Source organism: Phoenix dactylifera, unplaced genomic scaffold, assembly GCF_009389715.1.
Source record: "Phoenix dactylifera cultivar Barhee BC4 unplaced genomic scaffold, palm_55x_up_171113_PBpolish2nd_filt_p 000309F, whole genome shotgun sequence".
NCBI lineage: Eukaryota > Viridiplantae > Streptophyta > Magnoliopsida > Arecales > Arecaceae > Phoenix > Phoenix dactylifera.
In genome coordinates this window covers 1-112663 of record NW_024067781.1, presented here as the reverse complement: position 1 = coordinate 112663, position 112663 = coordinate 1, and the positions used below count along the sequence as shown (strand labels likewise).

The 112663-nt window shown below is 38.6% G+C and overlaps 6 protein-coding genes and 1 long non-coding RNA gene across 10 annotated transcripts; 3 read left to right on the top strand and 4 right to left on the bottom strand.

Annotated features, from left to right (window-relative positions):
• Window positions 1-31957: 31957 nt before the first annotated feature.
• Window positions 31958-34312, bottom strand: LOC120105545. The gene is made up of 3 exons (XR_005507927.1): window positions 33946-34312; window positions 33734-33850; window positions 31958-32427 (listed from the first exon to the last, which is right to left on the bottom strand). It is a non-coding gene; the product is annotated as an uncharacterized LOC120105545 (long non-coding RNA).
• Window positions 34313-72635: 38323 nt separating this feature from the next.
• LOC103700150 lies at window positions 72636-73301 on the top strand. The gene has a single exon (XM_008782115.2). It carries the CDS (start codon window positions 72636-72638, stop codon window positions 73299-73301), a length of 666 nt encoding a protein of 221 aa, XP_008780337.2.
• Window positions 73302-74824: 1523 nt separating this feature from the next.
• LOC103724218 (O-fucosyltransferase 6-like) lies at window positions 74825-83696 on the top strand. 3 transcript variants are annotated; one of them, XM_039118108.1, is made up of 11 exons: window positions 74825-75331; window positions 75475-75534; window positions 75632-75710; window positions 75955-76031; window positions 77971-78059; window positions 78177-78363; window positions 80383-80564; window positions 81720-81822; window positions 81921-82252; window positions 82333-82927; window positions 83353-83696. In XM_039118108.1, the coding sequence occupies exons 1-10, from the start codon at window positions 75134-75136 to the stop codon at window positions 82775-82777; spliced, it is 1752 nt and encodes a 583-aa protein (XP_038974036.1). In that variant the 5' UTR covers window positions 74825-75133; the 3' UTR covers window positions 82778-82927; window positions 83353-83696. The 3 variants fall into 3 exon arrangements, with proteins under 3 accessions (XP_038974036.1, XP_038974035.1, XP_017702402.2); XM_039118107.1 differs by having other exon boundaries at window positions 74826-75331; window positions 75481-75534; window positions 75632-75722; XM_017846913.3 differs by having other exon boundaries at window positions 74826-75331; window positions 75632-75722.
• A 5074-nt stretch (window positions 83697-88770) lies between these two features.
• Window positions 88771-92296, bottom strand: LOC103724219 (pentatricopeptide repeat-containing protein At4g18840). Its single transcript, XM_008815411.4, has 2 exons — window positions 90331-92296; window positions 88771-90244 (listed from the first exon to the last, which is right to left on the bottom strand). Exon 1 carries the CDS (start codon window positions 92060-92062, stop codon window positions 90485-90487), a length of 1578 nt encoding a protein of 525 aa, XP_008813633.3. The 5' UTR covers window positions 92063-92296; the 3' UTR covers window positions 88771-90244; window positions 90331-90484.
• A 6283-nt stretch (window positions 92297-98579) lies between these two features.
• Window positions 98580-100433, top strand: LOC120105544 (NAC domain-containing protein 22-like). 2 transcript variants are annotated; one of them, XM_039118105.1, is made up of 3 exons: window positions 98580-98824; window positions 98934-99217; window positions 99781-100433. In XM_039118105.1, exons 1-3 carry the CDS (start codon window positions 98659-98661, stop codon window positions 100150-100152), a joined length of 822 nt encoding a protein of 273 aa, XP_038974033.1. In that variant the 5' UTR covers window positions 98580-98658; the 3' UTR covers window positions 100153-100433. The 2 variants fall into 2 exon arrangements, with proteins under 2 accessions (XP_038974033.1, XP_038974034.1); XM_039118106.1 differs by having other exon boundaries at window positions 99635-99872.
• Window positions 100434-104930: 4497 nt separating this feature from the next.
• Window positions 104931-105410, bottom strand: LOC120105552. Its single transcript, XM_039118120.1, has one exon. It carries the CDS (start codon window positions 105408-105410, stop codon window positions 104931-104933), a length of 480 nt encoding a protein of 159 aa, XP_038974048.1.
• LOC120105543 (josephin-like protein) lies at window positions 104999-110627 on the bottom strand. Its single transcript, XM_039118104.1, has 3 exons — window positions 110516-110627; window positions 106651-106736; window positions 104999-106066 (listed from the first exon to the last, which is right to left on the bottom strand). The coding sequence occupies exons 2-3, from the start codon at window positions 106726-106728 to the stop codon at window positions 105593-105595; spliced, it is 552 nt and encodes a 183-aa protein (XP_038974032.1). The 5' UTR covers window positions 106729-106736; window positions 110516-110627; the 3' UTR covers window positions 104999-105592.
• Between the last annotated feature and the right edge of the window lie 2036 nt (window positions 110628-112663).

Genomic DNA, 112663 nt, shown 5'->3' with positions numbered 1-112663 from the left:
TCGAAGATGAGGTCGAGATCCGGACTATACTCGAGAGTCTTTACCCGCTCCGTCCCCGGCAGGTAAGGCCGGAGAGGATGAAGCCTCAAGGGTCCTGTGAGCTTTTACTTTTTATTTTATTTTATTTTTCTTTCTTTCTTTTCTTCCTTCTCTGGCTTTTCTTTCATGGTGGTGCCATCACCTCTTCGCCGGGGAGGAGTCGGTGGCTCGGTTGGGGCTGGCAGCCCTGTGGCCGCGCCGGATAGCCTAGGGCAACCATGGCCAAGGCTGCGGTGCCCTAGATGCCCACAGGCTGAGTCTTGTTGGGCTCGGCCCGGGTGGCACTGGGCTTGGGCCGAGCTCGGTTGGGCTCGGCCCAGCTCGGTTACTGGGCCTAAACCAGGCCGAAACCATACTCAGGCCGGCCCATGGCCTGCCTGTGAGCGTGGGTCTGGCCCGGGGTGGTATCCATCGGCCATTCATCCTTCTTCCAACTTCTGAGTCCTCTTCCTTCTGTGCCATTGTCCCCTCCTCCGTGCCGGAGTCTTCTCCTCTCTGTTTCACTGTTGAAACAGAGAGAAAAACACTCCACAAAGGTTCCGGGGACTCCCCCCTTTCATAGTTTAAAACCACTTTTTAAGTAAACTGGGTCTTACCTGGTTTCGGGTTGGCTGTGCCGAGCAGAACCTTCCCAAAATCCCTCCTCTCTCTCTCCTGGGGCTTCTGAGTTCCTCCACCTTCCGCTCCAAGAGGTCCGGCTTCTCTGGTATAGTGTTTCAGAGGGTCTTAGAGGGTGAGAGGGTACATAAATTTTGAGTTCAGTAAGCTGAAGGTTTGAATGGCCGTGCTTAGAAAATGAGACCCCTGTGGATACGTCCCATCCACTCCTCCCCCTTGCTCCGGGAGCCTCCAGCTGTCCCTTTGTCTCAGGCGAGCCAGGCTTGGCCTGCCAGCAAGGCTGAGAGTTGGCGGGCTCCTATTTTGCATGATCAAGGGCCCCTAAGAGCTAGCCTTCCCTCTGCCGGCCATGGGTCCAATACGGCCCACTAAAAAAAATCTGGCCCAACACCCCTAACTAGGCCTCAAAAGTATTGGGCCCAGTTGGTTTTGGGCCCGGACATTACACATATGATTCTGAAATAACACTTTAATATATACAAACTAACAAAAACTAGATCTACTTTAACTACGATGATGGTATTGCCTTTAAGTGTTCTCCCCTAAAAAGTGATATATACCAACCTAATCTTTGGTCCATAGATTTGAAAAAACATGAACGAAGATAATGAGCTTCACAACTCACTAAGTAATAAATCCACTTTATAGAATTGAATCAAGCCATATTAAATAATTTAGCTCAAATAAATTATATAAAACATAACACATCTGTATAAATAAAGTTTATAATATTTATTTTCAAAAGTACCTATATACTGAAAAATACATTTCATTTTTTCATCAATTTGCACATTATGAATTGATACATTTTATGAGAGTAAAGTAAAACATCCAGTCTCATAATCAACTATACTCATATTTAAAGCTAGGTATCCAATTTCTAAATCCATTTAGTTATACAGTTAACGATTACGGTCGTACTCAAACCCTATAGCATAGGCATGAGACCATATTTAACCCTTGGGACATCGATCCATAGTAATCAAATACCGAAAATAGTAATCACGAGGCCGCACTTAATCGTTGCGGCCTAGGTCATGCACCCCATATTTAACAAATGTTCGTCCGATTCCTGTTTACCTAAAAATATGCTAAACAGATCGTTGTTAGAACCGACTAACAAAGTTTAAATAAATTTTACTCTTACCTTTTCTACTCGAAGAATAGTGGTTGTAAGAGGTCGATCCACAGGGAGGCAATTGGAGTTGCATAAAAATTAGAACGTTCACTCGGATTTGAAATTGATTTTTGAATGATAAAAGGAAAACATTATTTTGAGGATGTTGATGGATGATCTAGTCTACCGGAGAATTTTTTTTAATTGAAATTAACTAAAAGACAGATACTTGGAATCGAGGAGCATTTATAAATTTAATAAAATATTTAACTATTCAAAGAAAAACTTTGGCGTGGATGAAAACAGTACTTAGGAAGATTGAGGCCTGGAACATAGACTGAATGAAAGAGAATTTAATGCATTGCATAAAAAGTAGAAATTAAACTGAACCTAGAACATGGATTGCATGAAAGAAAATTAATTGATTTCGTAAAAAGAAATGATTACAAAAAGTAAAAAGATTGAAGATGAAGCCTAATGCTTCTTTCTTCTAAAAATAAAATAAAATAAAATAAAAATAAGAAATCTTATTTCCTCTCCCTTTCTCTCCCACGGTGGACTTTCAACATAAAACACTTTTTTTTTCTCTCTCTCTCTTCTTCCCTTTTCTCAGAAAACAGGGCCTCCTCTGTTCTTTGGCTCAACACCCAGCCCGCAGCCGAGCTCCTCCCCAAACCGATGACCTCTCCCCTGTTCTTCCTTGGACCAGCCGGCCACAACCCCCCTCCGAGCTCTCCTCCCTCTATTTCTTCCCCCCCCCCCCCCCCCCTTTTATAGATCAATCGTTGACGCATTGAGAGGGGGAGGATGCGTGATTGCTGGGGATCTGATTGCTTGGGGCTGGGATTTGGAAACGGAAGGAGGGCGGCGCGGGCTGAGGCGTGGGGATTTGGTCGCAGATGGATGGGAACGGGTCGCGGACGGCTGGAGACGAGCTGGGGACGCGGCCGTCCTGGCTTCGATCGCGTTGATGGCGTGGAGGAAGAGAAGGTGCTGGCTGAGACAGCGACTTGATGCTTGTTGACGGGTGCTGCTGGGGTGGAAGAAGCGGCGGAGGAGGTGGAGATGGGAGGGATCACCGAGGAGGCGATGATGGCGTGATCCGTGGACGGCTGGGAGGAGAAACAGGCATTGCTTTGATTCGGATGAAGGGCTGGCCGCAGGATGATGGCGTTGAAGACGTGGACGCAAGTGGCTTGATTGCAGCTTGGATCACGGCTGTGAATTGGCTGCTGGGAGGAATCGCGGAGGAGACGGATCCGTGGATCTGGTGGATGGGAGACGCGAGGAATGGGCGCACGGATGGACGTGGGAGGCTAGATCACGCTGGATGAGCTGGGATTTGGGGGAGGTGGATCCGTGGATGATCACCGCTTGAAGAATGGGATTTTCTTTGCCCTCCTGAGATGGGAGCTGGAGACACCAAGTTCCGTCCAATCAGTCATATAGATAAAATTTAAAAAAATAGTGTGATATGAAATTTGGCTTGTAGACCGACGGACTCAGTTCGTCACGGGTCATCTGTTCTGACTGGAGGTCAAGTGCAAGTCTTTCAAGACATGGGTCACCCAACACCTCATAGTTATGATATGGCTAAATTAGATTTGCCTAAAATTCTTTCCCAAAAGCACAAACAAAATGGACCCGATTCGGACCTGAACCCGACTCGGACCCGACCCGATCTTCAATCGGGTTGGATCTGCGAAGGGATCCTTCTGGAGTCAAATTTGTATTCAATATGCATTTTATCTCTAATTTATGATAATCTGTATCAAACCCAAATATAATATTAATCCAGTGAATTTGTCATTATCCGTTAGCAATAACACTAATTTTAGTGACATGTAGGTCGCACTTTTGTGCTCTCATCACACCCCCCAACTAGCTTATTGCTAGTCTCTAGCAATTAACAAGCAAATGATAAAATTAGGGCACAAAAAGATGCAGTCTAACTTATGAGACTCTATTTTTTTTTAAACTAAATACACAAAACTAAGATATGTACCCATTTTCGTAGGGAATCACGATTGCACTTAACACGTGCAACAAGCCTTTAAACCTCTAGGTTGCCCTAGTGGACGAGTGTTGTCTCGTGAGGGTTTGCAGTGAAGTTACCCACAAACTTCATCAGTCAGGGATTTCTAATATTTAACTCAAAATTTGAACAAGTATTATTGTATAAACTTAGAATTGCAAGGACAATAAAGACTTATTGCTATCATATTTAAGCAGACTCTAACTCAAGTTTCATTACTCCCTATCTATCTGCTAACAAGTTAAGAATGTAGTGAGGTGCAAGATAGTATCATATAAATGAGTGGCTTTCACTTACTTCCAACATGATCACTTCAATTTTCAAGACTTTCTAGAGTTAAATGGTAATGAACACCCCGAATTTATTTATTTATTTATATATATTTTTTTTATCAGACTGAATACTGAGAAGAATGACTTGTGCAATATCTAGCCTTATTAAGCTTTCTAGCTGACCCTTGTAGCGAGTGTTAGGCCAATGACTCACGATCCAAACGGCTCAGGGCACTAGGTGTAGAGACACCCTAACAGGCTTAATAACTCAAGTTAACTAGGCTTCAAGGCCAAATTAGTTACTCAGAGTTTAATCTTAATCATCCTCACCTTTTTACGCGAACACTCGCTGCTTGCCAGGCAAGAGGCCCGGTTACTCAGTGAGAAGACTTAAATTAAACTCATTATTTTATTTTATTTTATCTCTTTTTTTTTCTTTTGATTAGGGTGTTCATCACACATATAACTTTAAATTATCCCGAAGATTAAAATTATTCATATTAGTTGCAAGTATACATACCCCACTATTCATGTGCTTATGTGTAGGTGCTAAATCATCTTGTATTATGTTAGCAGAAGATAGGTGGGACGAAAACTCAAGCTAGAACTGCTATCATATTCCTTAACTTAAAGCTATTGTCAAAGCAATTCCTAGTTTGTACAGCCAAAAAGATTCGAGTTTGAGTTAAAAATTTGAACTCCCTTTTTTTTAAATTTTAATTTTAATTTTAATTTTAAATTTTTTTTTTGCATAAAAAATTAAAAATATTCTCACCCCATACCTAAATCTAACATTGTCCTCAATGTTAAAGAAAATTTAAAGCAGTAATAGGACAGAGGAGAAGTTACCTGATATGGATGGGTAAAGTGACAATTGGAGCCAAAAACCCCCAAACCTGCATGTTAGTAAATATATATATATATATATATATATATATTTATTATTATTTTTTAATATTTATATGTTGGGTTGCCTCCCAAGAGCGCTAAGTTTTATGTCTTCAGCCAAACAAAATGTGGATTCATTTTTTTTTCAACCATTATCTAAGAATGGTTTTGGAAGAGTTCGAGGAAGAACAGTTGGCTAATAACGATCTATGTTCATGAGGGGAACAGAATTAGGGAGCGCATGCTTGACCCCTTCATCGGAATGGGCAAGGTAAGCCTCTAAAGGGTCCTTACTATAAGTTTGTAAGAAAGTCTCCTGAACCAGACTTTCAATCATGTCAACTTCATTGATTTCTTCATCGCTTGGTGGTTGTTTACTTATGTTGAAGACATTAAGCTCGACTTTCATGTTGCCAAAAGATAACTTCAACATCCCATTTCGACAGTTGATTACAGCATTTGCTGTGGCTAAGAAAGGTCTACCTAAAATTATAGGTGTGTGATTGTCTAGATGTATTGCAGGTTCAGTCTCAAGGATAACGAAGTCCACAAGATAGTAAAACTCGTTTACTTTCACTATTACATCCTCTACAATCCCCTTGGGGTACTTTACTGTCCTATCTGCTAAGAAAAGGATAATATTTGTAGGCTTTAATTCCCCCAAACCTAATTTTTGGTACACATAGTAGGAAAGTAGGTTTACACTGGCTCCTAAATCTAATGGAGCTCTCTGGATGATCGTCTCTCCTATTTTTATTTCAATGGTTGGGCAACCAGGGTCTTTGAATTTCGGGGCAATCTGTTGTTGAATGAGAGATGAGGCTTGTGCAGCCATAACAGCTTGCCTAGGAATACTGGTTTTTCTTTTGACCGTGGTGAGGTCTTTCAAGAATTTTGTATAGGAGGAAATTTGTCGTATGGCATCGAGAAAAGGTATATTTATTTGAACAGTTTTAAAGACTTCCTGTAATAACCCCAAAATTTTTTTTATATAAAAAGGGATAGAATAGTCCTTTAAAATTGATATAAGGGGTAAAATGGGAAGGAATCAAAAGTTAATGGCATAACTGTAGATCCGTTGAAGTGGCAGGGGCAAATTGGGAATTTAATAATATTAAAAAAGGATGAATAGTGTTTTGATGTGATTTAATTGGAGGGTTTGAGCTACGGAATGAAGCAGAGAAAGAAAGAGGGAGGGGGTTCACAGACGGCAACAGAGAGGAAGAAAAAGAAGGAGAGGAAATGAAAGGAAGAAAGGAAGAGGAAGAAGAAGAAGAAAAAGAAAAGGAAGGAGATCCCGGTTGCGCTGCCAGCTGAAGGGAAAAACATAGATCTCCTTCCCCTCTACGCAAGGACCTCGATTTCCAAAAAGAAAAAGGTAAATATCCATCCCTATCTAGTCTTTTGATGACATTAGGCTATACAAAGGGTGGATATAGTCTAGAGGGGTCGGATAAGGGTTGTAGAGGTGGTTAAAAGAGGAAGAATCGGATTTTAACAAATTTTTCCGGCACTACGGAAAAACTGTGTCGAAGTCCCAACTTCGGCGAATTATTTAGGGGGTCAAACGGCCTCCGATGATGATGCATGTTACCTCTTTGGAATCCCCTATGAGTGTAGAATGTTAGGTAAAAATTTCATCAAATTTGGAGTTTGGAAAGTGGATCAAAACCAGGATAAAGTAACTCACTGTCAGTCCGGATTACTGTTCATCCGAGTGGAAAATAAGGGATTTCATGCTATAATAGAGTATTAAGCCTAGATCAAGCTAAAAGGGACCTTGTACTCATGCAAAGGAGTCCCTAATACACATAAATGGTGAGTTAATTAATGAAAAAGAAAAAGAGAAAGAAAAGAAAAGATTTAGGGAACGGGGGAGTTGAATCAATTAAAGTTCCCTATATTATAATTGGCACGTAGATTATGACCTTGATACAAGACTAAATGTATGGTAAATGCATGTCACAGTTGGGCAAGAAGCTAGGGAACAAGAGGAAGAAGTTCCCCACTGCCTGCTGTAGATTTTTGGAGACGTATCAGGGCTGTGCCAGATTGACAGGTGAGTGGGAGTCATGTACTTTGCACCATGAGCATCCTTAATTCATTTTCATGAATACCGCCAAATGTGAATTGATTCCACTTGTGCATATTGATTGATATTGTAGTAGATTCCTCTATAATTTTGTTTCTCCATACTTGATTATCTTGTGCACGCATTTGAGGAAACATTGAGAGGAATTACGAGGGATTGATGAGTAACCAAATTGATTCCACTTGTGCATATTGATTGATATTATAGTAGATTCCTCTATAATCTTGATTCTCCATGCTTGATTATTCTGTACATGCATTTGAGGGAACATTGAGAGGAATTACGAGGGGTTGATGAGTAATCAAATTGATTCCGAATTGTGAAATGATTTCTTTTGTAAATTGATTTCATTTCCTCTATTTTAAAGACTTGTGAGTCGTAGCTTGATTATACTCTTTTATAAGTAATTAAATTGGTTCCAAATTGTGAAATAACTTCTTTTGTAAATTGATTTCATTTCCTCCATTTCAAAGATTTGTAGAGCCTTCTTAGTGGTATATTGAGTTGTATTGCACTTCCTTGACCCTCACTCCTAACCCTGATGTTAGTTTATGATTGGGTCATGATCGAGTGAGTGGTAGTCTTGATCATACTCCTTTTTAGTAGAGTATTGGGAGGGTGCATTATGGCATTTATGCATGGCTTGGCAGTATCTGTAGGACATCTATAGTCGATGGGGTTGAACATCGGCCTTTGTGCACATAGTAGCCTTCTGGGTGGGCGGAGCCCAGTCCCTTCCTAGGGGGGGACACGGCCCTAGGCGTAGGATCGGCCGGTCCTACGACTTATATTCTGCTTGCCGCCGGGCATAGTAAGACCCCGCGAGGTGCAGTATGGCTTTCCGCGGATGTAGAATTCCCGCGAGGTGCCGTTTAGTATGTAGATGTGAGATGGATTTCTGTTCTGGATACTGGCCAGCATTTATATGATCAGTGTGGTGTCTTATCCTGCATATGCATGTGACAGTAGGGAGTTGTTGCTGGTTCGCCTGGGGCGTAAAACCCACCTCCCGATAGCTGTCTAGCATTTATGTTATCGGTATGGTGTCTTATCCTGCATATGCATGTGACAGTAGGGAGTTGTTGCTGGTTCGCCTAGGGCGTAAAACCCACCTTCCGACAGCTGTCTAGTGATGATTTACATATTGGTGTGGTGTCATATTCGATGTATGCATATGGCAGTAGGGAGTTGTTGCTGGTTCGCCTGGGGCGTAAAACCCACCTCCCGATAGCTGTCTTGTTGATGATTCAGCCTATTGACACCTGATTTATATGATTCAGTACTATGACCTGTTGAACATATTCATGAGTAGTATATATGTTGACTTGATTATTCCATATATGCTTCAGATGAGTTGATATTGATTGTGGTGATATTGATGATTTACTCCATATTCTTTATGTTGAGTTCATGTTCATCTTGTTATTAATCTTGAGATTTCATCTCGAGCCATGATTATATTTTGTCTCATGTGCATAGTACTCTCTACTCCACTCACTGAGTATTTATATACTCACTCCCCAGTTTGATGTTTTTGATTGCAGGAAAGGTATTGTATAGAGAGGAGCAGGATTAGTGGTTGCCTGCTAGCTGTGCCGCTCCATAGTATAGTATAGTATAATGTAAATAGAGGTTTATACCTTTTGGTGTATTATAAACCTTCTATTGTATATAATGCATAGTTACAGTCATAGATCCTGTTGTGGATATGGGTTTGACCATGGATGGAATGGGAACCAGATTTTTATACAGATGAGTTATATGCCTGAGATAATGTATTGATATATATTGTCCAGGTTCATTATGTGACGGATTATGTGATTGCTGCTCTGACAGGTAGTGTGTTGTATGTATTGAGATAATCCTGACAGGTCACTATAGGAAAAGTGATCATTTTGTGCATGCATCATGCCAAATTTTTTTCAAGATTTATTGATGATTGATAGGTAGTAGGGTTCTACGCGGTGGCTGGTGGCCTTATGCCTACCCGCACCCTAGGACCGTCGCGGCGGCCCGCCGGGAATGGGGCGGGGGTCGTGACAAAGCTTGGTATCAGAGCAAAGGTTAAGAAGAGTCCTGTCAGAGCAATAGAGTGAGTCAGGATTAAGTATAGGATTATACTATGGAGCATAAGGTTTTTCTGTATGTTAATTTATGAGTCATTTACAATTCAGTAAAATATATTATGACTCAGTGTGTAACGACTGCCCTCTCTTTTTAACTCTTTTAGAGACATATAAAGAATACCTCCAATGAGAGGATCTGCTCGTCCTGGAAGGAGGATGGAGCCAGATATAGCATTGGATGCGGGTTCCACACATATCGAGCCCCAAAGAGAAAAATCTCCTCCTGCAGACAGGCGGAGAGTTGATGATCAAGGGGAGGTAGGAAATAGAGATGCATTGATGGAACAGTTACTGGCGGAGAATCAGGCTCTGAGGGAGCAGATTGCTCGGGGGAAATCTCCTGCCCCGTCAGTAGTATCCATCCCACCTCCTATAGTTGTGCCAAGAAGTTTGGCCAGGCGGGCTCTAGATGATGAGGGGATTACTGTACAGAAATTTCTTAGGCTCAGAACCCCGGAGTTTAAGGGGGAAGAAGGTGAAGATCCTCAGAGATTTCTGGAGGAGACTGAAAAGATGATACGGAGACTGCCCTGTTCTGATGCAAGAGCTATAGAACTTGTAGGGCTTACAATGAAGGAAGATGCCTGGGGCCGGTACCAGAGGCACGTGGAGGACAGATTGTACAGTAGGAATCCTCCAACCTGGGAAGAGTTCAGGCAAGCAGTGATGGCTGAGTTCTTGTCTCCAGCTGAGAGGCAGAATCGGGCTCTTCAGTTTGAGATGCTGAAGCAGATGCCCGGAATGAGCGTATCTGAGTACGCTCGTGAGTTCACTAGATTGGGGAAGTATGCTCCTTACATCATCCCCACTGAAGCTGCCAGGATAGAAAGATTCAGGCGGGGTCTGATTTCCCCGCTTTATAATGCAGTACTGGCAGTAGAGGTCCCCACCTTATCTAGGCTGATTGATAAAGCAAAACAGTGGGAGACCAGAAACAAAGAGGAAAGAGCTGAAAGAGAACAGAGGAAAATGAGTATGGGGAAAGGGCAAAGCAGTAGAGATAGATCTGAGGGAGTAGATCTCTCGGAGGGCCCGATGGAGCAGTCTGTACGCTCAGCTCCACCTGCCCCACGTAAGAGGAAATGGAGGGAAAGAGGTCAATCACAAGATACTTTTCTACCATCAATACCTCGTCCTCCAGTCACTATGGCCAGAACTGAATCTAGGTTCCAATCATGGCCAGTATGTAGCATATGTGGGAAGCAGCACCCTGGCAGATGCAGAATGGGTCGGGGAGTGTGCTACAGATGTGGACAGCCGGGTCATTTTGTCAGAGAATGCCCGCAGGGTGCCACCCAGCAGTTTGTGCCTTTAACATCTTATCCTTCTGTGCAGATGGACAGGCCTAGTAGTAGGGAGCCTGTAGGCAGAGGTAGAGGTCAAGCACAAACATCACAGCAGAGTGCTGGACCATCTCAACTGTCAGCTCCAGTAGGCAGAGGGCAAGGAAGGGTGTTCACGGTAAATCCACAGGAGGCACAGGCATCAAATGCAGCTGTGACAGGTATGCTCCTCATTGATAAGATTAAAGCTAGAGTGTTATTTGATTCTGGAGCTACCCATTCATTTGTGTCCCCTTATTTTGCTAAAAAGTTAGCTAAGGATAAGATATTGATGCATATTCCCTTAGCTATTAATACACCTGTAGGGGATAGTATAGAAGCGAAGTATGTATATCCTACCTATGTGGTAGAGATAGAAGGTAAAACACTCCTAATTTATTTGATTCCCAATACCACACCGAGCAGAATATGAAGACCAGATACACTCACCCCTTTGAGTAATCAGGTAATTTACTCTTTTAAATTCGAGGACGAATTTTATATAAGGAGGGGAGGATGTAATAACCCCAAAATTTTTTTTTATATAAAAAGGGATAGAATAGTCCTTTAAAATTGATATAAGGGGTAAAATGGGAAGGAATCAAAAGTTAATGGCATAACTGTAGATCCGTTGAAGTGGCAGGGGCAAATTGGGAATTTAATAATATTAAAAAAGGGTGAATAGTGTTTTGATGTGATTTAATTGGAGGGTTTGAGCTACGGAATGAAGCAGAGAAAGAAAGAGGGAGGGGGTTCACAGACGGCAACAGAGAGGAAGAAAAAGAAGGAGAGGAAATGAAAGGAAGAAAGGAAGAGGAAGAAGAAGAAGAAAAAGAAAAGGAAGGAGATCCCGGTTGCGCTGCCAGCTGAAGGGAAAAACATAGATCTCCTTCCCCTCTACGCAAGGACCTCGATTTCCAAAAAGAAAAAGGTAAATATCCATCCCTATCTAGTCTTTTGATGACATTAGGCTATACAAAGGGTGGATATAGTCTAGAGGGGTCGGATAAGGGTTGTAGAGGTGGTTAAAAGAGGAAGAATCGGATTTTAACAAATTTTTCCGGCACTACGGAAAAACTGTGTCGAAGTCCCAACTTCGGCGAATTATTTAGGGGGCCAAACGGCCTCCGATGATGATACATGTTACCTCTTTGGAATTCCCTATGAGTGTAGAATGTTAGGTAAAAATTTCATCAAATTTGGAGTTTGGAAAGTGGATCAAAACTAGGATAAAGTAACTCACTGTCAGTCCGGGTTACTGTTCATCCGAGTGGAAAATAAGGGATTTCATGCTATAATAGAGTATTAAGCCTAGATCAAGCTAAAAGGGACCTTGTACTCATGCAAAGGAGTCCCTAATACACATAAATGGTGAGTTAATTAATGAAAAAGAAAAAGAGAAAGAAAAGAAAAGATTTAGGGAACGGGGGAGTTGAATCAATTAAAGTTCCCTATATTATAATTGGCACGTAGATTATGACCTTGATACAAGACTAAATGTATGGTAAATGCATGTCACAGTTGGGCAAGAAGCTAGGGAACAAGAGGAAGAAGTTCCCCACTGCCTGCTGTAGATTTTTGGAGACGTATCAGGGCTGTGCCAGATTGACAGGTGAGTGGGAGTCATGTACTTTGCACCATGAGCATTCTTAATTCATTTTCATGAATACCGCCAAATGTGAATTGATTCCACTTGTGCATATTGATTGATATTGTAGTAGATTCCTCTATAATTTTGTTTCTCCATACTTGATTATCTTGTGCACGCATTTGAGGAAACATTGAGAGGAATTACGAGGGATTGATGAGTAACCAAATTGATTCCACTTGTGCATATTGATTGATATTATAGTAGATTCCTCTATAATCTTGATTCTCCATGCTTGATTATTCTGTACATGCATTTGAGGGAACATTGAGAGGAATTACGAGGGGTTGATGAGTAATCAAATTGATTCCGAATTGTGAAATGATTTCTTTTGTAAATTGATTTCATTTCCTCTATTTTAAAGACTTGTGAGTCGTAGCTTGATTATACTCTTTTATAAGTAATTAAATTGGTTCCAAATTGTGAAATAACTTCTTTTGTAAATTGATTTCATTTCCTCCATTTCAAAGATTTGTAGAGCCTTCTTAGTGGTATATTGAGTTGTATTGCACTTCCTTGACCCTCACTCCTAACCCTGATGTTAGTTTATGATTGGGTTATGATCGAGTGAGTGGTAGTCTTGATCATACTCCTTTTTAGTAGAGTATTGGGAGGGTGCATTATGGCATTTATGCATGGCTTGGCAGTATCTGCAGGACATCTATAGTCGATGGGGTTGAACATCGGCCTTTGTGCACATAGTAGCCTTCTGGGTGGGCGGAGCCCAGTCCCTTCCTAGGGGGGACACGGCCCTAGGCGTAGGATCGGCCGGTCCTACGACTTATATTCTGCTTGCCGCCGGGCATAGTAAGACCCCGCGAGGTGCAGTATGGCTTTCCGCGGATGTAGAATTCCCGCGAGGTGCCGTTTAGTATGTAGATGTGAGATGGATTTCTGTTCTGGATACTGGCCAGCATTTATATGATCAGTGTGGTGTCTTATCCTGCATATGCATGTGACAGTAGGGAGTTGTTGCTGGTTCGCCTGGGGCGTAAAACCCACCTCCCGATAGCTGTCTAGCATTTATGTTATCGGTATGGTGTCTTATCCTGCATATGCATGTGACAGTAGGGAGTTGTTGCTGGTTCGCCTAGGGCATAAAACCCACCTTCCGACAGCTGTCTAGTGATGATTTACATATTGGTGTGGTGTCATATTCGATGTATGCATATGGCAGTAGGGAGTTGTTGCTGGTTCGCCTGGGGCGTAAAACCCACCTCCCGATAGCTGTCTTGTTGATGATTCAGCCTATTGACACCTGATTTATATGATTCAGTACTATGACCTGTTGAACATATTCATGAGTAGTATATATGTTGACTTGATTATTCCATATATGCTTCAGATGAGTTGATATTGATTGTGGTGATATTGATGATTTACTCCATATTCTTTATGTTGAGTTCATGTTCATCTTGTTATTGATCTTGAGATTTCATCTCGAGCCATGATTATATTTTGTCTCATGTGCATAGTACTCTCTACTCCACTCACTGAGTATTTATATACTCACTCCCCAGTTTGATGTTTTTGATTGCAGGAAAGGTATTGTATAGAGAGGAGCAGGATTAGTGGTTGCCTGCTAGCTGTGCCGCTCCATAGTATAGTATAGTATAATGTAAATAGAGGTTTATACCTTTTGGTGTATTATAAACCTTCTATTGTATATAGTGCATAGTTACAGTCATAGATCCTGTTGTGGATATGGGTTTGACCATGGATGGAATGGGAACCAGATTTTTATACAGATGAGTTATATGCCTGAGATAATGTATTGATATATATTGTCCAGGTTCATTATGTGACGGATTATGTGATTGCTGCTCTGACAGGTAGTGTGTTGTATGTATTGAGATAATCCTGACAGGTCACTATAGGAAAAGTGATCATTTTGTGCATGCATCATGCCAAATTTTTTTCAAGATTTATTGATGATTGATAGGTAGTAGGGTTCTACGCGGTGGCTGGTGGCCTTATGCCTACCCGCACCCTAGGACCGTCGCGGCGGCCCGCCGGGAATGGGGCGGGGGTCGTGACACTTCCATTATTTCATCAAAGTTAGATTGTTTCTTGGAGTTCTGAAGTCTACTGGGAAAGGGAACCTTAGGTTTGTATGTTTCTATGGGTTCTTCCTTTTTTTCTGATTTATCCTGTTCTTGACCCCTCTTCTGAATAGGATTCTTATCGGATTCATTTTTATTTTCTTTTTCATGTTCAGGAAGTAGGACTTTATTGTCCACTTGCTTGCCAGACCTTAAAGTGGTAATTGCCTGGACTTCATGGTCGGATTTTCATTAGAATCGATTTGATACTGACCTCTCTGACCTTGATTTTGTTGTCTACTAGGGTTAGGCACTGGTTGACTAGGTAGTTCACCTTTCTTTCTATCCCCTAGAGAGTTTGCTATTTGGCTTAGACTAACCTCAAGTTTTGCAATCACTTGTGCATGGAATTGGTTAGTCTGGGCTTGGGCTGTATTGGTCTGTTGTTGTTGCTTGATAAAATCTTGTTGTTGTTTCATCATATTAGCCATCATGGTTTCTAATTGTGAAGATTGCTATGGGATAGGGGCATTATAAGGAGGTACAGATGGAACCAAAGGTTGGTTCATTTGTGATGGACCTATCCTGGGGTAGTTGTTCTGAAAACCTGATGGACCATCTTGATGCTGAATAGGTTCGTTCTGCTTGTATGAGAAATTTGGGTGGAACCTATTATCAGGGTGGTAAACTGGGCTGAACGAGTTGGGAGTGGGCTTCTTAAAGGCACTATATGAATTTAGAGCATTTGCTTGCTCGGCCTTTATGGTGGGCAGATTAGGGCAGCACTCCACTAGATGTTCCAGACTGTTACACAAGACACATAAACTATGTAACTCGTGATCCACTTTCATGATGAGATTTAACTCTTTATATGAACTCGAGCTAGTGGAAACAGTGAAAGCATCAAACTTCTTACTTAAGTTATTCATTCCAGTCACCAGATTGGACATGACATTTTTGAGTTCTGGATCTGTTTTCATTTCATAATTACCTAGTTTTCTAGATCCGAACTCATCTCTATTTACTTCCTCACCATAGCTACTCCAATTTTGGGCATTTTCAGCTAGATCAACAAGAAATTCATAGGCTTGATCTGGGGTTTGGTTCATGAACCTACCCTTGTGCATGGACTCAATCATGTTTCTATGTGCCGGAGTTAGTCCTTTATAAAAGAAGTGGACCAGATCAGCCTTATCAAGCCCATGGTACGGGCGCTAGACCAAAAGATCATGAAATCTTTTCCAAAGTTGGAAAAATTCCTCCTCAGATTTTTCTCTAAAAGTTCTTATGGCATCCTTAATTTTTTCAGCCTTTACCATGGGATAGAACTTAGCCATGAACTTCCTAGATAGTTGTTCCCATGATGTGATGGAATTTGAAGCAAGGGAATACAGCCATGCAGCAGCACAATCCTCTAAAGTCATAGGAAATAACCTTAATTTAATACCCTCTTCATCTAAGTTTTGATTTCTAAACGTTTGACAGATTGTCAAAAATTTGTTTAGATGAATGTACGGTTGTTCACTCTCGAACCCATGAAACTTGGGTAACATGTTTATTGTTGCAGCCCGAATCTCGAATTGGGCTGCATTATTAATTGGTAATACTATGCAAGTAGGGGGACTAGCGGATGCGGGTGCGAATAATTCATTCAGGGTTCTAATATATTCACTCATTGTAGAGATCGACGGTTGGTTTACAGTTCGTAGGTTGTGATGAAAAGTTCTATCAATCTCAGGATCAAATGGGGTTAACTTATACCTTAATGACCTTCTACCATGCATACATTTCCACAACTTAATTAGACTCAATTTTTAAACGAAATCCTAAAAGATAAGAAGGGCTAGACCAAGATGACCACAATCAACACCACACAATAGATTGGCTCTTTAATCTTGAGGTTAAAGAAGGTTTAGTAGCTTTTAATCTAGTTGCACAGAGATTTATCAGGTTAAAAAATTCCTGAAATTCTCTCCTAGATTAGACAGCTCCTAATCTCCCTTTCAGATTAAGCTTGAGCTTACCAGTTAAGCAATCCAGTAACCAGTGACCAGAAAAGTCCCGGGGTGTGTGGTGGTGCCAGAAGGGATACACCGATACCATAATACCAGTAATAGTTCTCACTGTTGTAAAACTTTCCTAGACATCACCAATTACTAAATCCTCACTGGATTGGCTTTCAGCCGCTTCTTTCCAAGAGCCTAATTGAGCTCGAAAACCTTAAGGCCAACGTCTAATTTGATTTTAATTTAATTTGACTTAGGATAAGTATGCAAGGTGGTGATTTTTGGGCTAAGGACAGGTAATGACTTCCTGACCTTATCTTTTTAATGGGTTTTGCCCTTAAATTCTTTTATGCAAATGCTTAATACTAAATGCAGCAAATAATCAATGTTTTTTTAAAGTTTATGCAATGTCATTAGGTTGTACTGATTAAATAAGCAAGCAATTTTTTTATTTTTTTATTTTTCTTAATTTTTTTTAATTTTATGTTGTTTTTTTTTTAATTTTTTATATAGGAATAACTTGAATGTAAACTAAAACTAATCCTTATGCGTCAGTCAATCTCCGAATGCCCGTTGAATAAGCTCTGGAGATTACTCCGTGAGGAGCCCCAATAGAGGTATGATCACCTCGGGGGATTGCACCCTATCAATTACTAGCAAAAATAATATTTTTTAAAAAAAATTTAATTAATTTTTTAACCTTTTTTTAATTTAAATTTCAAATTTCGAATCACAGAATTCAAATTTTGAATTTAAATTTTTGAATTTTTTGAATTTTGGAAATTTTTTCAATTTTTTTTAATTATCTTTTTTTTGAATTTTAATTTTTTTTACTTTTTTTGAAAAAAACTTTAAATTTCGAATTTCAAATTTCAGAATTTAATAACTACGAAATTATTAACTAGAAATTATCAAATAAGAAAAATTAATAAAAATAAAAATAAAAACTTACTACCGGAGTGCGTTCACTCCAGGCATCCAAAATTTGATTTGATCTTCGTGATCGTTCTTGCTTCTCGATTTGCCTCCCCGGCAACGGCGCCAAAATTCTGTTCGTCCGATTCTTGTTTACCTAAAAATATGCTAAACAGATCGTTGTTAGAACCGACAAACAAAATTTAAATAAATTTTACTCTTACCTTTTCTACTCGAAGAATAGTGGTTGTAAGAGGTCGATCCACAGGAAGGCGATTGGAGTTGCATAAAAATTAGAACGTTCACTCGGATTTGAAATTGATTTTTGAATGATAAAAGAAAAATATTATTTTGAGAATGTTGATGGATGATCTAGTCTACCGGATAATATTTTTTAATTAAAATTAACTAAAAGACAGATACTTAGAATCGAGGAGCATTTATAAATTTAATAAAATATTTAAGTATTCAAAGAAAAACTTTGGCGTGGATGAAAACAGTGCTTAGGAAGATTGAGGCCTGGAACATAGACTGAATGAAAGAGAATTTAATGCATTGCATAAAAAGTAGAAATTAAACTGAACCTAGAACATGGATTGTATGAAAGAAAATTAATTGATTTCGTAAAAAGAAATGATTACAAAAAGTAAAAAGATTGAAGATGAAGCCTAATGCTTCTTTCTTCTTAAAAAAAATAAAATAAAATAAAAACAAGAAATCTTATTTCCTCTCCCTTTCTCTCCCACGGTGGACTTTCAACATAAAACACTTTTTTTTTCTCTCTCTTCTTCCCTTTTCTCAGAAAACAGGGCCTCCTCTGTTCTTTGGCTCAACACCCAGCCCGCAGCCGAGCTCCTCTCCAAACCGATGGCCTCTCCCCTGTTCTTCCTTGGACCAGCCGGCCACAACCCCCCTCCGAGCTCTCCTCCCTCTATTTCCCCCCCCCCCTTTATAGATCAATTGTTGACGTATTGAGAGGGAGAGGATGCGTGATTGCTGGGGATCCGATTGCTTGGGGGCTGGGATTTGGAAACGGAAGGAGGGCGGCGCGGGCTGAGGCGCGGGGTTTTGGTCGCAGACGGATGGGAACGGGTCGGGGACGACTGGAGACGCGCTGGGGACGCGGTCGTCCTGGCTTCGATCGCGTTGATGGCGTGGAGGAAGAGAAGGTGTTGGCTGAGACGGCGACTTGATGCTTGTTGACGGGTGCTGCTGGGGCGGAAGAAGCGGCGGAGGAGGTGGAGATGGGAGGGATCACCGAGGAGGCGATGATGGCGTGATCCGTGGACGGCTGGGAGGAGAAACGGGCATTGCTTTGATTCGGATGAAGGGCTGGCTGCGGGATGATGGCGTTGAAGACGTGGACGCGAGTGGCTTGATTGCAGCTTGGATCACAGCTGTGAATTAGCTGCTGGGAGGAATCACGGAGGAGACGGATCCGTGGATCTGGTGGATGGGAGACGCGGGGAATGGGCGCACGGATGGACGTGGGAGGCTGGATCACGCTGGATGAGCTGGGATTTGGGGGAGGTGGATCCGTGGATGATCACCGCTTGAAGAATGGGATTTTCTTTGCCCTCCTGAGATAGGAGCTGGAGACACCAAGTTCCGTCCAATCAGTCATATAGATAAAATTTAAAAAAAATAGTGTGATATGAAATTTGGCTTGTAGACCGACGGACTCAGTTCGTCACGGGTCATCTGTTCTGACTGGAGGTCAAGTGCAAGTCTTTCAAGACATGGGTCACCCAGCACCTCATAGTTATGATATGGCTAAATTAGATTTGCCTAAAATTCTTTTCCAAAAGCACAAACAAAATGGACCCGATTCGGACCTGAACCCGACTCGAACCCGACCCGATCTTCAATCGGGTTGGGTCTGCGAAGGGATCCTTTTGGAGTCAAATTTGTACTCAATGTGCATTTTATCTCTAATTTATGATAATCTGTATCAAACCCAAATATAATATTAATCCAGTGAATTTATCATTATCCGTTAGCAATAACACTAATTTTAGTGATATGTAGGTCGCACTTTTGTGCTCTCATCAACAACTATAACGTAGGTCACATGCATGGCCACATTTAACCCCTATGGCATAAGTCATATAATCGTGTCTTAGATCTACAACGTAGTCAAATTGAGAGTCAGGTGATACACATACATATGTACATACATACATACATATATAATCTTCTTTTCTTTTACAATATCACTTTAAAATGTCCTATTAAACATGCAACAATTATAATCTTATATGCTTGATCCAACTATACTAAGTGAAACCATGCAATTAATTAACAAAAATACAATCATAAGTCAATTTCTGTTATTTATAGAGATTTCATATACAATTAAATTTAAAATCATTGTAATAATATACACTATATTGAATGTGATATATTTTACAATTAATTGTAAATAAATACAATAAAGTGTAAGATATTACTTACCTTGTAGATGTCATTATCCAGGTAATTTAATCAGTTCACAAGGGGGGAAAACCAGGGGAGAGAGAGAAAGAGATAAGAGGAGACAATGGAGGAGGAGGAGAATAAACAGAGGAAGAGTGGCAGGAAGGAGGGGCGGTGAGTGGGAGAGGCTGTGGGATGAGGAGATGGCAGAACGAGCAGAGTGTGTGTGTGTGACAAGGAGGAAGAGAAGGAGACACGCAAGGAGTTAAGAGGATAGAATGGAAGCCCAATCATGTGACAAGGAGGAAGAGAAGATTTCAAAAATCGGGAAAAGATGTAGCAAATTTGGATAAAGTTCAAAAAATGGCAATTTAAAATTAAAAAAATAAAATAATAAATCTCCAAAATATTATTTATATGTAATAAAATATTTACAGAAATTTTTCACTAACAACATATTTTCATAATTAAACCATTTTCTTAAGTTCCATTTTATATCATCTTTAAGTCCAAGGATGTTAATTTATTAAAATCAAAAACTTTTAAATTTAGATATAGATAAGGTTCAGAATTTTTATATTCAACAAAATGGAAAATATTTTTCTCAAGAAACAAAATAAAAAAATATATATGTTTGCCCTTTTTTGTCCTATCCCAATATTAGTTGACGGAAAGGATGATAAGTCAAAATGTAAAGGGTAGATAGGTGGGCGGATGTATCACCGGTGTTAAATCATCCACAAAGAAAATGTGGAAGAAAAAATATAAGAGTAGCATAGATCCAGATATTTTAACCTTCAAAATTTTTTACAATTGTTACACTATTGTTTGAAGAAGATGAAACTAGATAAGGATAGAGGTATAGCCTGGACTACGGTAGTTGAAAATTCAGTTAACACTACTCCTTAGGTAGAAATCTATTGGTAGAGTAAGCTACGATAAAATAAGATGTATTGATAAGTTGGATGTCGAAAACATCCTTTACATAGAACAATTCTACTTTTTATATTAAAATATAATAATTTTTCACTTTGATGATTACCACTATATCTGGCCTCCACTCCTAACAATTTTAATAATTGATGCCAATCATCCTATCACTATATATTCATTAGTATAGTTGCTCTGCACCAGCTGTTAAACTAATAATCATATCATATCGGCTATAGCTTATCCCTATATAGCTTGCATTGGCTATCTCCTTTTAATTACTTCGGGCTATAATATAGTCTTCTGGACTAGAGAATATCTTTGAGATTGATTTGGTTGCCTCACTCTACTCCTACTGGCAATCCAACTTCATACACCTTGTATTTTGATTGATCATGGCCAAGTATTGATCTGTCCGCATGGCCAAATTTACCTCTTCGACATGTACCTCTGCATGTAGGATTTATCCCTCATTGAACCCCATCTAGCCTAGCAAGTGATTTCTATCTCTGTCTTTATTTCGTCTAACATCATTTCTGTAGTGCTTATTCATAGCCTTCAACTAAGTTATTGAGATGAGGGGTAAACAATATCTTGAGTAATTTTGCATTAAAGCATTCAAGATAACTTGATGATGTTAAAGGAATTTATTTTTGTTCAAAATAGAAGAAAGGAGTTGAGTTACTTTGTTGAGGAAGGACTGAGACAACCACTTGACCCTTGATTTACTTTTTTTTAGAGAATTAAGAAGTGGAACACTTTGTAAATTTTGGCTCTTTAAAATTTTCCTAAATCCCATCCCATCTCTTTAGTTTCCATGGTCTTTCTTTCTCCACCTCCATTTCCTAGGCCATGATCCTTGATCCCCTTTCTTTCATTTTCTCCCAGACCACCCCTAGTCGCTAGCCGAGAGCAATAAAAAGCATGATGGCTAGGTTATACGCGAGCATGCCACCAACATCAGATTAGGTAAAAAGGAGATAATAAAAGAATGATGATGAGAGTAGTGTAGGTCCAAATGCCTTGACCTTCAAGAACTTTTGCTACCATCACACTGCTTATTTAGAAGAGAAAAGATAGGATGTAGCCGAGGCTATTTTATTGTTACTTCTATAGGTAAATTAGAGTCCTACCAAGAAACTAAAAGTAAGAAATTTCGAGGTAAAAGAAAGAATAACTTAGAGATAAATATAAATTAGTTTCATTGATTGGCAAAAGGATGCATTTTACAAATTACTAAGTTCCTATAACCATCCATGTCGGCTCATCATGATCCACGGCAATTTTGGAAGTTTGTCCTATGATTCCATGTAGTTCATGTACTATATAACTGCAAGCTCAAATCTCATTCTGAAATAAAGATAATATCCTTCCACCTGTATCTCTAAACTTATTGTGGTCATGTTGTCTGTCATGGTTGAGTCCTGTTCTTTCGACCTACATTTCTACACTTATCATGGTCACTTAGTTTGTCATGGTGGAGTCCAATGGCATCGACTTTCATCTATCCTAATCTTTAGCTGTGTCCACATGGCACCTAATCATGGTTGTTATCTAGGTTGCCGAGATGAGGTGTAAATGATAATGCTATGGAATTACACTACACAATAATACGTCATGTAGTATAAAATCATGTTATAATATCAAAACATAAAATATCATAAATATTATAGACGATGTAATATGCTTGACTTTAAGATGATTTCATATGTCAACTTACAATCTTGTGACACATAATTTTCACTTTTAATCACTTTAGTTATATGTTTTAAAAATGGGACTTACTGTTGCAATTAATATGAATTGGACTTTTCAAAGAATTTTAATTTAAAATGCAGCAGAATAAAGCTTAATGAGTGTGATATGCAATTAATAATGAATAATAAGAAAACATGCAGGAGTTCAAAGCACATAGATCAAATACCACAAATACAGTAAATTTATTGTGGTTCGGTGCCAACCCTGCACCTACGTCCACTCTTCAAAACATCTTTTTTAGGAATTTTTACTATATTCCCTTCAAGATTACAGTCTAATTGTTGTGACCGGGCTTACAATCAACCTAGTTGATTTTTACTGAAAATCAACCAAAATTACCATCGATCTATCTTCAGGTTCAATACAATCTAATTCAAGATTTGGATGGACCTTTTACTAAAGTTTTATTCCTTGAAACTTGTCACAATAGAATATGAGAAAAATACAAAGTAATAGAATTACAACTCCTCAAAGTTAAGTACACAAAAATAAATGGAGTCCTGAATTAGTTGGTTGGCCTTAATTGAACTTGAATTCCCTGTTAAATGTATGCCCTAAAAGCCAATCTGGCGGACACATTATTAATTCTGAGACATAAATTTGTACTTGACTTTATTATTATTGAATAATAAATGGGCATCTTTTCATTCATATTGTTTATGTGTCTATGAATTGTCCAAAAATTAATAAGATGATGATACATATTCTCAAGAGTTGAAAATTGAGTCATGTATCATTGGTGATTAATTTCTAAATGCTCCTGATCAATGGATCATCACGAGGATGGTGATCAATCTGATCAGTACACAGATCGCTTTCCTTATGGATGGACGAAACTCGAGTCCACAGTGTAGGGATACTGAAGTGATAGTGCAGGTGCTTGTTAGAGAACAAGGGTATTGAGCGTGACCAAGACAAGAAGTCACTTGGATGTCTATCCACTCGTCAGTGACTTGCTTGATGTTGCAGTAGTGTGACTGGTCCTTTGACCTGCGGTGCTTCGGCTATTCACAGTGAGGTTATTGTAGTTTGACTGCACATATACATGGTCTCTAGTCATTTGGGTCCTTGTTGTGTAGATTGGCTGCAGTAGGTTCACTGTAGGAATAGGGTATGCACTTACATGGAATCTATCGGCCTTGATAGATGAGGAGAGATCCTATGTGATTTATAAGACTGAGTTCTAAGACCTTGGCCAGGGCAGAATATATAGTGAAAAAGAGTTTTCTACTCTCGAATTCAAGTCGAATAAATCTAGACATATGACAGACGACGTGGTTTGACGAGTTATCCATGACCTCCGGTCTGTAGGGATCCACGATAGAAGGACTGTATCATACGATAACTGCACCTAGAGGTTCATCATTCTATTCTGCTGGGTAGCCACTACATACTGCTAGGTATCACTGGTGGATGGTGAGACTCACAGGGATCATCTTGATGGTCGATAATCCCTGGTGAGTTAAGTTGAAATTATTTCAACCCATTGAAAGAAGTTTTCAATGATATTGTGATAGAGATCGCAATATATCTCACTACCAGTCAGAATAGAACCTATGGGGTCACACACATTAGAAGTATTGATCGATCCGATGGTTGAATTATCATTTAGAATCACATATGATCAATTAGATTGATAAATGGATAATCCGCTAAGAGTTAGTGGTTAGAAGAAGGAATAATTGCAATCAGATTGCAATTTAATTTAATTAATCGGATTTAATTAATTGGACTTGATCATGAGTCCTACTTGGCGTAGGATTCTTGGAGTCCTAATTAGATTAGGATTTCAAATTAAATTAGAGTCCTACTTGGAGTAGCATTTCTAAAGTCCTAATCGTCTTAAGGCTGAAATTTAAACAAATCCTGATTAGATTAGGATTTTCTTAAGTCCTAATTAATTAATCTAATTAATCAAATGACTCCTAATTGGATTAGGATTGAAGAGTTCAATTGAGTCATGGTTCAATTAAATTCTAATTGGATTTGGATTTGGAGGAATTAAAATGGGTGTACATAATCCTATTTTGAATAGGATTGGACCCATCCTTTGGACCCAACCCTCCCTACTTGATTTGATCAACTAGGGGCTGACCATATGGGAGAAGATGCAGGGGCCCACGCCTCTCCCTTGGCTGGTGGCGTGAAGAAAAAAGGAGGGGCCATGCCCCTCCTATTTTGAATTCACAAAGGGATAAAGATGAGCTCCTAAAATTTAGGAGCTCATCTCTATCCACACACCATAAAAGAGGGGTTCAAAGGGGCTACGAATTTTTCATGATTTTTCTTGGGATTTTTGGCAGCAAGGAACCTCCTTCCATTCCTCCTTTCAGCCACAAGAAAGCAAGGAAAAAGAAGCTGTTGGCGTGGCATTCAAGAGTTGATTGCTAGGGAGGATATCAGCCATCAATAGCCTTCTCTGCAAGGGAGCTAGCACCCCGGAGAGATCCAAAGGCTTCGATCGACTCATTACATCATGTGGATATCCGTAGAGGCCGGACACGTGTGCGGCTTCCACTGAGCCTTGATCAAATACCACGTAAATCAGATTTGCGGAGACCATCTACCCGCACAAGGTGAAGATCTGATCTTCTTAATTATTTTAAAATAGTTTAAAATAATTTAATTCTAATCTATCTACAAACGAAAGGTTTTAAAACACGTTCATACGATGAACGCATCCCGCATATGTTTTTTTGCTGTAATCTAAAAATTATTTCGAAATTTTCATGGCATATGAGGGATGCTAACAGTGGTATTAGAGCCATGGTTATGTAGATTAAGATTAGGATTAAATTTTTAAAGGCATTTTAGATCTGAAATTTATGGGATTATGCTTGCTGAAATTTATGTATGCAGAATTTTCAGCTTGCTGATTTTTCTACATACTAATTTTTAGATGCTTAGATTAATGATTCTAATGCTTTGATGATGTGATTACAAATATTTAGAGTCAAATCTAGCATGATCAGCAAGTCATGAGATGGAATAATCAATTAAATTATAGATCTAAAAAATAATTTTTTATGCATGTGATGCGTATGGTGATGATCATGGATGGACCCTTTGAATGTGCTGAAATGTTCTGCGATGTTCTGTGATGCATGTAATTTTAATTTTTCAGATGCCTGCGTGCATCTTAAATTCATGTATTAGAGACCTGCGTGTCTCATGAAAAAGGGTTGTAATTTTATTTTTATTTTTATTTAATTTTTAAAGCAATCTGGGATGTAATCTGTGATGTGTGTTGCACGTCGATGGTTGATCAACATGTACATCAACAAGCTCAACATGCGCGGATCGAGATCAAGGGTTGATTGAAGATGGATCAAGGAGTTGATCACAATTGGACCTAGAGGATCAAGATCGAGTCAAGAGTTGAAGATGATCAAACCAATTGACGTGCATGTGCTTGTAAAATGACCCCATCCTGGATCCATGATCATCACCATTTAATTTTATTTTGATAAATGCCTGGATGTTTAATCTTATGTCTATGCAGGTAGACTTATATTTGCATGAGATGTGAACATGCGATCGAGTGAGACCTAATTATAAACCTCCCTAATCAGTCGAGAGTGAACCAACATGAGTTAGTCATATTAGATTAATTGATCTAATTGGTGTCTAGGCAAGCCTAAAAGGTGGTTACTTAATTAGGACCTTACTCTCCGAGTAAGGGGAGCCTCCCACCTGCTTACCTGGTCAATTGTTCGATTACCTCTTATGAAGAACTCAAGTTGCAAACACTAAGACATGATTATGCAATATTAAGTCTATAGGCCTTCCACCGTAGTAGAGCTGCTAAGGTCTTTCCGGTGTTGATTTGTCTCGGCTGGACACAGTGGGCAAGTTGCATCGGGGGACTGAACCTCTCTATTAGACATGAGATGTTGTGGGGTAAAGGTGGGGTTGGGCACCAATAACTGTTAAGTGAGGACCCAATGACGACTTTATTTCTGCGGTTATACGGTGGGTCTACTTAACTAAGTAATGGGGCCAATAACTGTTAGGTGAGGTCTTCATGATTTAGAGACCAAGTACCACTGTAATATGCTTGAGAAGCATTGTACAAGAGTTGTACACTCATCTATTTATATGTCACCAATAACTGTTAGGTGAGGCGGCATGTAAATCGGTGAGACCGCAGTACCCACTAGAAATCCTAGTCACGTAGGATTTTCGTTTCTCCATCAGGGGAGTATGAGGGATTCGAGAAAATAGTGGGAGCATATTTGTTTTAAAAGACCCTAAAATAAATAGAGTTCAAGTACAAAGTCTAACTAGAATCTTTACTCTCTATAGATCACAATGTCAGCTTCGAACCCTTTGACCCGTATCCTTGAGACCAACCGACTGACCAGAACCAATTACAAAGAATGGCTTAGAAATCTGAAAATTGTTCTGAATTGTGAGAAATTAGGGTATGTGCTCGAGAATGACATCCTCAGGTTACCAGCACGTCCTACTGATGATCAGCGTGAGACGCATCAAAAGTGGACAGATGATGACATTAGGGTCAAGTACTACATCATGGCATCCATGACTAATGAACTTCAATGCCAGCATGAGAACATGAAGACTGCTAGGGAAATACTGGCTCACCTGCAAGAGTTGTATGGTGAGCAGAGTCACACAGCTCGCTTCGAAGTGTCCAAGAGGCTCTTCAAGGCAAAAATGCGCGAGGGGCAGTCTGTCCACGATCACTGTTTGACTATGATCAAGGACGTAGAGGAGCTTGAGAAGCTCGGTATGACCATGCATAAGGAACTGCAGATAGATCTAATCCTGCAATCCCTTCCTGATTCATTTGGGCAGTTTATAGTAAACTACCATATGAATAAAATTGAATGCACTAAGACCGAACTATTGAATATGTTGGTAACAGCTGAGGGAGCCTTGAAAGGTTCAAGGAGCTCTGTTCTGGCTGCTGAGCTGACTTCTGGTTCCAAGAAAAAGTCTACTTGGAAGAAAAAGAAGCCTGTAAAGAAGCAGAAGAAAGACAAGAAGCCTAAGAAGGAAGATCATAAGAAAAAGGCTAGTGACAATGTCGATGGCCACTGGAAAAAGAATTGCCCTTCATACCTCGAGAGCCTGAAGAACAAAAAGGCAGACACACCTTCTGAAGGTATGTTAGACTTGCTCGTAATTGAAACTAATCTTACGGTTTCTTCTACTTCTAGTTGGGTTATAGATTCTGGTTCTAGTGCTCATTTGTGCACTACTATACAGGGTCTAAAGAAAAGTAGGAGGCTGGCGGAAGGTGCAGTGACCCTTCGGGTAGGCAACGGGGCAAGAGTTGCTGCTGTAGCTGTGGGCACCTATTCTCTGCGATTACCGTCTAGATTTAGTTTATTGCTTAGAGACTGTTATTATGTCCCTGCTGCTAGCAGGAATTTGATTTCTTTTTCATGTTTAGCACAGGATGGTCATGTTTTGACATTTGACAAAAAAATACTATTCTATTTATTTCAGAAATAAATTAGTTGCACGTGATTTCATGATCGACAGTCTCTATCACTTGCATATTGATGTGTCTGTGAATGTGTCTGAGCAAGTAGTGAATGCCATAGGATCTAAAAGATCCAGAGATGAGATAAACCAGAAGTATTTGTGGCACCTCATACTTGGCCATATTGGAGAGGATAGAATGAACAAAATGGAGAAAGATGGGCTTCTCGGCCCATTGACTTCCGAGTCATATCCAGTTTGTGAGTCCTGTCTTCAAGAAAAAATGGCTAGATTACCTTTTGTAGGACATGGGGAGAGGACCACTGAAATACTTATCTTGGTACACACTGATATGTGTGGCCCATTTGATGTGTCAGCCAGAGGTCGTTATTCGTACTTCATTACCTTTACCGATGACTATTCACGATATGGGTATGTGTATCTTATGAGATACAAATTTGAGTCTTTTGAAAAGTTCAAAGAGTTCAGAAATGAAATAGAAAAACAGACCGGAAAAATCCTTAAGGTTCTTCGATCAGATCAAGGAGGAGAATACCTTAGTGGAGAATTCCGGAACTATCTCAAGAAGAATGGCATAGTCTCACAATGGACGCCTCCGGGTACACCTCAACTCAACAGGGTGTCAGAAAGGAGGAATCGGACTCTATTGGATATGGTCCGATCCATGATGAGCTTCACTGATTTACCTATGTATCTTTGGGGAGATACCTTACTATCCGCGATTTATTTACTGAATAGAGTTCCCTCTAAATCTGTTCCTACCATACCGTATGAGATATGGCATGGTAAGAAACCGAGTCTTGGTCATCTCAAGATTTGGAGATGTTCGGCCCACGTCAAGCGACAACAGGCGGACAAGTTAGAGCCTAGGACCATAAGTGTTCGTTTCATAGGATATCCTAAAGAGTCATTAGGATACAATTTTTACGTCTCAGAGGATCGCAATATGTTTGTAAGCCGACATGCCATCTTCTTGGAAAAATAGTTTATCCTTGATAGAGGCAATGGGAGAAAAATTAAGCTTGAAGAGAGAGTCTCTGAAAAGCAACGAGTCATGGATCCTATAGAACCTATTCACATAGAGCCAATACACATAGTACCTCCTCCACCTCGTAGATCTAGTAGGGTCTCCCATCCTCCCAATAGATACTTAGGTATACTAGTAGAGGACACCGAGGAAATATTCCTCATGAGAGATAGGGAACATGTACAGGATCCCAATACCTACAACGAGGCGATATCTGATATCGATTCCGAGAAATGGCTGAAAGCCATGAAGTCAGAGATAGACTCCATGTATTCCAACCAAGTCTGAACCTTAGTGGATCCACCAGAAGGTATAGTATCTATTGGATGTAAATGGATCTATAAAAGAAAAATAGGTTCGGATGGGAAGGTAGAGACCTATAAGGCAAGCCTAGTGGCGAAAGGGTGACTATCAGGAGATCTTTTCACCTGTAGCCATGTTGAAATCCATTCGAATATTGCTTGCTATTGCAGCATTTCATAATTATGAAATATGGCAGATGGATGTGAAAACTGCTTTCCTGAATAGATATCTTGATGAAGATATTTATATGGAGCAGCCTTTGGTTTTCACTTCCAGTGATGGTGATCACAAGGTCTGCAAGCTGCAAAGGTCCATCTATGGACTAAAGCAAGCATCTCGAAGTTGGAACACTCGTTTTAATGATGCGATCAAATCGTTTGATTTCATCAAGAACGAAGAGGAACCGTGTGTTTGCAAGAAGGTTAGTGGGAGTGCTGTCGTATTCCTCGTACTATACGTGGACGACATCCTCCTAATTGGGAATGATGTTTCCATGCTAACCTCGGTCAAGGTCTGGTTGTTAAAAGAGTTCTCCATGAAAGACCTTGGGGAAGCATCCTACATTTTGGGAATTAAGGTCTATAGAGATAGATCTAAGAGGTTGCTTGGCCTATCACAGAATATGTACATAGAAGAGGTACTGAAGAGATTCAGTATAGAAAACTCCAAGAGGGGTCTATTACACCTAAGACATGGGATTCATCTCTCCAAGAAGATGTGCCCCAACACATCTGAAGAGATACAACGCATAAGCAAAATTCCTTATGCTTCAGCAATAGGGAGCCTCATGTATGCCATGCTGTGTACACGACCTGATATAGCCCTTGCTGTGAGTGTCACTAGCAGATTTCAGTCGAATCCAGACGAAGAGCACTGGACGGCTGTGAAGAACATTCTTAAGTACTTGAGAAGAACTAAAAATTTGTTCTTGATTTTTGGAGGATCATCAGAGTTAAAGGTAGAAGGATACACAGATTCAGATTTCATGACTGATATTGATGATAGAAAGTCTACATCTGGATATGTGTTCTTGTGCAATGGTGGTACGGTAAATTGGAAGAGTTCCAAACAACCGATCATTGCTGATTCTACCATGAAAGCTGAGTATATCGCTGCCTCTGAAGCTGCAAAGGAAGCCTTCTGGTTCAAGAAATTCATTGCAGAGATAGATGTAATGCCATTAGATGCCATCACACTCTACTGCGATAATAATGGCGCCATAGCTCTTGCTAAGGAGCCTAGGTCTTATCAGAAGTCCAAGCACATAGAGCGGCGCTTTCACTTCATACGCAACTACCTCGAAAAGAAATATGTCGAGGTGCAGAGAGTAAACTCCGCGGACAACGTGGTGGATCCGCTCACTAAGCAGTTAAATCAGCAGAAGACTGAAGCCCACCTTGAGAAGATGGGACTTAGATATATGACTGATTGACTTTAGTGCAAGTGGGAGATTATTAAATGTATGCCCTACAAGCCAAGCTGGCGGACACATTATTAATTCTGAAACATAAATTTGTACTTGACTTTATTATTATTGAATAATAAATGGGCATCTTTTCATTCATATTGTTTATGTGTCTATGAATCGTCCAAGAAATTAATAAGATGATGATACATATTCTCAAGAGTTGAAAATTTGAGTCATGTATCATTGGTGATTAATTTCTAAATGCTCCTGATCAATGGATCATCACGAGGATGGTGATCGATCCGATCAGTGCACAAATCGCTTTCCTTATGATGGACGAGACTCGAGTCCACAGTGTAGGGACACTGAAGTGATAGTGCAGGTGCTTGTTAGAGAACAAGGGTACTGAGCGTGACCAAGACAAGAAGTCACTTGGATGTCTATCCACTTGTCAGTGACTTGCTTGATGTTGCAGTAGTGTGACTGGTCCTTTGACCTGCGGTGCTTCGACTATTCATAGTGAGGTTATTGTAGTTTGACTGCACATATACATGGTCTCTAGTCATATGGGTCCTTGTTGTGTAGATTGGCTGCAGTAGGTTCACTATAGGAGCAGGGTATGCACTTACATGGAATCTATCGACCTTGATAGATGAGGAGAGATCCTATGTGATTTATAAGACTGAGTTCTAAGATCTTGGCCAGGGCAGAATATATAGTGGAAAAGAGTTTTCTACTCTCGAACTCAAGTCGAATAAATCTAGACATATGATACGACGTGGTTTGACGAGTTATCCATGACCTCCGGTCTGTAGGAATCCACGATAGAAGGACTGTATCATACGATAACTACACCTAGAGGTTCATCATTCTATTCTGCTGGGTAGCCACTATATACTGTTAGGTAGGGGTGGCAATCGGGTCGGGTCGGATATAAACATGTCGGGTCAGATACAGGTCGGGTCAGAAAATCATAAACCTGAACACGACCTGTTTATTAAACAGGTCAGAAAATCATAACCTGAATCTGACCCGTTTAATAAACAGGTAACCTGACCCGACCCATTTAACCTGTTTAATAAACAGGTAACCTGTTTACCCGACCCGACCTATTTAACCCATTTAACATATTTAATCCATTTAACCTGTTTTCTAAATCGAATGGTCATCCATTAATGCTGCCATTTCATATAGACATAATGAATAAAAATCAGGTAAGCTGCCCATTCAATTACTGCTATATGACTATTTTAAAACAATTTTTGCAATAGTTTTTGGGTTTATACATACTTCATAAAGACATCTAAACACCTAGACAAAAGGAATTTATTAAGTATCAAAGACAAAATGCAAAAGAGGCGCAACAAGGATCTGCCGTAAGGAAGGTTCTAGCCAGATTATGCCAGCAGAAAAGAACCAGTAGTAGAATAATTCCATAGCTAACAACATCAATCGTCCACGGCGAAAGCAATATCCTGACAAGCGAATGCATGCATATGTTGGAATCACTAGATTATAAAAGCAAACACTGCAGGGGAAATTAATATGATAGACAGTAGAAAACTGAACAACTATCATTACAACCCAAGTCAGTAGGAGCTTCTATTCTAAAGTATACAGATTTCTTTTAAATACGCCATGCATCAATCATAAGAAACACATTAAGGTCACTGCACACTGTAAACGGTAGCAGAATCAAAAGCTTGCATTGGTCCTTTAAAATATTGCTCCATATCCTCTGGAAGAGCCTATATTCTTCAACAACCAACTTGCCACAACCAGAGGTTCAAATCCCAAACCACAACAGATTCAAACAAAATGAACAACCAATCCAAACATGCCCACTCCCTTCCCTAACAAATCCATCAATTCAGTCCATGAATGGGCTTAGAAGAGCTTGTAGGGTGATGAAGCATCCAAGGGGTGGATGAGTTAGGTGAGGACTAAGGCCACCAGCATCAGCACGTAGGCAATTCCTTGGTCAATCGATGTCTCTGCATAGGAGCAAAGAAACAAATCATTCAATGTCATCAGTTCAAACTAAACACGATGGATATCGGTGACTCTACAACAACTAAAGATAACAAAGTGGATAGTCCAAGTCCATGATCATGATTCATTTCAAGCTTCTTGATCATGGTTGAATTTATAATGATTATAGGAAAACAAGGTACACAAGCATATTCAGAAATGTTATACAGTATAATACACCAAATAACGATGCCACGTAAATAAATTAAAAATTACACCAAAAAATTGTAATATTTTCACAAAATTAGAGCTTCAATCATTTGAAATAGCACTATAATACACAAAGAAACTAGACATATATATAATCAAGAGACAGTAACATCTTAGTGTTTTTCTTAAACAAAGGTACGACTATAAATCCTAAAATATCTATGTAAATTAAAAAAGTACAGCGGCACGAAAGTTGATGTAACCCTAATATGATTTCTGCTAACTGATTTTAGCTGCTGCAGTTAATCTGAAATCAAGTAACCGTGAATCTACTCCATCCAAGAACAGTGACAATAGAACCAGATAAGACAAAGAACATCAGAGACACCACCAGAAAAAATATTGGATGCATTCATGCAATCAACACTGACTTCATGAAATAAAATCTCAGAAACAAAAATCAATCCGCTCCAGAGAACAGCAGTGCATCTCGTCAAACATAAAGTACTATATTTATTAAAAGCTATTAATATTCAGAATTAATACAAGATTCTGTGTTCAAAAAAGAAAACAAAAGAGAGAACAAATAGAAGAAAAACAATCACAGAAAATTTCAAAGAAATAACTGGAAAACATAAACCACACCCTGTTTCACCAGGGAGAATACCATGGTACAGATTCAAGAAAAACGGTGGATATTTTCAAGAAGAAAGCTTTTTGTTAGAAAGCTTTTGCTGATACTTAAACTTGATATCTTCGTTTCCCAATATCAAAGAGATGATTTTTGATGGGCTGTGAAGAAGAAGAAGAAGAAGAAGAACAGATCTCCTTTCCTATCCATTATTTTTTTGGGGGGGTGAACCAACCCTTCTTTTAATCTATAATGGATCACAGACACAAATCTGTTCATCTTCTATACTACAAAAGAAAATATAAATCAACTCCAATGAGAAATGAAAACACAAGGTACATCATTAGATCCTAGATGACCGGTACATCATTAGATCCTAGATGATCGGTACATCATTAGATCCTTCCATATCTCCAGACAAAAAATGGGAAAAAAATTACAAAAACGAAGAAGAAGAAGAAAAGAGCAGAAGCAACAAAAGCACTTACAACTGCAGATCCCCTCACGGTAGATGAGATCTATTCTCCCCAATAAACTAAATGGGAATCCACCACCACCTTCCTGACAATCCCCTGGATCACCAAGTAAATGAGCGAAACTTCATGCTGGAGCAGAAGCATCCCAAATAAATGAGCTTAAGATGACAAAAAGCCAAATCTTAATCTACCATCCGAACCCTAAATAGATGGATCCTTCTTACCTCGATAGAGCAGAGGATCCGACCTCGCATCGATGAGATCGAATCCGAACCTTAAATAGCTCGCACACACGGAAGACTTCGAACAGAAGAGGGAGAGGGAAGGCGACGGGAGCCAAAGAAATCCCAGGGAGAGGGAATAGATGAGATCTTCATCCTCTTCCTCTTCTTCTTTTCTTTTATTTTGTTATCATAGGGTAAAAGGAAACAGGGGTTAGGGGGGCATGATGTAGCCACGGTCGCCGTTGACGGGGAGGAGGAAGTAGTCGGAAGTGGGAGGACCGGAGGAGAGGGTGGAGGCGGAGGAGAGGAGAGGGGAGAAGCCGAGAGGGACACTGAGGGGAGACAGGAAGAGAGCTCGGTGGCGCTTTGGACAAACCCTAAGTCCCTAACCCTAAGCATACCTCGCGGTGAAAATTTGAAATCGGGCCGAGGGGGAGTTGGGCTTCACTTCTCAGTACGATGCGGGCCATGCGGGCATGCGGCGGAGAGTTGGGCCGGCCTAGGCCTTGTGGGTATGGCCCTTATCTTCTATCAGCCCAATAGTTAAAGGGTTATACAGGTTAAACGGGTCAGACATATAAAACCCATATCCGATCCAATTAATAAACAGGTTAAACGGGTCAACCTGTTTACGACCCAAACCTGTTTAGGCCAAACCCAAACCTGTTTATGGCGGGTCGAACACGGGTCGGGTTGGCGGGTCGGGTCATATTTTGCCACCCCTACTGCTAGGTGTCACTGGTGGATGGTGAGACTCACAGGGATCATCTTGATGGTCGATAATTCCTGGTGAGTTGAGTTGAAATTGTTTCAACCCATTGAAAGAAGTTTTCAATGATATTGTGATAGAGATCGCAATATATCTCACTACCAGTCAGAATAGAACCTATGGGGTCACACACATTAGAAGTATTGATCGATCCGATGGTTGAATTATCATTTAGAATCACATATGATCAATTAGATTGATAAATGGATAATCCGCTAATAGTTAGTGGTTAGAAGAAGGAATAATTGCAATCAGATTGCAATTTAATTTAATTAATTGGATTTAATTAATTGGACTTGATCATGAGTCCTACTTGGATTAGGATTCTTGGAGTCCTAATTGGATTAGAATTTCAAATTAAATTAGAGTCCTACTTGGAGTAGGATTCTTGGAGTCCTAATTGTCTTAGGGCTGAAATTTAAACAAATCCTAATTAGATTAGGATTTTCTTAAGTCCTAATTAATTAATCTAATTAATCAAATGACTCCTAATTGGATTAGGATTGAAGAGTTCAATTGAGTCATGGTTCAATTAAATTCTAATTGGATTTGTATTTGGAGGAATTAAAATAGGACTTATAATTCCTATTAACTCGGCAAGCTAAACCGAGTCAATTCAAGAGAAGCTAAAGCGTGGGTGACGGAACGGAATTCACTTTCTTTCGCCCAGTTGCAAGCTACTCAACCTATGGAATAACCTATCTTGCAGATCCTGTTACGTCGAGTCTCTCTCTCTATTGCATATCCTTCGGCTAAATAAGCTCTTTTATGCACCTCCAGTTAGTCAAGTAGCTCTCTTTCAGATCCTGACGGAACTAGATGAGACTAAGCAAGCACGGTGGACTTCTCTTCTTTTCCTAACAGGAAACCCTTCCTCTAACTCCCCAACTGGAAAGACTTGGTTTGCGTGAATCCCTGTCATCGCAGCCGCAGCTCGACAGTAAATCGAATCAAGGTTAGGGACCTGATGGTTCAAAGACCAAGGAAACGAATCACAATCGGCGTCGTCAGCCCGGGTAGACGACACGAGGAAAGAATAAATAACAAAACAGTGGGGTAAAGTATCGAGACGTCCAATCAAGGTTCTCATGCTTAAATGGCCAAAGGCGGAGGCTTTGATGAAACTGTCTGGCATGGTTCTTGATCTATCAGCAGTTCCGCTGGACCATCATGTGCCCCCAATACCTTATAAAAGCTTAGGGAGAGAAAAAGTATTTGAAAAGAGAGAGAGGTGGAGGCCGGCCGATGGAGGGTTGGCAAGCCGCGCGGAGGAGGCTCCGTGGCCGGGTCTCTTGTTTCGTTCAAAATAGGGGACTCGACTCAACACACTTCCCCAAGAGCATAGGCCGATCCATTCGTTCGTAGAGCTATTTACTCGATCGCAGACATTTCTGCAACACCTCTAACAGAGGAACAAATAGTCAATTTTGAAAGAACTTATTGTCAGCCTCTTTCAGATAATGAAAGTCGGTCCGAAAGCAACAAAGGCCCAAGCACTGAAGCGGATGTGGAAGCCGGAAGCGGAAGTCGAGGAAAGCACCAGCCATTATTGCGCAAACTCCAACCGTAACCGACATTAGTTCCAACAACCCCTACGGACTTAACCGAATACTACCTGAACCAACTAGATCTCCGCCTTCTTGTACGTAGAACTCAGAGCGAAGAAGAGGACCCATCCTTTGGACCCAACCCTCCCTACTTGATTTGATCAACTAGGGGCTGACCATATGGGAGAAGAGGGAGGGGCCCACGCCTCTCCCTTGGCTGGTGGCGTGAAGGAAAAAAGAGGGGCCATGCCCTCCTATTTTGAATTCACAAAGGGATAAAGATGAGCTCCTAAAATTTAGAAGCTCATCTCTATCCACACACCATAAAAGAGGGGTTCAAAGGGGCTACGAATTTTTCATGATTTTTCTTGGAATTTTTGGCAGCAAGGAACCTCCTTCCATTCCTCCTTTCAGCCACAAGGAAGCAAGGAAAAAGAAGCTCTTGGCGTGGCATTCAAGAGTTGATTGATAGGAAGGATATCAGCCATCAATAGCCTTCTCTGCAAGGGAGCTAGCACCCCGGGGAGATCCAAAGGCTTCGATCGACTCATTACTTCGTGTGGATACCCGTAGAGGCCGGACGCATGTGCGGCTTCCACTGAGCCTTGATCAAATACCACGTAAATCAGATTTGCGGAGACCATCTACCCGCACAAGGTGAAGATCTGATCTTCTTAATGATTTTAAAATGGTTTAAAATAATTTAATTCTAATCTATCTACAAACGAAAGGTTTTAAAACACGTTCATGCGATGAACGGATCCCGCATATGTTTTTCCGCTGTAATCTGAAAATTATTTCGAAATTTTCATGGCATATGAGGGATGCTAACATGCCCATCACCAACTTTCTCAAAAATGGGGGATATGATCTTTCAACTCTCAATGAAAGCACTTAAATGTTTTCCTTTCTAAAACCTTCTTTTCTTTCTATTTGATCTTCAATTTATTTTTTTTATCCTCAAGAATACTTCTCTTGTCTTCCTTTCGGTATTTCTATGCGTTTATACTACCAAGAAATGGTTGGAAGACACTTCTATCTATTAGACAGGCCAAAAGAGCCATTGTGGAATAAAAATGACTGTTCTAACTAAGAAAACTAGCCTTTACTGTTGCCAGATGCAAACGGGTTGACTCATCTTCTTTAGAGGTCGACTTGTGATCTTTAAAAATCGACTCAAAAAAACTGTTGTTTTTGTGCGCTCTATCTTTCTCCTATGACTAATGTGGGTCGACTCTTTTAGTTTAGGGGTCAACTCATTATCTTCATTGGTCAACTCACCAATATGCTAAATTTTACAGCTCCATTCAGGGGTCGACTCTTGTGACTATAGTCAGCTTGTGATCTTCATAGATTGATTCGCCAATATGCTGAATTTTATGGCTCACTATCTTTTGTGTGTGGCTATTCAGGGGTTGATTCGTTTGCTTCTAAGATAGACTCTTATCTAACTGGAGTTGGCTCTTGATCTTTATGGGTCGATTCGCTAGTATGCTGAATTTTACAACTCCCTATCTTTTCTCTGAGACATTTTTTGAGTCGATTCATGAAGGTATATCAGTTTGTCTCAGTGTGCCAGGGTCGACTTGTTATATTTCAGGGGTTGACTCTTGAGATAGCCTAACTTGAAATTTGTTGTCATTGTATGTGAGCATTCAAAGGTCATTTCAAGTTATTTTTGTAGTTGAATCTTTTGGGCAAAGCTTTAGATAATTAAATTTCATTTCTTCATATTGAGATTTAATGAGAGATTACTTTTTGGCTTCCTACAAAGATTCTAGTACACTCTAAGAAATTGATTAGTGAATTTTTTACTCAATTATTTTGTATCATTAAAATTAAACCTTTTGGGTTAACACTTACTAATTGAGTTTTAAAACAACTAAATAGTGTGTTACAAATTTTACAACTTGAATTAAGTTTCATATTATGTAAGACAAACATACATGTTTAAAAGGATATGGAAGGACATGAATACCAACATGTTGCAATGCAAACATAATACACATAGAGGACCTATAATCAATCTCATAATTTTTCAAAAGAAAAATAGCTAACAAGAGATATACTGGATATGTTATCATAAGCAATAAAAGTTACACAGTCGACCATTTTTATTGTCTTTAGCCTGCACACTTCAATGTATACCATACATAGATCAATAAAACATGATAATTTATTAAGTAAAACAATGCATTAGTCTATTGCTACTCTGTAATATTTCCCAGCAAGCTAAATTAATAGTAATTAGACTCATAAGCTAAGGCCATTGATATGCAAGAATTTGCATTCGCCAAATAAACACACAAATTATTATTTTTTTTCGTTTCTTGAGAATTAGGATGAACAAACTTTTAGCATCATGTCAAAACATCAAATTATTAATATTAATGAGAATATTAAAATCTGATAAATTCTATTATATTCAAACATTGTTAAAACCAAAACTCCTATTAAAAGGCATTGATTTAATAAAGAGTTCATATTCCGATATGAAATTACACAGAGAGGTTTTTATATACAGATTTATTTGGATACAAGATGGGGTATTATATATTAGTCTGGCTTTTTGATCCCCCGAGGTTTGGATATGCTATCCTTTTGAGCCATTTCTCTTAATAAAATAATCAAACAAACTACAAGATACATCCAATAGTTCTATTGTCTTAATATTATTAGCCAAAGCTGCTAACTAGCAATGATCTATTGATTGTCAATTAACTAGGGTTGGAATTAGGCTGGACCAAGTCAGGTTTCCTTGCAACTCAGTCTGAAAGATCCTACATTGGCTAGACTCTTTTCACAGTTTGGGCATATGAGGCGGGTGTCTCCAAATCTTATAGACGTATTTTGGGTGGAAAACAAAATTGGAAAGGGGTCTGAGCGGCATATGTGCGCGTGTGCGGGCTCCGAAATCGGATAATATTTGGCAGAGAAGCCACGTATTCCCTTCTCATGTGGCCCCCACGTGGGTACTAGGTGCCTCACGTACCTTGCGCAAGCGGGGACATGACATGTGGTATCAGAGCCGAGGACGGTTTTAGTCCAAGGGTAGGTGAATGAAATATCCCACATCGGCTAGACTTGTTTCAGAGTTTGGGCATATGATGCGGATGTCTCCAAATCCTGTAGATGCATTTTAGGTGAAAAACAAAACCGGAAAGAGGTCTGAGCGGCACGTGTGCGCACGTGTGGGCCCGAAGCTGGACAATATTTGGCAGGGAAGCCCTGTGTTCCCTTCTCATATGGTCCCTATGTGGGCACTGGGTGCCTCACATGCCCTATGCAGGCGGGGACATGACACAACCCATCTTAAAAAAAAAAATGGCTTCAGGCCGAACCAAGGCCCGAATTTTTTTCAAATTTCGGCCCAAGCCTGAATTCGAGCTTGGCCAGAAGCCTGATTGGGCTGACCCAGAGAGCGGAGAGGGGAGAAAAAGGATTGGTAGGAGAGAGATTAGGAGGGAGAGGAGAGAGAGTGAAAGTGCGAAGAGATCGAGTGGAGACAAAAGAGAGGGCAGAGAGAGGAGAAGGGAGAGATGGGAGGGAGAGAAAGCAAAGGTGAGAGAGCAGAGAGCAGAGAGAGGAGAGAGATCGGGAGGGAGAGAGTGGCGTCGGGAGAAAGAGCCCAAAGGGGAGCAAGATATTGGGTGAGGTTACTTAGTCCTGGCCCATCAGGCCTGAGGCCAACTGGGCCCACTTCTTGCCATATGCATTTTAAATGTCCAATTACTTCTGCAAGATGATTCAAATAAAAAAAAAAGATTTTCTGATCTTTATTTGGGCTTTGCTTCGATTTCTAGGTTGTGAAATATCTTATTTTTCTTTGGTTTTCAAGTTTCCTCATTAGATTTTTCTTTGGTTCTTAATATCAGACATTACTTGGATCTTGAATATTTCTACTATAATGATCTAAAGGTGTGAGGCCCAGCCTTACTGGCCCGGCCTATTGGCCCAGCCCGATGCCAAAACAATGGCCCGAAGGCCTGTTTTAGTTAGAAACAGGGTGGTGCCCCTAGAAGATCGTGGCGGAGGTGGAGGAAGAGTCCTCTACCACGAACTCCGTCGCAAGCTAGGATAAGCCTAGCCTCCATTGCTATTTAAGATCCTCCCAACTTTCCTTCAAGCATCACCGACGATCGCCGACCACCGTTGCCTCTTTTCCCCTTTATCTTTTTCTTATGCGTCACTGATTCCTAGTCATTGTGCTTGCCGAAAATCAGGGCTGACGCGCCGACCAAGCCAAGGTAATGCTCCGACCCTCTTCCTCATTCCTTCTTCTTCTCCCCATGACCTAGTGTAATCGCCGCCAGCCACAAAATTAGCCAAAAGTCATCCAGATAAGGATCCCCTGTTTTGCCTCTTTTTCTTTTTTCCAGCAATGTTCATCGGCAACATTCATCACCAAAGCCATCATCCACTTTTCCACGTTGGTCCATGGTCAAAGCCTGACCCCCAGCCGTCAGCGAGCGAGCTGGGATCCGAGTACACTGAGGAATAAAATCATCTCTGTTCGGCCTTTCTTTTTTGTTCGATTTTGGCCGGCCAACCGTAGTCGCCGGACACTCTCCACTGCATGTCTCCACCACTGCTGCCACCTCACTGGACTACCATGGTCAGCTACCAATCAAAGCCTCCTTCATCCTCTGTTCTGTCAAGAAAGAAGAGAAGAAGAGGAGAGAGAGCCATCCCTCTGTTGTTTCTCACTCTTTCTTCTCTCTCATCTTTCTTTCTCTCTCATATTTTTCTCTCTTCTTTCTCTCTCTCTAATAAACTTTTTCTCTCTACTATATCTCTCTAGAGATGTTGGATCCAGATATGGTATATCTCTCTATCATTTTGGATCAACCCTATGAAGGGCCCTGATCTTTGGCCGACGCCGGTGCGCCAGCCCCCACTTTGGCCCTTTCTGGATATTATTAGAATTGGTCATTGATGAGAGCACAAAAGTGCAATCGTCGTACCATTTTAATTAGTATTATAGTTAATCTATAATGATAAAATTAATTCATTAACGTTGTATTTGTGTTTGAGTGCAAGGAAATCAAGAGACCCAATAACATTGGGTTTGAGCCCAATGCCCGGCAGCCCGAGCTCAACAAATTCCCCAGCTGCCATGCATGCATGAAATCCCGGCCGTCCACGCCATCAATGCAATCAAACCAAGCATCCCACTTCCCAAACCTGTTTCATCAGGTTCATCTCCATCCGTTGAGAACACACCCCAGCCAATCAACAGCCCGTACGGCCAGCTCGTTCCCCCCTGCATCGCGTTTCCCACTTGGGCCAAAGAAGGAAGTCCACAGCCCCCTCCACGAGCCCCAGCTTCTTCCTCCCGTCGATCACGACCTCGCCTCAGCACATCCCGAGAGCAAGCCGCAAAGCGATCTCCCAACGCCTCATCCGCGATTGCAAGCGTGATCGCCTCCTCATCCAGCAACGGTTCCGTGGCCAGCCCCTCTCCCGTGATCCAAGCATCGCGCCCAATCATCCCGCCGTCCATGACTCCTCCCTTCCCGTCCGCCCTCTCCTTCCGCCCGCGTCCGCGTCTTCAATGCCATCATCCTGCGGCCAGCCCTTCATCCAAATCAAAGCCCGTGATCCCATGGATTGACGCCCTCTGCCTCTTCCAAACCTCCCAGCTCATCCCGCAACGTTCCAGCCATGATCCAAGCCATGATCGGCTCCTTCTCGGTGCTTCCAGCGCCCCAGCAATCACGCCGTCCTCCTTCCGGATCGGCGCCCGTCTACCCTCCCCCTCCACCGCATCCGCCCTCTCCTTGGATCTATATAAGGGAGCCAAAGAACAGGGTGAGGGGGGAGCTCTCAGCGAGTTTGGTGGGTGGTGGCCGGCGGGTCCAAGGCTGGTGGCCGGCGGGTCCAAGGAAGAAGAAGAAGGAAGGAGAGAGCTCGGTGGGGAAGAGAAGAACAGAGCAATCCTCTGTTTTTGGGGAAGAAAAGAGTAAAAAAAAAATATTTTATGTTCTAACGGGAGGAAGAGATTTTTTGTTTTATTTTTTTTATGTTATTTGCAAAAGAGAAGAAACATTAGGTTTCCAATCTCCATTTTTATTTGTAATAAATTTTCTTTTTAGTAAATCTATCATTTCTCTTTCATGCAATCCTTGTTGTAGGCTTAGTTAAATTTCTGTTTTCTTTATGCAACCGTTTATTTTTTTTTCTTTTTATGCAACACATTTAATTTTCCTTTATGCAATTTATGTTCTAGGCTTTTGATCTTCTTAGCACTGTTTTTCATCCAGTTTAATTTATGCCAAAGCTTTTCTTTGATTAGTTAAAAATATAAATGCTCTTTAAATCTAAGTACCTGTCTTTTAGGTAGTTTCAATTAAAAACATTCTCCGGTAGACTAGAGAATTCATCAACATCCTCAAAATAATGTTTTTCTTTTATCATTCAAAAATCAATTTCAAATCCGAGTGAACGTTCTAATTTTTATGCAACTCCAATCGCCTCCCTGTGGATCGACCTCTTACAACCACTATTCTTCGGGTAGGAAAGGTAAGAGTAGAATTTAAATTCAACTTTTGTTCGTCGGTTCTAACAACGATCTGTCTAGCGTATTTTTAGGTAGGCAGGAATCGGACGAACAGAATTTTGGTGCCGTTGCCGGGGAGGCAAATCGAGAAGCAAAAACGATCACGAAGATCAAATCAAATTTTGGATGCCCGGAGTGAACGCACTCCGGTAGTAAGTTTTTATTTTTATTTTTATTAATTTTCCTTATTTTGATAATTTCTAGTTAATAATTTCGTAATTATTAAATTCTGAAATTTGAAATTCAAAATTTAAAGTTTTTTTTAAAAAAAAGTAAAAAAAATTAAAATTCAAAAAAAAAGATAATTAAAAAAAATTGAAAAAATTTCCAAAATTCAAAAAATTTAAAAATTTAAATTCAAAATTTGAATTCTGTGATTCGAAATTTGAAATTTAAATTAAAAAAAGGTTAAAAAATAATTAAATTTTTTTAAAAAAAATATATTATTTTTGCTAGTAATTGATAGGGTGCAATCCCCCGAGGTGATCGTACCTCTATTGGGGCTCCTCACGGAGTAATCTCTAGAGCTTATTCAACGGGCATTCGGAGATTGACTGACGCATAAGGATTAGTTTTAGTTTACATTCAAGTTATTCCTATATTAAAAATTAAAAAAAAATAACATAAAATTAAAAAAAAATTAAGAAAAATAAAAAATAAAAAAATTGCCTGCTCATTTAATCAGTACAACCTAATGACATTGCATAAACTTTAAAAAAACCATTGATTATTTGCTACAATTAGTATTAAGCATTTGCATAAAAGAATTTAAGGGCAAAACCCATTAAAAAGATAAGGTCAGGAAGTCATTACCTGTCCTTAGCCCAAAAATACCACCTTGCATACATATCCTAAGCCAAAAAATTAAAATCAAATTAGACGTTGGCCTTAGGGTTTTCGAGCTCAATTAGGCTCTTGGAAAGAAGCGGCTGAAAGCCACTCCAGTGAGAATTTAGTAATTGGTGATGTCTAGAAAAGTTTTACAATAGTGAGAACTGTTACGGGTATTGTGGTATCGGTGTATCCCTTCTGGCACCACCGCACACCCCGGAACTTTTCTGGTCACTGGTTTCTGGATCACTTAACTGGTAAGCTCAAGCTTAATCTGAAAGGGAGATTAGGAGCTGTCTAATCTAGAGAGAATTTCAGGAACTTTTTTAACCTGATAAGTCTCTGTGCAACTAGATTTAAGAAGCTACTAAACCTCACTTAGCTCTAAGACTAATAGGGTCAAATTGTTGTGTGGTGTTGATTGTGGTCATCTTGGTCTAGCCCTTCTTCTTATCTTTTAGGATTTCGTTTAAAAAATTGAGTCTAATTAAGTTGTGGAAAATGTATGCATGGTAGAAGGTCATTAAGGGATAAGTTAACCCCATTTGATCCTGAGATTGACAGAACTTTTCATCATAACCTGCGAACTGTAAACCAACCGTCGATCTCTACAATGGGTGAACATATTAGAACCCTGAATGAATTATTCGCTCCTGCATCCGCTAGTCCACCGACATGTATAGTATTGCCAATAAATAATGCAGCCCAATTTGAGATTGGGGCTGCAACAATAAATATGTTACCCAAGTTTCATGGGTTCGAGAGTGAACAACCCTACATACATCTAAACAAATTTTTGACAATCTGTCAAACGTTTAGAAATCAAAACTTAGATGAAGAGGGTATTAAATTAAGGTTGTTTCGCATGACTTTAGAGGATCGTGCCGCTGCATGGCTGTATTCTCTTGCTTCTAATTCCATCACATCATAGGAACAACTATCTAGGAAGTTCATGGCTAAGTTCTATCCTATGGTAAAAACTGAAAAAATTAAGGATGCCATAAGAACTTTTAGAGGAAAATCTGAGGAGGAATTTTCCCAACTTTGGGAAAGATTCCATGATCTTTTGGTCAAGTGCCCGCACCATGGGCTTGACAAGGCTGATCTAGTACATTTATTTTACAAAGGACTACCTCCGGCACATAGAAACATGATCGAGTCCATGCACAAAGGTAGGTTCATGAACCAAACCCCAGATCAAGCCTATGAATTTCTTGTTGACTTAGCTGAAAATGCCTAAAATTGGAGTAGCTATGGTGAGGAAGTAAATAGAGATGAGTTCGGATCTAGGAAACCAGGTAATTATGAAATGAAAGTAGACCCAGATCTCAAAAATGTTATATCCAATCTGGTGACTGGAGTAAACAATTTAGGCAAAAAGTTTGATGCTTTCACTGTGTCCACTAGTTCAGGGTCATATAAAGAGTCAAATCCCATCATGAAAGTGGATCACGAGTCATATAGTTTGTGTGTCTTGTGTAACAGTCGAGAGCATCTAGTGGAGTGCTGCCCTAATCTGCCCACCATAAAGGTCGAGCAAGCAAATGCTCTAAATTCATATAGTGCCTTTAAGAAGCCCACTCCCAATTCGTTCAGCCCAGTTTACCACCCTGATAATAGGTTCCACCCAAATTTCTCATATAAGCAGAACGAACCTATTCAGCATCAAGGTGGTCCACCAGGTTTTCAGAACAACTTTTCCAGGATAGGGCCACCACAAATGAACCAATCTTTGGTTCCATCTGTACCTCCCTATAATGCTCCTATCCCACAGCAATCTTCACCATTAGAAACCATGATGGCTAATATGATGAAACAACAACAAGATTTTATCAAGCAACAACAACAGACCAATACAGCCCAAGCCCAGACTAACCAATTCCATGCGCAAGCAATTGCAAAACTTGAGGTTAGTCTAAGCCAAATAGCAAACTCTCTAGGGGATAGAAAGAAAGGTGAACTACCTAGTCAACCAGTGCCTAACCCTAGTAGACAACAAAATCAAGATCAAAGAGGTCAGTATCAAATCAATGGAAATCCGACCTATGAAGTCCAGGCAATTACCACTCTAAGGTCTGGCAAGCAAGTGGACAATAAAGTCCAACTTCCTGAACATGAAAAAGAAAATAAAAATAAATCCGATAAGAATCCAATTCAGAAGAGAGGTCAAGAACAGGACAAACCAGAAAAAGGGAAGAACCTATAGAAACATACAAACCCAAGGTTCCCTTCCCCAGTAGATTTCAGGACTCCAAGAAACAATCTAACTTTGATGAAATCATGGAAGTCTTTAAAACTGTTCGGATAAATATACCTTTTCTTAATGCCATAAGACAAATTCCCTCCTATACAAAATTCTTGAAAGACCTCACCACGGTCAAAAGAAAAACCAGCATTCCTAGGCAAGCTGTTATGGCTGCACAAGCCTCATCTCTCATTCAACAACAGATTGCCCCGAAATACAAAGATCCTGGTTGCCCCACCATTGAAATAAAAATAGGAGAGACGATCATCCAGAGAGCCCTATTAGATTTAGGAGCCAGTGTGAACCTACTTCCCTACAACATATACCAAAAGTTAGGTTTGGGGGAATTAAAGTCCACAAATATTATCCTTTCCTTAGCAGATAGGACGGTGAAGTATCCCAAGGGGATTGTAGAGGATGTAATAGTGAAGGTAAACGAGTTTTACTATCCTGTGGACTTCATTATCCTTGAGACCGAACCTATAATACATCCAGACAATCACACACCTATAATTTTAGGTAGACCCTTCTTAGCCACAGCAAATGCTGTGATCAATTGTCGAAATGGGATGCTGAAGTTATCTTTTGGCAACATGAAAGTCAAGCTTAATGTCTTTAACATAAGTAAACAACCACCAGACGACAAAGAAATCAATGAAGTTGACATGATTGAAAGTTTGGTTCAGGAGACTTTCTTTCAAACTTATAGTAAGGACCCTTTCGAAGCTTACCTTGCCTATTCCGATGAAGGGGTCAAGCATGCGCCCCTTAGTTCTGTTCCCCTTATGAGCATAGATCGTCATCAGCCGACTGTTCTTCATCGGACTCTTCCAAAACCATTCTTAGATAATGGTTGAAAAAAGGAGGATTTACATTTTGTCTGGCTGAAGACATTAAACTTAGCGCTCTTGGGAGGCAACCCAACATGTAAATATTATTAAATAATAATAATAATAATTAAAATAAAAAAAATTTCAATAAATTACTAACATGCAGGTTTGGGGGTTTTTGCCCCAATTGTCACTTTACCTACCCATATCAGGTAACTTCTCCTCTGTCCTATTACTGCTTTAAATTTTTTTTAACGTTGAGGACAATGTTAGATTTAGGTATGGGGGTGAGAATATTTTTGATTTTTTATGCAATTTAAAAAAATTTAAAAAAAAAGGATTTCAAATTTTTAACTCAAATTCTAATCTTTTTGGCTGTACAAACTAAGATTTGCTTTGACAATAGCTTTGAGTTAAGAAATATGATAGCAGTTCTAGCTTGAGTTTTCGTCCCACCTATCTTCTGCTAACATGATACAAGATGATTTAGCACCTACACGTAAGCACATGAATAGTGGGGTATGTAAACTTACAACTAATATGAATACTTATAATCTTTGGGATAATTTAAAGTTATATGCGTGATGAACACCCTAATCAAAAAAAAAAAAAAAAAATTAAAATAATGAGTTTATTTTAAGTCTTCTCACTGAGTAACCGGACCTCTTGCCTGGTAAGCAGCGAGTGTTCGCGTAAAAAGGTGAGGATGATTGAGATTAAACTCTGAGTGGCTAATTTGGCCTTGAAGCCTAGTTAACTTGAGTTATTAAGCCTGTTAGGGTGTCTTTACACCTAGTGCCCTGAGCCATCTAGATCGGAAGTCATTGGCCTAACACTCGCTACATGGGTTAGCTAGAAAGCTTAATAAGGCTAGATATTGCACAAGTCATTCTTCTTAGCATTCAGTAAAAATATATATATATATATATATATATATATAAAAGAATCAGGGGTGTTCATTACCATTTAACTCTAGAAAGTCTTGAAAATTGGAGTGATCATGTTGGAAGTAAGTGAAAGCCACTCATTTATATGATACTATCTTGCACCTCACTACATTCTTGACTTGTTAGCAGATAGATGGGGTGTAATGAAACTTGAGTTAGAGTCTGCTTAAATATGATAGCAATAAGTCTTTATTGTCCTTGCAATTCTAAATTCATACAGTAATACTTGTTCAAATTTCGAGTTAAAAATTGAAAATCCCTGACTGATGAAGTTTGTGGGTAACTTCACTGCAAACCCTCACGAGACAACACTCGTCCACTAGGGTAACCTAGGGGTTTAATGGCTTGTTGCACGTGCTAAGTGCAATCGTAATGCTCTACGAAAGTGAGTATTTATCTTAGTATATTTATATAATAAATAATATTTTTGCACTCTTATTTTATTTTATCATTTTCGCACGAAATTGCTAGAGACTAGCAATAAGCTAGTTGGGGGGTGTGATGAGAGCACAAAAGTGCAATCGTCGTACCATTTTAATTAGTATTATAGTTAATCTATAATGATAAAATTAATTAATTAACGTTGTATTTGTGTTTGAGTGCAAGGAAATCAAGAGACCCAATAACATTGGGTTTGAGCCCAATGCCCGGCAGCCTGAGCTCAACAAATTCCCCAGCTGCCATGCATGCATGAAATCCCGGCCGTCCACACCATCAACGCAATCAAACCAAGCATCCCACTTCCCAAACCTGTTTCATCAGGTTCATCTCCATCCGTTGAGAACACACCCCAGCCAATCAACAGCCCGTACGGCCAGCTCGTTCCCCCCTGCATCGCGTCTCCCACTTGGGCCAAAGAAGGAAGTCCACAGCCCCCTCCACGAGCCCCAGCTTCTTACTCCCGTCGATCACGACCCCGCCTCAGCACATCCCGAGAGCAAGCCGCAAAGCGATCTCCCAACGCCTCATCCGCGACTGCAAGCGTGATCGCCTCCTCATCCAGCAACGGTTCCGTGGCCAGCCCCTCTCCCGTGATCCAAGCATCGCGCCCAATCATCCCGCCATCCACGACTCCTCCCTTCCCGTCCGCCCTCTCCTTCCGCCCGCGTCCGCGTCTTCAACGCCATCATCCTGCGGCCAGCCCTTCATCCAAATCAAAGCCCGTGATCCCATGGATTGACGCCCTCTGCCTCTTCCAAACCTCCCAGCTCATCCCGCAACGTTCCAGCCATGATCCAAGCCATGATCAGCTCCTTCTCGGTGCTTCCAGCGCCCCAGCAATCACGCCGTCCTCCTTCCGGATCGGCGTTCGTCTGCCCTCCCCCTCCACCGCATCCGCCCTCTCCTTGGATCTATATAAGGGAGCCAAAGAACAGGGTGAGGGGGGGAGCTCTCGGCGAGTTTGGTAGGTGGTGGTCGGCGGGTCCAAGGCTGGTGGCCGGCGGGTCCAAGGAAGAAGAAGAAGGAAGGAGAGAGCTCGGTGGGGAAGAGAAGAACAGAGCAACCCTCTGTTTTTGGGGAAGAAAAGAGTAAAAAAAAAATATTTTATGTTCTAACGGGAGGAAGAGATTTTTTGTTTTATTTTTTTTATGTTATTTGCAAAAGAGAAGAAACATTAGGTTTCCAATCTCCACTTTTATTTATAATGAATTTTTTTTTAGTAAATCTATTGAGGATGATAGTGGTATTTTGATGATTAATACAATGATTAAGAGTATGTTACAAGTTAATTCGATACATCATTAATAAGTCCGTCACTCTCGATACATTAGTATAATGAGATTAAGATGTATTTCAATGATTATTAATGAGATAAAATTTGCGATAGGAAAGGGATAGTGAACTCTAAATTCTAATTCGGCAAAGTTTCAAGTGAAACATACTCTTAAGTGGACAATAGTAATTTTCATTGTTTGGAGTATGTAGCACTACCATGATATATATTCAAAATTGTTTAAAGTTTATTTCATTGATTATATGGATGAATCTAACCTTAAGTTGCAGCAAAGTGTGGATTGAGTCGACCCCAAGATTGATTGAGTCGACCCCAAGATTGATTGAGTCGACCCCGGCACATCAAGAAACCATCTGGCACACTTCTGCAAAAATGGCACGGATGAACAGTACTTGGGTCGACCCAAGCAAAGGATGAGTCGACCCAATCCTCAAGCCTCAAGAAAACAGTTCTCTGGAAACCCTGAGAGGGTCGACCCAAATGAAACTTGAGTCGACCCAAACTTGAGTCGACCCCAAGTTAACATGAGTCGACCCAAAGGCAATGACATTCAAAAATAGGTTCTCTGAAAACCCTGAGAGGGTCGACCCAAGTGGAAGTTGAGTCGACCCAACTGAAAGTTGAGTCGACCCAAAAAGTGTTGAGTCGACCCAAGTGAAGGAAGGCTGAAATACAAGGTTCTGTGGTTTCTGAGAGGGTCGACCCCAATGATGCTTGAGTCGACCCAAGTGAAAGTTGGGTCGACCCCAGTAAAAGTTGAGTCGACCCAAGCACGGGCAGAAGCATAACGGCTAGTTCTGCAGAAGTACTTTCAGACCTTCCAACAGTGAGTAACGGCTAGTTTTTGAATTCTAACCATTGGGGCTTGTCCAATGGATGAAGGAAACTATTTAAAGTGACACTATTCATCAGAGGATACATCCTTTTGCAAAATATCAAAGCTTACCCAAGAAAGACAAGTGCCCTAATCTTCTTCATCCAGGTGCTTCATTCAAGAGTCAAAAGGAAGTGGTTGAGCAGACTCCAAGAGATATCAAAAGCTCCATCCACCCTTGAAGAGTGAAGCATACTTGACAAAGAAGAGAGAAGTCTCATCAAGCGATAACTATTCTCTAAACTCTTCTTTGTAGCTTATAAATGTTATATTTGCTCATCTAGGAGTTTCAACATTCTTCTTTCTTTTTAATCACCTTGTAAAGGTTTGTTGGTGAGCCCGTAAAACCAACGGTGTAGGTTTATTGGTGAACCCGTAAAACCAATTGTGAAGATTCGTTGGTGAGCCCGTAAAACCAACATAGGTTCTTGGTGATCCCGGAAAACCAAAGTGTAAAGGTTTTTGGATTATGAGCCCGGAAAACAATCCAACTATAATCTGCGGGATTATAGTGAATTCCCAAGGGATCGCTTGGGGAGTGGACGTAGGTGCTTAGGAGAGCACCGAACTACTATACCTCTTGTGTGTTTGTATTGTGCATTATTCTAATTTCACTCACTCATCAATTGACTAAAGTAAGATAGTAAAAATTAAGAGAAACCAATTCATCCCCCCCCCCCTCTTGGCTTGTCACCTTGGACAACAAGTGGTATCAGAGCGAGGTGCTCATATAGTATTTGTTGATCTCACAATCAAGAGACAAAGATCATGACAACCCAAGTGGGATGTTCTATGAGTGAGGGGCAATCCACAAATAGACCTCCTCTATTTAATGGCACTAATTACACATACTGGAAAGCTAGGATGAGGATATTCATTCAAGTTCTAGACTATGAATTGTGGTAAATTATATTTAGAGGACCTCACACACCCACAATTAGTATAGAGGGCACTATCATTCCCAAACCAGAAATGGATTGGAATGAGAATGATAGAAGACTAGCACAATTAAATGCTAAAGCAATAAATGTACTTTACTGTTCACTAGATGTAAGTGAATTCAATAGAATATCTACATGCATATCCGCAAAAGAAATTTGGGATAAATTTGAGGTCACACATGAAGGAACTAATCAAGTTAAGGAGTCAAAAATAAACATATTAGTACATAAGTATGAGTTGTTTAAAATGGAATCCACTGAGTCCATAACTGAAATGTTTACTCGTTTTACAGAAATCATAAATGGGCTAAAGAGTCTAGGAAAGTTTTATACTAACTCTGAATTGGTGCGAAAAATTCTCACATCTCTACCAAGAGTCTGGGAGGCCAAGGTAACCGCAATTCAGGAAGCAAAGGACCTCAATACACTGCAATTGGAGGAACTTCTATGATCACTCATGACCCATGAGTTGACCATGAGGCAAAATTCAGAAGATGAGGTCAAGAGAAGAAAGACCATTGCCCTAAAGTCTACCACTCCAAAACAAGAAACTGAATCGGAAGAATCTGATGATGATGATGAATTTGATGAAGAAGGAATGGCTATGCTTGGAAGAAAATTCAGAAAATTTATGAGAGGTAAGAAGAGATTTCATAAAAAGAAACCCTTCTTCAAAGGTAGCTCAAGCAAAGAAAAGGGTAAGGACAAAGAGAAAGAAAAGGAAACACCAATTTGTTATGAGTGTAACAAGCCCGGGCATTTTAAGATAGATTGCCCGGAATTAAAGTGGATGACAAGAAAACTTAAGAAGAAGAACTTTATGGCTGAATGGAGTGAAAATGAGGAGTCAAGTTCGGAAGAGGAAGATCATCAAGAGACGGCCCAAATCTGCCATATGGCCAATGACGATGAGGTAGATTCTGAACTTAAATGTGATTTTACTGTTGATGAATTACATGATGCATTTTTAGAACTCATGGAAGAACACAAAAAACTGATCAATAAAAATAAAGTTCTAAAAGAAGAAAATCAATCTCTTATCAAAGATAAGCTGAAACTATCTAATAACTATGAAACATTAAGTAGGAGACTCACAAATGAAATCAAGAATCTAATTGCTGAAAATGTCAAGTTAAAAGAAGATGCTGAAAAATATAAATCCTTAGTAGACAAGTTTACACTTAGCTCAACCAAATTAAATATGATTCTTGATAGTCAAAAAGCTGTATATGATAAAGCTGGATTAGGATATAAAACAAATAGGAAACAAAAATACTTAAAGAACATATTTGTAAAAGCTAAAAATGAAAATATAACTTGTCATTGTTGCAATAAATTAGGACATAAAGCATATGAATGTAACTATAGAAAGTCTAGCTACAACAAATTGAGTAACAATTATAAGCTTAAATCCAAGAAAGTTTGGGTTCCAAAAGGAACATCAAGTACTAACCCTAAAGGATCCAACATAGTTTGGATACCTAAAGCTCATGCTTGATCTTAATTGCAGGGGTGTCTTGCAGCTAATAAGGTGGATAAACGATGGTATCTAGATAGCGGCTGTTCAAGACACATGACCGGTGACGTAGACCAATTTGTCACCTTAGAGTCTAAGAAGGGTGGAGTAGTAACCTATGGAGACAATGGAAAAGGGTATATCATTGGAAAGGGTAAAATTTTCATTACTCCATCTACCTTCATAGAAAATGTCTTATTAGTTAATGGTTTGAAACATAACCTACTTAGCATAAGTCAATTTTGTGATAAAGGATTTAAAGTCACATTTGAAGCATCAGTATGCATAATCACAAATCCTAAAGATAATAGCATTGTACTTATAGGACAAAGGCAAAGAAATATTTACATGGTAGATCTTCATGAATTAGGCAAGAAAATGGATTATGTTTAATTACTAATGAAGAAAAGAAAAATGAAACAAGTTGGCTTTGGCATCGTAGACTAGGACATGCTAGTATGGATTTAATATCAAAACTAGTCAAGAAGGAATTAATAAAAGATGTGCCAAAATTGATCTTTGAAAAGGACAAAATTTGTGGACCATGCTCATTAGGAAAACAAACAAAATCATCCTTCAAATCAAAGAATATAGTATCAACAACTAGGCCTTTTGAACTCATACATATGGATCTATTTGGACCCACTAGAACTGCGAGTCTAGGAGGGAAGAAGTATGGACTAGTTATAGTAGATGATTTTTCAAGATATACATGGGTTTCATTTTTGGCACATAAGAATGAAGCATTTTCAGCATTCTTGAAATATTATAATAATATCATAAATGAAAAGAAGCTCACCTTAATAGCAATTCGAAGTGATCATGGAACTGAATTTGAAAATCAATACTTTGAAGAATTTTGTAATGAAAATGGTATCTCACATCAATTTTCAGCACCTAGAACGCTTCAACAAAATGGGGTTGTTGAAAGGAAAAATAGGACCTTGGCAGAAATGGCACGCACGATGTTGTGCGAGTCAAATCTTCTAAAGTACTTTTGGGCTGAAGCTATAAGCACTGCTTGCCATATTCTAAATCGGGTTTTAATACGACCTATAACCAAGAAAACTCCTTATGAACTTTGGAAGAATAAGAAACCAACCGCTAAATATCTTAGAGTATTTGGATGTAGATATTTCATTTTAAACAATGGCAAAGAGGATCTAAGTAAATTTGATGCCAAGTCAGATGAAGATATCTTCTTAGGATACTTCACATCTAGCAGGGCATACAGAGTGTTTAATAAAAGAACTCTTGTAGTCGAAGAGTCAGTTAATATCATATTTGATGAGTCTGATAGTGAGTCTGCTAGGAAAGAAAATATCCTTGATGATGATGCATGAATTATTAACTTTGAAAAATTGAATCTTGATGACGTGCCAAATCAAGATAAGGAAAATGATCGCGTGCCACCACAATCTCAAGATTTGCCAAAGGAATGGAGGTATGCATATGGACACCCTAAAGACTTAATCATTGGTGATCCATCTCAAGGGGTAAGAACTCGATCCTCTCTTAGAAATTTAAATGATTATCTTGCTTTTGTTTCACAGTTAGAACCTAAGACTTATGAAGAAGCTGAAAAAGATACCAATTGGATAAATGCTATGCAAGAAGAATTAAATCAATTCAAAAGAAGTAATGTATGGACATTAACTGAGAGACCAAAGCATAACTCTGTAATTGGAACAAAATGGATCTTTAGAAATAAATTAGATGAAAATGGGGTAGTTATAAGAAATAAAGCTAGACTTGTAGCTAAGGGATACAATCAAGAAGAAGGGATAGATTTTGAGGAAACATTTGCTCCCGTAGCTAGATTAGAGGCTATTAGATTACTTCTAGCTTTTGCATGTTTCATGGATTTCAAATTGTATCAAATGGATGTAAAAAGTACCTTCTTAAACGGTTTTATAGAGGAAGAAGTTTATGTAGAGCAACCTCCTAGTTTTGAGAATCATGAATTGCCAAATCATGTGTTTAGACTACATAAGGCATTATATGGATTGAAGCAAGCACCTAGGGCTTGGTATGATTGACTAAGCAAATTTCTACTAAATAATGACTTCAGTAGAGAAAATGTAGATAAAACACTTTTTCTCAAAAGAAAAGACAAAAATCTGCTAGTGGTACAAATATATGTAGATGACATAATCTTTGGTGCCACAAATGATAATTTTTGCAAAGAGTTTGCTAATTTAATGCACGGAGAATTCGAGATGAGTTTGATGGGAGAACTAAGTTTCTTTCTCGGATTACAAATCAAGCAAACCAAAGAAGGTATTTTCATTCATCAAACTAAGTATACAAAGGAAATATTAAAGAAGTTTGGGAATGAAAATCACAAGGGAATAGGCACCCCAATGAATCCCACTAGTAAGCTAGACAAAGATGAGAAACTAGTAAGCTAGACAAAGATGAGAAAGGAAAAAGTATAGATATGAAGCTTTATAGAGGCTTAATTGGATCTTTGCTCTACCTTACTGCTAGTAGACCAGACATAGTGTTTAGTGTGGGAATATGTGCTAGGTACCAATCAGATCCTAAGGAGTCACATTTAAATGCTATTAAAAGAATCCTTAGATATTTAAGAGGAACTACAAACATAGGATTATGGTACTCAAGAGACTCCTGTCTAGATTTGCTTGCCTACTCAGATGCAGATTTTGCTGGATGCAAATTAGATAGGAAGAGCACTAGTGGAACATGTCAATTTTTAGGAAATAACTTAGTATCATGGTTTAGCAAAAAGCAGAATTCAGTAGCACTGTCAACGGCTGAAGCTGAATATATAGCTGCCGGCAGTTGTTGTGCTCAAGTACTATGGCTTAAGCAACAACTAGAGGACTATGGAGTTAAACTAGATAACATTCCTATAAAGTGTGATAATACTAGTGCCATCAACCTTACTAAAAATCCGGTTCAGCACTCTAAAGCCAAACACATTGAAGTAAGATATCATTTTATTAGAGATCATGTGCAAAATGGAAACATATGTATTGAGCATGTATGCACTGAGAAACAATTAGCTGACATATTCACAAAACCTTTGAGTGAAGATAGATTTTGCACGCCTAGGAGGGAATTAGGCATATGTGATCCGTTTGATTGAGGAGATATAAAAAGGAGCAAGCTGTCTCATGATACTCTCCTCCCATTTCTAAAAACCCATGAAACATTAGTCAAACTAGTCATCTATAGATTCCTTACTCATGTATCATTGTCCCAGTAAAAATTTGTAAGGATTGGAAGAAAGGAAAATTTTTAAAAGGAAAAAGGAAGAGAAAGAAAAATTTCTGAACCAGGGTCGACCCAACCCAGAATGGGGTCGACCCAACGTTGAGTCGACCCAAGAAAAATCTAGGGTCGACCCAACGACGGGACTCCACTGTTAAAAGGGGGATCCGTGAGCAATCTAGGGCACTGTTTTCACTTTGTCCTCTTCCAAAAACCCTATTTCCCACTCTCAAATCTCTTCCAATCATCTCCAAATAGTAGAAGGAAGCTTCCCCAAGCCGTTAGATCAAGATCTTGAAGAAATGGGATCCAAGAAAGCCGTAGCCAAGCAATTCGGAAGGGTTTCACGGACCACCCGTGTTGAAAGAGATGCTACAGAGCCTTCTACAGTGTTTCCACAAGGTGAGACACGTGTAGAGCCTCCTCCTCCTCCCTCCCCTTCAGTCCAACTTGCGAAATTTGCGGGGAGACCGGTTACCACGGGGAGAAGGATCCACTCCGAGTTTTTGGATCAAGAAGGGTTCCGTTTGGGGGAATAGATTCGAAGGCAAGGATGGGAGTATTTTTGCTCCCTAGATGTGGTGATCTACCCAGGATTGGTTTGTGAGTTCTATGCCTTCCTGAAAACTGGAATGGGAGGGCTTATATCTGAAGTCCGAGGAGTAAGGGTTAGGGTTTCAGAAGAGAGTTGAGTAAGTTGCTTCATCTCCCCTGCGAAGGAGCAACTCCAGAAAAGCCCGAAAATAAGTTGAGAGCCTTGCAGTTGATTCTTGAGAATGAAGACTTTGATTATTCAGAAAATGTAATAGCAAGCTCTCTTTCAGCTGAAATGAGGTTGTTGCACAACTTCATAGGTCGAATTTTGTTTCCGAAAAGCGGAAGATTTGATCTCATTTCTGAGCGAGACCTGGTCGTCATGAAGCACATTATTCAGGGCATTCCCCTGAACCTCCCAACTATGATACTTAGGCAGATGAGAAATGTCATATGCAATTCGAGAGTCTCCCTGCCTTATGGTATGATGCTCACCCTGATCTTTCGACAGCATGACATATCAGTAGAGGGAGAGATCTCCAGGCATCTGCTATTCACTGACACATATACTGCACGATCCCTTATTCGCATGGGTTATGAGAAGGTAACGGGCAGTGGGTACGTGCAGGAGCTGGGATTCAGGGTGATGCACCAGAGGGTGATGCACCAGAGATTGGAGACTCCATCCCTGAGGATGAGGAGCCTACGGATCATCCTACAGCACCTTCAGAGGCTGGACCTTCGTCATCTGTTCCTGCGGGATACACAGATGAGTTTTGGAGTAGGATGACTGAGCTTATGTCAGCTCAGGCGAGGACTATCACTAATGGACTGACGAGCAGATTGGATATTATGACTGCTGAGATTAGCGATCTTAGAGAGCAGGTAGGAGCTCTACGGAGAGAGAGAGAGGTTCATGGACCATCTGTGCCCCAGGCAGCTGAGTCAGAGATTTCGGCACAGAGTCATCCAGCTCACCGAGCTCCACGCCAGACTCAGTCCCATCAGGCTCGACCTCCCCTCGCCACTTATGCTAGGAGGATGAGGACTAGATCACAGCCATTAGATACCCCCTAGGCTGATATTAGCATTATGATTAGAGCCTAGGATATGTATCTAGTTCTCATATGTATTTTGTGTTGATCATGTACTTTGTACTTTGATTGAGGAACATTGTATTTGTTTTGTTTTGGCATTATTGTACTACAATGTTCCATTTTGATCAATGAAACTGAAATGTTTGTTAATTATTGTATCTACTTATCTATTCCCATGCACCTATTTGATGATAACAAAAAGGGGGAGAAGCAAGGAAAGAGAAATAAGTTGACAAACAAGTTGAAAATTATAATAGGAAAGGGTATACATTTAAGGGGGAGCAATTTGTAACAATGAAAATGTTAAAGTCTAACATTTAAATAGAATTTCAGAATTTGACACATAGAATTTCAGAATTTGGCACATACTTCTCATACCTCGATACATAATCTGAAATTCTTTCGGTATCTCATATTTTTGAAGTTTCATCTTCAATGAAATATAAAAGAAAGGGGGAGTAATTCAAAAGGTCAAATTGGAAACATTTGGATGAAATAGGGGGAGACTTCACTCTCAAATTTGAAAAGCTGAAATTCAGCAACTTGAGCCCTTCTAAAACTAATTTTAAGATAAGTATCAATAGGCTCATACTCAATATTTTGTAATCATCAAAAAGGGGGAGATTGAGGATGATAGTGGTATTTTGATGATTAATACAATGATTAAGAGTATGTTACAAGTTAATTCGATACATCATTAATAAGTCCGTCACTCTCGATATATTAGTATAATGAGATTAAGATGTATTTCAATGATTATTAATGAGATAAAATTTGCGATAGGAAAGGGATAGTGAACTCTAAATTCTAATTCGGCAAAGTTTCAAGTGAAACATACTCTTAAGTGGACAATAGTAATTTTCATTGTTTGGAGTATGTAGCACTACCATGACATATATTCAAAATTGTTTAAAGTTTATTTCATTGATTATATGGATGAATCTAACCTTAAGTTGCAGCAAAGTGTGGATTGAGTCGACCCCAAGATTGATTGAGTCGACCCCAAGATTGATTGAGTCGACCCCAGCACATCAAGAAACCATCTGGCACACTTCTGCAAAAATGGCACGGATGAACAGTACTTGGGTCGACCCAAGCAAAGGATGAGTCGACCCAATCCTCAAGCCTCAAGAAAACAGTTCTCTGGAAACCCTGAGAGGGTCGATCCAAATGAAACTTGAGTCGACCCATACTTGAGTCAACCCCAAGTTAACAAGAGTCGACCCAAAGGCAATGACATTCAAAAATAGGTTCTCTGGAAATCCTGAGACGGTCGACCCAAGTGGAAGTTAAGTCGACCCAACTGAAAGTTGGGTCGACCCAAAAAGTGTTGAGTCGACCCAAGTGAAGGAAGGCTAAAATACAAGGTTCTGTGGTTTCTGAGAGGGTCGACCCCAATGATGCTTGAGTCGACCCAAGTGAAAGTTGGGTCGACCCCAGTAAAAGTTGAGTCGACCCCAGTAAAAGTTTAGTTTTTGAATTCTAACCATTGGGGCTTGTCCAATGGATGAAGGAAACTATTTAAAGTGACACTATTCATCAGAGGATACATCCTTTTGCAAAATATCAAAGCTTACCCAAGAAAGACAAGTGCCCTAATCTTCTTCATCCAGGTGCTTCATTCAAGAGTCAAAAGGAAGTGGTTGAGCATACTCCAAGAGATATCAAAAGCTCCATCCACCCTTGAAGAGTGAAGCATACTTGACAAAGAAGAGAGAAGTCTCATCAAGCGATAACTATTCTCTAAACTCTTCTTTGTAGCTTATAAATGTTATATTTGCTCATCTAGGAGTTTCAACATTCTTCTTTCTTTTTAATCACCTTGTAAAGGTTTGTTGGTGAGCCCGTAAAACCAACGGTGTAGGTTTATTGGTGAACCCGTAAAACCAATTGTGAAGGTTCGTTGGTGAGCCCGTAAAACTAACATAGGTTCTTGGTGATCCCGGAAAACCAAAGTGTAAAGGTTTTTGGATTGTGAGCCCGAAAAACAATCCAACTGTAATCCGCGGGATTATAGTGAATTCCCAAGGGGTCGCTTGGGGAGTGGACGTAGGTGCTTAGGAGAGCACCGAACCACTATACCTCTTGTGTGTTTGTATTGTGCATTGTTCTAATTTCACTCACTCATCAATTGACTAAAGTAAGATAGTAAAAATTAAGAGAAACCAATTCAACCCTCCCCCCCCTTGGCTTGTCACCTTGGGCAACATCTATCATTTCTCTTTCATGCAATCCTTGTTGTAGGCTTAGTTAAATTTCTGTTTTCTTTATGCAACCGTTTATTTTTTTTTCTTTTTATGCAACACATTTAATTTTCCTTTATGCAATTTATGTTCTAGGCTTTTGATCTTCTTAGCACTGTTTTTCATCCAGTTTAATTTATGCCAAAGCTTTTCTTTGATTAGTTAAAAATATAAATGCTCTTTAAATCTAAGTACCTGTCTTTTAGGTAGTTCCAATTAAAAACATTCTCCGGTAGACTAGAGAATCCATCAACATCCTCAAAATAATGTTTTCCTTTTATCATTCAAAAATCAATTTCAAATTCGAGTGAACGTTCTAATTTTTATGCAACTCCAATCGCCTCCCTGTGGATCGACCTCTTACAACCACTATTCTTCGGGTAGGAAAGGTAAGAGTAGAATTTAAATTTAACTTTTGTTCGTCGGTTCTAACAACGATCTGTCTAGCGTATTTTTAGGTAGGCAGGAATCGGACGAACAGTCATCCTTATGTCTATCTAACCCTGATCTCTATCTAAACCTCTGTATCCTACTGCGACCGTGATCAAATGAATTTTGCTTTGATCGAATCAACTAGGGTGCCAGGCACTTACCGCTCGATCGGCCCTATAATTCTTCGTTCTTATCGAGCATGAAGCCATGTCTGTCTTTATTCGGGTCCTAGTTGACTCCATTGTGGAGACCCTAAACCGTCCCAGTACCTAAGTTGTAGATCGGCCCATTACTTCAGCCCCAGCTAGATATTTTGAAATTTGGCCACTACTGATCTTCACCTGATCAGTTAAATTCTCCTTGCTCGGACTGACTTAGGCAGTCAGACATTGTCACCTAACTGACCTGATTTGGGGGTATAAGATCATTTTCCAATAGTATTTTAATTTCTAACTTCGCTTGGCTTCTAGGATGATAATAAAATTAATGATATTGTAATGATATTAAAACAGGTGCACTTCACTTATCTAACTAAAGTAAAATTTTTGAAGCGAGAAGAGGTAAGTAAACTAATACTTTAAAATGTATTTTCTGAATTTTTGATAAAATAATAATTAGTTGATTAAATTTGATTATGATATATGTTTTACGCTTAGTTAAATATGTGAGGCATGATAATATTATGATAGAAAATATTTTTAAAATATGTTATGTGCTATGATATGAAAACTAAAAAATGTGACAGAAAAAATTATGAAAAATTTGTTTTATATATATGTATTCTCAGTACTGTTATGATCTGGCTCTGCCAATGGAGATTAGTTGTTGGTCCTATCAACTCGTAATCTAAGAAACTGGTTTCGACACCACACCACCGGTGATTAGAATAGTGATATTTGGACACCGTACTATCGGTGGTTAATAATAGTAGTGTTTGGCACTTTATGCATTCTGACCTATGCCACTGGGTTATATGACCATAACTTATTGTTGGATTTCTGATATTTTTTTATAAAAACAATACTATACTTCAAAATGCATTATTCGAGAAATGATTTATCTCCCAGTCAATATTTTGTGTTTAACTAATTATTTGGCATGCTTGACCCTACTTTAAGGTGTTATATTGCTGGCTGGGTTAGTGTGGTTTATTATTATATTTTTTCTGTTTTTCAGATCTGGATGTATGATTACTCAGGTCTTGGGGAGTGTACTAGTTCTTTTGAAGATACTTTCAGTTATTGGAGTTTTAGTCATACTAGTTAAAATATTTTATTTGATTTATATTAATAGTTAGGAAATGTTGACTTATGTCACTTTTGAACCATTTGAATAAGTTCTTGACTAAATAATTTTCAAAAATTATTATTGCATTGATATGATATGTAGCCTTGCATGCTTGTATGATCTGCTATACAGGTATGCGGCGTCAACTATGCTTTTGGTTCGGGGCTTGACTGAAGGAGCTGCTTCGTATAGACTTCTTTAGGTTCTTCTTTTAATTTTAAGCTTTGTTATTGTCCCATCCAACGTTCATCTTGGAATGTCTACCCGAACTCCAAGAACTACTTCTCATAGCTCTTTTCAGGCCCTTATCCTTTCTTTGAGTTTTGATGGTGTCATGTTCTAGTTTGATTCTTCAAAGTCTCTCCATCAGTTTTTCGTTGATTTGTAGGGTTTCCTGACTTGATCATCAAGTTCATCTTCATTTTATTCTCGGTTTATCAGAGTGCTGTTTATCGTTGTCTTAAGAGTAAATTTTCATATGTTCTAACTTTTATCATTTTCCTTGTTCTTCCTGTCAACTTATACCTGATTATATTGTACAAAAAGGCCTTAAATTGCTCGCACATTGAAGTATTAGCTCTAGATTTAGTGGTGATAGTCAAGTTGTTCTGTTCTCTACTGTGCTTGTGGGTCTTGTTTTAATTCATGTAGTGTTGTATTGTTTATTGATAATGATATGCCTAATTTTGGATCTTCGAGCTCGAAACCTTTTGGATTTGTGGATTTTTATAGCTATGGAGTTCATGCAATAACACCAATTGATTCAGAGTTCGTTCAAGAAGGATAATGCTTGAATTGGATTTCCATTGAAATGATGCCACTGGATTGGAAGTTGATCATATAGTGAATGAAAGAAATTTTGAATTCTTACCATTTTATCATGCAATTGCTGCCCTCCATTTAATTAGAATCATGCTGTTTCCTATGGAATTTGCATATCTTTCAGTGCTTCCAAATGGCATTGATCTTTGGATTTGGAAATTTTCAGGCAGTTAGCGTAGTTAGGATCTTTATTCCTAATTCAATTTTGAGGCATCATTAATGAAAGGTGCCACCATATCTGTCAATGGATGCTTAAGGAGTCCTGATGGATCTCTTCTTGGTCCAGCACTGAGAAAATTACCTCTCTACTGGATGATGTTTTTGTTGTATATATGCTTTTCGTGCCTCCAAATAAATTCTGAGTTCTACATTATTATTTCTTGTAGATGTTGCATTTTTATAGTCTGTTGTGGTTGTGGTTTCTAATTGTTCTTCTGTCACATTTGACAGTGCTTCAATTCTTATGTTGGTTGATTGGTGGACTCAGGATTATACCCTATTGCTACTTTTTGTTAAATTGGTTCAGAATTCTTTCAATGGCTGTAAGTTAATATGACTGACTTCCATTTTCTATGCTTCAGCTACTAAGACCATCCAGTAAGGACTGGAACAGTGGACGAGCAGCCAGCTTTAACAACATTCCTAGCAGCACCAGTGCTGCCCAAATTATTTCCACTAGGATTGATTCTATCACTGATCAGTAAGAAGTTGCTTATAACTGCATGCAATATATATTAGCTCCTAGAGGATATTCTATTTTTGGCTCTCTCTCATTCAGAGATGACGAAAAACCGGGGAACTGGAGATGTTAGCTTAATGCATCGCAATGTTCGGATAAGATAAACAATAGCCTGATCTTATCATGAAGAAACCTGTATGCTTTCCACTTCACTCGCATGGCTTTAGCTTTCAAGGTTTTGAAATTTATGCGACATTTGCATTATAAATTCATGTGAAATTTATAATGAATTTGCAAGGATTTTTTGTAGTAGAGATTCATGTTCTCATTTCAACTAGAGGCAGAATTTGGCATCAAAAAATGAATTTTTGCTGTTAAAGGTCTATGCTCATCTATAGTTGATGGAGAAGAGAAGATGACAAAAGGCTTATGCATGCATTGGCTGCAATAAGGTCTTCTCATCGGTGCTTCGGTGCAGGACTGAACAACCTTATGATCACTTGAGTCATGTGAATTCCAAAAGACTGTCATAGAGATTGATTATTGATTTCTGGTCTGCTAGAATGGGCTTAAGTGAAGGATGTGGGTATCAACCTTAGAATTTTGCCAACCTCTGTTTGATGGCCTGAAGGTCTAAGAGACTAGAACGATAAATCTTATGACTAAAGGATTTAACAGACAGCAGGACTAAAGCATAGTGTAAATGGCTGAGGGCACATCCACTACTTGAGACCTTGATGAGTTCTAATATTGGCTCCTGTTTTCTATTTCTCAAACAGGTTAAGGCTTTCAAACCTCAGTTAATTGATGTAAGAAATGAGTCATTGGCTGGTGAGCTAAAAGAAGCTTTGGCTGATGCTCAAAACAAAACTGACATTATTAGATCTATGATGATTGCATAATTATGTGATGCTTCTTTATCTTGTTAGATCTTTCCTAACAAGCTTATGAATTATGATTGGTGCAGATCATATGTATGGGACCTCTAGAATGTTGTTCTTTATTTGCACCCTCTCACTTTTTTTGCTTCTTTTCTTATATGATGTGCTGACAACATCCTGTGATAATTGCATTAAGGCTTGGTCATGTATTTAGCTATTCACATGTTTTTGATCAGGGTTTCGCAGATAGATTCAAATGTGTTCTTCTAATTCATGTCTTCTCTATTTTTATGGCTTATGCAATGTTGATGATGCATATGGATTTCTCGAAAAAAAAGCTGATGCATATGGATGATTAATCAGAAGTTTCTTCCAATGACATATTGAGTAACTCACTGAGTTTGGAAAGTCAATTCTAAATGATGATGGTTTTTTTTTGAAATACTTTATAAACATCTTCAATCTGGTAACAAGTAGGATCAACATGTTTTGCTTTATTTTTAACCCCTATAAAGTTTTTAGATATTAGTGTCAACTTCCTCATGGACCAAGTAACCAAGAGTTCTTGAGTATCTTGTGCATCATTTTTAATGTTCATTACATTTGGATTGCTGTTTTCACATAATCCTTTTAATAATAAATTAGCTTGTAAACCTGACATATTTTGGGAATATAATTATGTTGTGAGTTTCTTACTGGTCTTTTTATTCAGAATGGACACGTTGAAGCTGTTGGAATAATTGGACCCTAGGCTCTAGCAAATCAACAGTGCTCAAGCTTATGTTAGGGCTTTTAGCGCAAGACAAGGTCAATCAATTTGATGCTAAATTTGTTTGCCCCTGATTTTATTTTTCTTCTTAAGCCAGTAGGCTTCTGCTACGTATTTTTATTTTTTATTTTTTTTCTTTTTTCTTTCGACATCTCACGGTCTTTACACCGTGTTTTATTCCATAATGAGCAAGGTAGGGTTTTTATCTATGGAAGAAAAAGACATGGTTTGATCTCTCCAAATTGGCTTGGTACTCTCTTTTTTTCAAGTAATTGACTTGAAATGGAATAAAAATGGACCAAGCTATTTATGGATATAACCACAATTAACATAACTACAATCGAGCTATCGAACATGGAGTCAGAAGTGAATTACTGAGTCGGACCAATGGTATTGTTATCTTCAAGGTCTCAGAACCTAAGTGGGATCATGATGTCAATTTATCATCAGTATGGTTGGTCATTTTCTAGCAAGAAATTCCATTTATTTTTCGCCAAAGACTTCTAGTTTTGAGACCTTCCCCTATAGAAGATACCCAAGTATCTATATATCTTCGCTATGGTTGTAACAGGGACTCTTCAGATTTCATCCAAGTAACTTGTAAGTGATGTTTCAAAACTGCTTTGTTATGGCCAAATACTTCTGATAATTTAATGTAAAAGCAATAATCTAGTTAAAGAACAATCTATTAAAGACAATCTAATTATATCTTGTATTGTATATCTAATTATGCTAAATAAAGTAACTTGACTCTGAAAATAAGATCTGAATCAAGTACCAGATCCTGTCACTTGAGTACACTCTGTTCTGATCCTTTAAATTGCTTATTGTTTCTCCTTTCTACAGACCTCATAAACAGCATAAGACATCAACTTTGTTGTTAACAAACAATAGATATAAGGTTGTAACTCTACCCATCAGCTCTTCAAAATTTATTTAAAATTAGCACGGTTTTGGCTCGGTTTGAATTTTTAGCATAGTCTAGCATAATTTAATGTGGTTTCCACAGTTTGCTGCAAGTTGGTGCAATTTTTGGGGATCAGATTGGGGTTCAAGTGAAGCCAACCACCATCTGACGTGTTTTGGCTGGTGGAGTCACTTGGCCAATGCACGGCCCACTATGTACTACTAAAAAGCCTTTAATTTTGTCACTTAGTCTATGTACGGCCTATTAGGGCTTTGCCTAACCCTAACCACGAGACATGGTTAAGATATGCTAGACTGCTAAAAGTGCAGTCATGAGTATCATATGCAACATACTTTAAGTGTCATTCATAATTTATCTAAGGTTGCAAATGGGTTGCATATTACGTGCGATATACTTTAAGAGTCATTCATAATTTATCTAAAGTTGCAAATGGGTCGGGTTGATCCATGACCCATTTAAATTTTGGGCAATTTTGAGTTTCCAACCCTACCACCCGAACTGAACCCGATAAACTATTTGGAACTGAAAAAGCTCGAACCCGTGTTGTTCTCTAAGTTATGACTTATGACTGATGTGCATGTCTTGTATGTGAGCAGTATTTTGCATTTTGAGTTTCTAGCTTCAATTCAAAATATAGAATGATTCATGCCATTTCATTGTTTGGTTTTGAAGGCTTATTAAAGAATAATGAGTACTTATAGCAATAAAGTAACAACTTGGCCTAGAAAAGGCCTGAGTATGAAGACATGGTATGTTCTAGATAATATGGTATGATGAGCACTGCATATTTGCATTCAGTCAACCTTATCTAGTTTGTGATTTTTTGTGCTTCAATATCCAAATAGAAAATCATTGAGACTATTTTCTTCTTCACAAACACAGTCATGCTCTTTCAAATTCATTTGGATCCAAACTGATTTTTTTGGATTGAAACTAGGTTATACATGGACCCGACCTGACCCGAATGACCTATTAGGTCAAAAATTTTAGCAATTGATCAAACTCGACTCAACCCGATCTTCTATTGAATGGGGTTTGGGTCCAACATTAGAACCCAAACGAGAAACTAGGTTGGGTCGGAATCACTCATGACCCAGTCCGACCCTATCTATTTGCACTCTCAAATTTATTATTTATGTTCAATACACCAAAAATATCCATGTTAAAATTGAATATCAAAAATTCCAACATGTATTTCAGTAGAAGCCATAGCAGGTATTTGTCGTTACTATGGTTGAATTCCTCAGTAGTACATGGTTGAACAAAAGAGCTCTGACCTCTCAATTCTTGTAACAACTTAGGACTTCATCTAAAAAGACTAATCGGAATATATTATTTGGATTATTTGACCATGTCTAAGTACATAAGATTTATCCAATGCATAGCCAATATAGGACTAAACACATACTTGTATGGTCCTCACATAATCCCTCTGTTTAAGCTGCAACATCCTCGCCAGGCTGAAGGTCTAAACGCATTCAAATCTAATTAAAAAAATACTCTGATCGGTCTATGGTCAGTACCAATGAAAAGTATTATATAGGTTTTTTTGTCCTGCATAAGCATCCAAGATCTACCCAATGCATAATTGATACAATACTAAACACATACATGTATGGTCCTCATAACTGTAGTTCAAGGTCGAACAAGAGAGGTTCATCTCTCGATCATTGTTGTCTATGTATCACACCACAACCATGATATAGTGCAACGCAATATCCAAATAGTCATATTATGTTCGAGATTATAAACCTCTGGCCAACTTAGCCCTATGCTTCTCATCCTGCAATCAAACCATACCGACTCTACTTCAAAAAGCTCTAATGCCAAACGAAGCAAAGAAGATTTCTCCTTCCTTCATGCGAATGCCATCGTTGGATCGCACAACATTCGCTCAATGCAGATAGATGAATAAAAAAATTAAGAGTGCTTTGAAATATGTGCGGGGTGCGATCCAACGGTTGATATACTCTTTGGGGTGCCAAAATGCAGAAGAGATTGGGTGATAAAAACCAGTTGCAAAGAGAGAGCCGTTCCAACCACTGCCCAGCAGGCGAATCCCCTCTTCTCGTACGTGTGCACGGCTCCTCCCCCATGGGCCGCACCTCTGCAGTCACTCACCAACCCTAAGCTATCAGAACTCAGAACTCTCCTCTATTTCACCAGACTCCACACCGACTCCCACGCCTTCTTTTTCTCTCTCTCTCTCTCTCTCCTTTCCAGCTCTCCACTGATGCCGTCGACTTCATCATTCCTTCCCCAGAAGTCAGAACCACCTCTGCATAAAAACCAGAGAACGTTCCCTTTTTTTTTTTTTTTTTGGTAAAATAGAACGTTCCCTTTTGCAAGGGCCAACCGGCTCTCTCCACCAACCTTATGCCCACTCCCAACTTTCCATCCAGCTTAACATGGTTGGAAACGGGTGAGATGCTTTTACTCAACGCAAGGACATATTAACGTGACGGGAAACCAAATCCTTGCCTTCTACTTTTTAAGAAAAAAGTTTCCTATGTTTCTTTGGAGTGAACAAAGTTGCACGAAGACAAACACATGCGCCAAGGCTAAGGATAATGGGGATGGACAAACCAGCAGACCATTTTATAATTCTCCACACCAAGGACACCCACCAACTCCTCCTCCCGCTGGCTCTTGGGAGAAACATTTCAATTTTCGAAATTTTTTTGGAACTTGTAGTTATTGTCTTAGTTGTTTATTAGTTATTACTTAGTTAAAGTATAATGCAATGTCATGGGTCGGGTTGACCTGTGACCTGACCTGACCCGCTAAAATCCGACCTGGCCCATTTTGAGTCGGATCCTAAAATTGGACCAGTTTCATTTTCCGAATCAAGTCTAAGCTTCCTGAATTCATACTCGATCTAATTTATTTGAAATTTGGATAAACTTAGATTTTCAATTCTACGACCTGCCTCAACCCAATCCAACCTGATCCGAATCTGTGAAATTATTTGGGCCCGCGGAGGTGCAAACAAGTAAGTTAGTTTAGACCTAAAGAGAATATATTTCACATCAAATTTGATTTAACAAATATTAAAATTCTTTCTTTGATTATTTTATTATATTTATGTTTTTTTTTATTGGAACTGTAGATTATTTATTGATCATAGAGCTTATCCATTCAGTTCATGAGCCAGCAATTTAGAGAATCTTAAATAGATAAAATTGTGGGCAGACTTCTGATAGTTTTACTGAAAATGAAGGCAGAGTTCACCTTATATGAGCTCTAATTCATCATATATTACTATTTTGCTTGACCTTTCTATCAAACTTCAAAGACTTTAGATGTCATAGCCCATATTTATAACAGATACCGACTCCTCGCTATGATGCACAGGAACTAAGGATGCAAAGAAATCATAGTTTCTGACCCGGACTCGATTTATTTGGGTTGGATCCGGATTATACATGGACCCAACCTAACCATTCATGATCCGGTCTGACTTGACCCATTTACACCTCTAGCAGTGCATAAAATACTGTGAAGCATTTGATAGCCGCCATAAAAAAATGGATGACTATCAACAATGATGTACCATATATGAAATGCAGGATTGTTTTGTCTGGCACAGCCGTTCATTTTTTTTATGGAAACTATCGAATATTACACAGTATTCTACGGTGCAAACTATAAATAATAGAAAATTGATACTTCTATCGATGAGAGGTACGGGGTCCACTAAAGTTGTCCATTTCGATCCGGTGGCAGCGATTGCTTTCGGTCCACTGAGAGAGGTCAATGAAGTAGTTGTGAATTGCACTATGTCATTGGAGTTAGATAAACGAACCTTTGTGTTTGTGTTGACTCTAATTCTATAATGCGTTAGAAAGGTTCAACAAATCCCTAGCAAACATATTATTTATCAAGTAGCAATCAAATTAAATTATAGAAGGCAACAAAGGTGATCCAAAATGCACCTAGTCTTTTGGCGCGATTATCGGGAATTGCGACGACGTTCGTGATTAAATATGTGAACGAGCATCGCTGAGGTTTCGAATTAGCGTTTGGGTTTCAAAGCTTTCGAAATGCCACCGTTGGACGCAAAGGCTGGGGCAGATTGTCAAACTTGTAGGGGTATTCTCGGCCATGAACCATTCCGTAGGAAAATATAATATGAAGATTACTGGGATTTGGAGCTCTCGTGTTTGCCTTTGCTGTCAATCAACAAAAAGCTACCAAGACAACCAAGGAAACGCGGTTTTTCGTTTGGGAGCCTCCATCTCCATGTTTTCTCAAGACCAACTTCGGCAGATCTATTTTAAAAGAAGATATAAAAAATTTTCGAAACAAAGTTAAGAGCTGCCTAGGCAGATCTTCGATATTAAAGATGATAAAATATGATCCAATCCGCCAACCCGATCCGTGTTCGACCCGCCATAAACAGGTTTGGGTTTGGCCTAAATAGGTTCAGATCGTAAACAGGTCGATCCTTTTAATCTGTTTATTAATTGGGTCGAATACGGATTTTAGATGTCAGATCCGTTTAACCCGTTTAACTGTTAGGCAGGTCTAAACATGTTAAACGGGTTAAACATGTCTAAACAGGTTAAACGAGTATAAACATGTCTAAACTGGTCGGGTTGGGCAGGTTAAATAGGTTGGGTTGGACAGGTTAAACAAGTATAAACGGGTCGGGTTGGGCAAACAGGTTACCTGTTTATTAAACAGATTAAAAGGGTCAGGTTGGGCAAACAGGTTACCTGTTTATTAAACAGATTAAAAGGGTCGGGTCGGGTTACCTGTTTATTAAACATGACAGATTTAGGTTGTAATTTCTGACATGTTTATTAAACAAGTTAAAAGGGTCGGATCGGGTTACCTGTTTATTAAACATGACGGACTCAGGTTGTAATTTCTGACTTGTTTAATAAACAGGTCGGGTTCAGGTTTATGATTTTCTGACCCGACCTGCATGTGATCCGACCCGTTTATAACCTGACCCGACCCGATTGCCACCCCTATTCATCATAAGCGGCGAGTGCTACAGGCCAGCTCGGTTATTCTTGAGGGTGACTCGGCCATAGTGGTCAATTGATCCAGGGAGGTCCGAGGAATGTGAGCTCGAACCACTTTTTGCTTCGAGATATCTGGATGATGATGAAGGATGGTGGGGCTTTTTAGGTCAAGTGTCTTTAGAGAGGCCAACGAGACTGCAGATTGAGCGGCCGCTTATGTGGCTAACCATTCTAGGAGCACCTTGTAGGCAGAAGAGGAGGAGTTGCCTCGGGCACTCCGTGATCTTTTGTTTTCTGATTTTATTGTGTGTATTTGTGCATGTATTGTATAAAGATTTCGCCAAAGAAAAAAAAGCGCGGTTTTAACTTTGGGCTCCGCCCCATATCATTGCACATAATATAATTTTGTTTTTTTAATTATCTTTAAAATATAACATAATAACATAATAAATTAGAATAAATAATTAAATTTTATTGTATACCAACTAATAAATTTTAATGATGGCCAAATACGAATTCAAATTGTTGCTGAAAGTAGTATCAAATAGCAAGGGAAGAAATCTACCAAAGCTAAATCATCATGAAATTTTTTTATCATAAATACCAACATAATGAATAAACATATAATTATTTATTTTTTATCAATTATTTTAAAAATATAATATATTAATATATTAATATATAATAAATAGAAAATTTTAATAGATTTTTTTTGGATATTAAGCAACAAATTTTAATGATGGTCGAACTTCTGCATTAATAACAATTTTCACATGAATAATAGTTTAGCATGGGGCGCAGCGAACAATTTTTTTTTCTTTTTCTAGTTATTTCTAAAATAAAATATAATAATATAATAAAATATAATAAATATAAAATTTAAATAGCTAAATTTTATTATATATTAAATAATAAATTTTAATAATAGTCAAGTAAAAATTTCTATCATATATTTACATAGTGAACGAAAAACTCTATACAAAAGCCTATGACCGGAAACTCATCATTTATATCAAAATAAATAATATCGACCTTGCACGATGGACGGAGTATTTTTTCCCTCCTTTTTGCTAATTATTTTTTTAATAATAGTCGAACGCATTAATATTTATTACATATTAAATAATAAATTTAATTATAGTTAAATATATTAATATTATTAATACTAGCATGGTACATGAAGAATTTTTATAAATTGAGTCTCCATTTTAAATATATAGAATAGAATAAATTATATTTCTAAAATATCCTCCAATCCCTTTTCGTTCCTGGTTGATTTGGTAATTCTCACCTCGCTCGGTTTCGGGCTAATTGGGTCCCATTCATGTACTACAACCAAATATTGATCGTTATGTCAGTGGGAAGAAAACGTGCATCATGACAAAACTGTTAGGCGAGATAAGACGGTGTGAGTGAATAAGACCATACCTTCGCCGATGATCTGGTTTTCTTTCCCTCCGAGAGTCATATGATACGTCTAAGAAAATATTATATTCAAAATGAGAAATGGTTAAGGGGTGCAACAATTTTTTTTTTTTTTAATACAATGGTGACACACCAGACACGTATAAGTACATCCAAAAAGCTCAGAGAGAAGAAGTTGATAAAGAGAAGAAGAAATAGACTCGAGACTTTTCTAAAAAAACTTTCTTGAATAATGCATAGCATAGAAGGCAACCCAACCAGCAGCAATGTTTGCCTTTTGATAGACATAAGTAGCCTGGAAGGAAACAAATCCTTTCATGAGTCTGTAGATATCCCGAAGCAGTGGATACCGGTCAACATAGTTGTATTGGTCCTAAATTCAGTCGATCATCGTGGCTGAGTCATCTTCAAGATAGATAATGTTCGCACCTAGAATTAACTTGGCATGGTTGATGCCCTTCCATGCAGCTTTCAGCTCTATACTGATAGCAGATTTGTGAAAAATATGCTGACCTCCGGCTACAATCATATGAGCGCATGCAATCACACGCGCTGAAGGTCTCTTGTGCTGGTTAGACGGGGAGCGAGGATGACCCAGTATTGTGAGGTATGCCCGGATATCGAGGAATCCATATGCCATGTCTTACTTCACTATCCCAGGGCTGTACAAATTTGGAGTAGTTCATCTGCGCCTTTACCCTCAAGGTGGGAGTCAGTGAAGGACTTATTACTGTTTTTGAGGGATTCCTCTCGGAGGCCTAGCACAACCGAGCTGGGAGTAGTGGTGGCCTATCTAGCTTATCATATATGGCTGGATAGGGATAATTGCCTATTCGAGAGGAGAGGGTCGCTCCCTAGGCTTGTGATGGACAGAGCTGTGCCCCAGGCTATGGAGGTCTCTTTGTTGGCACCATCGACTTCATTTGGGTTGGCCAGAGATATCTGGGGTACTTATGCTGCTGTTGTAGCGCCCAAGTATGCTTCTCTTTCTTGGGTACTCCCACCCCCTGGTTATCTTAAGGTGAATTTTGATGGTGGTATGGCGATGGATAGCGCATCCGGTAGAGTGGGCTTTGTTATTAGGGATCATGATGGTAGACTGATTGCAGCTGGTGGACGGAGCACACCAGGTTTGACTGCTGTAGGGGCGGAGCTACGAGCAGCCTGGGAGGGTATCTTGTATGTGAGACATGGGCTGGGTGTCGACAAGTTGTGTATTGAAAGAGACTCTGCCACGGTGACTGATTGGATATAGGAAGTGGATAGGTATGGCGATGGTCACTCGCTGATCCGGGATACTTGCAGACTGGTACAGGAGTTGTCTACTATCCAGATTGTTCATGTGTATCGAGAGGCGAACAGAACAGCGGACTGGGTCGCCTTATATGTGGCATGTCATTTTGGAGACGTCATCTGGACGAGTTTAGCAGGTGTTCCCCACTTGTTGTATTGTTTACTTTCTTTCGATTTGGCAGGATGTACTCAAACTTGAGTTATTGGAAATGAAACGATGTTTTGACAAAAAAAAAAAAAAAAATCTCTTGTGCTGCGTTAGAAACAACTATTAAGATAATAACAATAATAATAATATTAATACTAGAAAAACAAAACATGCCACTTTTTTCCTCCGGTGGTTGCTATCACTCTCTCTTTTCTTTTACGTTTATCATCATAAGTCCCCCCATCATACCATTGGTCAAGAGAGCACATGCAGTTTACTGTTGGGTCGTTTTCTTAGCTACAATATCTTTTCCTTCTCTATCCGAAGACCGGTCCATTAACCATTTTGCGATCATAACTCCTCTTTCACAAACTCAACCATAACCTTCGAGTAATCCCTTATTTCTGCAAACATTTTTCGGACCACCCACACATCCACCCACCATTCTCTTGCTATCTTTTACAAAGCCAGACACTCGTAACTAAGAAGCTGAAATCCATATATTATTCGAGGGCGGCAATGTTATAATTTGGCAAATCTAGGTCCCATTTGCAAAATTTGGTCTCCAACCATTTGTCGAATAAAGTTTAGTTTCAGCAATTGCATATCCTCAATGCGGAAATGTTGTGCTACATATAGTCGCAAAGAACTATAAAAGGATTCGAGAATGGTCGAGAATCAGGAAAACATCATTGTGACTTCATCCACAAAGTTGAAAAAGACACTCAAGAATATATATATACATTCCTTTTGAGTAGATTAAGAGCAAGCTTGTTTCTTTTCCTTTGTTTTTGACAACAATATGGTCTACTCTCGTAGTCGAAGAACAAGTCCAAAGATTACCATCTCACTGGCTTTTATCTCCCACAACCGTTCTTCCAAAATTTTAAGCTTAGACCCAATCCCTTAAAACTTCAAGATTCGCACACCACTCCCACATTTGCCTCAAGATTCGTGCGTCCAAATTCAGGCATTCCTTCGCTCATCTCAGTAACCGATATCCCAACGCCCCAATCCAAAAAGAGGAAGATAAAAAAAAAAAAAAAAAACAGATTCCCAGCCACGGAACCATATTATTAGGCAACAAAAATAACAATACTGCCTTAAAATTCGTGCACCGCCTCCCCCCTCGTCTTCCAAATTTGGATATTCCCTCCATTTAGTTCAACAGCCGGTGTTCCCAGAACGCCCCTATTCAAGAGAGGATAGAAACGTAATCGAAGATAGTAGAAAGAAAAGAAACGGACTACCGACTCCCTCCGGGGCACGTGGTGACGGCCAATACAATACGATACAAAGTAGGAGGGTGCGAAAAAGAAACACCCGGCCAACCCACTCCAGGCCGCTTCCGGTTCTGGCGTTTTCTCCCTCCCTCCCTCCCTCCCTCCCTTCTTTCCTCCCCCAGACCCAACCACTTCGATACCGAATCCCAAAACAACCAACTAAACTCTCCTCTCTCTCTCTCTCTCTCTCTCTCTCTCTCTTAGATATTCTCACTCCCGGAGGCACGAGGTATTATGGAGTCGTTGTGGGCGGAGAAGAAGAAGAGTCCGTCGTCGTCCTCGTTGTCGCGCTTATATTTGAAAAGATAGCAAGAAGAGAACCAGAGAGCTTTCGGAAGAAACGAACGTAGGGAAGGAAGAGAGATGGGGTTCCAGCGGCGGCGCCACCACCACCACCACGACCGCCGGTGGGTGATCCCGGCAGTGCCGGCGACCTACGCCCTCTCCGTCGCCGCGCTGCTTCTCCTCGTCGTCATCGCCTTCCAATCCCTCCTCTCCCCGCCCCTCCCAGACCACCCGTCCTTCCCCCACCCCCGCCGCCCCAATCACCACTCCCTCCTGGTATCCACCCCCCTCTCTCTCTCTCTTTCTCTCTCTCTCTCTCTCTCTCTCTCTCTATCTATCTATCTATCTATCCACCTCTGTTTTTGTTTTTTTTCTTTTTGATCGATTTCTCGTTCTCATTTTTGGTTCTTTTTTTTTAGCTTAAGAATCCGGTGGAGCTCCAGAGGAATGTAGTTGGCGCCGATACATTTCGTGTTCCGGTTTGTTTTTTTTCCTATTAACTCCATTGATTCAATGGGTACGTTTGATTGATTTCAATGTGGCCGATGCTGATATATAAATATATGTATTAAATAGAGTGGAGGAGGGAGTCCGGTGAGTGATCTGTGGGACTCGAAGCAGGCTAAATACTTCTATGGATGCAGCAATGCGAGCAGTGAGTTTCCAAGTATGTGTTGGGTTCTGGTCTGATTTGCTGTTCATCTGCTAAAAACTGCAATCGAATGCAGTGTTTACTTGCAAGTTAATGATTTTGAGGTTTCTGAATCTGTTGGTTGAGTTTTTGGTTTTAAATCGTATTATTAATTCGTTTTTATTCTGTTTAAATATAGTTCGTTTCGAGTAAATGGGTATTTGTCTCTCGATATTGTCGTTAGTTAATTTTTTCCCTCCTTTTACAGAAGCGGAAACCATCATTCAACCTAATCGGTACTTGATGATTGCGACCAGTGGAGGATTAAACCAGCAGCGGACGGGGGTGAGATATTTGTCCAGTGTTAATAAATTTCTTTACTTTGTTCTCTGTTTTATGGTAATTTTTTGAATAGACGTTACAACATTTATTGGCTGGTTTATACGCGTGGGATGATTTTGCTTCAGTTGAAATTCCGTGTGGACTTTTCATTGAAACTAGTTTTGGTCAGTTTCTAGCTTTCGGTGATTGTTGACCCAACCAGCCCGGCGTTTCAACTTTCTATGGGAAAAGAACTTGACTTAGTGGAATAATCTACAATACGTTTCCAGGAATTTGGCCTTTGAATCATGGATTATTTTTGCAGTTTGAGAAGATAAAATAATTCCCCACATCACCAGACCATCCTACTTTCTTTTACAGGAAATATTTCCTTGGTGCTTAGATTGGACTAAGAAGGCATTGAATGATAAAGTGAAGACACTGACCATCATCACTGTTTTGATATCCGTGTACTATAATTGTGGGAAATGTCTCTCTTGTAGATCCTACTGGTTTTCTTGCTTGTTGAAATTCCTCGCATTGTTTTGATGTTACTCTGCCAGCCATCCTCCCAAGATCCACCAATCTAGAAATGGCCTCAGTATCTGCCTTGCCCGTTAAGTTAAATTCCTGCAATTGTTCATCCATAGGTTTAATTTGAATTGAGCTTACTTCCTGTCATCCATAGTAACATTCTAGAAATCCTTGAACTCAGGAAGATTATACCTCTTATCACCTCAATTTGAGCAGTTGTGGGTGCCAGTGGAAAGGGAAGCAATTATAATTGATTTTCGTATAATAGAATTTCAGTCTGTTTGCCATCAGTGAAGCCTTTTAGAACCCATCTAAATGCATTACCAATTTGAGCTGGCTATTGTTGTCAAGTGAAAAATCATTATGGGAGTCTGTCATCTATACCATCACTGTTTGAACTTTGAAGAATTCTCGATTGGAGCAACATAGAGCCTTTATAGGGTGCCATAAATAGCTCAAGTATATGATAAATTTGACCACAAAATTCAGTTTCATCTAGAACTACCAAACTAATCCTTGTTTTGGATCAATTTGAACTCAAAATGAAACATTCCTTTTCTAATTTTGGGTATTTAGGTTTAATTTTTACAGATTTTTATTCTGTTTTTCATTGATAGTCATGTATTTAAAGTTTCCATTAAACTTAAACTTTGAAATTTGAGTCCCATGGGTAATATTTATGATCATTTTCAATATAAACTCTTATTTGTCTCGCTTTATGTAGAGTTTACCTTTTAGGGTACTCTTTGATGACTAGCTTTCCTTCAGAAAAATGATGCGTAAATGGTCATTGTTATTATTTGGAATGTCACAATAAGGTTTTTGTCTTATTCATGCAAATTACATACCTGGTGTAAATATAGTTTATATAAAAGTTAGTTTGTTTGAATGGTAAACAATAGAGTGATCCATAATTTATTGAAGGTGAATTCAAAAATGCGATTTTTTGGCCAAATTATGGAAAAGAACCATAAAATTTAGTCACTAGAGTTACTAGCAAGCAGTGCTTTGCTTTAAACCATCTTTTCTTCACATATTGGACACCATTAACCTCATGCTTCTTGTTTGATTGTGGTGCTCTCTGATAATTCTATTCACCCTAGGCGATACTCTTGGATCCTCTATTCATCTAGTGCCTTTTGTTTCTGCGATGCTCTTGGATCATCTATTCACCTTGGTGATAATCTCCAATGTTGATTGTATGGGTAATCTGGCTTACCTTCTATTCCTTATGTCAAGTTGGGCTACTGCTTTTTTTTCTTTAGAAATGGTTGAATAGTTAGAGTCCTGAATGGTTTCATCTTTCATATTCGCCGTCACCAAATGTTTTGGTTTAGTTATTGATTCTGCTCTTCCATTTGATCAATATTGAAAACATAAGCATAACATTACTGATGGAAAAATTGGCTGCTACCTATGGTTGTTTCAGATAACAGATGCTGTTGTTGCAGCTCGCATTTTGAATGTGACACTTGTTGTTCCTAAGCTGGATGAAAAGTCTTTCTGGAAGGATGCTAGGTTTGCTCCAAATACTATTCTTTCTAACTTCTGCAACAATGAAGCACTTATAAATCAAGTCATCAAAAATGTACACTGAATACATTTTGTGCTTCTGTTTGTGATTATATTTTGCAGTGATTTTGCTGAAATCTTTGATGTTGACTGGTTCATATCTTCTCTCTCAAAGGATGTTAAAATTATAAAACAGCTCCCAAAAAAGGGTGGAAAACGTATTGGAACTCCTTACACCATGCGTGTTCCAAGGAAGTGCACACCCAAATGCTATGAAACTCGAGTCTTACCTGTTCTTTTGAAAAAGCATGTAAGTTCTTTAGATCTATAGTATCTAAGTTCTGATTCTTACTTTAGTTAATGTTAGTTTGTCATATTCATTTCATTCATTTCCTTGCCTTTGTTTGTAATATTTTGTCTTTATTATGAGGAACAGATGAGATATATATATATATATATATATATATATATATATATATATATATATATATATATAAAATACTATGTCTTCTTTATTTGGTGTCTGTATCTTCCTGGTGTACTGGATTAATGAAGTCTAGGGCCCAACAAATCTTTACTATCAGCTGCGTTGTCATAATTTTGGTATTTTTCACTTAAATTGAATGAGATATATCCATAATAATCCTAACCCTTCATACCTATCTTCTGTATCCCTATTATAAACTCTTTTTTCTAATTTTTATTTGTAGAACCTGGATAGAAGAAATACGAACTGGAGAAGCTAGCATTCTAAAGGGGATGGAGCTATTTAAGGATGATGCTAAATAGTTATAATTGTATTTCAAAATTTTGTGATCTGCTTCTCCAATTATATACGAATTTAATACCAACACTTTTCTCCATGGAAAGCTTCTTCCAGTTCAGCTAACATGATGTCATAATTGGGTTAATCTCTCAGAGAACATTCTATCATGAACATAAATGAAACTAAGTTATTATCATGCATCTCTTATATGTTATATCTAGGCTCTCTATCAACATGATAATATTCTATTCAAGTAGCAGATAAGGTGGACCTTTTCTTTTACTAGTATATGACCATGTGCAAATACGTGGTTAGATAGAACAGCTTGAGATTAATCAACAATCAAAATGAGTTCGAGGAAATAGAGTTTGGGAGAGAAAAGATCAATAGAGATCAATAGAACAGCTTGACCAACTGGGCATAATTTTTATTAATTACCCTGTGATTCCATTAAAATATTTTCTTGTTTAAAATTTTCCTAGAGGCAATTTGGTAGAAGACTTGATACACCTATGGACGCAACTCATACTTTGTCATATTTGTATAATTTAGTTTCAATCTTATTTTTGCATAGGCTGAACCAACATAGTATATCATAAATGATGTATAATTTGACATACATAATGCATTATTAATTCTTGTTTGAAGTATTGTTGCATGAGATTGAACCACATATTCTGGTTATTATTTCTATTTCTGTTAGATGCATACTCTTATCCCATTGTGGATGGGTTTATGGCCAGTCTTATATATCATTTACAAGAGGGCATGATTATGCTTTTCATGGATAATCTGAGTTTGACAGCTTAGTGGCTGATCACTACAGATGTATTGGGCATCTGACTAAATGAGGAAATTTTGAGCAGCATGTGGAAGAAACTGTAAACTAGAATATATTAAACTTGCTTAATTAAACTTGTTTTGTAGTAAGTTGATACAAAATTGCCATACTATATTAGCTTAGGAATTATAATTCTGAGATTTAAAAGCTTTTTCAATTTATTGGTGGTCAAATTGATTTTGAATACATGTTTAGATATGTAGTATGATTCAAGTGATAGTTCATGAAATTGTAATTTTTAATTGTAGTTAAAATTTGCACTTATTGAGGGTTGTTGTCAGGTTGAGAACTACTCCTCATCCATTCTTCAAATTTTAGTAAACCTTCCATAAAGCCAATTCCTATAACATGGAACAGGGCTAGTTGGTTAAGGCTGAGCAAGGTGTTATGCTGAACTTCTAAAAGTACATCTTTTTTTTACTCCAAAGCATTACTGCAAAATATAAGGTCTTCTCATGTACATAAATAGACATCAAGAATGCATATTTATGCGATTACTGTGTATGTGCTTTATTTCCCCACTCCCCAAAGCTATTGTAATGGAGAAGATTTTTTTTTGATGATGTTCAAAAGGCTTTGACTTTGGTTTAATGATTTAATCACTGCTTTATGGTTTCCTATTTCTTCTGGCTTACACGTGTCCCATAGAGAAGAAGTACCTGCTTGTTCTTTGAACTTTTGAATGCATGTGAAACCAACATCTTTCTCTCATGATGATGCAGATTGTTCAGCTAACGAAGTTCGACTATAGGCTTTCAAACAAGTTGGAGATTGATCTTCAGAAACTGAGATGTAGAGTTAATTATCATGCCCTTAGATTTACAGATCCTATACAAGAAATGGGTGAGGGACTGATTCATAGAATGAAGGCAAAAAGCAAGCACTTTATTGCCCTTCACCTGAGGTAAGCTTTTAATGTGGTTGCAGGTTGACCTAAGTAGTTCAATGTAGATCTGTGGCATAGCTCTTCAAGCGATTTAGTGCTCTGTGCTTAAAAATATGGATTGCTACATCAATAATAAAGGAATCATTTCACAGGTTCTGATCCTGTTACCATTCGCTGTGCCAAATATAAATTGTGAACAACACAATCCATCGTTGTCTCATTGTCCTTTCATTTTCTATTTTGCTTTGGTTCCTTCTCCAATCTTCTTTGGTTTTAGCATGATAAGATCTTCTAGAATTTGAAGATACATATTGCTGAGTTCCACTTGCAAATGCTGGTATTTAAGACGTACTTACATCTTTCCCTTGCTATTGGACTGGTTGTCCCTTCCGTTGAAAAACTGATGGTTAAATAAGGCAAGTTGCATTATGTAGGTCAACTATGTCTTATATTTACCAGTGTAAGTCATAAGGTTTCTTTCGTACTCTCTTTACTGCCAACTTTTCCTTCCTTGTACCCTTGGTAGTAAACAGTGAACCTTCTGATTCTAAAATTTCTGAAACCTGCAACAACTTTCTTTACTAATCTTTGCTCCACCATTATGTCACTTGTTTTTCTTCAATTTATTCCTTTGCTCCTCTATTATGTTTCTCCTTTTTGATCATTCTCTCGATTTGAGATACCTTACTATTACTGATCAAAAGAATCATCTCTGGTCAAGAAATTACAGGTTTGAAGCAAATTGTGAGCCATAACCTACCTGACAGTAGCAAGGAAAGGGTGATTTAGTCATTTACACACATGATATCACAAACTCATTCTTTAAAGTTAGGCGTTGATGTTGAAAATAATTTTTTCTACGAAATACCTTGTGAAATTTCTCTACAAAATCTATGGCAAACAGGTGATTATATGATAAAAGAGCTACCCTATTTAAACTAAAGGATTAAATGTACATGTATTAAATTACTCTATTTTGTTGGAGAAATGAGAAAATGTGTTCTATGTATTGTCATTCCTCTCATCCACAAAATAGAGGTGGTACTTGTGGCAGAACCCTTTCTTTTTAATTGGTCCATAATCCATTACTATTGACATGCAATTAGGATCCTTCATTAGCCAAGGATTCACTATAGAATGTTCTATGATATGTGTAAATGTTCATTGTGGCAGATTTGAACCTGATATGCTTGCCTTCTCTGGGTGCTATTATGGAGGAGGAGAAAAGGAAAGGACAGAACTGGGTGCCATTCGCAAGAGGTGGAAAACCTTACATGTAATGCAGAACTATATCCTTTCTAATGAGGGTCTTACTTAATAATTATTACCTGGCTGCTCTTGTACGCTGTAGTTACTTTATAATTTTATGTGCAGACTAGCAACCCAGACAAGGAACGCAAACATGGTAAATGTCCACTAACACCTGAAGAAGTGGGCCTTGTGCTGAGAGCATTGGGCTTTGGCAAGGATGTTCACATCTATGTGGCATCTGGTGAGGTATATGGCGGAGAGGAGACATTGGCACCTCTGAAGGCACTCTTTCCTAATTTTCATTCAAAAGAAACTTTGGCAAGAAAGGAGGAGTTGGCACCATTTGCAGGATTTTCATCACGCATGGCTGCTCTTGATTTCATTGTATGTGATGGAAGCGATGTATTCGTAACAAACAATAATGGGAACATGGCTAGGATGTTGGCTGGTCGGAGGTATGTTTCCATTTTTCATTGCAGTTATGGAAAATGATCCCATAAGTTCTGATTGTATATGGTCTATAATTTTATTGTAGGAGATATTTTGGACATAAGAGGACCATACGGCCAAATGCTAAGAAACTGTACTCTCTGTTTCTGAACCGAACCAGCATGACCTGGGATGCGTTTGCATCGAAGGTCCGCACTTATCAAAAGGGATTCATGGGGGAGCCCAAAGAGGTCAGACCTGGTAGAGGTGAATTTCATGAAAACCCTTCAACATGTATATGTGAAAATTCCAAGGAAGCATCAGGAATTACCTCACGTATTGAACCAAAAGTTGAAATTAGAAATGGAAAGGGTTATTCAAGTAGCAGGGAAACGACGGAGAATCTTCCTAGTGATGAGGAGTCTGACTGGAGGGACCTGGATTATGGAGAAAATACTCCTCTGGGGAGTTTACCCAGTGGCACAGACCAGGAACATGACCTCCTCATCAGATCTGAAGTTCCAGATTTGGAAGAAATGCTTTCAGATTAGAAAAGTCATTTGGCTGTTGAACAGAGCATTGCATTTGACCCATGCTTTTGTCATATTTCTTTGGTGTTTTGAAGGCTTTGCTTCATCAAGCAAGTTCTGCTACTCAACTGCTCCATTGTTCAACATATTGCAGTGTCATCAGAGAAGAAGGTAAATAGAAGATAAAGCAGATGAGAATATGATAGAGAGCATTAAGCTTAAAATTTCCATTTTTTCCTTTCATTGTTTGGTTTTCATGTGTCGATGGTTATATTCTTTATATTTCCAGTAAATAGGACCAATAATGGAAACTTTCTATAAATCAAGAGGCCATCCTGCTATTAAATGTGAGTTTTCTTGGAAGGTCTTCCTGGAGAACCATGAGATGCTCATGGTTCTATTTCATTGATAGGCCTTTTGATACTATCGGAAAGGTCTCTGTGCCTGTTCCCAGTACACTTGAAAACCAAATAATAGAAGCAGATTCTAATATCAAGGCTTGTCTTATTCACATAATTTTTTTGTTTTTAATGTTATTTCGTTTATCTATAATTTTACTAACTTGATATTCTTCGTCTTCTGCTTTATGCTGAAAGGCACCACAATATCGCTGTATATAAAGCATTGGTGAGAGACCTGTACAGTACCTCATCCACCTGATCTCAGAATCAAAACAACATGTTACATCGGCCTGGATACTGCAGCGCTTTGATGTACATTGCTGAAACATTCTTTTTTAAAATTTTGTTATAAGCAAAAATCAGAGTTGCTTGTGAATTTCTTGTTTCTTGTTTTGTATTTTTCTTTCAGATGTATGTGTTTGTAAATTTGGAGTGTTGTAGTGAGGTTGGGTTACTGGCAGTTTTTTTAGAAAGGCTCCAAGAACATCAATCAAGTATTTATAAATTTTGGCAATTATCAAAGGAATTTTGTTTTTTAATAAATTTTATCAATTTTACCAATTTTTGTTCTTCTGTTGTGCTGCTAAACTTGTGTTTTTTTCAGTTGGCATCATGTTATGCCTCGTTGCCCCTAGGGACACTGCTGCAGAGATCTCTTTAAATTTGATGCTTGATGAGAACATCAAGATTCATGATGTTGTTTGACTTGGTAGTTTGGCTTCTTTAGAACCGTTACTTGTCAAATAGTCGGCAAATTGGCTGAAGTATTCCTCATTGCCCTGCTTAAGTGTAAGCATGTAATGCCATGCTTAAGTGTAGCGCTTTTTCTTTTCCCTTTTCTTTTACTTTTGGTGGTTGTGGTTTTTTTATTTTGTTTGTTTGTTTGCTTGTTTGGGGCGTGGAAGTTTAACATATAGCCGACCTATGTACAACCAGAAACATTGAAGTGATGAATGTCGTATGTAACCAATGCTTACAGCATTTACTGATATTATATAATCAATCCAAATCTTATGCATTAATAGAAGTAGAGCATTTGAACTTACCCAAAAAAAAAAAAGAGGAGCTCTCATACTTTTTTCACTAGCTGGCAAGTGAAGATGTGTGACGCATGTTCAAGCAAAAAAAAAAATAAATAAATATGTAAGTGAATAGTGGGATTTTTTTCCTTATATTGTCATCCTTAGAAAAAGATATTAGAATTAATTAGGATTCAGTTAAGAGAGGGAGAAAGGGCACTGGAAACTTGCTTCCCTGAAAGAATAGTGATTAGAATCCAATTGTATCTCATTTTCTTTTTTAATAGCCAACAATTTTCCTTCCTAAAGTAGTGAAGACGAGAGAGGAGAATGGAGAGTTAGCATGAACAAAGAGGAGCAGCGCATGTAAGTTTGTTTTTTAATAATTAGTTTTTGGGATTGGAATTATTTTCACATTTTTGATAGCTGAGTTTTCTTTTTTTTTTTCCTCCATAAATCAGTGGATGTTAGAGAGAAGAGGTGGTGGAGAATTAGCACTGATCAAGAGGAAGATGGAACATATTAATTTTTTCCCCCTTTTCTAGAACTATTTAAATCAATATTATAATATTCAATAAGAATTAGTTATGTGTTACATGAAAAGTGGAAAGGAATTTCTAATAAAAAATGATAGATGAAATCAAGTTGGAGTATTTTTCAGTTCAAAATTATTATAGCAATTTTTTTATTAAATAATTCCTTTAATTATTGATCTTGCAAGAAAAGATAAACAGTTAGGGAGCCCTGGATGATCTCGTTTTTGGACCTAAAAAGATACAATAGTAACATTCATTCAGTTATTGAAACTTTCTTGAATTATTCTTGATTTTCCTTTGGGCCAAATGATTCTTTAGATTATTCTCTGTAAATTAATCGAACTAGAACTTTTTAATTATTATCAAATTATACACAGATTTTTCAGTTTAATCACAAGTTATCCTTATTTAAAAAATCTTTGTATTATGAATTAGAGATATAATATATTGTTGATAATTGTGATGTCTAATGGCTACCATTTTTTATTCTTGCCTCTTCTATATGTATTTTTGTTTTAGAAAACATACAATTTTTTCAGTTTTGTTATTTTATTTCTAATTTTTAGTTATACATACTCTTTCAGAATTTTCAATGGACATGTTTTGAATGTATGATGCTTATTTGTCTAGTACCAATTTTGTCCATCATATATATATAATAAAACTAATATACAATATCAGTTCTCATTTAATCATGCAAAGATTTATTGGGTATATCCGTAAACGTATTGTATGAATCACCTGTTGTAGAAAAAAAAAAAAAGGAAGTAGGAGAAGATGCATACCTAATGCTGTCGATCCATCATTAGTAGCTTTTGTGATATTTTATGTGCTCTTGACCGATAGCTGACACATACTACCATGTGTGGTCTACTAGAGATCATGGGAATGTTCGCTCTTCTCTTTAACGGACTAAGTTTTTGAACAACACAGAGGAAAGCCCCCTCATAAACTAACAAAATTGGGCAAAAAAATATTTGCATATGTATCAACTCCTACAGATCTAGAGTCCTTTCATCTTCACCTTTTGTTTTTCTTGACAAACTTGCTCTCTTATTATATCTACTCGGGCACGAGGTTTTAGTTGTTTTAGCTCAAGTTCTGCACACAATGAGATCGAAACTACAAGAAGTTCACTGAATTAATCGACCCTAAAGACCTTTCAGCCCCAATTGATTACAGCTCCCCTTGGAATCTTTAAATCTAGTGATATTTGTTTTTCTTTTAGTTGCTTCAGTTTTTGTCATTTATACAATAACCCATTAAATAGAACGCCACACTTTCAAGTTTCATTTGACATGGACTTTTGTGATACAACCAGGAAAATACTTTTAGTTGTACAGAACATGCAATTCCAGCTCAACTTACAAAAAAGTTATAGAGAACCAAGAAGAGTACCAAAAGGAGTAGAGTGCCCAAGCCATTACCCTCTCCATCATAGTTGCTTGAACCATTCCATTGCTTGCTTCCATGAGACCATGGGCTGGAGGGGAAGAACACACTTAGGAGATGGATTGCTAGTAAAAGAATGAGTGGAAATATTAATAGCATAGTGTTTGAAATTTCGACTGCTTCGAGTAGCTGGGTGATGCTGTCCAATATAGCAGGGCCTCCAATGATTAATCCCAAGATTAAGATCATTAAGGAAGGGATTAGTGGTGATGGACTGCTCCCCATTTTGTTCAAGCAGCAGATTGAATTGGAATCCCCTCTCTTAGCTTCTTGCACAAACTCTAGGGAAGGTGGATGAAGTGTAGCAATTACAAGAACCACATGCTCACCATTATTTATTCTGTTGATTGTATCATAATTAATTGAAAGTTGCAAACTTGATTAAGATGGATTGATAAATTTTACTGAATAATGTCAACAAAACTTCTCCACATCTTGCGTCATGGACGGTCAGGACGGTCATACAAAATTCATGTTATGCACAAACTAACATTGGAAACAGATGGTGTCTGATTTTTTTTAAGAAAATGTATTTGTTTCTACATGGTGCGTTCCAAGTCATGCAGATACAGCTGAAATGTAGGGTAGAAAAGGGCCCAGACTAATTAATGTTGTTTCTCTTCATGAACACCAGGTTTAATAATGTGAAAGAAATAAATAAAGAAGTGAATTTTGCATAAAATATTCAATCAATTATTGATTTTGCATACGTTATAGTTTGCAAACAAAACACTTTTAGAAGATTTTCGACTTTCACAATTACTGAATTCTCGATATATATATATATATATTCCCCGATGATTATCATTTTGTAAAAAAATCAACCTTAATTTCTTTGTAAAAATAGATAATTAAGCAAATTTTGTTATACAACATCTACCAGAGAAAAAGGAAGGAAGAAACAAAACAAACAAACAAATTATCCAACTTGTGAATCCATAACAATGGTCCTTCCCCTATTCCTCTTTCATCTCACCATCAGGCCACCCAGTTCCAATCACAACCACCAACAGCTCCCAGTATGTCAACAACCAACAGCTGTGATCACTGAGTGTATAGGGGTTAGATATAGGGTTTCACCATATGCCAAGGGGGAGGAGATGAGGAACTTGCTACACTCGATGGGGGTGGGGGAGAGGGAGATGGAAGGCGTTCTTCGAAGAGAGGAAGAGTAAGATATGGCAGGTGATGATCGGAACCAGGCGATGAGAGAAGATGAGGAAAGCATGAAAGTATATTCACAAGTGGGATATGTTTTGTTTTTTCAAATACTGTGAGCCCTTTTATGTTTGCACAAAAAATATTTCTCCGACCTCTATTACTGGCTCGGCAATAAAACTGATCAGGGACAGACCTCGGGCCTAAACTATATTTATTTTTAGTCAAGCTTTGAGCTGAGCCTATTTAAAATATGATATCTTCTGTCACCATGCAACCAAGCCCCACCAATCACCAACTTTACCAGGCAAGTAAACAACTTAGTATCCCTATATATTATGGGTGCTATTGGGCAAGTTGGATCCATGCTTTAGTAAATCTATATCCAGCATATTTTGATTTCAAGATTAAATTTCATTTCATATCCGGCACACCACGAATTGAGTCCATGTTGGGACTGTAAAATATTATAAGACTCAGCAGGTTGGGTTTGAGTCGGTTTGCATGCATAGAGACCCATGTCCTACACATGTGCATCGGGTTTAGGTCGGTGTAGACAAGGTTCAGGTTCCTATCAAATAAATCTTGAACAATTAATCATCTTAAAATCATCCATACTTCAAATAGGTTATCAATAAAAAGTCCAATTATATGCATGAAAAATTAAATCACGAACACAAGCACATGATAGTTAATCATAAAATGATGATTGATTAAAATTGAAAAGATATGCTTATCTTTGAGTCAAGTATAGACAACCAAACATATTCTACCATGTGGCCAGTTTTATTCTTTCTATCCCCTTAAGTTATAGAACAAAGTTTCGTATATCCAAGAATTTAAAAATTGAAGAATATATAAATAGAACTATATATAAGAGTAGCACAGGATGTGCAAAATGCACATATTTGAGGGAAGCATTTCAAAGGTCAAGAACATAACATTTTTTATATTAAATACTAAGCTCAAAAGTCAGAAATTTCTAGTGAGATGTTACACATATCTTTTAGCCAAAAGACCGAGAAAGGAATTTCTAGTTGGAGATGGGATTTTTGTACTCTTTGTAGCAATGATCTTTGTATAATGAGGCTGTTTGAAGATGGTATATTAATTTGGCACATTATATATATATAAATTCTACCCAATATTTAATTTTCATTTGCAAATGAGGAAATGATTAATTTGTATATAAAAGCTTTCCACAAAAGTACCTGCAATGTATATACATATGCCCCCTTGAATAATTTCTAGACAAATGCCTCAACCATGTTCTACATTTAGTACATTATGAGATACAAAAGGCATCATACTTTTTTTGTACACCAAATAAAATGATGATCAGTATGAGGACCACAAAATTTTTGATGGGAACCAATTGTTTAAGTAGCAAAATAAGGTCCTTAATAAAATAAACGAGACATGGAATAAGGATAATTTTGCACAATTACCACTAAAGGGGAACAAGAATGGCATAAGAGCTTCTTTATACAATTTATTATATAAAAAACCTATGAGCACAAGAATAGGGAACATATCTAGATGATTGATAATTTCAAGATACATCTCAGACAACTTCATGACTAACCAATCTTTCCTTTCATAGATACTAAATCATTAGTGTTGCAGCTTGAAAGGAGGCAAAATATATAGCTCCCATGCAAAATATAAATTCCCAGATTAACATGAAAACCATCTTTCTAATTTAGCAAGAAAACCTAACTACATGCAGGGTATGACCATCTCATAAAAAGCATACACAATAAAAACAGAAAATATAAAATTCATCCATGTTATCCAAGTAATAGATTTCTTATCCTTTCCAATAAGCCTCAAAAGAGGTATTGCAAACTAATAAAAAGACACTCTGTAACTGTAACTACCATGATTAATAAAAACATAAGATAATCAATGTCATTGCCAAAGTAAACAAATCATTTCTTCTTTGTTTTTATCCTTTTAAAAGCTTTTTCCATATCTCTAGTGCTCTCTTCATTTTTTTTCCAAAGATGCACTATCATCGTATACGTTGTTTGCTTTCTAAGTATGATGTCCTAAGATTTGTTCAAAAAGGTATTCGCACTTCCTATACATCTCTTCAAGCAATTATTGAACTCAGTATTTTTATCTTCCTACAAAATAATGAATTATTATCAAAAATTGTAATTTCAATTTAAAAATTTGAACAAATAAAAATGTTGCTATACCTCTTTCATGTTTATCAAATTATTTAGTGGTAATGGCTGATTACCAAGATTGGATTAGCAATCAACTGAATTTTTGATGCAGTGTGTTTAGTACTTTTCTGTAACAAGATCTTTAACTAATTAGACATATGCTAATTGCAATTTTGTTCAAAGGTTATTTATTCTTTTGTCAGCATAAACATGTACCAAGTAATGGGACAAGTTGTCTGACACATTCACAAACTATACAGAGAGAAATTTATTTTATTGTGAGAATATCCATAATATGACCATGCTTACATTGCATATGTAAAGAAAGGCATAAAAATGTCTGGAGATGTGCTTTTCGGAAAAGATGCTTGTGGCCTCCCTATCACTCATAAGAATCAATAGATGCCCCTCTATAATGCATTAACTAACGAAATCAAAGATCACACAATGTTCAGAATACAATTCTCAACTAGCTAGAATATATAAAAAAGATAATGGCAGAGGTATCAAATGACCTCCACTGCTGTTATTTGATATTATTGCCAACTAACTTACTGAATTCATCTAGAATTTATTACAGAAAGGATAAAATAACCTTGTATGCTATCAAAACAGAATATATATACACTAACCATTGTGTGATTACCTCACATATACAATTGCAAACACTGCATGCATGGTTGATCTTCTACACCATCCTGGGCTGGTAGAGAGAAGGTTGAGCTAATTATGGACTCGATGTGCAGCTCTGCAGAGCGAAAAAAATTTGCAAGGTCTTTTTAATGTAAAATTAGTTGTATATACAGTGAAACCTCTTTAGTTTGATCAACTGACATGTTAAATTTGTGCACCCATAAATGGTATGTCTTGGAAAAGGCTTGGATCCCCCACTAAAATAGTTAGTTTTGATAAATAGCCCGGAATACCTCAAATCCATTGCACAGCCAGGTTATGTATCGCTATAGATAAGCTTGGTATTAGGATATGGTCAATCGCCCACAAAGAACTCATGAATGGCTCCGTCGACTTCAATTGTGCTACAACCTGGTTCCTTTTTAACTCCCTGCACCTTCATCATCTCCCTCAGCATCCTTGCATCCTCCCATCTGCCCAACAATGCATAAACATTCGACAATTGAATGTAACAAGAGCTATCAAAAGGACTCAACTCCAAGAGCTGCTTTGCTGCTATCTCTGCCAACTCAAGATCCCCATGTTCCCTGCAAGCACTCAAAAGTGACCTCCAAAGCACTGGTGCATCCTTGACTGGTGCTCTCCTTAAGAGCTCCTCAGCCGCCACCAAAAGCCCAGCTCGGCCAAGCAAATCAACCATACACCCATAATGCTCTATTTCTGGCTCAATTCCATATACCCGAGCCATGTCATTGAAAATCCGGCAGCCTTCATTCAACAATCCCTCATGGCTACAAGCAGAGAGCACATTCACAAAAGTCACACCATTGGGCACCAAACCATTTCTTGGCATCTCCTCAAAGAGCCTCAATGCATGCTCCCCTAACCCATGGCTACTTAAACCATCTATCATTGCATTCCATGTACTAACATCCTTCTTAGAAGTGTTGTTAAACACCTGCAAAGCCTTCTCTATGCTTCCACACTTTGAATACATGTCGACAAGCGCGGTCGCTAAAAACCCCTTGATCTCGATCCCATTTTTATCAACATAAGCTCGAATCCACTCGCCCTGTCCCAGAGATCCAACTCGAGCACATGCTGACAACACATTCACGAAAGTGCATTCGTCCGGCCACACATTGCCATACTGCATCTCTTGAAAGAGTGAAATCACTTCATCGAAACGACCTGTGCGGGCACACCCCGTGATCATGGCATTCCATGAGACAATATCTCTGACAGGCATCAAATTGAAAAGTTCCCTAGATTGGTCTACCAGTCCAAGATTCGAATAGCCCGAGATCATGAAGTTCCAAGTCTCCACATTCCTCTCAGACATTTTATCGAACAACTTGCGTGCTCGACCAACCAAGCCATGGGTTACAAAGGCATTAATCATAGCATTCCAGGAGATTACATCTTTCTGAGGCATTCTAGCAAACAGCTTGAGTGCCTCTGCCGTAAGTCCATTGATAGCGTAGGTGTGGAGTAGTGTGTTAAGGACGAAGATGTCGGACCCGAACCCGGTTTTGAGGATCCGGGCGTGGATCTGGAAGGCTTCGGGAAGGGCCGCGCAGGCCTTGAGGACAAAGGGAAATGTGTATTTATCGGGTCGGGTGGGGGAGTGGAGCATCCGATAGAAGAGCTGGAGGGCGGGCGCCGGGTCCGGCGCGCGGGCATGGGCCCGGATCATAGAGTTCCAGGCGAAGGAGGTTGGGGCGGGGAGGCGGGAGAAGAGGGAGTCGGCGTAGGCGAGAGCTGGGAGCTCGTCGGTGGCAACGGCGGAGGAGAGGAGTCGGGCAGCGGCCGCCGGAGAGTGGATGAGGCCGGTCTTGATCATGTGGGCGTGGGACTGGTGGACCTCGGAGAGGTTGGTCGCCATGTCCGTGAAGGAGAGGATGGAGGGAGGCGGCAGAGGAGTGGCGGACATGGCGGTCGGCGACGGCGGAGGACGGGATTCACGTGGATAGTCTGGTGGAGTGTGAAGACGTCGTTCTATAACAGAGCCCTCATGGGCATTTTCGCAAATATCATAAGATATCTTCTACCTAAATGATATGATGATAATAATAAAGAATGTAATATATATTTATATCATGTTCTTAAGAAGTAACTTATCTTTAAGTTTTTGCAATTGAGAGAAACAAATTTGAGAATTGAGAAAAGTATGGTATTGGAGATTGAATGTGCCTAAACCACTTGGTAGTCCCATCTTTTTTTTTCTTCTTTTTCTTCTTCAATATTTCTCAAGAAAATTTGTTAAAAGGGAACTCTGCGCGCGCGTGAGAGAGAGAGAGAGAGAGAGAGAATGAGACTTGAGAAAAGTAACTAACATCATAATAGTTGCTATTTTTTTCTTATTTTATATTATAATATAGTTTATAATATTATTATTTTATAACTAAATGGTAATAAAGATGAACTTCTCTTTAAGTTTTGCAATTGAGAGAAACAAATTTCAGAATTGAGAAAAATAAAGTATTGGAGATTGATTATGCCTTAACCACTTGGTAGTTTCATCTTTTTCCTTCTTTTCTTCTTCATTTTTTCTCAAAAAAATTTGTTGAAGAGGAGCCGTGAGAGAGAGAGAGAGGACACTTGAGAGAAATAAATAACATTATAATGGTTGTTATTTTTTTTCTTATTTTATATATTACATATATTATATATATACATATATATATATAGTTTATAATAATATTATTTTATAACTAAATAGTAATGATGATGAACAAGTGGTTAAGTCATTGAGAGACATAAAATTAAGAATTGAGAAAAATAAGATGTTGGAGATTCATTGTGCCTTAACCACTTGGTAGTCTATTTTCTTATTCAATATTTCTCAAGAAAATTTGTTGAAGGTAACTCCGTGTGTGTCAGAGAGAGGATAAGACTTGAGAGAAATAAATAACATTATAATGGTTGTTATTTTTTTCTTATTTTATATATACATACATATATATATATAGTTTATAATATTATTATTTTATAACTAAATAGTAGTGATGATGAACTTACCTTTAAGTCTTTGTAATTGGGAGACATAAATTTAAGAATTGAGAAAAATAAGATGTTGGAGATTGATGGTGCCTTAACTACTTGGTTGTCCCATCTTTTTTCTTCTTTTCTTCTTCAATTTTTCTTAAGAAAATTTGTTGAAAAGGAGTTGTGAGAGGGAAAGGATGAGACTTGAGAGAAATAAATAACATTATAATGATTGTTATTTTTTATTTTATATATACATATATATATAGTTTATAATATTATTATTTTACAACTAAATAGTAGTGATGATGAACTTACCTTTAAGTCTTTGCAATTGAGAGACGTAAATTTAAGAATTGAGAAAAATAGGATGTTGGAGATTGATGGTGCCTTAACTAGTTGGTTGTCCCATCTTTTTTCTTCTTTTCTTCTTCAAGTTTTCTCAAGAAAATTTGTTGAAGAGGAGTTGTGAGAGGGAAAGGATGAGACTTGAGAGAAATAAATAGCATTATAATGATTGTTATTTTTTTTATTTTATATATACACATATATATATAGTTTATAATATTAATTATTATTTTATAACTAAAATCGTACTTGACCCTTTTATATCTTGTTGCATGAGAATTCTCTTGTCCATTTAACAAAATACTACTTTCGATCCAAAATCGATGAGAGGATGATTGATCACCAAACAACATGTCCTTTTTTTTTTATAATCTCAAGTAATTAAGCAGGAAATTTTGAATGGTTTGTTTTTTAAAAAATAAAAGAGAATTTACAGGATCAGCTTGCCGAATCCAAAGTCCATTGTAGCGACAGCCAATGACTTGGTCAAACAGCTGTCTCCAATTTACCATTAATCCTGCAACCAATCTGTCAGGGTCTGAAAGGCATTCGTGGTTCAAAAAGCTTGGATGATACCAACAAAAGTTGGCTGCGAAATGTTGCTCGTGGGGTCCATCATAGAACGACTTCCACCGCTAAGAGTGGCTGCAGTTGACTCGAAAGTCCATCTCCCACTACCTCCATCCATAGAAACTTAAACGAAAGAGACCAATAACTAGCTACAGAAAAGAGAAGAAGAGAGAAAAAAATATACTCTATACAGTATGCACCATGTAGGTGTATATACTACAAATTATAGCCGCTCGTTTCTGTAAGTCTTATTCATCAAGCGCTCATTTCAGTATAAGACTATATGAATGAGCAATCATGATTATCGGTGTGCATGGCCACGTGGTGCATGTAGTATAGAATAAGAGAGAGAGAGAGAGATTACCCTTGACTTAAAGACTTCTGTTTGGAGAGTATAATTAATGAGGGCGGCACTAGAAGGTCAAGAAATACAAAGAGCTCTAAGCCTCTAACCATTGTTTCTAGATTTCAGAAAATATCTAGAAATGGTATCTTGACTCACTGCCGTCCTCTAATGATAGCCAATGGTTAGAGCTCGAAACAATGGACCACAGCGTGGCCTACACCATCAATAACAAATTAACAAAATCTAGTGGATGTATGGTGAATGGAAGACTCAGTCTTCAAAGATCATTAGTGGAGTCTATTAGTATGATGATTTAAATCGCTGTCATCCCATCCATTCATCCGCTGATTGTGGCATCGAGGAAGCTAAGTGAGGTCAGTCAATTAGATGGATTACAGCAATGAGGAGGGACACCATTGGAGACTTGGAAATGGGATACAAATCATTATGGAGGGTTGGCTTGCATTTGTGATGTGATGCGGGATTTGCACCCCGTCACCAGCAGAGCCCACACACCAGCCGAGCAGGGGAAGAGAGAGTGTCCCTCAGAAGGTATTGTCCGCTTTGGGTCCGATTTGGGGGTCGAGCGTACCCGGAGCCCTCCTCACGGCGCCTCACGGTTTTGCCCCACAAAAGGCGCCTCCTAAGGGAAGGGTGATTGAGCCCCCCATTATATGGCACAGACCTTCCCGCTGATTAGCCGATGTGGGACTAAATTCGGGGAACCACCCGTAACACAGCCCCCCCAGCGGGGAGGTCCTGTGCCCGGGTCGGCTCCTTGCTGGATAGGCGGAGGGCCGAGGCCCTCCTTCTAGCGCCATCTGATGCGGGATTTGCACCCCGTCACCAGCAGAGCCCACACACCAGCCGAGCAGGGGAAGAGAGAGTGTCCCTCAGAAGGTATTGTCCGCTTTGGGTCCGATTTGGGGGTCGAGCGTACCCGGAGCCCTCCTCACGGCGCCTCACGGTTTTGCCCCACAAAAGGCGCCTCCTAAGGGAAGGGTGATTGAGCCCCCCATTATATGGCACAGACCTTCCCGCTGATTAGCCGATGTGGGACTAAATTCGGGGAACCCCCCGTAACATGATGCTTGCTGCCGTTAGTAAGAAAGTAGAATGTGAGGTCATGGGGCATTTTACTATGTGCTGAGGTGGCTTGGAAGTTAAAAAGAAGACAAGGAATTGAACAACGTTTTAGGATGCAGACAACGCCGGCAGCTTCCAGAGGTTACAAGGGCTTGCAGGTCATGATATAGTCGTTGCCTGAAGAGAAAAATAAAATGTTGAAGGGTTTCCATGAATGAATGTTGGACTGCTGGCTTCTGGTCGTTGGTAGAAACTCTACTCTCCAATTCTAAAAGAAAGCCAGGTTTTTACCAGTCTGGGTCAAGGCCGGGGGGTGGGGGGGCGGGTCCAAGCTTCTCATAGACCGGACACAATCACTAACTCCATTCTAATGGTTGAACTTGGAGAGGAAATAACAAATGGTGGAATATTTTCCAAGTTATGTCATGGCCCTTCGACTGGTCAAAATATCTTGGCCCCTCATCTTTGGTGCTAATGATGATACTTCATTATATTCTTTATCTTATAATTTGTTCATGCACCAAGATTAGCAGCTTAAGAAATGTTACCTGCCTGCCTGCTGCTGCTGCTGCTGCAATTAGTATACGTATTAATAAACTGGTGAGCAAAAGTTTTGTATTAAAGAACATAGGGTTTGCAGAATAAATCCACTTTATTTTCATATTTTTCATGCAAAGATGGATTACTAGTTTGATTTTCTTGAAATGGACTGTGTTAGACTTGATCATTATCATTATTTTCCTACCTCAAAGGATGCATAAATTTTGGAATACAAAATTTTGCCATGAGTGTGCAGGAATATAATGATCGAATAATTCATTACTGCTAATTGATGCAAAGATAGAAGGGCAAATGACCTATTTTTGAAAAAAAAAAATAAATATTTTACCTAGCTGAATTCAAAAAAAAAAAAAAAAAGTAGGGCCCAAGGAGTAGGGGGTGTCAAAACCATAACATGAAGTTACCCAAAAGAAGGCTCGGTGATTTGAACATGGTATTATAGGTGCACATTTAGGATTCAATCATGGACTAGAAGAACAAATATGAGAAAAGAATAGGTGGTGTACATTTATACAACAGAGATCAACTTTACCTATCGAAATATTTACCATCTCAAACTTCTCCTTAACTTGGAGAGAAGAAACATAAAAGAAACTTGGTGAAAAAATGTCAACAAGTTATCTTGTAGATGGAATGTATCCATTAATTGTCCTCTTTTTAATTAGTAAGAAAAGATAAATCTATATTACTTAGTAATTTATAGGAACAATTAATTTTATTTGTAAATGATTAGTTGCTTCCTTTCCAAACCAACTGCATGAGTTAGCTTAAACAGGCTCTCGGGATCGTCTTTATATGAAACAATCAAGAGGTTTGTCAATATATGTTGCCTATAATGCATTATCAGATGTTCTTAAGCCAAATTAAAAACTTAACTATTAAAGATTGCATAAAGATTGCTTCTAACGGGAAGCTTTTTTGGTTTAAGAGGCTGATTTGCTGTTATGCTTAAGTTGAGCTAACGAGTTCTTCAATTTTTAGAGAGGGTTTGCAATATATATACGCGTACCCATATTTTCATTACCTAAATTAAAATTGAATGGACAGGAGTTCTTGAAAAACTATATTTCCATCAACTTCAGAGGTTGGTTTCCACCTATTAGTATAGGATTGTTCGCAAATGGTTGCTACTTGCATTCTTTTGAGATGACATATGCTTAGAGAAGTAAATTGTGCGGCTAATTAAATTGCGACTTATGGTCAATCATATAGGAATTACTTTATGAACTTGTACTTCTGTGGCTTCTGCATAGTTTTTGAATATTTTGCATGTTGATTCTTGTTGACTCATTCCATATTTTCCTTTCTTTTTCTTGTTTTTTTCCAAATTAAGCAACAAGAATAATGATAGATGGATTGATTGCCATTTAACTTTTAATCTTTACAGGTTAGCATTGTACAATTAGGCTCTTGCACACAGTTAGACCTATTTCTGCTCACAGTTATGGTTATTTCTATAGGCAGGGTTAACTATGTCGTACATAAGCTACTACAGATTAATCATAAAATGGCCATCCAAACCAGAAGGATTGAAATTTTTAGTCAAATATGGATTAAACATAAAATAGCAATTAATGGAACTAATGGAACTCAATTTAGTCATCCATCTATTCTCCTATTTATCCAGCAATTGATTGAATAAAGAAAATGACTTCTTTCCCTTGCAATATTTGATCATAGAGAACTTATTGTACCATCACATGATACAAAGCCCAAATTATCTGTACATGATCTGAATTATGTCCTGTTAGTGTGTCATAAATCATGTTTTGTTATCTCTTAACGCAGTCTTCTTTAGTAACATCTCATATTACATCCATTTGGAGTTTGGCTCTTAAACTTTTCCCTCTTGTCCTTGTTGGTAGTTTCCTGCTTTTCTTCCTCTGACAAAGGAGCAAACAATGCAATTCACTGTCAAAGGAAAACTCCAAAATCTTTAGAGGACCAGTTCTTGGGAGTGATTTGGCTGACTGAGTCCACTTCCAGGAAGCCACAATCACTTCAAAAATCCACAAATAAGATTGGTCAAGAATATTAATATACTTGCTATGTATCAAAAACAAAATAGAATAATATACTTGCTCTCAATTAATTATATCCCAACATTCCATAAGTGCTGGTTTTAAAGCAACAGGCCACATCATCCATAATTTCCCTCTAGCAAACAGATCGAGTAAATGGCCCCAAATCTTCAGCCATATCCTTACTCGCAAATAATCCAATTTAATGAACCAGACTAGACCCCATTCCTTTTGGCACTCTCCATGGTTTGAAGGAGTCAGTTCCTCGGGCTCAACAAGAAAAAAATAATAATAATACAAGGTGAGGAAAACTCCACAGCTCCTTCCTCCCATCACGTACCTCTCTCCTTTATCTTGTGGGGTCAAGAGTCCGATGACTCATGAGAGTCCATACTAGTTTTTTTTTTTTTTCCCCAAAACGCGTTCGTCCATATACATGGCCCCACCAACCATTCTCCCCTCCTCCTTGCCGCGGCCAGGCTCTCTTCTTATATGTAACTCTTAAACCTCCCCGTAAGAGATTCAGAAGAGAAAGATAAGTAGAAAGAAGCCTAAACTTTGCGTGATATTTATTGGATTCCAAGAAGTAGTAAGAACAAAAGTGGAGGAATGGAGAGAAGCGGTTCAGAGCCGGCGCTCCCGGGATTCCGGTTCCATCCGACCGAGGAGGAGCTCCTCGACTTCTACCTCAAGCGGGTGGCCCTCGGGAAGAAGCTCAACTTTGACATCATCGGCACCCTCAATCTCTACCGCCACGACCCCTGGGAACTCCCTGGTATGCATGCATACTCTTGCCATCATCCTATTTAAACAAGGATTTAATGATATGTTCATATATGTTATATATTTATCTAAGTATGGGTGGGAAATGATATGGGTGGCAGGGTTGGCGAAGATAGGGGAGAGGGAGTGGTATTTCTTTGTGCCGAGGGACAGGAAGAGCGGGAACGGGGGGAGGCCGAACCGGACGACGGAGCGGGGGTTCTGGAAGGCGACCGGGTCGGACCGGCCGATCCGGAGCACGGCCGAACCGAGGCGGCTCATCGGGCTGAAGAAGACGCTGGTCTTCTACGAGGGGCGGGCTCCCCGTGGAACCAAGACCGACTGGGTTATGAACGAATATCGCCTCCCCGACGCTCCTGCTTCCAACACCGCTGTTCCTCCCAAGGTACTCAATGCATGCATGCATGTATGTATGTATGTATGTATGTATGTCTTCTATGTATTTACATCATGGAGTATGTCATGTTTTGGATCCTATGTAGAACATGAATCTTTCTTTCGAGAGAAAAATGACTCATGATGTCAACCCCTCGTTGGGGTTGACGAGCAGGTCAACATGAGCTGGATTCAAAGCATTAAAAAAGCCGAAACATTTTACCAAACAACCGAACAAGGCATGCCTAACTGCCTGCCTGAAATTTCCTAGCGTCTTAGGACGTAGGTTGGTGTACTTGGAAGTCAATAGGACTGGGAGCATGTCATCCTTCAAAAGCTTTTAAGAAGGAAACGAAGCTTTACTCACAAGAGTCAAGCTCTTCTCCTTTGTATTTGTCTTGAGAAGTCTCCGAAATTGTTGTCGCAGGTCTATATGGTATACATCTACAAGGAAGCCATGCAAAGAAATGTCAAATTGAATGCATTGTTTAAACAAGTCTCTGTAGCAATTGAAGAAGCTATCAATGCGATATAGTGATAGAACTGATCTGGTTATGCGCCACAATTGTGCAGGAGGATATAGTATTGTGCAAAATCTATAGGAAAGCTACATCATTAAAGGAGTTGGAGCAGAGAGCAGCCATGGAAGAAGGCCTGAGAGAATCACAAGCCTGCATGTTCATGGTGGATAATGCGTCGTCAGATGATCAAGAAAATTATCAAAGTGCATCAGTGGCTTTGGACAATGGAGATCTAAAGGTGATAAAAGAAGAGACCCAGAAGGAGGTAGAACTCACATCCGCATCCGTTCGACAAATAGTGAATCTCCCAGATCTTCAAGTTCCAAAGTATAGCTTGGATTGGATGCAGGATCCTTTATCTACTCATTTGCGTAGCCCATGGCTAGACCAATGGTTTCCATATGCGAATTTGCCGTACTTCTAAATATAAACTGCTCACTGATTTGTGTACAAAGAAGGAATGCATCAGATCATCCGATGGCATCTGAATGAGGACCGGCAAAACGTGTATCACTATAGATCAAAAGACTGGAATGCGCTGATATTTCTTTTTCTATTTCTTTCTTTCTTTTTTGTACTTTAAGAGGTGGATAGGCCCACAGCTCGTTCTCCGATTAATTTCTTAGTTTAACGGGAAGGGTTGATTTCTTGGTGTAAGGGCAAGGGAACTGACAAGTATAACCCAGAATGTCAACAAAAAAAAATTAGCCGAAAGGTATTATTTCGATTTCTTGATTATATGTAAGTACCAAAGATCTACCAAACGAATAACTAATGGGATTAAATACACGCCTACACGAGTCGTCACATACTCCTCTCGTTTAAGCCCCAACGTCCTCGTCAGGGTAAGGGTTCAAATCCATTCAAATCTAATCACAATGGATATTGTTCATAATTTGTAATGAAATAATACGTTATTCCCTAGTCTACATAGGTTATGAGCACTATGATCAGCCCATGGTCGGCCCCAATGGATCCGTGCTACAGTATTCCCTAGTCTACATAGGTTATGAGCTAAGTCTGCTCTGACATCATTTGCAACAACCCAAAACCTCGCTCAAGTGACCCTACCTCTACTGCAGGGACATCTGATTGCGTTGAATTATTTGATCATGCAATAGGGTAACAAGTGACCCTACCTCTAATACGGCTATGACTCTATCCATGATGTTGCTATTTTCTATCCGACCTCTACAAGCGATGGATACTGCTCATCGGAATCAGGATCTCATTACCAAGGTATGGATATTTGAAATGACAAAATATATATTGCATAGACTTGCCCATCGCTACAAAGCCCGTCCATCCTATTTCGAGATGAAAGCCCGATCGATTTCATTTTCCTAGTTAGATCCATCAACTATCCATAAAAATGTGAAAAGATAGTCCCTGAACATGATCATCTAAATCCGCAGCAGTCTTAACTACAATTACTTACTCTATCTGTGTTTATTGATTACATGATTATTGATTAGTCGGGCTATACATTAAAAAGTTTGCTTGAGTACTTTATTGGAAAACAAACTATTTGCTGAAACAAAAATGCTATTCTTGAAGGAGCTTGGGGACTTACTTTAGAACAAAAAACGAAAATAGATGTTAGGAGATTGAAGAAGAAATACCTTTCATTGTGGAATCTCCACAATGGGCAAATCCATTCAGTAACTTACTCTATCCGTGTTTATTGATTACATGATTATCGGTTAGTTGGGCTATACATTAGAAAGCTTGCTTGAGTACTTTACTGAAAAACAAAATGCTTGCCAAAATAAAAAGGTTTGATGAGCCACTACCCCATTGGGATCGCAATGCTGTTCTCAAAGAAGTTCGGGGACCTACTTTAGAACAAAAAAAGAGAATAGATGTTAGGAAGAATGATTGAAGAAGAAATGCCTTTCATCTCCACAATGGGCAAATCCATTCAGTGACTTACTCTATCCATGTTTATTGATTACATGGTTATCGGTTAGTCGGGCTATACATCAGAAAGCTTGCTTGAACACTTTACCGGAAAACAAACTGCTTGCCAAAACAAAAAGGTTTGATGAGCCACTACCCCATTGCGACCGCAATGCTGTTTTTGAAGGAGCTCGGGGACTTACCTTAGAACAAAAAAAGAGAACAAATGTTAGCAAGAATGGTTGAAGAAAAAATGCCTTTCATCTCCATAATGGGCAAATCCATTCAGTTACTTACTCTATCTGTGTTTATTGATTACATGGTTATGGGTTAGTCAGGCTATACATCAGAAAGCTTGCTTGAGTACTTTACTGGAAAACAAACTACTTGCCAAAACAAAAATGTTGGATGGGCCACTACCCCATTGCGACCGCAATGCTGTTCTTGGAGGAGCTCGGGGACTTACCTTAGAACAAAAAAAAAGAATAGATATCAGGAAGAATAATTGAAGAAGAAATGCCTTTCATTTCCACAATGGGCAAATCCATTGAGTTACTTACTCTATCTATATTTATTGATTACATGGTTATCGGTTAGTCAGGCTATACATCAGAAAGCTTACTTGAGTACTTTTACTGGAAAACAAACTGTTTGATGAAACAAAAAGATTTGATGAGCCACTACCCCATTGCGACCGCAATGCTGTTCTTGAAGGAGCTCGGAGACTTACCTTAGAATAAAAAAAGAGAATAGATGTTAGAAAGAATGATTGAAGAAGAAATGCCTTTCATCTCCAGCGTGGGCAAATTCATTCCAAGCAGTTTGAGGCCCAGATGACCCTTTGATTGATATTTCCTTCCATCTCTTGGGCCAATCCACTAAGGTCCTACTTCCTAGTGGACTTCCATGGGGCTATCATGTATGAGACCTCCTACACACCATCTGTTATGCTTTCAAGGCATAAGTGTATTGCAATTACATATTACCTCTACTTGGTTGGACATCTCATGCATTTCAAAGCATGTGTGGGTGTTGGATGATCAAAATATCCACCATGTGTTGGAATCACCTATTTTGTGTTTTCTATAACTATGTACGACGGCGAGATTATTGTGGAGCAGGCCATGGGATCAAATTATTTCTGCATGAAAGTTTAGGGACTCATTGATCTAATTGGGACCTTCAAAGCGACTTTATTTTAGGAATTTACCCTCTTGTGAACTTCTTGTCGAATTGACCGAGCTCTGCTACTTCATTTTTCTCTCAGGAATAAATCCAGAAAAATAAAACAAGAAAAAAATAAGTGTCTCCTCCTCTTGATTGTAGGAAGACTCCCTAGTTCTCACAAGATTAGCCACAGAATTAATTGGCCATAAACTTGACAGCTACTTGTACACATAGCTGGCCTCAGAAGAGGAAAATGACTTTTGGCAGCTGCTTGCAATCTTCCATGTCAACATCTTGTAAGAACCAATTAGCACCCAGAACACTCATGTCATTATGATAGGTTAGACATAAAAACTAATTGCAAGATTAAGTTTAATTGGCAGCACCAATTTCCTGAGAAAAAACAGTTGCCTATTACAGTAACAATTATACTTCTTCCTATGATGATGTGGCTGCGATTCTTTTGCTTGAAAAGTTTTTATTACATTCCAGCAGGTTGCCCAAAAGTCTTTTAGGTGTCAATTAGCCTGGATTGTTTCAATTTGTATCAATGAGCAGATACTTTGCAGATGATTTTTTAGATTTCATGATTGACTGTTTGATGCCCAACTGATCTTTTTTCAGTTTATGCGATTATAAAGTTGCAGTAAAATGATATCGATTCCCCATTGCATGAGCTTTGTCTATGTACCAAATTGATTTTTGAGGCATCACATAGGCATGTCTCTTGCCAAAGCAGACTTGGCCAAGAATTTGTCATGTTCCGACACTTTACTCATCACATCTTTTATCTGCAAACCTGATCACATCTTTTCTGTATTGTTACCATATTCTTGATAATAGCAAAGATGGTGTATATATATATATATATATGCGTATGAAGACATGTAATTACAATTATTTTAACCTGCTTATTTCCTTACTATGTTACTAGTTCTCAATTTTTTTTTTATTAAGTTCCACTTTTCAGTAACTAGACTGTTCTTGTTTTCTTTTGGCAGCTATGTTTCTGGATATTAGAACAGGTATTGGAATTTCTTCAAATACTTTCGTAAAATGGGAAATCAGGTATTTGGTGCTCTTATAATTGCTAAATTTCTTTTTGTCACCATGGTGATGCCATACCACACTCATGTTCCAATGGGAGTTAACTTCTCCCCTACACTTATGTAACTAACATCTCTAAAACATCATTGACAGTGACTTCAAGATTTTCATAACAACGAGGGTTATTCAATTCATTTTTGACAATTTACAATTTCAATTGGAAGAAATTCTTTACCTTAATACCACTGCTTGTGGTTGGTGCAAGCATGACTGGTTGAGCTTGAGAATAACACATGGTCATCAATGCATAGATTTTGCAGGTGCTCGCTTGTGATTTTAGGGTTCATAGAACCAATTCCCTATCATTCGGAAAGGCGCAGCCGACTGTGTAGCAGATAATAATACAGATTTGGAACCATGTCCAACACATTTTCCTAGCTCTGTCCTCAGACATCAACTAATTCTACCACATTCGATGCTCATGTATATCAACTTATCTAAAAAAGAGTAGAAAACTTAGTTTCTAGCCAAAATTAGAACCATGACATGAACAACAAATTATACTTTCGGTATGTGCTTAGCTGAAAATATTGATACCAGTTTTGAAGTCATCTTACTAAAGCAAAATTTTACATCTGCCAAAAAAGCATTATAGAACAAAAGAAAAAACACAAGCTTGGATGTCAAACCACAAAACCATCACTCCACAATAAGGGAATTATTAATAGTTACGCCGGATCTTTCCACAAATTGATGTAGCACTGCAAAAAATCAGATCACTAGCCTCTCCATATGATAGAACCCTCTGCTGTTATAGCAATTCCACTGATCAGATGGTCATAAACAACTTTCAGGTCAAAAGGTTGTAATGTTTTCAGATTTACACTCCACTGCCGCAAGAGAAATTAAAGTGATGATTGAATCATGCTTATTAGCAGAAAAGCTAACACCGGGACGGATGCATTTACCAGTACAGGACCCATTTTACAAAGTTTAACATATTCTGAAGTACGCCAGATATGTATTATAAGTTGACTCCACCTAAGTGAAAGCCATACTGACAGTCAGGTGGTCGGATTGGATCATTTGTCAGTCATCGTAATCAGGAGAAAATGACTGCTCAAACTCCACATCCATAATCACCCCACTCATGATATGCACAATAATCTCAGCTTTTCGGACATCAACACATTCTGATCTGACCCCATTAACAACCAGAGTTCCTTTAACATCCTTCCAAGCATATAATCTGAATCCAGATATAGAATCAAAAGATATTTCTTTGTGCAAAGGTACTGCTCCAGAAGGTAGATGCTGAGGAACTGCAGAAAAACCCATTACGCGAGAGACAGTGGCATATGTATCATTCATCTTCTGTTCAGTTAAGCTATCGCTGGCTCTCAGTTTTAGAACATGTTCAAACGCTTCTTCTGATGGGACAAAAATGGTGAAGGGAAGATCACTGGGCAGCATTGCAACCATCATCTCCCCAAGCTCTCCTAGTTTCACCTCCTCTGAACTCTTCCAAGGTAACAAAGTCTTGCAAGACCTCTTGATGCTATTGTCCATAGACACCTCAGGAAGGCCCAAATTAATTAAAAGCAGCAGGCACAAAATAGGGATGAAACACAACAAACAGACCAAGCTTTTCAGAATGCCTCTTTTCATTCTCTTCTGAAATAATGCCATGATTTCAAAGATGTAACTGATCATGGGTTTGATTTCAACAACTGTGATTGCGAAAGTATTCCTCAGACTCTGTCATTCAACACAAGCAACAATTCTCCACCCTGACTGATTACGTTATCCAAGAACTGTTTTACTTCTTCCTCGCGCTGAAATGGCTGGGGTGAAGAAAGATCACTGTCAAGGTTATACCAAACACCACCAATGCTTCGCAATGCAACCCAATGCCTACCCCTCCAAAGTCCACCAAACTTCCTGACAGGAATGTTAAGCATGATTCCCATCAAAGTTTCTCCAGAGAGGTTGACTGAAGAAGCTCCATTTCGATGATCATGCCAGACTACTCTTTTCCTTCTCGACTCTAGTGCTGTGATGAGTACATTCACATCATAGTTTCCAGTCAACACGTTATGGTGGGGCTTAAAAATTATCGATAGAGGAGTCCATGAATCCCTGTTAGGATCTTCAATCACAAGTTTATCAGCAATGGCATCCAACTCAACTCGAGTGAATGAGTCCTTTCCTGATTCACAACAAAGCTGTCAAACTTTTATCAAACACAGAAAGATGAGTTAACCAAGATGATGCTTAACAAATGGTCCAAAAAAACAGCATAAGGAATGATTAGTTCAGCTCATATCCAAAATTCAGTGTTCACCAACTTAGAGCAAATCTGTTTTAGCTCATATACAGGTTTTAGTTATCTTTCAAAGCAATTATAATTTGATTTCTTTTTTCAGTTTCTTTTTCCACTACTTAGGCAAGTTCTCTCTTCGTACTTCGTACTTCTCTTTTCATTTCATGCCTTTCTTTCCTGCATTAGGGATAGTTCACTTGTTTGAATTGGTGAAAGAAAACTTAAAAAACATATCACAAAAGCATATACATGATCATCTTCTTGAGTACATTTTGTTCTACAAATATTGATAACAATCTAAGAAGGAAAAAGAATAATTTTCAAGAAGAATTGAGAAAAATAAAACAGCACATAAAGATACTGAATTTGCTCTTTTTCAATATCCATAAAGCATAATATAAAAGTGAGGAGAAATGCTTTCTAGAAATAAATTATTTATGAGAAAACACAGGAGGATAGGTTTGTCAAACTTGTATAAAAACATACCTGAAGCAGGTTATTTAGCGCATGCAACAGACAAAATTGTAACCTCTGCTTCTCATGATAGATTTGTTTCACCTCCATAGCCACCTCTAGGAAAATAAATAATAAATCTATATAAGCAATAGAAACAAAATTCAAGCTCTATCGCAAGGCTGCATTGGTATGTCCCTCAACCATCATACTAGTTGACAAAAACTGGTATAACGGAAATAGAACACAGAAGAAAAAGAACTGGAGCACAATGTTATATGACAAATGAGTTCTTGGAGAAGATATGTTCGAAGTATTCACTCATCTATTGAATCAAATTAATTGTATAGAACCAAAACAAAACATTCATTAAACATACTTTGCGACTTAAGATGAGAAGGTTAATCAAATTTTTACAGAGAGAAAAATATAATTGTTTGAAGCTGGATAAGGGCCAGTGTGGCAGTGGAAAAAAAAGGTGAGGGGATGGGGAAGGGTAGAAAGGCACTTTAATGGAGAATGCTTCCTCATGTGATTCTTTAGGCACTATGGAGCGAGAGAACTAAAGTGAAAAAAGGGAAATGCATAGAGGACTAGGGAAAGAACAGTTCCTATATTGCTTTCTTTTATTTCCTTTTAATTCAACATTTTGTAATCCCGTACCTAAGTTTACACCAATCTAGGATCCACTCTTAGCTATTCATGATCAGAGTTCAAATTCTCTGCAATTTATCAGGCATCAAGATTAATCTAATCATAATATGGCATGCTCATGACGATGATAGATTACTTGTAATTGGGCCTTAATTGCATAGTTTTGGATCATACTAACACAAAACGATATGTTGGCCTGTAACCTATAGAAAAAAACTAGTGTTTTCAACAGAATGGTAAGTCCAAACTTGACTCACATGACTCGATGGGTATGACACGGTGGCATGATACAGAATCAATACACCAGTCTCTTAGACAAAATTGTAGACCCAGAATCATCACTTATGTCCAAAGAATTCTTGTTGACCTGGACATGACCTAAGCCACTTCTAGTATTATGATTGTAGCATAAGTGAAAGGAAATGTCAATGGCTCATATCAAACCCAGAATTATTCTAAAATTAGTGAACTAAATTAGTGAACTAGATAAAATTAGTTGGCAATAGCACAAAAAGGGAAAGCATGTTCAGATATCTACTCACTTTTCAAACAGATATACATAAACTAGATTCTCCCCTTATCCATCTCCAACACCAGACACCCTCATTATCTCATTCTACCAGAGCAGCTTCCGAAAAGCTGAAATAATATTGAAAGTTCAATTGCCAATTGAATACACTGATGCAATTAATTGCATATGAATGCACTTGGATATACATAAAAAGGACTGATTCATACTACATTTGATTTTTCCTATAAAAAGATGAATTCCTCCTAGGTTTACCTATGAATTGGGACTAGCCCATATCAAACTACCCTAGATAAGTCATATGCAAGTATTTGCATTATTATATTGCATTTGATCTGATTCCAACAAATTTTAGTTTTTTTAATCAATTTGTATCAATAACTAACACTAGAATAGTAAATAGGTATCATCCATATACTACAACATTAAAAGCCTACAACCACTTGATATCAGCACGTTCATACAGACATAAGGTGATATTGATAACCATTAGTGCAAAGTCCACAAGAAAATAGAGTCATAAAAATAAATCTAGAGATAGCAAATCAACATATACTGGATTAGTCCTATATCATCTTCCCCTAAACCTGTCAAAAGCAATGACATGCTTTCACTCTTGAAGCCCATCTATTCATTTTGTATGCTAGCTTGTTGATGCTTTTACTACCTGTCCATAGCACATTATAGATTGAACCAATCTCAAACAATTTTACCTAAATAATAATGCCCCCTTCTTAATGTTTCTTTTAGTAAATTTCATTTTTCAGGTTCTTGGATCCCTATTCCCTCCTAAAAAAGTCAAAGACAGATACAACCATTGGGGGAAAAAACAGAAATCAAGTGTCAAGAACCACAAGAATCTTGCAGTGATTTGAATCAAATTTGAAATGCAGCAATGAATAAAGACAATGATTTCACATCAAAACTACGATTCAAGAACCTGAGGATTATCACTTCAAATCCAATCGACCCTCACATATAACTACTCCTATAAAATCGGGGTATCGGGAAAAATGCACATCCATTACAAAGATGGAATGGATGTGTCGCTACTTATATATATGGGTCAATTGGATTATAGATGGCAATACTCGGGCTCTTGAACCGTAGTTTTAATTTGAAGTTAGTGTCTTAATTGATTGCTGCATTTCAAATTTGATTCATATTAATGCAACGACTCTTGACACTTGATTTCCTTTTTCTCCTAACAGTTATATTTGTATTCAATCCTGTTAGGAGGAAGCAGGGATCGAAGAAGCTGAAAAATGAACTTGGCTAAAGAAATGCTAAGGAGGCATAATTAATTAGTAATATTGTTTGAGACTGGTCCATCGTATGATAGGCCATGGATAGATAGCAAAAGCATCAACAAGCTAGCATTCAAAATAAATAGATGGGAGTGAAAGCATGTCATTGATTTCGACAATCTTAGAGGAAGATGTTATAGAACTAATTCACTGTATGTTGATGTGCTATCTCTAAACTTATTTTATAATCCTATTTCCTTGTGGACTTCGTACTAATGGTAATCCATATCACGTTATGTCTATGTGCAACGTACTGATATCAAGTGATTGTAGGTTTAATGATGTAATATCTAGATGATACCTACTGAGTAATCTACCATTAGTTATTGAGTAATCTCCAACATGTCTGCTTTGCTTTCTGGACCATTCATTGAACCGGAAAAGGGTCTAGGTCACAGGTACAGATTCAGGTCAACCCAAGTCAACCTATGACAACATTAAGATGTAATTAATAAATATATATATATATATATATATATATCTAAAAATAAGTTAGAGTTGTAAATTTATGTAAATTACCATTTATTAGCATCTTCCTAGCAACTTTTGGACTCTCTAATCCTTTAAATAACGACTTTTAGTGTCAGTATCATCATCTTTTATTCAAGTTCACAAAAAATGATAACAATATTCAAAATAAACAGCACAAGATCCCAATCATCTACACCAATTGTCCCATTTCTGTTGAACAAATACTAAATAACTATAGCACCTTTTTTTAAAAAAAATATATAGACTTTTATTTGTTTCTTGAACAGCTATGGAACTTATAATACCTGATGTAATGCAGCTGCTGTATTTTAATTACTGGGACTATGCACTTCACACCTAGCAGATCCCTATAATGTTGCACCTTTTTACCATTAGTAGCGAGTTTGTATGGCTTAACAGTTGAATCCTGTACAAGCATAGATCACCAACAACTTAGACAAGAATGTAACTTGATACAGCAGTTGAATTCTGTGGACAAGCTTGGATCACTAGTAATTCATCATTTGCATCTAAAATAAAGTTAGCCAAGCAACTCGACAGGCCCCTAACATCATAGAATGATCTTCCTTGTACTGAGAGAAAAATATTGTAGAAGGAATAACACCCCATCTCACCCAGACCAATCATGCTAGCAGGAAAGAAAAATCCATTGATGCAATAGCCAATATAATTGCGAGAGGAATAACATGCAATTACGCACCCAGAACAATCATGGTAGCAGGATCGAAAAATTGAGATCGAAAGCGAGAGAGAGAGAGAGAGAGAGAGAGAGAGAGAGAGAGAGAGAGAGAGAGAGTAGGGGATCTTAACGCCTCCCGCAGGCCAGCCAATGGGATTCGGCGAGGAAGAGAGAGGAACGGGATAAAGAGAGGAGAAGAGAGGAAGAGAAAGAGGGATCCGAGGTGGGGACGCTTACCTCGGATGGCTGGTGGCTGGAGGCTCGCTGCCGGCCGTCTTCCGTTCACGCCGGCGACGGAGATGTCGGAGCGTCGAGGAGGCGACGAGGAATGAGGGGAATTGCGGGAGCGGAGCGTCCAAACGAACCGTCGAATCCTTTATCCCCTCTAGAGATCGTTCTTATACGGAAATCCTACGGTGCAATAAATGATCCTATCCGTTCGTTTGAGAATGGACAGCTTAAGATGCATGCCCGTGCAACCAAATGGTAGCGTCAGTTTACCTAGTTTCATCGTTTTAACTTCTTTTTATTCCTTGCCTAACTATTCAACCCATTTAACTTAATTTAATCTATTATAAATCAATTTAAATTATCTATTTAATAAAATAATTAAATTTAAATTTAAAATTTTAATTTATTTAATGAATCAATCAAATCCGAGTCGATAAATTTTTAATTTATCTTGTGTATCCAATCTGGCCGGTATTCTACCTTATCCAATTTAATTGCCACACTCATATCTGCTCGCCTCCTCATATCGAATAAAACATTGTATCCATACTTTGTTAAAAAATAATTTTCACTCAACATCTGATACACACAATGATTCGGGGAGGATCAAAAATGAATTTGAAACAAAAACAAACCAATGGCCAAAATCTATAAAGTCTCAAAAAAAAAAAGCCTTGCTTTTATCAATTAAATTAGTTTTTTTTTCCCATCCACCGAGTATAACAAGCAACCTAGTTTCACCGTTTTAACTTCTTTTTATTCCTTGCCTAACTATTCAACCCATTTAACTTAATTTAATCTATTATAAATCAATTTAAATTATCTATTTAATAAAATAATTAAATTTAAATTTAAAATTTTAATTTATTTAATGAATCAATCAAATCCGAGTCGATAAATTTTTAATTTATCTTGTGTATCCAACCTGGCCGGGATTCTACCTTATCCAATTTAATTGCCACACTCATATATGCTCGCCTCCTCATATCGAATAAAACATTGTATCCATACTTTGTTTACTTTGTTAAAAAATAATTTTCACTCAACATCTATGATTCGGGGAGAATCAAAAATGAATTTGAAACAAAAACAAACCAATGGCCAAAATCTATAAAGTCTCAAAAAAAAAAAAAAAGTCCTGCTTTTATCAATTAAATTAGTTTTTTTTTTTCCCCATCCATCGAGTATAACAAGCAAGCTTGATAAGCCTTGAGAACAACCTTAATCATGTAGTTGAGACCCGCACCAAACGCAAAACAGAATAACCGATTTCTCCCTTCATGCGAACCCCGCGGCGCCGTCCGACACAACAATATTCTCCTTATCATTCTACCTGAATTTGATGCCTTTCTTTCTCTCCGGTCAACCTCCGGGGGCAGAAAAACTCCGTTATAAATTCCAAAACTCGTACCCACTCCTCATCCACGCCTCTCTCTGTGTTTCATCCTCTCTTCCTCGTACTTCTCGTTCTTAGAATTCTCCCGCAAAAAATTTACCTCCTTGTTTTAATTCCGGCGATTTTGTCTCGCTAAATTCTTGATGGGCCGGCGGGAGACGGCGGCGGCGGCGGAGGAGGAGGAGGCATGCCGGACGCCGACGGCGGCGGAGTGCCGGATCCCGGCGAAGATGGCGTGCCCGCCCGCCCCGAGGAAACAGAGGATTAGCCCCTGCCCCGCTCCTCCGACCAAGGACTTCTTCGTCCCGCCCGAGCTCGACGCCTTCTTCGCCGCCCACTACAAGGCCTTGCAGAACTCTTTGAAAAATGTGCAGTAACTCAACTGATATGGCGAGGGGAGTCAAAAAACAGGAAAGGGTATCTCTCTCTCTCTCCATTCTCCTCCAAGAAAAATATTGTAAAGATTTGGAAAAGAGGAACAAAGGAATTGTTTCATGTGATTGGGTGTTTTTATACATTTACTAATTACTATTTTGAAGCCTGTTCACAATCCTTAAATATCCAATTAACTAATTGTGATGTTGAATGTTGATCCCAAATCAAGTCTTCTACCTAATATGATCTCAAAGTCCGCACTGAATTCGATGCCGGAGGGTTTAACAATTTTACCAGACAATATGGCTTGGCTAAGGTTACTCGTGTACAAACAAATATATTATGGGTATCCGGCGGTATATATGATTGATGAGTTGGGGTGT

Excerpts from the sequence above, each read along its gene's own strand:
- LOC103724219 (XM_008815411.4), bottom strand. The coding sequence starts at position 92,062 with ATGTCCGCCACTCCTCTGCCGCCTCCCTCCATCCTCTCCTTCACGGAC.
- LOC120105544 (XM_039118105.1), top strand. The coding sequence starts at position 98,659 with ATGGAGAGAAGCGGTTCAGAGCCGGCGCTCCCGGGATTCCGGTTCCAT. Across the intron at positions 98,825-98,933 it reads CGACCCCTGGGAACTCCCTG|GGTTGGCGAAGATAGGGGAG; the intron begins GTATGCATGCAT and ends TATGGGTGGCAG. Across the intron at positions 99,218-99,780 it reads ACACCGCTGTTCCTCCCAAG|GAGGATATAGTATTGTGCAA; the intron begins GTACTCAATGCA and ends ACAATTGTGCAG.
- LOC120105543 (XM_039118104.1), bottom strand. The coding sequence starts at position 106,728 with ATGGAGGTGAAACAAATCTATCATGAGAAGCAGAGGTTACAATTTTGT. Across the intron at positions 106,067-106,650 it reads CGCTAAATAACCTGCTTCAG|CTTTGTTGTGAATCAGGAAA; the intron begins GTATGTTTTTAT and ends AAAGTTTGACAG.
- LOC103700150 (XM_008782115.2), top strand. The coding sequence starts at position 72,636 with ATGACCCAGTATTGTGAGGTATGCCCGGATATCGAGGAATCCATATGC.
- LOC103724218 (XM_017846913.3), top strand. The coding sequence starts at position 75,134 with ATGGGGTTCCAGCGGCGGCGCCACCACCACCACCACGACCGCCGGTGG. Across the intron at positions 75,332-75,474 it reads CCAATCACCACTCCCTCCTG|CTTAAGAATCCGGTGGAGCT; the intron begins GTATCCACCCCC and ends CTTTTTTTTTAG. Across the intron at positions 81,823-81,920 it reads AGAGGTGGAAAACCTTACAT|ACTAGCAACCCAGACAAGGA; the intron begins GTAATGCAGAAC and ends TTTTATGTGCAG.
- LOC120105552 (XM_039118120.1), bottom strand. The coding sequence starts at position 105,410 with ATGGACAATAGCATCAAGAGGTCTTGCAAGACTTTGTTACCTTGGAAG.